Genomic DNA, 144179 nt, shown 5'->3' on the forward strand with positions numbered 1-144179 from the left:
CAACAAACTCGATAAAGGTTTACATGTTATGGGATTCCAAACTAGCTGCCATGAAACACAATATGTCCTCGTTTGGCATCTCTGGACCCTGCTAGTGCCCCCTTCTATTGATTGCATCTAAAAACGAGGGACCCGAACTGCGTGAGCAGCATGGTGGGCCTACGCTCTACAAGTGACGCATTCCGTGATAAAAAGCTGCTGCTAGTTTGCTGTTTGTTCTTATTTCATGTAGAATATTTTGCTATTTGCAATCAAAAGAACATTTTATTTATATTTTTTTTCACTAAACCAGCAGTTTGTTGAGAATTCTCAGAGGGATTGCAAAGTTTAGGCCAAAGTAGCCGATCTGGAAAAAAAGCTGAGTTTGTGAATTTTTCCAATTTGCCTTTTTTGCATACGATTTGCAATTCCTTTGTCAATTCACACCGGTTTAGAAACAGACCCGTTAATGGATTTTATGGTCCTGCCTTTTCTAATCCATAAAACATGTTCCTATTTATTATTTAAATTGTTATTTCTACTTATAGTATTTCATTCACATGTTTTCCTTTTTATTTTTTATTTACTCCTCTGCTTTCATGTGAGTAATATATAAATATCTCAAGCAAGAATTATCATCAACAGCTATCCTGATTAATAAAATCATTGCACTTTCATAGCGCTGATGTCCTCTAAATGATTCAAATAATTAATATAATGCAGCCCGAGTCTAGTTATGGAGCCAGGAAGGATTTTTTGACTCAGTTATCCTTGGGGTATTCTGATTGCACCTCGCCCTTGAAATGACCTTTAGAGATTATAGCCGGCTCGCTGAGAGTTAGCTAGCTGGACGCAGCAGCTATCCGATCCCTGCAAACATATGCAGAGGAGGTTCAGAACACAGCCAGTCAGGACAGAATCTGGACGCAGCTATCGGCCCAGCACAGAACGACGCAGCGCCCCGCTAGGACTGTGTTTTAGATGCTGCCAAATGACTACAAACAGCCAAATGTCGTTGTTATGTGAGCAGTTTGGCAGCCGTGCGGGCCATGTTGGAGGAAGTGTTTGTGCCCGGCGCTGTGTTGGTTACAATTTCTAACCATTTCACTGCTGACTTAAACTTCCTTAAAGGCATTAAACACATTTTGCTTTTTTATAATAAAAAAATCTTTTTTTATAAATAATTTTTGGGTTTGTAGGATTATAATCTTCAAATATTTATTACAACCTTTGAGATAATGAACTCCACTTACAGCATCAGCAGCTGGACTCGCTGCATGAGGCGTCAATCAGCCCATGATCTCTATTTTATTTCTTTTGTGATAAGACGTGGCTGTGTTTTCTGCCTCACGTAGCAATTATATTTTTGTTTGTTTGTTTCCTTTCTGTGATGCTTGAGGTTTTGCCCATAAATAATTCAGGGCTCAGTTAAGCCAGGCATCTACGGCGTGCCAGCAAAATTGCATTGAAAATCCAAACATATTTAGCACATTTTTTTTTACGCGTTCAAACCACTGCAAATTCCAGCAGCGCATCACACATCCATTCAGTTTCCATTTCTGACTCCATACACTTTTTTAGCGCCGCCGTAGTTTTCACACGTTGCCGGAGAGTTGCAGTAAGCTGTGACAACTTGCGTCACTCATTATAGTGAGCCGACTAGACGAAAACAAATGCTTCCGGTTTAACCCCTTCAGGACACATGACACGTGTGACATGTCATGATTCCCTTTTATTCCAGAAGTTTGGTCCTTAAGGGGTTAATGTCAGGAACGCATGTTTTATTCGAAATAACGCAATACAAATATCTCCGAATGTCCCATGATTGCAGTAAAGTCAAAGAATCTACAACCTGCAGTCGTTTCCAAAGTCCAGCAATGGCTGAGAGTGATTGTGGAGCTAAATCCATAGGAATTAGAAATGAATGAATGTGCGTGAGCAATTGATACTGTGATTATTAAAACACCCTTTTCCTGCAATCCCAGAACTCCTGTATTTTCAATTTGAGGCCCCCAGGAAATGGCTCTCTTCTAAGATCCCGTAGCCAATCCTGGCCTTGCCATAGATTTTATACTAATTCAATCAGAATTACATCCACACACAATAACAACGTCCTTGCACAGACGCATTTTATTGTATTTTTTTACCCGGCCTAATACAAACATAAAATGTCAGATTTAAGTTTCCTCGTATCATTGTATTAGTGTGTTGGTGTATTTGCAGTAGATTTGTGTGGGAATATTGTCCAAGGTGGCATCTGGGATTTTTCTCTGTTATCGACCATTTTGTTATATCGTCATTATTGGGGGGGATTTTTTTCAGGGACTGTCAGGTTACTGTAATAGAATGTTATTTATTCTTAGTCCTCGGTTTTTATCTTTTTTTTTTTATTATTGTTTTTGTTTTGGCAATCATTCTACCAAGCACACTGCCCTCAATCTAAACTATCCCTTACTGTGTACTGTGGCTTTAACTTTAAAATATACACAACATTAAATCCTAAACTATAATAAAAGCAAACAATTATATAAAATATTTCTTCAAGAGAATTCATATAATTCTAATTCACGAGTTTCTCCTGTGCTCCTCTACGTCACTCCTCATTGAAGGTTAGTATGGAAGGTACTCCCTCCATGTTGATTACACCCCTGGTAACACCTCCCTTCATGTGCCCTCCCCTTTTGTTTTGCAGACTCTACGTCTCCGCCATATTACCTGATCAAGACATATTGCACCCAATGCTTTAGTGTCCCTAGGTCATATCTCCTCTAATAAAATTATACTGGCTGCCATAACAGTATTCTAAATAATATGTACCGACTCAATCATATTTACACCCCCCGCATATCCTGTTCCCTAGCGTGCCCATTGCCGTACCACTCCCCCATCACAAATACTATCAACAAATGAGGAGAGTGAGGTAAAGCTGTGGTGGCTACAAAGTATAACCAGCTGTGTCGAATGGCCAATCATCAGCGAATGACAAGAGCATGCATGTATATAAAGCCTTTGTTACACATCATTATATCATTTACATCATTATATGACATTGTGTTTTGTTATGTATTCATTTTTAAATAACAACTGATTAAATTAACCCAGATCACCTCTCCTCTGAAAAGTTAATATTTGTCTTCTGTCAATATAATTAATTCCATGTTCTGCAATATATGCAGCGCATCATTTATTAACATTTGAATATGTACCCCCCCATTGTATTTTGAAAATAAATAAAAATGAAGAAGTTTGGCGTGTGCTATTTCTGATATGTAAAAACGTCTGACATCTCGATGCCCAGAACCGAACGGCGCGGGCTGTTACTGCACATTTTACACCGTGTCAGCGTGTAAGTTAAACGTGTCAGCAAGCCGCGTCAGTATCCATTATTTAAATAATTTAGCACTTAATTAAAACCTGATTCTTTCCACTTTCATTTACATCCTGATTTTACTATCACTTTGGCAACGACTGTGTGTGGATTCCTGAATACCTGAATAGGTTTGGATGAAATTCTTCAATAGTAATCAGGAAAAACTCACAATGAATCATTTAAAAAAAGGATGTATGTATAGTAAAATATATATTACTTTTATCATGATTTTGAACAATTCCCATTATAACAAATGTCAGTTTAATGACTTATTAAGGATTTATCAGGATTTAATAGACCAGCTAAAGCCGTCAATTTGACTCCACATCACACGTCATTTCCTGTTTTTTTTTTTTTTTTTATACTTTATTCACATGCACACGTTTCTTATATAAGAATTGTGAAATAATTTGTTGTGGCAGGATATACATTACTATAGTGATTGCATCTCCTTTCTGCATATGCAGTAAATTAGTATATGCCTCTATTCAGAACCGACTTGTGAGATTAACATTACAATAACGGAGTTTGAAAAACGATTCCACACAACTGGATTGGAGATGTGATCAAACTTGCTATTTTATTATAAATTGGAAGATTGACTGCAACTTCCTATTTAGTAAATAAATCCCAAATGGTCATAAAGGGAACGGAATGTCCCAAAATATCCAAATTCTTTAACCATTTTCTATCAGTTATTTTAAAAAAGACCAACTGCTTTCTCTAATTATTTTGGACACACGTGGACTGTGGATCTTGTTTATTTTTATTTTTTGTATACTTTCATGTTTTCCATATTTAATAAAAAAAAAAATTATAATTGAATTGTCAGGGACTGTTATATTTAGGTAAAAATTGCCAAATTAGTTAAATTCCAAACCCAGCTATTTTTCCATGTCAGCAATTTTAATCTTCATTTGCAATTCTTTGATATATTCTTAGCATTCCCTTTTTATATGAATAACAAACTCCCCAGGACCCACCAACAGCACATTGTAGTGGTTATAGTACCAGGAGCTCCCTGACACTCTCTCTGGGTAAGTAGTCAAAACATCTGGCAACTTACCTGGGGACTGCTACCTGCTTAGCACTTCCTACATCCCCGAAAACCAGGAGTGCAATGCAGTGCTTATGGTTCTTGGAGTGTTCTTTTAAGTGTTATATTTATATCAAATTACAGCTTATTGTATTATTACAGCTTATTGTAATATTACAGCTTATTGTATTAGTACAGCTTATTGTACTAATACAGCCCATTGTATTATTACAGCCCATTGTATTATTACAGCTAATTGTATTATTACAGCTCAGTGTATTATAACAGATTAGTGAGTTATACGTTCATTTTAGTTGATATTTGAATTCATTTCCAGCATTGGCGATCGCACTAATACATATTTTTTAATTTTCTTTTGCAGCTTTGCATGTTTTTTTCCCTATTTTTAGAAGCGATTGTGGCCTTGTTCTGATTTGAGACTAAGAGTCAGTCTTCAGATTAATATTTATTATCTCCACTTTACACTCTGCTTACACTGAGAATTACACACTTGCCCTCCTTCCCAGTCTAATCCTGGAGCCATCTGCTGCCCCTCGCAGCCAGCATCTGCTGTGTCCCGACTCATGTGGGTCTAGCGTTTGTCGAACCTCTCTCCACCGCCTCACACAACATTCCCATGTCAGAGAAGCTGTCATCTCACCAGGAGCAGTGCCAGAAAATGCCAAGGAAACAGTAAAAACAATGTTGTATATTTAGCTGAAATCACAGACTGATTCATTCAAAAACATATGATGTTAAAAAACTTTAAAGATCATTGCTTGGGGTATGTTTGGATAAAGCTGACTTAATTAACTATTAGTTAGCAATTTGTTTCCATATATTTTATTACAATTTATTTGAGTTTGAGCCAAGGCAAAGAAAGGCATTTCATGCAAATATATGCAAATTCCCAAATGTTTGCATAAACCCACACAAGAACAATCACAGTGAATTGTACTTCTGGGAATGCAGTCGTTGCGAATTGCAACAAGTTGCGCTGGCATGCAGGTTTCCCATTACTGCATTAGAAGCTCAGCTCATCACACTGAGCACATTCACTCACTCACGCACAATTCTCCATGTTTTCTCCTCTAGTGCAAGGGTGGGCAAAAGGTAAATCTCCATCTGTTGTACATCTCCCATGGTGTTTTGGCGGCTGGTGATCTACCATTTGCCCATCTTTGCAGGGTTTGTGAGCAGCGTTTGTGCGTTTGAGCATGTTTTTGTATGTTGGTTGCATGTGTGTGAATGATGGGGTGTATTTGTATGTACTGTTGCCATTGGAGTACTTCTATGTAATATTTGCGTTTGCGTGCAGGAGTGTTTGTATGTAGTGTTGACTTTTAAATGCAGGTGTACTTTGCACGTAGTGGTGATATTTGAATGAAGGAATGTTTGTATAGAATTTTGGCATTTTAAGGTTTATTACAATGTAATGTTTGCATGTGGTTGCAGTGGTGTGTTGTATGTAGTGTTGGCTTTTAATTGTGAGTGTACATATGTATGCAGTGTTGGTGTTTGTTTGCAGAGGTGTGTTTGTGTATAATTTTAGTGTGTTAAGGCAGGAGTGTGTTTGTATGTATTGTTTGTGTTTGTATGCAGTGTTTGTGTTTGATTGCTGGGGTGTATTTGTATGTATTGTTTGTGTTTGATTGGAGGGGTGTGTTTGTATGCAGTGTTTGTGTTTGATTACTGGGGTGTGTTTGGTTGTATGTATTGTTTGTGTTTGATTGGAGGGGTGTGTTTGTATGCAGTGTTTGTGTGTGATTGCATGGACTTGTTTGTATGTGTTATTTGTGTTTGACTGCAGGAGTGTGTTTGTATGTAGTGTTTGTGTTTGATTGCATGGGCTTGTTTATATGTATTATTTGTGTTTGATTGCAGGAGTGTGTTTGTATGCAGTGTTTGTGTTTGATTGCATGGGCTTCTTTGTATGTGTTATTTGTGTTTGACTGCAGGAGTATGTTTGTATAGAGTGCTGTTGTTTGATTGCTGGGGTGTGTTTGTATGTATTGTTTGTGTTTAATTGCTGGGGTGTGTTCGTATATAGTGGTGTTCAGCAATGCCCATTGGGTGGCCCTAGGTCCATGAGCCTCCCAATGGGCCCCATCAGCATGCGAACCCCAGGGCTGATTAAATGTTACAGTAAGAAGCAGAATTTTAAACTGAACTATGGACAAAACATGCTTCATGTGAACACCAAACTATATATAGTGGCATTTCTAAATATTTAGCAATAAATAAGTGTGATAAGTGTGACCGCCTGTCACCCCGACCAGGTACCTCTGGCAATCTCTGCTTCCTAGTAATCCTTGAGTACCATAAGTACCGCACCGGACACCATAACCACCGTAAACCTCACAAACTGCCGCAGCTTGGTTGGGGTCTCACTGTCCTCAACCCACCCTGGACCCAAGACCATGATCAAGTGGGGGTAGACCTCTTCTAGTCCAGAGAGTGAAGCAGGTTGCTCTTATACGAGCAAGTGTTGTGATCCAAGGGAGAATAGTGATTATAGCAATCCTCAGAGTGAATATAGCGCTACAATCCCCCAAACATGAGCCTAGACTTCATGAAGGGTAAAATGAATCTGTTTAATGGCAGCCACAACTGGCCTTATATGCAGGTCCTCATGCAAGGGGCACTCCCCATATACACAGTTACATAGTTGGCTCTCAGGTCCTGGACACTCCCATACAAAATAGGTCAATCCCTCCCCTATGCCTGGGAGATAATGGAGCCAGCACTGTACTAAACTCAGTTATCTCCAGGCACAGAAAACATACATTTTTACAAAACCCCCAAAATACCTTAAAACACACAAAACCCCCACACAAGTTCCATCCCCTGATAACCCTGATCTGGGTGACCAACATATCCCAAAATCTCCCAGATCAGTTCAGGGGTTCAGGAATTTCCTGGTAGTCATAATTTGACCGCCAGCCCGCATGGTCCCATGCCCAAAACAGTTCCAGAGAATAAGGGCTTGCGGTCAGTCTAGTTCGGTAGTTTAAAAACGAACAAACTACAGAACAGAGTCAATAGTCTTACACTGGAGCTTGATCACCTTGTTAGTGGGAACGTTTCCACTGAACAGCGCGTTTCTAAGTGTTATAGAACTGAACGCAGGTGTTCCAGCAGTGTTCAGGAGTTTTTGTGTCCGTTTTCAGTTCCATGAGATTCATGCCCAAACACTGCTGCTTGCGTTCGCGGGAACAAGATGGCTGCCACCTCATGGTCATCCATAGGAATTTCGGCCACCCAGACCAACACTTAGAACACTGCGGTGGAAATTGCTACAAAGTATCACGTAGGCTTAACAAGCTCTGGTTTGTGCGGCGGTTCGTTTCCCGAACCAAATATAAAATCCCACAAACCAAGTCTGTTCACATAGTTTCTTAGAGGGCCCATAGTCTTTTGGTAAGAGGCTGGCCAGCAGGCCCCTCCAAGAACACGTGACGAGGCTTAGTTCGTCACAATAAGTTCATATTTTCTGTAAATTTTTATACTTTGTTTGCAGAGCAAGACTGAAGCGCAATTAATTTATTTAGGGATGAGCTGAAAATATATATTTTTTTAATTTAACCTTGTTTCCATGGATACACCAGACACAAACATCACTGTGTGTCACCTCCACTCAGTATATGCAGAGCGCCCAATCAGTGCCCTCTAATGATAAGATAACAAGGACCTAATTAAATTGCATTATTTTATTCAGTAACAACGTCTTTATGAGAAGCATCTTGTAGTCGCATTTGTTTAAGCACTATGTTTTGTTTTCTTGTTTTGATTACTTTTTTAACAATACCATGTGTGTTTAAAAAAAGATATATTTAAACAGACAACAGAAAGAAAGGGAACTAACTGAAACAAGAGAGCCCCACTGTGCGCTATTGTTGGTACTAAAAAACGTCATCCCAGCGCATCTAACACCAATCATCATCTGGGAACATGGCAATAGATACAACTGATCAGAAGAGTTTGATTTATTCTGTTTAATTGTTAATAAAATGTAAGATGTGAAGATATACTTGTACAAGAGTGGACATACAAGTTATAGAGATAGATAGAAAGACAGAATGATAGACAGAGAGATAGAAAGGTAGAGAGACAGACAGAGATAGACAGACAGTGAGAGATAGATAGACAGACAGTGAGAGATAGATAGATAGATAGACAGACAGACAGACAGTGAGAGAGATATAGATAGATAGATAGATAGACAGTGAGAGATAGATAGACAGAGATAGATAGAGAGATAGATAGATAGATAGATATATAGATAGATAGATAGATAGATAGATAGACAGACAGAGATAGACATACAATGAGAGATAGATAGATAGATAGATAGACAGAGAGAGAGAGATAGATAGACAGAGAGAGAGATAGATAGATAGAGACAGACAGAGATAGACAGACAGTGAGAGATAGATAGACAGAGCGAGAGATAGATAGATAGATAGACAGACAGACAGACAGTGAGAGAGATATAGATAGATAGATAGATAGATAGACAGTGAGAGATAGATAGACAGAGATAGATAGAGAGATAGATAGATAGATATATAGATAGATAGATAGATAGATAGACAGACAGAGATAGACATACAATGAGAGATAGATAGATAGATAGATAGACAGAGAGAGAGAGATAGATAGACAGAGAGAGAGATAGATAGATAGAGACAGACAGAGATAGACAGACAGTGAGAGATAGATAGACAGACAGAGATAGACAGACAGTGAGAGATAGATAGATAGATAGATAGATAGACAGACAGACAGTGAGAGAGATATAGATAGATAGAGAGACAGACAGAGATAGACAGACAGTGAGAGATAGATATATAGATAGATAGATAGATAGATAGACAGTGAGAGATAGATAGACAGAGATAGATAGATAGAGAGATAGATAGATAGATAGATAGATAGACAGACAGAGATATACATACAATGAGAGATAGATAGATAGACAGAGAGAGAGATAGATAGACAGAGAGAGAGATAGATAGATAGATAGAGAGAGACAGAGATAGATAGATGGATAGATAGATAGATAGATAGATAGATAGATAGATAGATAGATAGATAGACAGAGATAGATAGAGAGATAGATAGATAGATAGATAGACAGACAGAGATAGACATACAATGAGAGATAGATAGATAGATAGATAGATAGATAGATAGATAGATAGATAGATAGATAGATAGATAGATAGACAGAGAGAGAGAGATAGATAAACAGAGAGAGAGATAGATAGATAGATAGATAGATAGACAGAGATAGAGAGATAGATAGATAGATAGATAGACATATAGAGAGATAGATAGATAGATAGATAGACAGACAGAGATAGACATACAATGAGAGATAGATAGATATATAGATAGAGAGATAGATGGACAGACAGACAGATAGATAGATAGATAGATAGATAGATAGATAGATAGATAGATAGATTTAAAATCAGTTATGTTTGCCTGTGGTCAAATCACCTTCCAGTTTGAATTGGTCTGAAGACCTAGACCTGTAGTCCTTTCAATCTGAGTTGGTGTGATAAACAATGCTTCCTGTCCAAGTTGTCTGATAAACTGGACCCGTGGTCCTTCCAGATTGAATTGGTCTGATAAAGTAGACCTGTGGTCCTTTCAGTTTGAGTTGGTGGGATAAACTAGACCCAGATAGTATTCCCTCTATGAACGTTCAAGGTGATAGAACCTTTGTGTTATTTATTTGCTAGTATAAACTTGTAAATATAGCATGTCTAGTAGATACATCAGACAGTTTCAGCTATTTATTCACATGTTTCTGAAATCCCAGATTTAGAACAGATTTCCCTTGTATTAACCCGTCGCATTTTACTTTGGGTCCCATTCTATCCTCCTTGTGCTGCCGATGGATTTACAAGCTCAACTCTACATGCCAATCAGAATGATGACTCAGTAGTAAGGGGATACAGAGTTGGGTTTCGCAATACAGAGTCTGCCTACCAATGGGAGATTTATAGATTGCGTCTAACATGCATTCATTACATTATTCCCGTGTTTTGTGTTTGCTCATGCTATGAAATATAACAAATGCATTATCTACTGAAAATTAGTTATTTTCCACTTTTGGAAAAGTTACTGATATTTCTTTTTTTCAGCGTGTCTCTCGAGGAACACAGTAATAAAAATTCTCCAAGCTATAAGGTGCCGAGTCATTGTGACTTTGGTTATTGGGTAACCAGCTGCGCTTTATGTAGACTCGATGTTTTCTTTAGTGTTGCAATACATATATTTTTTTATGTTAATTCCCCAAGGATGACAAACTGGTCATTATATATATGTATGCCCAGATCTAGAAAATTATGGCTTAGTTTAACCAAAAGCCACCCAAGAAAAGAACTGTGCGTGATATTTGCTGTTTCGAAAGACTGAATACAAATTGTGCCCTCATGGATTCTTTTAGCAATCTGCAAGTTCCATTTCAAACACTCCACTACTCGTATGTCCATGTTTACATGTCCACCCCAGTGCATACATACTCCATGCCACCTCGGATAGCTTTCATGTGTTCAAAGCCAATGTCCCTTATTTAATAATAACAGTGTGACATGTTTCTACCTGAATGTGTATGACGGGTTAATAGAAGATTGAGAATTGTTACAGATCACGTGAGATTCACGAGTCCAGTGACGCAGTTTGCAGCTGTAATTAGCTAACAAAATCATATTGATTGTCTGATTCTGTTAATTACCACCAAGCAGGTTCTGGGCTGTGCTCACACATCTTGTTGACGGAGTGTAAAAATACCTCCATAAAAATGCAGATGAATAGTAGATTGACAGTAGATAACTGGCTTTGTGTGTAGGAGGAGGAAGTCAGATTTAGTTGAGTTCCTATTGCATCAATTCAAATTCAATTCTTCTGATTTTTTCCCATAATTCTCCAGTGTTTCTTTGTGTATGTATTGCCTCAGGCTGGTCAAACCATCATCAGATCAAGACTGACCTCCACTGTGAGCTAAGGGGTGTTTCTTTTTTAATATTGAGAAGTGTTATTGAGTAATATTCTGGAGGAACAATTGAGAGAACAATGAGGTTTTACCAAACAATGGTAAGAAGGACCTAATATTTTTCTCTTTTCTTTCCCCACCACACAGTAAACCGATATCCTGTATTTTTCTCACGGATCAGGGGTTTTCCCTGCCTTTTTTATTGTTAATTCTCTGCTGAGAATTTCTGCATTGAAAGAATGCTTTACTAATATTGTTCCTTTCTCTGCTACTTCGGCCCTGAATAATCCCTTTTCGTTGTGTTACGCACGGCTGCAAGGGTTTGTTCTTTGTTAACCTACATTAAAGCTGTTTTATGAGTGAATAGGATATTACAAAAAAATTGATAAATTAAGTGAATATTTTATTCTTTGGGACATGTAACACCAGATAAGTTCTGGACTAAGTAACCATTCAAGGGTTTTATCCCAATGTTAAGACATAGTAAGATTGCCCAAAATGGATTTATCAAACGTCTTCTCCTTCGAACACAAGAAAAGTGCTATCACGAGGTATAACTCAATTCCAAATGACACAAAACAAACAAAGAAAAAAATGTTGTGTGAGGTCGATCATTTTTGAAAGGTCAGTGGAGAAGAAGAATATCAGACCTTGCGATTTCAATCGATGTTTTGCTTTTTGAGTTATTTCAGGCAGCAAAAATATGTGGTTAAAATATGTGAATGAAGAGCCACATTAAAAGTGATGGAATCCAAACGCGAGCCCAGTATTAGCTCTAATTTGCATGTAATTATTGAGAACACTGGAAGCATTTTATGCTGTTTGATGTTTTATTCAATAATGTCAGACTGTTTTTGAAACAAGGACTGCTTTTTCATTGCAAACAACTTTCTAGTGAACAGTATGCTCCAATATAATGAGCATGACGTGTTAACCCATTGTATGCAGTGAAGGACCTTTGGCTGCCGGAGAGAAACCTCACACAGTCCGACTCATAGCGGGGGGCGGCAACTAAAAGGATCGGCAGTGCCTTAATACCAATGGATTTATACGAAACTACACATAGACACAAAATCACATATTGAATTAGATATTAGTGGGTTTACCCGAGTCGCTGTTTGTTTGTGTATTACAAAGAAAACAGCAGAATAAAGAAACGTGGAGATCATCCTCTTTGTTGTTAGACCTTATTCTGGCTACCCAGAATACTTAGCGGCAGGCTAATGTATGTGGCTCACAACAAATCTATTGAAAAATCCACCCAAACAACACACCGGTGGCATAAAGTCCAAACGGATTGGGAACATATTTACCTCTTTTTACAAATCTGTAAAACATATTAAACATAATACAGTCTATAGAAAAACAACGCATAGGGCAATATCATCCGTGACACCGGAGAGTGCTGTGAATTATTACACTCATGGGATAATTATTGATTGAAGGTATATCTCCCAATTAAGGTATACGCTGTCTTCTATTTCTCATGTTTTAATAATATATAAGGAAGCAGAGAGAGAACAGGAATGTAGGAAAGTACTGCTAAATAAAATAAAAATGTAAAAAAAAAAATGCAATTACAAAGTAGAAATCAGTTAAAACATATTACCAACACCAGCCTGGAATGTAGTCTCAGAACTTCAAACCGCCAGAATATCCAGAGAATCTCCAAAGCCCAAGTGTGCAAATATCAGTTGAAACTATACAATAAACACGGGAAATGGCCCTACGCGTTTCGTCCAAGTGCTTTGACTTCTTCAGCGGTAATCGTTCAGTAAAACCTCGGGTTAGAGAAGCCTGTAGACTGTAATATGTATGTACGCTGTTTGGCCACACTCACCATTACCCATAATCCTTTACTGCAAACATTTTAATTATCCACATATTTACCCTAATGGCTGCGGCTATTGTTAAGAGTTTTTATGTTATTATTATTATTATTATTTTACTGGGGGTACACTATCACACTTCCAAAATAAAGACTTCTGTATCTAAAAAGAACGTAACAATGAATTATACCAGGGGTACCCTACGGACTGGCAGAGAATGACTGTTGGCAATCCCAGTATTGTAACTTCCATTGTGCCCCACGTAGTGCCTACGTGAACATTACAGGTATCGTGACCCTGCAAGCCATAGCTGATAGACTGGATTGCAGGGGAATCACTGTAAATAATGCAGATCAGTGTTTTTGGACGTGTTTAAGGCATGAGAGCCAAGCGTTTTATATCTCTAATGTGTTGTTTATCCCTACTGTTATCAACCATTTAATTAATTGGTCCAGCATTGAACTGATACAGTTGGATATATTTTTTTCATGTTAAAATGCTCTTTGGAAAATAAAATAACAAAGGGTTTTGACCAATTACATTTCAGAGATATGTACATATATACATTTTTATTTTGTTATATTTTTTTTTTTGTGCTTAGCGGTTTTAAACATAACATATGAACTGTTAATTTACATTTAAACTCCCTAAATTCTATAACCTTGTATTATATTACTTTTTTCTGATACATTTAGTTTTCATTAAGTCCAATTACATTTTGAAACTATAAGCATATTTCACTATTTTATTTATCAAGACTATAAAGCATTGCTTTATAAAATCATAATGTTCGGCATTTTGACAACTCTTCAATGTAGTTACAGTTATACAGAGTGTGGTGTCTTCAGAAACGGCGGCTGAAATACAAATCTATTAAAAAGAACCTGATTATAATTGGGTTTCTGGAAATTGGGCAGCCATCGTCTGCTGCATCCATTTCAATAAATCCGGTATAGACAAATTAATCCAAATTATTGAGATTTGCCAAAAACAATATCAAGACATTCATCTATTACGTTGACTATTTTTTTCTATGTGTCTCCATGTCCAGCACTGGCAAACTAATCCTTGAACTATAGTTTGCTTAATTCAATCTTTCTAACAATCCATTGATCAGAAGACATCCTCTGTCCGTGGAGCAGGTAGCATCACACAAGTGTAGTTTTGCACCAGGATACAAGTAAAAAAAAAGTGTTTGCTCTATGAGGCCAGGCTCTAAGGAAATATGTGAAATGTCTGTTTTTCTCATGAGAAAAGGACAATTTGGTGATACTGCAAAAAAATGAGAAAAACATTAAGATTAAGAGGGATTACCCTGAATGTGGGATTCTGAGGATCGTAGATTGAGTTATGATAAAGGAAATGTGGGAATGTAATAGTAAACTATAAAACAGTGCTGACGCATTTCGCTAACATGATATTACGAGGGAGAGAAGAAATAATGGATTAATTAGAGAGTTTTACTGCACAGAATTTTCCCAATCACGCAGAGTAGTTTTAAGGACTAATCTGAGCCTACCTTAATGGACACTTTTCCACCAAAGTCCCCGTGTCAGAATCAATAATAATAATTTTTTAAACAAAAACAATACATATTAGGCAATTTACTTGAGACCATGAGTAAGGTCAAATATGTGCTTTGGCTCATGTTTCTCCATTTTGTGTAGGATATTACTTTAATATCTATTGCAAAAATAAAAAATAAGACATCAATCAGAGTGTGCAGGTAAATTAGTGCGACCAATCAGGTGATCCTGCACTATCCAGGTGCAGGAGACAAGTTTCAGAAATTGCAAAATGAGTTGGTGAGTTGGTGTGTATGAGTCATGTTCTTTGGCAAACGAACTCGAATGTAGAAAGAAAATGTACAGCTCCATCCAGATGCCAGTATTTGAAACAAGTTATTAGGAATATTGTTTTTTATTTGGATTTGTAGCATTTGTGCCTGAAAAATTAATACGTAAGCATTGATTTTCAAAGCAAAACAGTTATAAATATTTTTGAAACAAAAGAGAAGGAAAGTGAATTTAATTTGGGCGTATTTTATAGGTAATTTCACCCTCTGCAATCCCAATAAGTTAATTAAGCCATATTTCTCATTCAGATTTTGAGATATGACTGAGCTGTCCTTTAAACTGTTGTGTTGTTATGTTCTTGTATATATCTCTATATCTGTCAATTTATAATCTTTATTATTCTGTGATAATCTCAAAGGATTATGCTATAATTATAACTCAATTAAAAAACAATAACTCAAGTTACTACTGGTGTCTTCATTTCTTGTCTGTTCGCACATAAATAAGGGAAATAAATATTTAAGATATTGAGAACCTCCTCAAATTACATTTAACCCATGTGGTGCTCACTTTTTGAGAGATCTTAAAGGGGGAAAAATTGCCCAGAGAACCTGCCTTGTAAAGACTTTTCATTGAGCTGCATTGGGGAGTCTGTGATTGGACAGCCACCGAAAGTCTGGGCGGGGCTAGAAGGGGAGGGCTTGCAAAAGCTGCAGACAAGACATCTGCAGGTTTGGCAAGCTGCTTTTAGATACAGTATACCCCACTTAAAAAAAAAGACATAATGAAATGCATCCATGTTTTCATTGGGGATATCAACTAATCAGTGATTTTTATTTATTTTGCCAGTGGAGTGTCCCTATCTAAAGTGTTTTTTTTCTTGTCAGTCAGTAAAACGCGCTGGAGTTTTAGACACAAAATGTTGCACATGAAAACTCCACTTTCTCCTTTTTTGGTTTCTTTTATTGGTCACATTGCTATGGGGGTGTTTTTTTTCTGCATTTTATAGTTTTTGTGCTACATTTTAAAAAGTACATTTTAGACAATTTTGGTCTGTTACAATGTTCTTTATGTACCTCCCTGCTAGCTTATAATATGATCACTGTCTGCATTCCCTCTTTATACGATTGCTATGGCTGTTCCTTGCAGAAACGAAGAAAAAAGAGAGCAAGTAACCCATGCTGTAATACACAAAAAAACATAAAGCCTAAAATGTTTCATGCAGAGTTTTAAGATCGTCCTTTTCTTCTTGTCCCTTATACCACTCACCGCAGCTGTAGTAAATTGAGTATAATAGCCCCACCCTCTGTACAGTGACAATATAAGAGGAGCACAAAATGGAACACTGAGAGTTCCATTCGGAGGGTTCATGGGACACAGAGAGTTCCATTCTGAGAGTGCATGGGACACCGAGAGTTCCATTCTGAGAGTGCATGGGACACCGAGAGTTCCATTCTGAGAGTGCATGGGACACAGAGAGTTCCATTCTGAGAGTGCATGGGACACAGAGAGTTCCATTCTGAGAGTGCATGGGACACTGAGAGTTCCATTCTGAGGGTTCCATTCTGAGAGTTCATAGAACACCGAGAGTTCCATTCTGAGAGTGCTTGGGACAATGAGAGTTCCATTCTGAGAGTGCTTGTGACACTGAGAGTTCCATTCTGAGAGTGCTTGGGACACTGAGAGTTCCATTCTGAGAGTTCCATTCTGAGAGTTCATAGAACACCGAGAGTTCCATTCTGAGAGTGCTTGGGGCACTGAGAGTTCCATTCTGAGAGTGCTTGGGACACTGAGAGTTCCATTCTGAGAGTTCCATTCTGAAAGTTCATGGAACACCGAGAGTTCCATTCAGAGAGTGCATTGAAAACCGAGAGTTCCATTCTGACAGTTCCATTCTGAGAGTGTATGGAACACCGAGAGTTCCATTCTGAGAGTTTCATTCTGAGAGTGCATGGAACACAGAGAGTTCCATTCTGAGAGTTCATGGAACACAGCGAGTTCCATTCTGAGGGTTCATGGAACACCGAGAGTTCCATTCTGAAAGTGCATGGGACACAGAGAGTTCCATTCTGAACATTCATGGAACACCGAGAGTTCCATTCTGAGAGTGCATAGGACACTGAGAGTTCCATTCTGAGAGTTCATGGAACAGCGAGAGTTCCATTCTGAGAGTTCATGGAACACCGAGAGTTCCATTCTGAGAGTTCATGGAACACCGAGAGTTCGCTACCACTACTGGACTGTAACCAACTGGTTAGCGTCAAAATTCTATCAATAGGCAGCTGTAACCATTCATAACCCCCCGGTCCCCCGTACAGAGGTACGACACATCAGAACACACACAGCGAGTGTCAGAAGAGGGTATCCAAATTACAATACTGAACGTAGACATCGGATTAATGTCAATGATTATGTGCATTTTATTTTGAAAATTCTGGCCTATAAGTAACTTTTTACTTACGCAGTCCAGACTTTTTTTTTCTTAAGATTCTTCTTCTAGGTTTTGATTTCGAGAAATGTAGTAACTCCACGGTTAAAGGGTTAAAGAGCACATAACTATGTAACTATGTAATACATTTTGTAACTATGTAAACTAATATCTAATTTTCAAAGAATGTCTAAGTATCTTATGAGGAATTTTTACATAGCCGCCAGACATCCCAGTCACTGGAGTCATTGTGCGCCAATATTGAACACGCAATTAATCTCTTGATAAGAAAATGTGGACGAGTCAATGAGCAGACGAGGCAAATAGTCCAGGCAGATAAACGGTAGAATCTACTCAGGATAAACAAACACACAATGTGTTAGCAGATGACCTGAAATATCCCGTAATGTTATTATGGAGATTGTCTGAGTACTTCAAAAGGGATTTCATAATTTTATGAAAAATGCGATGATAATAATTGTAACGGGTCTCAAGCTGTGGGGTTTATTAAGTGAAGTCCGTCCGTCGAGTATATTTTCACATTACTGCACGATTGGGGATCGTACTATTAATAATAACATTAAAACAGATCACACGGGTCATTTAGTCCATCTCACCATTAAGTTTAATGAATTCATTTTCTTGAAATTCTGTTGATTAGTACCTGCCCATTGATTGCTGTTTAACTAATACATCAAACTAGTATTTAATCAAGGCGGGCCTCATCTCATGCCTTCCACTGACTACAATGTTATTTGTTGAATAGCAAAAGAAAAGCTTGTTTATTTTTAACGTGAAAATGTCTCTCCCCCCGAGAAGGAGATTTCAGATTCTCTACATCTTTTGATTGTTAAAATGAATAGATCGACCATTAAGGTTTTTAAAACTGTTTGTTTGTTTTTGGAGAGTCAGTTGCGGTCAGCCATGTTCCTGAGTGCGGGAGTTGGCAATTTCCGGATTTTGACTGAAACAAAAACTATGAGGATTTTTTAATACCACTGAAAACAAATATATGAAATCTAACATGTTTGTGTATTCATTTCTTATGAATCCATATATGTTGAATACTCTTTTGCTCAGTGTGTGCAGCCATCTTTGGTCAGAAGTAACACGTGTCCTGCTCAGAGTGCTCTATCGGGAGACCAGGCACTTACTGATTGTCTGCATAGCTTGTGGTCGGATAAATTGTGTTTCTGTCCAAAGAGAACTTAAAATGGCTGTCACCGCAGAACAAGAGTAAACCAGAAGAGGTGTTTAGTTATATGCGTGCATTACACAATAAAACTCACAGAAGGTATAATATGTGTAATAATAAATCATTTTAGAGAAAGAATGATGATTTTTGTCCTTTGCGGAGGATGGATGTTCAGGGCTTTTTGGTTATGTGTGATGGAATCAACCCCTACGATCAGGGGTCAAAGTTAAGTTACAAACCCCCCAAATCTACCTGTGTAGAGGGGTCATGTCCCATGTCCAGGGCCAACAAGTCCACTTAGTATCCAATGAATGTTGTTTATTTGGTGTCCCAGTGAAACGCCACAAAGATGGGAGGACGAGGTAAGACAGAATTGGGCTGTACAGCAAAGTTCTGGACCCATGGACGGTTTTAAAATATTATGGTGTTTGAAGTAAAATCATGAAGGGGAAACAGGGGGATGTTTTCACTTCTGCCTCTCAAATTCTGTGTATTAAACAGAAATGGACCGGATCCATCCAGAATACACCAACGGCCTTTAAAATGGGAGGACCGTGCCAAAAGCATGATATCGTATCATAATCCATTCATGTTGGTATGATTATTATAACATTGTGTTCTAAAGATCCGACATACAGAAAATAGTCTCATATTTCACCTGCAGTGGATGGAAAAATGGTTAAAACATTGTGTGGTATCAAGTGGGGACCAAGGTATTTGTTTGAGTTTTTCCATTTAGAATAACATGAAAGAACAAATGTAGAAAAGAATGAAAACATTATTAATCATTCTGGTCTGTGTCTAAATATATTTCATGATAAAGAGTTTGGGTGCTAGATAATATTATTGAGATAAATGACACTCCTATAATGCCTCAGTATCTAATTGCTACACACTAAGGTGCACTCCCAATTCACCAACATAGAGTAATAGTATTATTGAGGAAGCCGTAAACGGCGAAACGCGTTGACGTCACAAAGAGGGGCAGAGCTTGCAGACTTAGAAACCCACGGTGGCAAACGAAGCAATTTGACCCTGTTACAAAGATGCGGCGAAATCACCGCCAGGATCAGCAGTATAATGTCATTCTGTTTGTAGAGACGCCTGCAGCCCACCTATATTGAGCTTGATCAGTGAGTAACGGCGTACGCTGTAATTACTCACCACCTGTTCTAGTAAGAGGCAGAGCTTCTCACTATTTTATCTATTTTTTTGTTATTCTTGTCATTTATGTTGGTCAATAAGTTGTAAATTCTGCATTTTCCATGTTTGAAGGATCACTGTATATTTATACACTATATTCATTATACCATCTATATAGATTGATTCTGTATGGGATAATTATTATATGATCCTCCTCATAATTTATGCACCAGTAGAGTGATTGTGTAGGAACAATCTGCACCATTTTTTCTTTTTTTTCTTTCTTTTTTATATTCTATGCATCAAAAGCCACCTATTGGAGGATACACTAAATCGTTTGTATATATTTAAATTATCTAATTTTATAATGCTCCACTTATTATTATACTAAATATATTGACATTTTGCACATTTATGAAATTCGGTGACCAGCTAGCGAGCACTCGATCGGTCACATGGGAGTCTCGTTATGTATTGCACTGTTTGGTGCAAACAGGGCAGGATGTTCTTTTTGTAATAAATCAAAATTACAGCAAACTTGTGATTATAATGACACTATGGTGGGTGGCATGTACATTGCCCTGGAGTAAGAAAAGGACATTGTGGATGTTCTGTAATAGGTCACCATGCCTCATGGAAGGTCTGGAGCTGAAAAATATCAATCTCACAAACCAGCATTTACTAAAAGCATAGGAAGTTGGGTGCCTCAGCCTCCTGTTTTATGTGTGACTATGATCAAGGTCTGTTCAAAATAATACCGTACCCTATGATTAAGGAGCAGTCAGAGCAGGTATGTTCGACTGTTTTATACTATGTGTATATATGTGTCTGTCTATGTGTGTAACTGATTGATAATATGTGTGTGTAAGTATTTGAAACTATGTGTGTCTATGTGTACATCCATGTGTGTCTATGTGTCTGTCCATGTGTGTGTGACTGTTTCATCTTATGTGTTTCTGTGTGTTTGTTTTGTGCTCTGTGTCTGTCTTTGGGACGGTTTTATACTATGTCAGTCAAAATATCTGTCTATGTAATTTATAGTTTTATACTATGTGTACGTGAAACATTTTTGTGTTCTGTGTGTCTGTGTCTGTCAATGTGTGTGATTGTCTCAAGCTTTCTGTGTCTCTCTGTTTGTTTTGTGCTCTGTGTCTGTCTATGTGTATGATTATTTTGTGCTCTGTGTGTCTGCCTACATTTGTTTTTTTGCTGTGTGTGTCTGCCTATGTGCGTGATTGCTTCATATTTTGTGTCTGTCTCTGTGTATGATTGTTTCATGTTGTATGTATGAGAGATGTGTGCTGTGTGTCTGTCTATGTGTATGATTGTTTTGTCCTATATTTGTCTGTCTATGTTTGTTTTGCGCTGTGTGTGTCTGTCTAAGTGTGTGACTGTTTCACGTCATGTTTTTATGTATCTCTGTGTATGTTTGTTTTGAGCTTTTTGTGTATGTATGTGTATGATTGCTTTTTGTGCTATTTGTCTGTCTATGTTTGTTTTGTGCTCTGTGTGTCAACAATATTTTCTAAGTATGTGTATGAGTCAGTGGCCAGATAATTTAAGAGATGCCTTTCTGGGTTCTTATACTGGCAACCCTGTACTGTATACACATAACTCTTAATTAGTTCAGGACAGACAGATCTGCACCGTACCTTCTGCTATACAAATTGAGGAGGGGGGAGATGATTCCTTTACTGCACCTTACTGCAATATTACTTCTAAATACTCTGAATGTACAATCAGTATAAAGAAGCCAGCGTTAAACCTAATGTCTGGATTATCAGCCTATAGAACCCGAACTTGTATTAATAACCCAGATACTTAGGTAACACCCTGATAATACCTGGAGAAGGCACATTCTATCAGTGATAATAAAAAATCCATTCGTTCAGGGACTGTTTTATTTTATTATTCAATCGCAGGAAATTCAAGCCAAACGTCTCCAATCAGAAAATGACAGTTAGAGGCACGTTAACCTAGCTATCCATCCATCCATCCATCCATCCAACCATCCATCCATCCACCCACACATCCATCCATCCAACCATCCATCCACCCACACATCCTTCCAACCATCCACACACACATCCTTTCATCAATCCATCCATCCAACCAACCATCCATCCATTCACCCACACATCCATCCAACCAGCCATCCACCCACACATCCTTCCAACCATCCATCCACCCACACATCCTTCCAACCATCCATCCAAACATCCATCCATCCATTCATTCACCCACACATACATCCATCCATTCACCCACACATCCATCCATCCATTCACCCACACATCCATTCATCCATTCACCCACACATCCATCCAACCATCCATCCACCCACACATCCATCCAACCATCCATCCATCCATTCACCCACACATCCTTCCAACCATCCACACATCCTTTCATCAATCCATCCATCCAACCAACCATCCATCCATTCACTCACACATCCATCCAACCAGCCATCCACCCACACATCCTTCCAACCATCCATCCACCCACACATCCTTCCAACCATCCATCCAAACATCCATCCATCCATTCATTCACCCACACATACATCGATCCATTCACCCACACATCCATCCATCCATTCACCCACACATCCATTCATCCATTCACCCACACATCCATCCAACCATCCATCCACCCACACATCCATCCAACCATCCATCCATCCATTCACCCACACATCCTTCCATCCATTCACCCACACATCCATCCATCCATCCATCTATCCACCCACACATCCATCCATCCATTCACCCACTCATCCTTCCATCCATTCACCTTCCATCCATCCTTCCATCTATCCACCCACACATCCATCCATCCATTCACCCACACATCCTTCCATCCATTCACCCGCACATCCTTCCATCCATTCACCTTCCATCCATCCTTCCATCTATCCACCCACACATCCATCCATCCATCCATTCACCCACACATCCTTCCATCCATCCTTCTATCTATCCACACACACATCCATCCTTCCATCCATCCAGGGACTGTAAATGTTTCTTCTGCAAATATCCTGCTTTAAACAAGCTCTCTGCACAGATTCAGTACAATCTCGCAGATATCATTAGCAAACACTTTGTTGCAGACAATTCTCAAGTGACCGAGACCCAGATGGCATGATGGAGGGTGGAGGAGGCAAGTAGTCTCCAAAGATCAAGAATGCAAGCGGGAGCAGCCTAGTTTGGGAAAGAGAAAGCGCAGTATTGTGTTTTTGATAGTCAGCTAAAACCTTATATCAATTCCCAGAAAGACAGAATTCATTCACAATGCAGCTCAGACGGCAAACATCAAGTCTGCAGTGAAGTGTGCGGTTTAAAAAGGTGTTGTGTTTTACACATACAGAATGCAATCACTGTAAACATTCCAATCTGATCATATTATTTGTAAATCTCATTATCGAGGTTATTCTGAATTTGATTGCTAAATAAAGGGCACAAGAAGTGGATCTCTGAAAACCTTGCTGAATGCTTACGTCATGCTATACGGCTGAAAGAGAGAATATTGTTGTTATTGTTTTGTATTTAGGGCATGATGTTATATCACTTGAATTGCATAAAAAACTACCAAAAGTGTTTAGGAATACATGGCATCAAGGATGAAAGTCTCTCCATCTCAATTCTCATTTTAGATATGTCACAGTGCCAGCCTGGCATGCCTAGTATCGGAGGAGTGTCCTTATATACTTGTATACTCACTGCATGCGCCTCCCACTATTTTGCACCCTAGGCAAGATCAGCTACTTGCAACCTCTCCGCAAAAACAAAAATGGTCAACTGTGTGTCTCTTTCTTCTCCCAGCTCCTCTGTGTCTCTCTTCCCCAGCCCCTTTATGTGTATCTCTTCCACCCAGGCTCTCTGTGTGTCTTTGTCTCTAATCCCTCTATGTGTCTCTTTTTACCCCAGCCCCTCTATGTGTCTCGTTGTCCCCTACAACCCCTATCTGTGTCTCTCTGTCCCCCAGCACCTTTGTATCTCTCTTCTCCTCCACAGCTCCTCTGTGTGTCTCTTTGTCCCCCCAATCCCTTTGTGTGTATTTTCCCCTTCCCCAGCCCCTCTTCCTCTCCAGCACCTTTGTGTGTCTCCCTTCTTCCACCAGCCCATCTCTGTGTCTCTTTGTCCCTTTAGTCCTTTGTGTGCCTCTCCTCCGCCTCCCTCCTAATGTGATCACCCAGAAAAGGTGAATTTACTAACCTTGTTTCCTACACCGCACTGGTCTTGCAACGTCTGGCCCTGTCTCCATGGCTGAGATCCTCATTATTGACGATTGCATCCAATCCAATGCTTTCACATAGAAAAGCGTTGGGTGGCTATTGCGAATGTACAGCATAACACCAAGCTACACCAATCAGCTCCTCATAGAGATACATTAAATCAATGCATCTGTATGGGGAACATTCTTAATGGGGAACATGAAAAGCATGGAGACACAGTGACACATTGTGCAGCACTGACCCAGGAAGCACCTCTAGTAGCCGTCTGAGTGACAACTACCAAAGGTAATACTAGGCACCCTTGAAAAACACTGCCTTTTCTATGAAAAGGCAGCATTTACACTAACAAGCCTGCAGGGGCAATAACCCCTTGGTGTCCAGACCGTTTTTTTTATTTTTTTACCGTTAAGGGCCAGGGCTGTTGTTACATTTCTGCGGTGTTGGTGTTTAGCTGTAATTTTCCTCTTACTCATTTACTGTACCCACACATACTAAATACTGTTGATCTCACCATTAAGTGGTCTTTCTAAAGATACCCTTATTTTTTTACTATAATTTTGTTTTTATTAAACTATGATGAAAAAAAGAAAAATAAATCACTTTTTCTTACTTTGACCCCCAAAATCTGTTACGCATCTACTACCGCCAAAAAAACACCCATGCTAAATAGTTTCTACATTTTGTCCTGAGTTTATAAATACCCAGCGATTACATGCATTTTTGCTTTTTTTTTGCAAGTTATAGGGCTTTAAGTACAAGTAGGACATTGCTGTTTCAAAATATATATTTTTAAAATTTATCAATAGTGACATTGTAACACTGTTATCTGTCATAAATCTCTGAATCACACCTCACATGTACATTTTTTTTTTTTTAAAGTAGATATTATGTCCAGTCTTTTTTAGAAGCCACTTAGTCACAAACACTGGCCAAAGTTAGCATGTATATTTGTTTGTGTGTTAAAAATGAAAAAACTATTATTAACGCTAAATTTGGCCAGTGTTTGTGATTAAGTGGCTACTAAAAAAGTCTCAACATTTTCAATACCTTGGGTTGTCTTCTTTTGCAAATGGTATGCCATCATGGGGGTAATTCTCATTCGTGGACTACCATACGCTCTCAAAAGGCAACATAACAAATCTGTCAATTTTCAACGTGAAAAAAGGAAAATCAAGCCTTATATTTGACCCTGTAACTTTCAAAAACACTATAAAATCTGTACATGGGGGGTACAGTTATATTTGGGAGACTTTGAACACAAAGATTAGTGTTTCAAAACAGTAAACGTATCACAACAATTATACCATCAGTGAAAGTGCCGTTTGTGTGTAAAAAATGTAAAAAATTACTGTGATACTGTTACGGTTACCTCCAAGCTAGCTGAAGGCTGGACCGCTTGGATGTCCTGGTTCATAAGTGTGGAGAGAGAGCAGCACCGTTCCGTTCAGCATACCACGAGAATCCCGTGAATATAAAGCAATCCCACTAGGTATGGTACAGCTAGGCTACCCTTGTTCCCACAAAACGAGTCGAGGCTGCGATTTGAGGATCAAAAATGAAATGGCTTTAATGGCACACAGGCATCGCTATTTATGCAAAATCCCAGGTCCAGGGACAGCCCCCTCTGGACCTGATGGGATACAGTGACAATACAAACAGTTGACCAATGGCATTACAGTGTATCGTTTGAAATGGTCATCGCCCAGCTTGGAGATAATGACTCCAACGGTTATGGCAATTTAATTATCTCCAAGCACCCAAAATCACACGTTTTATTGTAACAGATAAAACAGTATAGAAATACATAACTATAACATTTTAATAGACAATAGAGATCTGAGCGCAGCAGATAGGCGAATAGCGCTCAGATCGCACGAACGGTATAGCTAGTCTCTTCAATACAAAGTTCTTTCGTGCCTTTGATGGCCGCCATGTTTTCAGGCTGGTGAATAGAGAGCGGAACCTGGCCCTAAAACACCTGGAGCGGGTAGCGGATGAACAATTGCGCGCATACCGCTCAGAGGATGGTTGTCCCAGCCCTTTGTGAACCGAACAGAGAACGCCATGAAGGGAGTACTTAACTTGTGGTTAACCACAGACTCAACGTTCTAATTGTGGCCACACACCCAGGTGTAGGTGGTCCTCGTTCGGGAGTCTTTCGGGAGTTTCAGTTTGGTGAATTATTATCCGAACGAGGTCACCCTGAGGCAGTCAATTAGGCTTGCGGTTAACTGCAGACCACAGCTTCCCTACGGCTTAGGGTGGTCGTTCGTTCGGTGGTTTTAAAGGTGAAAAAGGTTAAGTGGCGGCACACACCAAGGGCCGGGTGGTCTTTTGTTCGTATGCACGAATACATAGTCCTGACTGTTCGTGTAAATAGAGTATACGGTAAAATAAACAGGGTAATCCCGTAACGATCTGTAGAGCGCCCGTAACAGAAACGTACTGTTTACTGTTTTACTGTTTTTAAACACTAATATTTGTGTTCAGTGAAGTCTCCCGAGTAAAATAATACCAGGGATGGAATGTGAATGAGTAGCAGCCCTGGAAAAAGATTCTATACCAGCACCATAATGCATCGCGCCAGCATGGTGGGAAGAAATGGAAGCGGGAAAAAAAAAACTGAAAACTATCACTCAAACGTGAAAGAAAGCACTCCTAGGGCTTCAAAATAAACAAAAAGAGAGGATTTGTTGTAAGCAGACGTGCATTTACATATAATCAATGTTTCAGCCCAACTATCTTGACATATTAAGGAACGTTTCGTAATTGGACTGAAATTGTAAATGTATGCTATTGCACAGCAGTAAATAAATGACGTTAACTTGCTCATTTTGAAGTAACAAGAGTGTACTCTTCACTTTGGCTGACAACTGGATGATCTCAGTAAACGCTAATTCAATTCCCGTAGGAAAGCATTGGGAGGCTAATGCGCATGTGTGGCAAAACGCTGTGCTTCACTGCACCAATCAGCATCTCCTCATAGAGATGCATTGCATCAATGCATCTCTATGGGAAGCGTTCAGCGCCTCCATGCGGAGCGTGGAGATGCTCAACGTCCATGCAGAACTGGACTAGGAAACAGCTCTAGTGGCCGTCTGAGTGACTGTCACTAGAGATGTTCCGAGGCAGCAATGTAAACACTGCCTTTTCTCTGAAAAGGTAGCATTTACAATGCTCAGCCTACAGGAACAGGCTATAGACGCCAGAACCACTACATTAAACTGTAGAAGTTCTGGTGACTATAGTGTCCCTTTAATATATGTTACGGACCGTTTCAGCATAAAAGGGGAAAAATCCGTTTAGGCGATAATCCCCTTTTCCCAAACAAGGCACAGCTACTATAAAAGCACCAAAACTCACGAATTCGGATATAAATGAATGCACCAAACTCCCGAACTGCATACAAGGGAATAAGGTAGCACTCCAGCTGGAACCTCACGAATAGCTGCTAGCAGACGAACAGGAAAAGCAGACATCAGCTTACACTCCTAGCAGTCAATCTCCAGCAGCATACAGTGAATCCCCCCAAGAACGAGACAAGGCTCCGTGTTGAAGGTCAAACAGTGGTCTGTTTATTCAGGGCTACCTGCCCCTGTATTTATGCAGGTCTCCCACCTGGTGGACATTCCCCTAGGGGACCAGATGGAAGACTGAAACAGCAGACAGACATGTATCATTTTCGTACACACAGCCACAATACTTTCCCACCATGCATCTTGGTTTCCTCCTCCCTGCCCTGGAGATAATTAATGAAGTAATTCAATTATCTCCTAGGACAAAGGCCAGACTCCATTATGCACATGGTGACACAGAAACAGACTATCACTTTAAAATACATACAGACACATTTTATACATAAAACACAGACATGTAACATATCCCCAGATAGCTCAGGTCTGGGTGCACATTATTAGGAGAATGGCACCCAGACCACACAAATACATTTTAATTGCCATGGAGCCAAAGTCTTTAATTATACGAACAGGCTCCATGGCAGGCTATCTGGGTTACTACAGTTCACATAAAACAAACTACCGAATTTCCCTGCATTCACCAAATCCATACGAATGAGAACCAGGGGCTGGAGGTTCAGCGGTGCCTGCACGTAAAAGTGTCCGATTTTGGTGCATGAAAGCCGGGCAGAAAAGTGCTGGCTGCCCGGGGAGCTCCAGAACACCGCCACCTAGCGGCCGCAAAGTGTAACAGCGGCCACACAGTTAACAAGCAATTAAGCTGCGGTTAACCGCAGCTTCAGGGAGGTAAATTGGCAGCACACTCCAGCTTCTGGGTGGCCAATTAACAACGCCGGCCGGCTTCCCACGGCTCTGGGGATGTTGGTGAACGGCTGTATGTTCGGTAGATGGAATCTACCGAACTGCTGTGCAGAAAGGGAGAAATAAATCCTTCTGCACAGTAAAATGAACCCTTTAGCTGCCGGTCCATAGTCCAGAGGCAGCAGGCGGGCAACCAGGCTCCTCCAATACAATGTGGCGAGATTGGTTTAATCACAATATATATATATATACACACACACACGTGTTTAATTTAATTATAAGTGTATTTTTATATTAATATATGTATATGACACTATATATATATATAGATTTTTTTTATATTTACTAATATATAATTTTTTTATTTAACACATGCAGGGAGACTGCCTGTCAGTTCAGGCAGTCGCCCTGATGGCCCTGCAGGACTTTCAGAGCGGTCACTTGGCCCGCAGGGGCCTAATTTGCTGAGGGTACTGTCTGGGCTGTCAGGCAGTCTCCCCAGACCGGGAGCAACAACGATCCTTAAGGACCGTTTTTGTTGGATGTATCTAGTACGTTCGTGTTCCTTAAGGGATTAAACTATATTTGTTTTGGTGACTATAGTGTCATACTCTCATTAGATGTTGTACTGGGCCCAGTTATAGTTTAGTTTTATAGGTTATGCCAGAGTGTTTTCACTTGTTATCCTCACAGGCTTTTCTGACCTTGGCTTGCTATTTGACTATTCTCCATTCTGTTGTCCCTGACCTTCGATCTATCTTTTCATATATGCTATATTCTCCATGACGTTAGCTTGTTCTTAACCACTTTATATTTGTGCTAATACGCATCGTTCTCCTGTGTCTATCGACTAATAGTTTCCTTAACTGAGTTTCTGCATGCTGGATCAGTTATCCTGACAAGACATAACTCAAGCTGAGCTAGTTGTGTTATTTGTCTAGTCAACTGACCAAAACTAAGCCCTCAAAGATTTTGGTGACATGCCTGAACTCAGATGGAACTGAGAGAAGTTGAAATTTTCCTCTTAACGAACACATTGTGTCATCAGTCTCAACTGCAGGCGTGCAAGTCGGAGCTGTATTTGAGTTCCCTGAAAGTGTGAGTGTACAATATTTATTGTCTTTACTCTGTCAAGAAGTTTTTAACTTTTTACACTATCAGTCCTTTTTGTTTGTGTTTTTTTTGTCATTGCTTACACTCCCTCAGGGCCGTCTTTAATTTTGATTGGACCCTGGGCAAGCATTTACTTGGGCCCCCCTGACTACATATAGATACACACAAACACACTACCTGGCACACATGCAGATACACACTGACCACATATAGATACACACAAGAACATACAGATACACACAGACACTGACACACACATAGACACACACACACACACACACATACAAACACTGACATACATGCAGATACAAAGGAACACACACTGACTACATATAGATACACCGACACACATACAGACACACAGATACACAACCTGCCACACATGCAGATATACAGATACAAACACTGACACATACAGATACACACACAAACACAAATGGACAACATACAGATACAGAGACACATTCTGACAGATGTACTGACACAGACAGCCATACTGAAACACACATACACAAAGACATACTGAACCACACAGACACTGGCAGACTCACACTCACAGACATACAGATACACTGACAGACATACTGGCACACTAACAGACATACACACATACATATATACTGACACACACACACTCAGACACTCATGCAAAATTTGATTACCACCCTCCAGTTTCTTACCTTTTCCTGGAGGGTGGCTTCCCTGGGGTCCAGTGGGCTGGCTGGGGTGGCTGGGAGTTAAGCTCTCCCGGCCTGGCCCTCTCCTGAACAGCTTCTTCCTCCCGCGCGGCTCCTGTTTCTGTGGGAGGAAGTGATGCGCGGCTATCACTTCCTCCCAGTGCTGCCGAAAAGCAAGGGCCCGGTCGCGCTGTTAAAGCGCCGAAGCGCCCGACCGGGCCCCTGCTGACACAGGCCCACTGGGTGGCCCTAAGTGCATGGGCCACCCGATGGGCCCCCAGCAGGGACAGGGTCTGGGGCAGCTGCCCCGTTTGCCCCGCGTTAAAGACGGCCCTGCATTCCCTACAAGACATTTCAGGCGCTGTACCTCCTTTTCCTGTTTTATCAGCTGCAGGAATACCTGGTTGGGAGTTATGGGTGTTATATTGTGCATTACCTTCAGGAAATATTTCTCCTTGCCAGTACTTGCCTGTCTGTCCAACACAGATAGGCCTCCATGCTAAATATTTATAAGGACGAGCAGAGTGGCTTCTTGCGTCAATGAGATGGGAGTTTGGTGTGGGCAATACGAGCAAGGTTTGTCTACGGAGAGTCATAAGAAATGTATGAGCAATCTTAAAGCAATTAAGGCGGCATTTTAGCACCATTTGTGGTGTTGTATACCTGTCATTAACTGAGTATTCATTATTCCACAATGGAGCCTGTTTCTGTTTATAAATAAATTATATCAATATGACAATACGGAGCTGAGCTGCTGATATTGAAAGCAGGATAAGGGACCACATGGAGCTTTCTCCAAAGTGACACATTTAATGAAACATGTTGATACTTTTCCTGATCGTTGTCTTGTTTCCTACATAACCCTTTATTGCAGTAACAGTTTCCACTGGTATTTAAATAGACATTCTGTCTGAGGCCAATGAGGATATAAAATTCTCATTTTGTGATGTCAGGAAGTCCGATACAAGATGAATTACAATATTCAATGATAATTGACATGTTAATGGCTTCTGACAAGCTGTCAATACGTCAATATGATCATAACCCACCAGGCTGATACTGTATACGTTTACATCTAGTGGATCTGTAGCAAAGCGTCCGTACCATATCTAAAACTTGGAATTCCATCTATCACAGACCTGCCGAAGAGGAACCAGTGAAGTAATGTTATGAATTAACCATGGCCACTTGCACCTACCCATCACATAGTGTTAACATGCGTTAATGAAAGGGAAGTTGTGATAAACAGTTTGAACAAGCAGAATGGAGCTCTGTTACACCATGTGTCAATGATGGCAGGGTGGAGCTCTGTTACACAATGTGTCAATGATGGCAGGGTGGAGCTTTGTTACACCATGAGTGAATGATGGCAGGGTGAAGCTCTGTTACACCATGAGTGAATGATGGCATGATGAAGCTCTGTTACACCATGTGTCAGAGATGGCATGATGAAGCTCTGTTACACCATGTGTCAATGATGGCAGGATGGAGCTCTGTTACACCATGTGTCAATGATGGCAGGATGGAGCTCTGTTACACCATGTGTCAATGATGGCAGGATGGAGCTCTGTTACACCATGTGTCAATGCTGGCAGGATGGAGCTCTGTTACACCATGTGTCAATGATGGCAGGGTGGAGCTTTGTTACACCATGAGTGAATAATGGCAGGGTGAAGATTTGTTACACCATGAGTGAATGATGGCATGATGAAGCTCTGTTACACCATGTGTCAATGATGGCAGGATGGAGCTCTGTTACACCATGTGTCAATGATGGCAGGATGGAGCTCTGTTACACCATGTGTCAATGCTGGCAGAATGGAGCTCTGTTACACCATGAGTGAATGATGGCACGATGGAGCTGGAGCTCTGTTACACCATGTGTTCAGTTTGAGAGCTACACATATCTCCTCAAACTGGATAATGATGAACCAAAACCCCTTGTTTGACTTTCCAGATGGCCTCTGTCCATCCTGCTACTCTTGGAGGGTGCGATGTTGTATTCCATCCAGCCAGCGCACAAGAAGCTGACACAAAGTCTACTAATAGCAAACACCTGAACAACACCAGTGACAATACACATTTAAAAAAACAGTAATCCTTTATAGTTTCCTCCAAAAAGGCAGAGATCACAAGATTCCACCAAATCTTCAATAATCAACATTGAAAAGCCCCACTAAAACCACTGATTGGACAGGAAGCCACGCGTGGGAGTACAGCATGCTCCACTCCACACCAGCGTACCTAGCCGTCAGATACTTTGTTTTTGAAAGTATGATTTATAGTTTCAGCAGTAAACTATCATGGTATTATGGACAGGAACGCTGTAATTTTACATCTGTGAGAAACCTGATTAAGGGGACTAGGCACCATAACCACTGTAAGTCATTGAAATGCTTATGGCAGCCGGAGACCCTTGGCCCTCAGTTCTGTGCTAAGCTGGATTAATTTAGTGTAACAGTGAATGAGAGGACCTACCTAAATCTGCCGACTGTTCGATTCTGTGCTCGTACTTAGAGAAGTTCAGTTCTCCCTTTGAGTGGTAAAATAGAAAGGTGAACAGCGCTAAAGATCAGAAAATGTACATACGTTTAGTAGAAATTCTTTAGTAGAATTTCTACTAAACGTATGTACATTTTCTGATCTTTAGCGCTGTTCACCTTTCTATTTTATCTGTCCATTTATCACAAGGTAGAGGGAACACCTTGTTGGTGAACTGCTACTCACGCTTGAGAAGAGAGCGCTTATTACTCTTTTGCATTCTCCCTTGGAGTGGGTTGTTTGGATGGTGGCGGGGAGTAAGTCGATGGTGCACTACCTGCATGATTTTTTTCTGTGTGGGGCCGGCGAATTCCTCGGCCTGTCTGCACCTGCTGTGAACCATTGAGTGGGTGGCAGGGCAGTTTGGAGTGCCGCTCGCGGCGGGTAAGACGGGGGAGTGTCTTAGTTTTCTGGTCCTCAAAATTGACTCGGACAAGGGTGAGTGTCAGCTGCCTCAAGATCAGCTGGTAGGGCTGCAGGGCGTGGTGGCTGAGGTTATTCAAGCATGACGGTTACAATCACTCCTCGGGGTACTCAATTTTGCTTGTGGGGTGATTCCGATGGGGTGAATTTCCCGGGGCCTGTTCCAGGCTACGGCAAGGGTGCAGTCACCGCACCACTTCATCAGGGTTTCGTCCTCCATGCGGGCAAAGTTGGTAGTGTGGGATACGTTTTACAAGATTTCAACGGTACAGTGTTTTTTCCGAAGGCAGGGGTTTCGGTTCATGATCTTGAGCCCTTCACAGATGCATCGGGTAGTGTGGGTTTCAGGCCATACTTTGGGGAATGGTGGCCAGCGTAATGGGGGGGGTAGTGCCCCCTCATTTGTAACCTGGTATTTTCTTTTCCCTTTGATGGTAGCACTGGCAAGGTGGTCTTCTTTTTGGATAACATGTCCATGGTGTATGCGATCAATAACCTGTCCGCGTCGTCCAAACCGGTGGTGCGTTTGTTGTGGTGCTTTGTTTTACTCTGTATGTCCATCAAAAGTAGATTTCTGCGCGAGGCAAGTGCCCAACAATTTGAATGGGGAGGCTGATGCTTTATCTCATTTGCATTGGTCCCAGTTTGGGACGTGCACAGGAGGTGGAACACACATGCCCGAATGAGATGTGGCAGCACAGGGCATCCTGCTTGGGTGATACGTGGAACCTTGTGGGCACCGGGCCTGTGGGCTGCATACAGTAAGGTCTGGGAAGCGTGGGAGAGTTCGTGGGTTGGAATGGACCAGGCGCTGGTGGGGGATTTGCGACTAGATTCCCTGCTGTGGTTTATGTTCAGACTGTTGGCCGGGGGGGTTGGGGACTTCCCCGGCGGTGGTGGATAGAAATATCATGGCGCTAGCATTTTAGTTCAAGTTGCACTGTGGTTAATGTGGTTAATGGAGTCTTGACTCTGTCCTGGGAGATAATTAGATTACTTCCCAATTATCTCCAGGATAGAGAGGAGGGATTCTGATGTCACTGTGAGAGTGTTTTGTTTGTATTGTCTGAGATTGGTTGTACTGTGTCCCACTCTGTGGGATGTCCCCTTGCATGGGGACTTGCATAAAAGCCAGTGTGTGGTCATTAAAATCAGATCATCTTGAACCTTTCTTGAAGCCTTGGCTCATGTTTGGGGGATTGGAGAACTACACTCTGGGGATTGGTATAATCACTTACTCCCCAGAGTAAGCTCTTGCTTGATTTGTTCCTGCTACGCTCTCTGGATTTAGGAGAGGGTCACCCACTGGGAGCTGGATCCTGGTCGTGGATCCAGGGTGGGTGGAGATGGCGATACCCCGGGGCAGCTGTATCGCAATGGAAATGGGGTCTGCAGTGCTGATGGTGTCGGTTGGAGTGCTTGGAGTCCTCAGCGAGCACTAGGAGCATCGATTGGCGGACGTACTCAGTTGGAGTGCCAGCGTTCCGTCACAGCGACTATGCACCTGTCATGTCTGCATTCACACACACTGACAAAGCACACAAACATAGCCTACATTCGCACAGACTGACACAGCACACAAACACAGCTTGCATTCACACAGACTGACACAGTACACAAATACTGCCTGCATTTACACACACTGACACAGTGCACACACACAACCTACATTTCCACAGACTGACACAGCCCACAAACACAGCTTGCATTCACACAGACTGAAACAGCACAAGAACACTGCCTGCATTCACACAGACTGACACAGCACACACATACTGCCTGCATTTAAACAAACTGACAAAGTACACACATACTGTCTGCCACAGCATGCTGTCTGCCACAGCACACAAATACAACCTGCATTCAAATACACTGACACAGCACACAAATACTGCTTGCATTCACACACATTGACACAGTACACAAATACAACCTGCATTCACACACAGCGACACAATACCAAAATACAACCTGCATCCACACATACTGACACAGTACACAAACACAGCTTGCAGTCACACAGACTGACACAGCACACAAACACAGCTTGCATTCACACAGAATGACACAGCACACAAACACTGCCTGCATTCTCACAGACTGACACAGCACACAAATACTACCTGCATTCACACACACTGACAAAGTACACAAATGCAACCTGCATTCACACAGACGGACACAGCACACAAACACTACCTGCATTCACACAGACTGACACAGCACCTGCATTCAAACACACTGACATGGCACACACATACTGCCAGTATTCACACACACTGACACAGCACACAAATACTGCCTGTATTCACACACACTGATACAGTACACAAATAAAACCTTCATTCACACACACTGACACAGTACACAAACACAGCTTGCATTCACACGGATTGACAAAGCACACATACACAGCTTGCATTCACACAGACTGACACAGCACACAAACACTGCCTTCATTCACACACACTGACACAGCACACAAACACAGCTTGCCTTCACACAGAATGACACAACACACACACACTGCCTTCATTCACACACACACACACTGTACAGCACACAGATACTGCCTGCATTCACACACACTGACCCAGTACACAAATGCAACCTGCATTCACACAGACGGACACAGCACACACAAATTACCTGCATTCACACCGACTGACACAGCACACAAATACAACCTGCATTCAAACACACTGACACAGCACACAACTACTGCCTGCATTCACACACACTGACACAGTACACAAATACTGCCTGCATGCACACACACTGACACAGCACACAAATACTGCCTGCATTCACACACACTGACACAGCACACAAATACTGCTTGTATTCACACACACACACACACTGACACAGTACACAAATAAAACCTGCATTCACACACACCGGCACAATATACAAATACAACCTGCATTCACACACACTGACACAGTACACAAACAGCTTGCATTCACACAGATTGACAAAGCACACATACACAGCTTGCATTCACACAGACTGACACAGCACACAAACACTGCCTTCATTCACACACACTGACACAGCACACAAATACTGCCTGCATTCACACACACTAACACAGTACACAAATGCAACCTGCATTCACACAGATGGACACAGCACACAAACACTACCTGCATTCACACCGACTGACACAGCACACAAATGCAACCTGCATTCACACACACTGACACAGCACACAAATACAGCCTGCATTCACACACACCTACACAATACACAAATACAACCTGCATTCACACACACTGACACAGCACACAAACACAGCTTGCATTCACAGAGAATGACACAGCACACACACACACTGCCTTCATTCACACACACTATACATCACACAAATACTGCCTGCATTCACACACACGGACCCAGTACACAAATGCAACCTGCATTCACACAGATGGACAGTACACAAATATGTCATGCATTCACTTTTACCACTGATTACTGCAGTAATGTTTCCCCTTAAAATAGTACACTTTGCATAGTGCCTTAGTGTTTCTGTAATAATTACCTGTAGTGTTTAACACCTTTACCATTGAGTATGTCACATATAGAGGTCTCTAGAAATAAGTGGGTAAGGAATTATAAAACCAGCCAGTATAATATGAGTCTAGAATGTTATCAGAAGGGCAGATTTTACTGGAATAAACCCTGATGAGGTTTACATTTAAAATATCTGGATGATTAGCCAAATAACAGAGAGCATGTGTCCAGAAGAAACAAAGAGGTAAGTGACAATGTGTTAGGTTGGTTGGTTTTTCAGCTATAGACATAACCACGTACGGTGGGATGGCTTGTATTTATGTTAATCCTTGGAGAGGCCGCATTTATGGGTACAGAATGATGAATTTGTATGTGAAGAAAGTCATGTGCGTTTTGGGTCTAATAATATCACTGCCCCGGGGAAGTTAGGATGTGTGATGGGTCCCCGGTACTAAACCTCCAATTAGTTGTAGTTTATTGAGATTTTAGGTTCAGCTGGCTCTGTCTCGGCCCTGTATTATTCTGCTTTTAATTAAACGGGGTAAAAGAATTATCAGGTATCTGAAAATAGACCTGGTGTTAAGTGAAAAACAGAATTTTACCAAAATATCCAAGATTTCATGTAATCCAGAGGTCTGGTGTTGACCCAGATGACTCTTATTGGTTTACACTAAAATGCAAATATTATTGGGGGGGCGGGGATCCTAATAAGGGATGCGGACAAAACCACATTCTGGCTTTCCAGGCTTGATATCTAATCTATCACACAGACACATTCTGATAAATAAGTAAAAGAGAAAGAATAAAAGATGAACACATATCTATCATGTCCATGTTCAATGTAGATGTGGCATCAGTCAATGATGATCTTTGAACCTCCTTTAAATCCAAGAATCCTGAAATTTGTGGCATTCTTATCTACCTCAAAAACTAGGAACATCTAAGTTCCCAAACGTGTGTCTTTAGTGTGATACAAAAGGCCTTTTCCATAGCTACAAGGTAGCAGTTAGTGATATATGTAGAGTGAGCGAGAAGCGAGATAGAGAACAATTTGAGGAACACTGTGCTTGCTTGTTTCTGGCTTGGGAGGGAGCAGGCGTAGGAGCACAGCTTCCCTCCTCCCACCATCCAGAGCTGGAAAAAACCTGCAGCCAAAAGGAAATAATAGGAGTGTTAGTGGCACCTGGAAAGTGATCTCACTCCAATTACTGTCAGATATAAATATCCCATTTATCAAGTTGTGGCTGTTACCAGCAAAAGGTGCAAATCGGAGTGGATGGGGAGGAGAAGATCTAGGTTTCTGCTGCTTCCTATAATAGGACAGTCGTCTGGCAGCCAAATGTCTACAGAGGATATGTTTATTACCAATGCACATTGACTGTTTTATGCCAAATCTAATTACCTACAGCCAGGGCTTCATTTAACACAATTACTGAGTTCCAGAGGAAAAAAGCTCTGTAGGTATTCTGCTATACAATCAATACAGTCTTTTGGTATTTTAGCATGGGTACTCCAATCTGTCTTATAGAGATTCTACACCATCTATCGAATGTCCTACTCATTTAACATTAGCTGGCCTCTACAGACTGAAAAGTCCTAATCATTTGGAGTCCGCTGGGCTCTATAAAATGGAATATTCCATCCTACTTCTCTAGCAGTAGCCTTGCTCTATAGAATAGAGTGTCCTACTAATTTAGATTAACCTAAGAAATCTATAGAAATCTATAGAGTAAGAGTAAGCTAAGATATATATATAGAAAGGAATGTTCTACTAATTTACTCATTTATCTTACTCATTTGGTGTTAACCGGCTCTATGTAATGAAATGTTCAACTCGTAAGTGTTAGCCAGGCTCTATAGAAGGTGTTACAGAAGTCCCCTCTGTCCATTTCAACCCCGTTATTTTGCTACTTTTGTTGCTTTTACTCAAACAGTATTACAGGCCATTCGTATGTACAAATGGCCGACCACCTGGCCCGACCACCTGACAATAATTTACATGAATCCCGCTGGGATACATCTTGCCCCATCTATTCGTGCCTGAATATACCGTTTTGAACTACACCGACCCCTGGCCAAATCCCATGGCCGAGGATACACGGGCTGCTAACAGCCGAATAGCCATAGAGACAAACTTCATCCCTGTAACGGACCACTTGGCACCCCAACCGGGTACCTTCCATTGATGGATGCTCCTAGTGCTTTCCAAGGGCTCCAAGCACTCCACCTGACACCATAACCACTGCAGACCCCACAAACCGACACAGCTTGGTTGGGGTCTCGCCGTCTCCACCCATTCTGGACCCAAGACCAGAGTCCAGCTTCCAGTAGGTCGACCTCTCTGAGTTCCAGAGAGCAGGAACAGGAACAAGAACAAGCTCTTACAAGAACTTACTCTGGGGAGTATAGTGATTATAGCAATCCCCGGAGTGTAGGCAGTTCTCCAATCCCCCAAACAGGAGCCGAACCTTCATGAAGGTACAAGATGATCTGTGTATTGAGCACAAAAGGCCTTTCTTTTATACACATTTTCCCACAAGGTTACCATCCACGTGGACCTTGTGGAATACAGGACACCAAGTTGCAACAGCCAATCAATACATTACAGTATCGTCAGACACTCCCAGCCAAAGCACACAAACTCTCCCCTCTGCCTGTGATATAACTACTACACACAATGGGCTAACTTAATTATCACAGGCAGAAAATATATAGTTTTACCCAAAACACAGAAACACCCCAAAGCAACAACATATCCCCACAAATTATACATCCCTGAATAGCCCTGATCTGGGTAAACAACAATTCCTGGAAGTCATATTTGACTGACTGCAAGCATGACTTTCCTGCACAAAACAGTTCCACAGATTTAGGCTGTGCAGCCGGTCTATCTTCTCCTCTATCCTGGATATAATTGGCTTAAGTGGCTGTGGTAAGCCAATTATCTCTAAGTCCAAAAACTGTTACAAAAACTACATAAAAATACATAACTCATATAATACAATGTTTAACCTATATGTCCAACATATCCCCAGATAGCTGGGATCTGAGCGCTCAATATGTCCGAAAAGCGCTCAGATCTCACGAATACAGTTGGATCGCCATGGGTTAAACAATAGCAAGGGCTGATGAGAGATTGAGGAGGGAAAAAGCAGCCAGTTTCAACTGGTCTGGCAGTGTACCTGGGAAAACGCCCTGCTGGAGAACAATAGGACAGGAAAAAAGGGGGAGGGGAAGAGGCACATTTTCCCATAAAATTGAAGGTGCAGAAAAAGTGTTTAAAAAATCCAACAGGCCCAAATAACACTTTGAAAGGCCAATACATCCCAGGGGCCATAGTCACAGGGCAAGAGGCTGGAAAGCAGGCCTCTCCAAATCCCAGTGGCGAAGGTACTTTCGTCACAATCCCCATGGCATTCGTATACTATTCATGGGATCTGATCGCTTTTCGCGTATGATGTGTGGATCCAAGCTGTCTGGGGATGGGTTGAATGTAATAGTCTGGGGATGGGTTGAATGTGATAGTTGAACATTATAATGTAAAAGTTATTCATTTTTATTCTGTTTTCGTGGATGTGTGAAAGTGTGGTTATTTCATGTACCTGAAGATAATTGAGTTACTGTAACCGTGGAGACTAATTGTCTCCAGGGGAGTATTTTGGAAAATGCACTTTGTTTCTATTGGCTGTGACACTGTGTTATCATGTGTACCATCAGGTCCAGAGGGTTGTTCCTCTGGCCTGAAAATATGTATTTCAAGCCGTGCATGAGTACCCATTAAATCAGTTCTTCTTACCCTCAACTCGCAGCCTCGACTCGTGTTGTAGGAAAAGGCTGTAATACTAGCTCTACTGATAGCTAGTGGGATTTCTACATTTCCAGGATTACTATTGTATGCTCTTCGGAGCGGCGTTCTCCCTCTACAAGATCGGGAACCAGGACATCTAAATGGTCCAACTTCCAGCCAGCCTGGAGGCAACCGTAACAGAAGGGAATTCCCTACTCATTTAGAGTTAGCTGGGCTCTAAGAATGGAATGTCCTACTCATTTAGCATTAGCCGGCTCCATAGAATTGAAATCCCAATCATTTGGCATTAGCTGGGCTCTATAGAAGGAAATGTCCTATTCATTTGGCATTAATCAGCTCTATAGAATTGAATGTTCTACTCATTTAGTATTTGCTTGGCTCTATAGAATTGAATGTCCTGTGCATTTAGCATTAACTGGCCTTTATACAATGGAATTCCCTACTCATTTAGAATTGTATTTACTCATTCAGTGTTGCATATAATTGCAGTTGGAAGATACATAGGATATTTCTTGCCTAAAAGAGACTTCAGCCTATTAATATCTATATATTCAGCAGTAGTTCTGCTTGTTTACACGTCACATCCAGAGCGTTAATATCTACTGACAGACACATCACCTTCCTGAGATAATATAGTGACAGCAAGCAACACCATGGTGGACAAGGGCAGGCAGTCACATTGAATATATCTGTATGTTCATCAGTGGATCTGTCACACTGATTATTTCAACGTTTTTATGAATGTTTTTTTTTTTTTTTAGAGATACATCCAGTGCACAGTCATGCAATAAATAGCATAAATAAAGTCATACGAAAGCATTCAAATAGGCAACTTTACAACTTTTTATACGGATAAAGTGCAGTAAATCATCAGAAGAATAACCTAACCTCAAAGGAGAAAATAAAATTCATGGGCGTGCGGTGAGCTGGGGGTGAGAAGGAAAATTGAAAGGACAGATATGGAATATTGTTACGAAGTATGACTGCTACATAGTATGAGGAAGTGGTCAGGGGAGGTTTATTGAGGATGATTCTGTGCTAGGGTTTAAGAAGGGAATCAATTGGTGATAAATTCCAATAATGAACTCATGTTCAGACATACAATCACAGCGTGGAGGTCAGAGATGCAGAAAGGAGTCCAGAGAAACGTGTCTCCGTACATGTGGCCACATGCGATCCATTCATTAAAACACAAGGTTCTATTAACTTTTCTTTAGCAAAACTAATCAAAACATGTCTTATTCCAGTTTATTAGGATTTTCGTGGAGGCAGGTTACTGAATATAGATTGTAAAACCATGTATAACACTCTTCATGATGTGTTTGTTAAGCTCACTTTTTGTTGGCATTTTCAAGAAGCATCGGATGTCAAACAGTAATGTGTTTGGCCCAAGAAACACATGACAGGGCCTCTGCCGGTGATGTTGATCTGACATTTCTAACCATGGCCTCAATTTAATAAGCTTCCAAATGTCTCAATACTGTTAGAAAATGTTCCACATGATTTATCTACAGAATTCACCATTAATGTCTATGAGAATTTTTGTGTATACCTGGGATACACATATTTTACTTCCACTGACTCTTTGGCCCCAAAGATGGACTGGAGAGCACAAGATAATGGGTCATTGACTCATGTACAACCCCCATGGTGCTGGTCATACTCCGGCTTTACTGTGCCAGTGGTCTAGTAGTATGCTAGTGGCCTGGATCCCCTGCCATCCTCTCTACCCCTTCCCCAACTGTTTGAATGGTTTAAATGACTAAATTCATTTTATATTTATAAATATTTAAAGGTCTTAATTCCAAGTATGAGAGCCTTCAGCCTCAGAACACATGGGAAACGGGACTGGCTCCGACACTCATGGAGACTTCTATTCACTAACCTTAATGCAAATGATTCCTCCTATTACACAGAAAAGGAATATGTTTAGAAATGGTATGCATTGTTAGGACAGCCTGTAGAGACTGCTCAGAGAGTGTAATCTATACATTAAACATGTATTTAACACTTTTTTTTATTATAATCTATTCCAACAGTTAGTAAATACGAGATCAGACATTGGACATACAGATGCCCGCTTTAATGGCATTTCCTTTTTTACTTTGAAGATCGTGATGTCTAAGCCTATATAATGTTATTTCGGGAACTTATTCAGTGCTCTATAGTGGTTTCTACCTTGGTATCCGTATAGTTATACAGTAAGTCTCTCTTGATATTCTGATGTTGACCTTGGCTTTTATTTGACTTTGTGTATTTCTGGTATCCTGACCCGGATTGTTTCTGACTTTGTGTATTTCTGGTATCCTGACCCGGCTTGTTTCTGACTTTGTGTATTTCTGGTATCCTGACCCGGCTTGTTTCTGACTTTGTGTATTTCTGGTATCCTGACCCGGCTTGTTTCTGACTTTGTGTATTTCTGGTATCCTGACCCGGCTTGTTTTTGACTTTGTGTATTTCTGGTATCCTGACCCGGCATGTTTCTGACTTTGTGTATTTCTGGTGTCCTGACCCGGCTTGTTCCTGACTTTGTGTATTTCTGGTGTCCTGACCCGGCATGTTTCTGACTTTGTGTATATCTGGTATCCTGACCCGGCTTGTTCCTGACTTTGTGTATTTCTAGTATCCTGACCCGGCTTGTTTCTGTCTTTGTGTATTTCTGGTACCCTGACCCGGCATGTTTCTGACTTTGTGTATTTCTGGTATCCTGACCTGGCTTGTTTCTGACTTTGTGTATTTCTGGTATCCTGACCCGGCATGTTTCTGACTTTGTGTATTTCTGGTATCCTGACCTGGCTTGTTTCTGACTTTGTGTATTTCTGGTATCCTGACCAGGCTTGTTTCTGACTTTGTGTATTTCTGGTATCCTGACCCGGCTTGTTTCTGACTTTGTGTATTTCTGGTATCCTGACCAGGCTTGTTTCTGACTTTGTGTATTTCTGGTATCCTGACCCAGCTTGTTTCTGACTTTGTGTATTTCTGGTATCCTGACCCGGCTTGTTTCTGACTTTGTGTATTTCTGGTATCCTGACCCGGCTTGTTTCTGACTTTGTGTATATCTGGTATCCTGACCCGGCTTGTTTCTGACTTTGTGTATTTCTGGTATCCTGACCAGGCTTGTTTCTGACTTTGTGTATTTCTGGTATCCTGACCCGGCTTGTTTCTGACTTTGTGTATTTCTGGTATCCTGACCCGGCTTGTTTCTGACTTTGTGTATTTCTGGTATCCTGACCCGGCTTGTTTCTGACTTTGTGTATATCTGGTATCCTGACCCAGCTTGTTTCTGACTTTGTGTATTTCTGGTATCCTGACCCGGCTTGTTTCTGACTTTGTGTATTTCTGGTATCCTGACCCGGCTTATTTCTGACTTTGTGTATTTCTGGTATCCTGACCCGGCTTGTTTCTGACTTTGTGTATTTCTGGTATCCTGACCCGGCTTGTTTCTCACTTTGTGTATTTCTGGTATCCTGACCCGGCTTGTTTCTGACTTTGTGTATTTCTGGTATCCTGACCCAGCTTGTTTCTCACTTTGTGTATTTCTGGTATCCTGACCCGGCTTGTTTCTGACTTTGTGTATTTCTGGTATCCTGACCCGGCTTGTTTCTGACTTTGTGTATTCCTGGTATCCTGACCCGGCTTGTTTCTGACTTTGTGTATTTCTGGTATCCTGAACCGGCTTGTTTCTGACTTTGTGTATTTCTGGTGTCCTGACCCGGCTTGTTCCTGACTTTGTGTATTTCTGGTGTCCTGACCCGGCATGTTTCTGACTTTGTGTATATCTGGTATCCTGACCCGGCTTGTTCCTGACTTTGTGTATTTCTAGTATCCTGACCCGGCTTGTTTCTGTCTTTGTGTATTTCTGGTATCCTGACCAAGCTTGTTTCTGACTTTTTGTATTTCTGGTATCCTGACCCGGCTTGTTTCTGTCTTTGTGTATTTCTGGTATCCTGACCCGGATTGTTTCTGACTTTGTGTATTTCTGGTATCCTGACCCGGCATGTTTCTGACTTTGTGTATTTCTGGTATCCTGACCTGGCTTGTTTCTGACTTTGTGTATTTCTGGTATCCTGACCAGGCTTGTTTCTGACTTTGTGTATTTCTGGTATCCTGACCCGGCTTATTTCTGACTTTGTGTATTTCTGGTATCCTGACCCGGCTTGTTTCTGTTATTCTGACCCGGCTTGTTCCTGTCTTTGTGTATTTCTGGTATCCTGACCCGGCTTGTTTCTGGTATTCTGACCCGGCTAGTTCCTGTCTTTGTGTATTTCTGGTATCCTGACCTGGCTTGTTTCTGACTTTGTGTATTTCTAGTATCCTGACCCGGCTTGTTTCTGACTTTGTGTATTTCTGGTATCCTGACCCGGATTGTTTCTGACTTTGTGTATTTCTGGTATCCTGACCCGGCTTGTTTCTGACTTTGTGTATTTCTGGTATCCTGACCCGGCTTGTTTATGACTTTGTGTATTTCTGGTATCCTGACCCGGCTTGTTTCTGGTATCCTGACCTGGCTTGTTTCTGACTTTGTGTATATCTGGTATTCTGACCCGGCTTGTTCCTGTCTTTGTGTATTTCTGGTATCCTGACCCGGCTTGTTTCTGACTTTGTGTATTTCTGTATCCTGACCCGGCTTGTTTCAGACATGTAGTTGTAACCAGACAAGTTGGACACACAGGAACAGAGGGGTTGAGGGCCCTGCTCAATGAGCTTACATGCTAGAGGGAGTGGGGTAAAATTACACAAAAGGTAAGGATAGTTAACTAACTGTTGACTTGTTAACTAACTTATGAATCCTAGTCTCACTAGAAGAGTTAGAGCAAATCCCCAACTCTTCCAGTTTGCTGATATAGTTTTAGATTTTTGGGAAGACGTTAAATAAAGGACTGCATATGGAAATCAGTGTCACTTGGCATGTATGGTGTTATTTGAGACATTTCATTTAATTCATGTGTTTATTTTCATGGCCCCAAATCTCTATAAAATCAGAGAAAGACAACCCCATCATTCTGTAGTTTCAACGGGATTTCAAGGTCTTTAACCTTTTTAAGAAGATCACAAATTGACCACTCCTTGAATACAGCCCAACGAGTATCAATGCTGGAGAAAACCGTGTCCTACAAATCACACTATCATCTGATCCACTCCAACTGACGTTCCTTACGGCAGAACAAGCCAAAGACACTCATGTTAATTAGTCACACGATTGTGCTTCAGAGATCCTACATCTCTCGTCTTCTTGCCTGCCCGCAAAAAGCACTGGGATATATTTATGTACAATATGTCGGTTGGGTTCCTGAATTCTTGTGACAAAATGGTATTTACGTGCTGTAACCTTGTCTCTGCCAGTCTTTCTCGAGTGCGGTGGTAGACGTAGTTTCTAGAAATAGCATTTAGCATTATCAATAGTTCATTTAGTTTCTGTAAAATTATGTCCTTTATACTGATTTCTGAGTAGGTCATTCAATCAAATATTTTATTTATCTAGTTAGGCCTTCAGAAATGATACACAGTATGCACATTATTAGGCATGCAATAGAAAGTCGATAAGCTGCAGTGTTCCAAGTGTGTCCCGTGCCATGCTTGTCTCATGGCTGCCACGACGGCCATGAAATCATCATTATGCAACTTCACACAACAGGAATATTGACTTTTTCTAATATCTCCAGAATCAGGCTCCGGGATTCTCAGACCAGGAGAGTATAATGTCTGACTCTCCAGAAATGTTACCGCACATTCTGACCTTGTATCAAGCATGTGTCAGTAGAGTAAAGAGCTACATTAGGTGGAAATGTAACCCATGCTAAGTAAGAGAAATGTAAATACGATGAATTAAAAATATATATTTTTAAAAATAAGTAAAAAAAAAAGGAACAAGCAAAAAAGAAATGTACTTTAGGTTCTTCATCTTGCAGTGCTTGCACATGACCATGGAGAGGATCCACCAAGCAGGGTTGTATAATTAGTTTCTAGGTTTTTATTTCTGTATCCCATAATTCTCTGTCCAGCAGAGGCTTATGGAATATGTAGTTTAATGACCAGCTATAGTTCCACTCATCACGTAGAATGAGTAGAATTAGTTTATGAATTGCTTTACAGTCTTGTAAATGGACAGAGACCTTCGGAATCGACGAGCAAGCATGAGTTTGGACATAGCTATCCTGGATGGTTAAAGACAAAATAAAATGTGATGGCTGTAAGCTGACAAATGGCTGCATTTATAAATCATGATCGGCAAGGAGATCGGGTTCAAGGTTCTCTCTGCACCGCTACCTTTGCAATGACTGAAGTTATAGCATTAAGAATGACCCTTTAATATCTTATTGTTTGGTTAAATACAGGATGAGCCATCAGTTCATATTCCTCAAGGCAAACTGTGATTTTAGCAACTTGTTCTATGACACTTTTTATTAAAATCCTCCGTATATATCAAGGAAGGACTGAAGCGGGACAACAATGCCATTACAACTTGGTTCTTTACGTGGTTCTCCTATCCGTCTCCCCAAATAGGACATCTTTGATTGATGTATAATTGCTACAATATCTGCTCCAGAGTAGGGTTTCTATTTCATTTTCTTGGTGCTATAGGCAACTGAAACACTATGACGCATACATTTGGACGATTACACGAGGAAGATGTTCACCAATATCTATATCACAAAAAAAGTCAATGTGATGGGTTTTATAGATGAGGCGGCCAGTTTTAGTAATTTGTTGGGGCTCTGTATATACTGAAGATCAGTAGTAGTACATGTGTGCGAAGAGGGTGTGACAATTCTCAGTTTGAAAGAATCACCAGGCGTGTTAAGTTACGTTCAGTCACACTGTCTATAAATGGAATTCTGTGAACAGAAAGGACGAGTATTCCAGAATCCTCTAAGTGAACAAGAATTTAAACAGGTTTCAAACCCCGAGGCTTTCCTTCATCAGCTACCCTCCTAATATAAAATGAAATCAGGAAGGCAGAGTATCTCTGAGCACGAACGAATGATGGTTCCCCCTGTCTGTCTCTCGTTCCCCAGTGCGATTCAGTGCCTGATGAAAATATTTTGATAATTCATTACCTTTTTAATGTGTGCGTGAAATCAGAAGGTGATTATGGTAATTAGCTTTCAGGAAATAACTCCGAGATAGGAAGAATTAATTTTATATACATACGGCACGCAGATAATGGAAGAATGAAAAGCTTCTCTAGCTAAAAACAGACGCAGAATTTGTCTTCTTTCAGACAATACGGCATATGCCATCTTAACCCTGTGCTACCTGGAGTCTAGAACATCAGTGATATTCTACGTCATTACGATCACACATTGCATATATATATATATATATATATAAATGGTTCTAGAATATCTATCACATTTTCAGTGGGATGTCCTGATTTTTTTTGGTCCTGTAGGTGCCAGGATGTGCTATAAACCTCTCCAAGACCCATGTTTTATCTAGATTGCTGTGAGGTCTGGCAGTTACTCATGCTATGCCGTTTCCTAGCGAGTTTGTGCCCTTATGTATGTGCTAATGGACATATACACTCACTATACAGACGTGTGTATGCGCTTTCATGCACACAGAAGTGTATATCTATATACAGCATGAACGTCTTGGTAGGGGGAAGTGGAGCAGTAGGTATAATGCACAAAACACAGTATTCCTGCCAAATTCTTTTTCTGTGAAGTGGAATTTTTCCCTTTGTGTGCGAAAGAAGATGAGCGAAAGGCTTTATCAAAGACAGTGGCACTTTGCATAAAAAATCGAGACGATCCAGTTAAATATTGTCCAACTTGTTAATGCATTGGAAGTTTCCATAGTAACTTCAAAAATCCAGCAATTAGCATTCTCAAAGTGAAGACGACGTAAAGAAACTGCTATCATGAGCTATTTCAAACTTCTACATGCGGACTGTTCTAGAACATCGCCCGAGACAATGTTCAGGATTGAGCAGTTATGACGCTGGAAACGTTTAGATAGCTTATTTTTTAAAGAAAGATGAGGCTCGAAAGTAAAAACATAAAAAAAAAAAAAAAAAAAAAAAATAGTTATTGTTTGAGTTCTCTTGCGAAGTTCTTGGTGATAGGAATACGTCATGATTATGACTTTAATGTCATAGCTTGGTTGGTGGTAATATAACCTGTTCCTTACGAGGTACAAGGCCCCATTTCTCCTGTAAGGGTCCTCTGGTGACTGAGTCGCCATTAGTGAATTGTTTATTATTAATGTATTATGGTCACGTTGGCCTTTCAGTCACTAGCCATTAAAGGAATTCACAGAAACGATCATGTATATGCTTAGCAGTATATTGGGGTGTGGTATTACCCCAAAACTCATTCTCTCAACAAATATATTGCCATCGATGCAAACTTTATATATTATTTTATTTATTGCTCTGCTCTGCTAGTTACTAACATGGGATAGATGTGTCTCCCTCATACAGTCAGAAAAAATAGAACATTTCATATTTTCTTTAAAAAACAAAAACAATCAAATAACCTTTAGACAGTCAAAGTCTGTTGAATATAGAGAAATGTTATAATAGACATGAATGTGCATACTACCATATAGAAAACAATATATATATTAAATGCCATTAGAAGCAGTAACGATTGTGCAGAGACCAGATATAGCCAGAGAGCAGCGAAACAAAGAGGATTATCTTGTGTATAAAGAAAGGATGTCCCGGGGGAAGCTGGTCAGTTTGTTGAATACATAATAAGTAACCCATACAGGGGTCAGGGGGAGTGCTCAGGATAACATGGCTGGAGAGATGGGGGTGCAGCTGCTCATTCTGTTCAAAGTCCCCCCATGTGGCTTTCTTAGACAATAACTCAGCTATGGATCTCTCATGGTCCACATATAGCCAGAACCCGGCCACGAAGCAGGACGTTCATATGTTGGGCCTGTGTTAACGAGCAAAACGTCATCCAAATGAATGTATGACAATTCTGGAGCGGTGTAATGTGCAGTGCAGGGTACATTGCTGTAACAACATGGGATATTATGACATAGGACATCGGTATTTAGGGTTAGGTTGGAGGATACTTAGGGTTAGGTTGGAGGATTACTAGGGTTAGGGTGGGTTGAGGTTGAAAAGACTTTAGGATAAGGTGCAAACCTTCAAGAACGTGTAGAATGTACCTCTTGGTATTCTCAGCCATACTTTGACCAAACCTCCTAGCACTCTGACCCCCTTAACAATAACCCCCCTTATCTAATACTAAAAATACTCCCTAATCCCAAACCCCCCTATCCCTAACCTTACCCCGCGTGCTGAGCCCAGCTTTACATCAGCGTCCACCTTATAAAATGTGCTATTGTTAATATGGCACCATGTTTCCAACTGGAGGTCCAGGTGCTCCTAGAATTTGTATTCTATACACTGCTACCCTCAAAGAAAATCATTACTCCTGTCAGTCTCAGCCAGAACCAGGAAGGTCAAGTAAAGGTCTATTTTCTATTTAAAAGGAGACGTGTAGGAGTTTCCCTTCACCATTAAAAACCAACTAAGGACACATGACGGAAATACACCGTCATGATTCCCTTTTATTCCAGAAGTTGTGTCCTTAAGGGGTTAATGCGCGTGACAGAAAGACTGTGTGAGGACATTTCATACCTGATTATCTATTATATTTTATACCGATTGTCAATGCTCTGTGTTACTTTATTATTTGATTAGGTATAACCCTAATCCCACTAGAATTCAAATAATCCCATGTTTTGTCCATTGCCTCCGTAGCCAATCGTACACTAGTGCTGTCCATTTGGCTGCAGGGACTATTTTGGCTGGGACGTGCCATGGTGTATTAGAACTTTTATTACTATGTTCAGTGCCAACAACACAAACTGTAAACCACCTTAACAGCTTTTCATTTCATACAACTCGCAGACAGCAAATGCCTTTGCCAGGTTTTTAACAAATAAAAACACGTAAAAAAAACTGAAAGTGCAAATTTGCAAACCGTAAGTGAGAAAAAAAGGCCAAATTAAATATTAATGACAAGAAAAAAAATTCAAAGTAATTTCCTGGCTGTACTGACTCATTCACTATCGGAGTGAAAAAAAAAAATCCTATCAGAATAATACATTGTAAATACATGCCAGCTCAGCATCTAACTGCAAGGTGGGGAGGCGGACATTACTGCAGCTCCGGCGAACTTAACTGTTTCCCTTGTTCCCCTGATACCAGAAACAGACAATGGGATGTGCGGTTCGTGGGTGAAATTTGGGAACAAAAATATCAACAGTGATTGCGAGTCGGCCGGCAGACAGGTGTGATGACACCTGGGGACACAAGGCTCAGTGGGACTGATTCACTGACTCATACCAAGACGGAAGGCAGACTCGGAGTATACATAGTCTGTGTGCCCATAAACCCATTCATTTACTATCTAAATCTATCTATCTTCTGCCATCTGAAAATAAATAAACTTTAAATTAGTCAAAGGAGTGTGGAAACCGTCCATCTGTTGTGTTAATTATTTCTTTAACGAGTCCAGGATGTTTCAGGATATTTTAAGAACATTTTTAACGCAACACATACCTGTTTATCAGAATATTGCAGGATATAATACTTAGTATGTGACCCCAGGAGAAATGGGACCACCATCCTGAAGTCATGGAGGGATATTTACCCATGTTGCAGCGCAATTTGAAATTAATCAAGTAATCTAATTAAAATGTTTTCCCCCTTATTTTGGATCCAAAGCAGTGATACCGAAATGTGAAAGTCTGACCTAAATGGATTTGAGTATTTTTCCCAAATGACTATGTAACGTTGTTGCTATTTACATTTCTCATACCTGGGAACTGAGTCGGTGAGTTCGGGAGTCTCTGGGTTTCAGGGCTGATTGCCAATCTTCAAGGATGAAACTGGAGTCTTCAGGCAAAATAGAATGTTGCCAAAAGGACACTCCAAGCAATATAATTAAATACGTGTCTCAGGTTATGGTGGAAGGAGCTGCCTTACCTCGAATTTCTTCTCCCGGAAATCTTGCTAAATTGCTGTTAATTTGTACCCATTGCTACTTCAGAGGGGAAACACAGCGCCCCAATGACCCAAACATGCAGCTCAACTTCAACGTGAGCAAATGTGCACGAGTAGTTTCATTCATGAAAAATTAACAAAGCTACCCACTAATGAGAGGATGTCAGCAGTTGTGTATGCCCACCCAGAATCCCTTGCAGTAGTAACATCACTGCAAATGTGAGATTTCTGTTCGAAAAGCAGGTCTTATGGCTTGACTACTGTGTTTACCAATGTATTGACTAGAGGGGAAAAAACACGTTTTATTTCCAGATTGCTGGACCCTGCGTGTTGACCTGCTGCGTTCTGCGTCACGCTCTCTGCTGGCGCACATCTGCTGGCTTGTCAGTCTATCCATCATAGCGTCACGCAGCAATGTTTAGTAATACACCTGTACCACTATTCAGCAATTAACTATCCCTTTACGGGAGAAAATAGGAGAAATTGAAACTGAAAATTAAACTCTCTGGATTACTATATATGTTTTATTATTCGTAAAGCACCGCCGTATTCTGCAGCGCTGTACAATACAAAGAGGAAACATAAAAAGCGAATGATTCAGTAAAAGTGGAGGCGAAGAGGCGAATTGATGCTGACGCAGACACTCAGACAGTATAAGGTCTAAAAGTTCCTAAAATCAAATTTAACAAAAATCAGTTAATTAGTCAAAAAGCAAATGGGAGAAATATTTTATCAAGTTTTATTACAGCGAAGTGCGATGGCGGACGTTGGTTTTATAGAGAGCTGCAGTTTTTAATTAATCTCTTCGGACAAATTCTATACTGCGATACTTGCCAGGGCTTTTAATGTAATTGGTCTAATAGAGGTGATCTAATATCTTTCTCGATAACTGCAGTGATGGTGACTTAATTCCTGACGCACATTAATTACCAGAATAACAATATAAAACAAAAACAACAAAGACAAAATGGTTTGATTTTTCACCGTACGGCAGACGCACTAACTTTCCTTCTGGTTTCTGGGTCGCAATAGAGTGAATGGGGTTTCTGGACTGCAACTCTCATCAGGCAGGGCAGCTAAAGAGCTCCTAGCTACGGGGATAGCCTGAAGAATCTGCAATCTGGGGGCGCAGGAGCCAAATATTCCTCCCAAGGCAACTCACACGTGACAAAGAGATCCGCCAATCAGAAGGAACCCTGAGGAGCAGAGCATCGAATGTTCATAAATTGATTGATTAATTGATCGGTTTCAGTTAGGGTCAAATTTAGCGATTAGGGTTACATTTAGGGGTTACATTTAAGGGTTGAGGTGTTAAAATGTAAAAACTGATCTAAAAAAAAGAACTCCAATCATTCGCAAATAATAAAGCAATACACATTTCTAAATGTTGGGTTTATTTACTAAACAGGGGGTTATCAGCTGAGCTGGACATATATTCTAGTTTCTCGATTCCTCAGGGCAAATGCTTTCCTCCAAAATCTCCAGTTACCTGGTCACGTCTCCCAATTCTCAGTTTCGGGAATAAAACCATTAATATTATTATTCCATTCCTTTTCATATACTTCATTTTACCACTTCTTTTCTTTGAAGCTGAAATGTCACAGAATCGAGTGGTGGTCACTTTATTTTGTGTTGGTGGTGAAACAAAGGATTGTAGAACACAATGCTACCTGGGGTGCGAACATTCGATTTGTGGCGCCTCCTGTAACATTCACCTAATTCAAGGTCAATCATTGTGCGTTTTTTTCATATACTGTGCCCCTTAACCCTCGCCTGCGGGGAGGAAATCACGAAAGCTCTGTCAGAGTGATTAATTCTCCACCGCCTCCTCTTCATTATAAATGACTTAGTGACGGTTTAAGAGGATACAATTAGACTGGCTGTGGACGCTCAAGGCCCCTCGATATCCCACCAGCTTGTTCTGACAGTGTCTTGTCTAGAAACAGCACACTACACACAGACCGCTTACAATGACTGCCTCACCTCCACAAACGGGGCTGCACTGGGTCAAAGCTCAATGGTTTTAATAGAGAAATAGGTGTGAAAGGACTCCTTGGTACGGGACACAAACAGGGAGCAATAGGGACTGGGGTGGGATTGTCCTGTCAGCTGAGAAGTAGACTTATATCCACCATATTTTGCTCACTGATTGACCCATTCTGGACCGATTTCATTTTCTTATCAGCGATTTAACAAGAACCATATTTTGATTAACTTTTTATTTATTTATAAACCGAGAGAATTGTTAGTGAATGGAATGGAGCGGTCGTACAGTAGAGGTGGCAGGATAAATAATGTTAATATATACATGAAGAATTAGCATAATGAAAAGAAAAACGGCTTATTTTTGATTTACAGCTATAAAGTTATAGTTTCTAAATACAGTTTGATACTTTAAATAGAAAATGTGGATAAAATACGGCAGTCACTAAGAATCAACACTCACTAAGGCATGGGTTTCATATTTTTGGATAAACATTTAAAATAGTTTTTTTTTTTATATATTAAAAAATCCAAAAACATATCATATACATACAATAGATGAACATATTAAAATGTTTATTATAATAATAAATAATTTAAAACATTTATTTAAATTATTACATCATTATAAAAAGCTTCCCTGAGAGGCCTAAAATCCCCACAGCGGCCACAACCTGATCATGGGGCCATTCGAACACAGGAATTGCCCACCTTCTCATTGGTAGAATTAAGGAATAATGCTGGTGTTTATTAATTTCACAATCACAATGTGTAATGTGTCCAGATCCACTAGTGAAGTGGATAATTTAATGGGAAAGATATATGACTGGTCAGGCAATAATAGAGTAAATAGTGCGACAAGAATCACAAACGTATAATGATTGTATTTATTTGAACAATTTGAGAGCCAGGGTGTAAATATGGTATGTCTCAGTGGCTGTACACCATGTTATGTCTCAGTGTCTGTAGACCACAGTATGTCTCATTGGCTATAGACCACGATATGTCTCAGGATCTGTACACCATGGTATGTCTAAGTGTCTGTAGACCACAGTATGTCTCAGTGGCTATAGACCACGATCTGTCTCAGTGTCTGTAGACCCTGGTATGTCTCAGTGACTGTAGACCACGGTATGTCTCAGTGTATGTACACCACGGTATGTCTCAGTGGCTATAGACCACAGTATGCCTCAGTGTCTGTAGACCACGGTATGTCTCAGTGTATGTACACCATGGTATATCTCAGTGTCTGTAGACCACGGTATGTCTCAGTGTATGTACACCACGGTATGTCTCAGTGGCTATAGACCACAGTATGCCTCAGTGTCTATAGACCACAGTATGTCTCAGTGTCTGTAGACCACAGTATGTCTCAGTGTCTGTAGACCACAGTATGTCTCAGTGTCTGTAGACCACGGTATGTCTCAGTGTATGTACACCACGGTATGTCTCAGTGGCTATAGACCACAGTATGCCTCAGTGTCTGTAGACCACAGTATGTCTCAGTGTCTGTAGACCACAGTATGTCTCAGTGTCTGTACACCTCAGTATGTCTCAGAGTCTGTAGACCCTGCTATGTCTCAGTGGCTATAGACTACAGTATGTCTCAGAGGCTGTAGACCACAGTATGTCTCAGTGGCTATAGACCACGGTATGTCTGAGTGGCTGAAGACCACAGTATGTCTCAGTTGCTGTAGACCACGGTATATTTCAGTTGCTGTAGACCACGGTATATGTCAGTGTCTGTACACCACGGTATGTCTCAGTGGCTATAGACCACAGTATGTCTCAGTGGCTGTAGACCACGGTATGTCTCAGTGTCTTTAGACCACGGTATGCCTCAGTGTCTGTAGACCACGGTATGTCTCAGTGTATGTAGACCACGGTATGTCTCAGTGGCTGTACACCACGGTATGTCTCAGAGGCTGTAGACCACGTTATGTCTCAATGTTTGGAAACTACAGTATATCTCAGTGTCTGTAGACCACGGTATTTCTTAGTGGCTATAGACCAGGGTATGTCTCAGTGGCTATAGACCAGGGTATGTCTAGACGTGAAACCCATAATGTGAACGACTCAAACTGGACTTGTCCCGTGCCGTGCATGGTGGGACTGACCAGCCAATCACAAGAGGGCTCTTTATAACAGGTACTCAGTTATATCAAGCTCCCGGTATGTGGGCTCCCCCAAGAGCTGACATTCTGATGGTCTTTCTCAAAGCATACACAAAGTAATATAAAATACTGTATCACACAGAGAGTCTGTCATTGGAAAATTAGCAGCAAAATGCAACTTGTTCCCAAAGTATATCAAATCCGAGTCACTGATACAAAGAATCTGTTAGACCTGTGCAGGGTCGTCTCCTATATAACATTTTATACAAATGTTATGTATTTCATCAGACGCTTACTGTGCAAAACCTCACTGTTTCCAGCTGCTCCTCAAACCGATCAGACAAGTTATTCATTATTTTACTTATTTTAAGGACATGACCTCCCAAAACGACTCCATCCACGTACCTTCCCCCACTGCTTGACATGGCCCCCATCAAACACATTGCACCCCCAAACTGAGCGTGCAATCATCTTGTCGATTGCAGATACCCTGATCCCCATAAAATGAGAATGTTATCAGGAAGGCGTGATGGGTCCACATCTCTGACCACTCGTGTTCCCAGGTCTGACCATGTTAAAGCTCTCAGCATGGATGGGTCTGTGGAGTGCACCTAGCTATCTCTCCCCCTCCCTATCTTCCTTCCCCGGCTGGCTGTATCCACTAATCCGGTGAATCCCTTTGCAGCAGTCTGCGTACTGATTTAATCAGCCATCCTGAAATTTCATTAGCCCTTATCAGACTGCTGGAACACCTAACACACTGCACACAGAGAGACGGAGTACGCTGACACTCACACAGACAGAACGGCGTACCACACTCAATATACACTATATATTGTAAGGCCATGCAGGAATGATAGCTAATGTACGTACAATCACCCATTAAACTGCGACAGCGTCTGTCTGAGAGTGCTTTATCTGAGTGCCTCGAGTTAACATGGCAACCGGGAGACAGGACTAGAGGTATATCCAGAGGGCACACAGGGCAATGCACATAGTCGGATAAACATCTGGAAACAGTTATAGGGTCAACCTGTAGCTTATTATTTAGTATTTATATAACGCCAACATATTCTGCAGCGCTGTACAATACAGAAATAAAATGAGCACATACTGATACAAAAGGAGCAGAGTATCCTGCGTGTGAGCTTACAATCTATTAAATGATATAAGTGATATCAGCTGATGGAAAGATGGACCACGTTGACCAATGCTCACACTCACAGTCATAGAAAACAGTCCCCTGTATTGCTACAAATTAAATGCAATGATCTTCCCACACTGCTATTGTCTATGGTAGTACAGCCCAGCGACAACAGAGAATATAAAATGCATGAGTTTATGCACACACACAGACACATTAAAATGGCAAGTACCATAATGACTTATGGTTATAATGACCTGGCTCGGGGTTTGATGGCAGTTTAGGGGATGGATGCATCTAGCATTGGGGTATGTTCTATCTTCAGTCTGTTTAGGGTTAATGGACAATACAGCTGGGGTTCTGAGTGGGGACTGTAACTCCCATCATGCTGAATTTTCCCCATCTTGTCTCTTTTTATACAGATCAGTCAAGCTGAGCAGGACCCATCCTTCTCAGACAATCCTTGCCCTTAGACCTATATTGACATCTCCCTGACTAACCATTATCCACAAAATAACCTGGAAAAAATGTAACCTCAGGAATCACCTCTGTTGCCAGATTACTAAACCATGGGGCCAGCTCCCTCCAACATAACATTTATAGGCTTTATTCACAGACTCCAGAGAATGACATAAATGGCATTGTCAGCCAGGAGTGTACTGTGTTACTTATTAACAGTGTTGGAAGATGGAGTTAGGAAATGGAATTAATTTCTTAGTTCAGAGTGAGACGCTGGAAGATAAATCCAAGAGAATGCGATTTCTTCGATAGTAAATCATGAGCTACATTTATATTGTGAAATAAAACAGCACTCACTGCTGCAGAGAAACCTGAACTGATCTCACGAGATTAACATGAAAACCGAGAAGACGGGCTGAGAATGGAGAGATAGATGTGAGCTGCCTGTGAAATGCATGGGGTCTCTACGTTTAGGGCTAAGCCGGGCATTGAGTGAGTTACCATTAAAGGTCACTCTACTGATCATTGATTCCACCGGAGAACAGGAGATGATGTTCACTGACATGTTCCCAAGCTATAGGGGTGGAGGTAACCCAAATCAAAGAGGATAGACCAGACCCCCACTGAAAGGCAAGAAAGAATAGGAAGAGACAGGTAGGAGTACTACCAGCATGGACAGACTATAAATACTAATGTGTGTTCCAAATGCTACAGTGATACAATAAATACAGTATGGAGAGACTTAAATGATTATTACAGGCTATAGGCACCTGGGTGCTAATTCTCGTGCTGGTATTCCCTCAAATACCAATATAAAAAGTAACCAAAAAAGAGAGAGAGAATGCACACCAGAAATCACAATAAATAATCAACCAGGTTTAATAAAACCAATATCAGGTTGAAATACAAGGCAAATTTATTTTACAATTGAACAATATATAAAGTGATACATAAATAGGCATAAAACATAAGCAATAAACAATAATAATATACCAACATTCTCACAAGCCTATGGGCAGAAACAGGAATCAAAAATAACCCCCCAACGTTTCGGCACCTCCTGGTTGCCTTTATCAAGGGCGTTCATAAAGGCAACCAGGAGCCGAAACGTTGGGGGGTTATTTTTGATTCCTGTTTCTGCCCATATGCTTGTGAGAATTTTGGTATATTATTATTGTTTATTGCTTATGTTTTATGCCTATTTATGTATCACTTTATATATTGTTCAATTGTAAAAAAATGTGCCTTGTATTTCAACCTGATATTGGTTTTACCAAATGCTACAGTGCCCATATAACTAGGTATCACAGCTGCGTAATAACCCAACACGCAGTATGTAAACCCACAGAAAACCCAAACACGTATTACCCAACCTTAGAATGGTCAGGTTTAACGTAGGTAGAAAAGAGTAGTCAAAGAATAGCCTAGTAGACATTGAGAATATCAAATAACACTTAAGGGAACACAAGGAACCGCAATAGGGCAATGAACAAAGCAAAGGGCGCCTTTTTATAAGGGAGCATCTTTTGCTTTAAGACCACACCCTTAAAATATTCTGGGCCGGCATTGATGATGCGGGACTGCGTCATCGATGTCATGACATCATTAGAAGGTATGTGATTCCAGCGTCCGGCGTGGGACATGCTGTCACGACTGCTAGTGTGGTCCAGCACGCAGAACTATGCAACATCTACATAGACAATAGAAAGGAAAGAAAGGATAGAACGTAAACCGGTCCTTAGAATGGCCAGACTAATACGTTAGAGACAGAGAATGGTCAAGGGATAGCCGAGGTCAAGGAAGCCAGAAATCACAAATACTGTTTAACAAGCCAAGTCAGGGAAACCAGAAATCAGCGTAGTCAGGAATAGCCAAGGTCAAAATACCGGAAATCACAATAATAGCAATGTAAACGCACTCTTAGGAACCAGGACAGGAAACCACCACAGGGTTTCCTGTCCTGTCCCTCTCTAGGCTGTAATTGGTCAGATGTTGACCTCTGAACCCAGAACGTGCGTGTGCATTGGCGTTGTGACATCACACGCACGTTCATATAACCCTGGGGGGCAGAGCTATTGATGTCCGCGACCGCATGGTCGGCGCCATCTTTGATTTGGGCAAACTGCCCAGAGGATGCGGAGGAGCGGGTTCCCTGCATTACCGTTCCTTAGAATGGTTTAACATTTAATGGTTATAACAACAAGGCCATAAGATCCTCATGTGTACACTCTGTGTGTACAGTACAGGCATTTACCATAACACCTAGTGTGTACAGTACAGGTATACCATAACACCTGGTGTGTACAGTACAGGCATTTACCATAACACTAGGTGTGTACAGTACAGGTATACCATAACACCTGGTGTGTACAGTACAGGCATTTACCATAACACTAGGTGTGTACAGTACAGGTATACCATGATACTAGGTGTGTACAGTACAGGTATTTACCATAACACTAGGTGTGTACAGTACAGGTATTTACCATAACACTAGGTGTGTACAGTACAGGTATTTACCATAACACCAGGTGTGTACAGTACAGGTATACCATAACACTAGGTGTGTACAGTACAGGTATTTAGCATAATACTAGGTGTGTACAGTACAGGTATACCATAACACTAGGTGTGTCCAGTACAGGTATACCATAACACTAGGTGTGTACAGTACAGGTATTTACCATAACACTAGGTGTGTACAGTACAGGTATTTACCATAACACCAGGTGTGTACAGTACAGGTATACCATAACACTAGGTGTGTACAGTACAGGTATTTAGCATAATACTAGGTGTGTACAGTACAGGTATACCATAACACTAGGTGTGTACAGTACAGGTATTTACCATAACACTAGGTGTGTACAGTACAGGTATTTACCATAACACTAGGTGTGTACAGTACAGGTATTTACCATAACACCAGGTGTGTACAGTACAGGTATACCATAACACTAGGTGTGTACAGTACAGGTATTTAGCATAATACTAGGTGTGTACAGTACAGGTTGTAACGGACCGTTTCAGCATAAAAGGGAATAAAATCCGTTTAGGCGATAATCCCCTTTAGATAGACCGGCACAGCTACTGCAGAACACCAAACTCCCGAACTGGATACAAGATAACACTCCGAACTGGAACAGCTGAACAAGAAAAGCAGACAATCCGCTTACACTCCTGGCAGTCAGCATACAATCCAATCCCCCCCAAGAACGAGACGACACTTCATTTTGAGGGTTAAACAGGAACTCTGGACTGGCTCATCCAGCCCGGCTTTTATTTCCATCTCACACATACAGGCCACACCCAGGGGGAGGCATAAAATAACCAATGACATAGATGTTACCTCCCACACATCCCCTCCCCTTAGTGTGACACATAATCCCATTATGCATACAGTGTAAAATATACTTTTACACAACTTTCATAACTTTAAAACCATACATCACATTCACATAAAAATACATATCCACAATCAATCCATTCAGGGGAACAACATATTAAAAAATGGCATGAATCCGACCAGGGGTTCAAAAGTTACTAAAAGTATATTTTGTCCCTCCTGGCTGGCAGAAAAAACATCCCCACAATGCTCCCTGGTTTCCTCCCTTCTGCCCTGGAGTTAATTGGAGAAGTAATCCAATTATCCAGGACTAGAGGCAGACTCCATTAACCACATGGTTGCAAAACGACATAAAACACTTTAAAATACATAAAGTCACATTTTACACATAACACACAGACATTTCACATATCCCCAGATAGCTCAGGTCTGAGTGCACATTATTAGGTGAATGGCACTCAGACCAACCGAATACAGTTTAATCGCCTTAGAGCCAAAGTCTTTAATCACACGAATAGGCTCCGTGGCATAGCTATCTGGGGTATCACATTCCCATAAAGTCTGGTCCATAGTCCAAAGGCAAGAGGCGGGCAATCAGCCCCCTCCAAGGACACGTGGCGAGGTCAGTTTTGCCACACAGGTCTTTACCATAACACCTGGTGTGTACAGTACAGGTATTTACCATAACACCAGGTGTGTACAGTACAGGTATACCATGATACTAGGTGTGTACAGTACAGGTATTTAGCATAATACTAGGTGTGTACAGTACAGGTATACCATAACACTAGGTGTGTACAGTACAGGTATTTACCATAACACCAGGTGTGTACAGTACAGGTATACCATAACACTAGGTGTGTACAGTGCAGATATTTAGCATAATACTAGGTGTGTACAGTACAGGTCTTTACCATAACACCTGGTGTGTACAGTACATGTATTTACCATAACACCAGGTGTGTACAGTACAGGTATACCATAACACCAGGTGTGTACAGTACAGGTATACCATGATACTAGGTGTGTACAGTACAGGTATTTAGCATAATACTAGGTGTGTACAGTACAGGTATACCATAACACTAGTTGTGTACAGTACAGGTATTTACCATAACACCAGGTGTGTCCAGTACAGGTATACCATAACACTAGGTGTGTACAGTACAGGTATTTACCATAACACTAGGTGTGTACAGTACAGGTATTTACCATAACACCAGGTGTGTACAGTACAGGTATACCATAACACTAGGTGTGTACAGTACAGGTATTTACCATAACACCAGGTGTGTCCAGTACAGGTATACCATAACACTAGGTGTGTACAGTACAGGTATTTACCATAACACCAGGTGTGTACAGTACAGGTATACCATAATACTAGGTGTGTACAGTACAGGTATTTACCATAACACTAGGTGTGTACAGTACAGGTATTTACCATAACATCAGGTGTGTCCAGTACAGGTATACCATAACACTAGGTGTGTACAGTGCAGATATTTACCATAACACCAGGTGTGTCCAGTACAGGTATACAATAACACTAGGTGTGTACAGTACAGGTATTTACCATAACACCAGGTGTGTACAGTACAGGTATACCATAACACTAGGTGTGTACAGTACAGGTATTTACCATAACACCAGGTGTGTACAGTACAGGTATACCATGATACTAGGTGTGTACAGTACAGGTACCTTCCATAACACCGGGTGTGTACAGTACAGGTATTTACCATAACACCAGGTGTGTACAGTACAGGTATACCATAATACTAGGTGTGTACAGTACAGGTACCTTCCATAGCACCGGGTGTGTACAGTACAGGTATTTAGCATAACACTAGGTGTGTACAGTACAGGTATTTAGCATAATACTAGGTGTGTACAGTACAGGTATTTAGCATAATACTAGGTGTGTACAGTACAGGTATTTAGCATAATACTAGGTGTGTACAGTACAGGTATTTAGCATAGCACGAGATGCGCACAGGCTCCTCAAGTCAGGTAAAGCCCAGACGTGTGACTCTCTATACAGTTTTATAAAGCCAGTTATTTAATCGTAATCTTGGTAATTACCGTCTCCAGCTAAAACACATTATTTATGCTTCATTTCCCATCATGCCCCTCCCAGTGAGCGGGAGGTGTGTGCTTGGCTGGTGTTGCACACTCTGACCTCTGTCACAGGTAAGTGGGCAGGGCGAACAAGACTCGTCGAGAATCAAACAGCGTGTTCATTGGCTTTCAATGCAAGCGATAACGGAAAGCACTGCAATGAAACATGCATTTTATTAGAAATGCTAATTAAATTATCATTTCTGAAGTATGAATAGATCATTTATATTTACTTAATGGAAAATCATTTCTGGATTTCGCACGGCATACAGAGAATTTCAATTTTTGCTGTCTCTTCTATAATTAATTCTTTTTAAAAACCCATTATTTTCAAATGGTTTTAACTGACTTATCTTTTTTTTTATTTCATTACAAGAAGTGCTCTCGATATACAGCTCTGCAGATTTCAACATGACCTCCTGCCTCACCTTCAGGAAACTTATTATTCTACAATAAATTATAATCAAAGTTTTGGATAAAAGTATTTTGTTGTGTCTTTAATTATGTTGCTGCATATTTACAACATTTCTTTTTTTCATTTATCTCTAAATCCAAATTCAATAGAATTAGTGCTATGTTAGGTCACAGCGATTCCTCTTGGTGTATGTAACCCCTATCCACCTCTCTCTTTAGCTGCTAGAATGTGGTCACTCTGTTTGACCTGCACAGGTTGCTGGGTATGAAGCCATGTTGAGTTCCTCCGCAGAGATGCAGGGGGTCAGGTTGAAGCCTTGCACAGAAAATGAGTTTCTCTGCAGAAAAAAAAAAAACAGCATTGTGTAAAAGGAAAGGTAAGTGTTTGCAGGATGGTAATCTATAACGACAGTTTAACGATCTACAGATAGGAGGATGAAGATATGAACATGGCTAGATCTTGATATATCAAGTCACTCTGCAAACACCGTAATGAATGCTGACAGGGCACATCCAGTATATGTAAAGCCTGCACTCTACTTCAGATCAGGGATTACATATCTCTCCGAATTAGCCTTTCGACTCTCTGTTTGCTTTGATTTGCTCCTTTAATTAAGTTTCAGTCCTCATTTGCTTCTCCCCAGGAAGACATCAGATAAAGATTTTGCCAATTCTCCGTATCTCTGAAAAAATAATAAAAATATAAAAAATCACAACAGACCTATCACGTCTTCTGCTAATTTCTAAATGATCCATTAAAAAGAGATTATCATGAAAATAAATTAGATCTTAATTAACATTTTTTTTCTGTTATACAGTACAGAAACATTAGCGTTCCATTTAACACTGATACTGGCTGTATGGATCCTATATGGGACATAGTAAGACGGCCTTACTGTATACCAGACCAGTAGACAAAATTAATAGAATGAACCGGTAGCACCACACCTGTTATTTACCCTCAGAAATTGACTTCTCTGAAACATGTTTAATGGGGTAAAAACTAATATATTAATGAATGAATGCTGCTGTGTCTCTCAGTACACAGTGAGATGCAAGAGGTTTGTTAATCTGTCCACCATTGTCTAGTAGGTCCAACTACTATCTCATTGTACATAAATCTAGATAATCCATCTCCTGTTAGATAGTCCTGTAGCGGACACAGGGTAACTCGACCGGTTACCTCCGCTAATTCCCTTCCTTCGGCTATTCAGGAACCCTTACAACAAGCAGGCATCCATTCCCTCCCCCACCCCCCCACCCCCCCACCCCCCCAGTAACTGGATGCCACACAGTTCTGGAGATCAAAACACTGACAATCCTTTATTGGTACACATAGCAGAAAACAGTTACATACATTAAAACATAGTACACACTGGGGGGGGGGGGGGGGACTTAGGGGCTCTGAGCCCCAGGAAGGGAAGGGGTCACACATGTAAAACATATATCTCTGGATAGCCCCGGGTCCCAACTAGGATCCCTGCAAATAGTGGGGCTATCAGATGTACAGAACCCGAGAAATCATCATATAAAGTCTGGGGCTTGAGGCTCTGTACGAGCCCGCATGGGAATTCAAACTGCGCGCCTAAACCAAGCAACAGACAATCTGGAAAAAGGGCCAAGAACCAAATCGCACCAATCAGCACTCAGGGAGGAGAGGGGTTTTGCTGCCCAATCAGGAGAAAGGGTGTGAAAGCCTGTTTGAATAGGCGCTCCTCCTCTGATTAGCCGTCTGCACCCTGCAGTGACCAATCGGTGCTTACTCGTGCCAACCCATTAGGAGAATGGCACAAACCCAGTTTTATGGGAGCTCCTTCTCCTGATTGGTCGGCATGGACTTACAGCCCCAGGGTCTCCGCTGGGGCTCGCGCCTCTCTCCGGTGGCTGTTTCCACTTAAGCAGCCCCGGGGAGAGTGATCCTTGGACAGCTGCGAGCCTGGCCTCGAAGCTCTCGGGCAGGGAAAATAGTGATTATAGATCTGTTAGGAACAGGTTGGGTGATCCAAACCGTCAGTTCGCCAGCAGTCTCCCCTATAACCTCAGGGACCCGTTCATAGAGTCGCTGTGTGAAGATCCCGCAAGAGAAGCGTTCGCCTTTACGAAATGGCCCAGGGGAGCACTCATTAATTACTTCTCTTGCAGCTTCATACTCATGTTGCAGGTGCGAACACTCTGATTGGTTGAACATTCTAATAGGGCTCTGGGGTGGTCCGCGTTCAGGGGATGAATGGGTTCCGTTCGCAGGATCGCTCCTGAATGGTCAACAGGGCAGATTATGCAAAATAAATAGGAATACATGGGGAAATGTACAATGCAGAGGGGAAAACACATGAATGAGCAGTGGGCATGGTACTGTCTTCTGTCTAGGTAATTCCACAAATCCATTCCCTATCCAAATAGTTCACTAACACATCTGATATCTATATATGATTATATTGTTACAATGCTACAATGTTACTGTAACGGACCGTTTTGCACACAAGAGGTTAAAAACCGTTTAGGCGATATTCCCCTTTTCAGATGCACAGGCAGCTACTGCAATCACCAATCTCCCGAATTGCAAACACATGAATTCACCAATCTCCCGAACTGCAAACACATGAATTCACCAATCTCCCGACCTGGAACCAGGGGAATGCTCCAAACTCCCGAACAGGAAACACACAAATGCTGTAAACAGCCGAACAGGAAAAACCATACGAACAGTTTACACTCCTGGCAGTCGCACTGTAACAGAATACAATCCAATTCCCCCCTAGAACGAGACGACACTTCGTTTGAGGGTCAAGCAGAACTGATTTACTGGGGCTACCTGCCCGGCTTTTATGCAGGTCTCCCACCTGGTGGACACTCCCCTAGGGGACCAGATGGGAAACTGGGAAACATATTGGACATTGACCAATCACAAGCTTACAATCTCACAATGCATCACAATCCCTCCTCTCTGTCCTGGAGATAATTGGGAAGTAATCCAATTATCTCCACGGACAGAGGCAAAACTCCATTAACCACATGGCAGACAAAGGACAATAAAAGACATAAAAAGACATACTGTTACATTTATCACATAGAACATACACATTCTACCTATCCCCAGATAGCTTAGATCTGAGCGCACATTACTACCGGATGGCATACAGTTCAATCGCCATGGAGCCAAAGTATTTCATACAGTCTTTCAGTATACGGCTGGGCTCCATGGCATAGCTATCTGGGGTAGCATGGCTTTAACAGTCCGCAGAAAGGCACGAACCAGCCTTTCTGCAGGGAAAAAGAACAGTGTTAAACATGGGGCCATAGTCCAGTGGCAGGAGGCGGGCGACCAGGCTCCTCCAGTGGCCAGTGGTGAGGTTGGTTCCGCCACAGTTACAATATAGCAAGGGATATATTAAGTAATAAGTGAACAGTAAGTTCTTGAATTGCATGTGTTGGAAGCATGAAAAATGGCCAAGAGAAAAAATCTCTTTGACTTTGACAAGGGCCAAATAGTGATGTTTAGATGGCTGGGTCGAGGCATCTCCAAAACAGTAAGTCTTGTTAGGGGTTCCCAGTATGCAGTGGTTAGTACCCATCAAAAGTGGTGCAAGGAAGGACAATCGGTTACCTGGTGTCAAGGTCATGGGTGCCCAAGGCTCATTGATGCAATCAGGGAGCAAATGCTAGCCTGTCTTTCCAATCAAACAGAAGAGCTTCTGTAGATCAAATTGCTGAAAACGTAAAGGAACACTATAGTGAAATTACAGGAAGCTGCTTTAGTTTCTGTCTGGGAGACAGTTAATACAGAAAATCTTAACCCTGAAATGTAAACATGGCAGTTTCTCTAAAAATGTAATGTTTTTACTTTCAGGATTAAGGGGGAAGGGACCTTGCACCCAGATCACTTCAATGAGATGAAGTGAGCTGGAAACCTATAGTGTCCCTTTAATACTGGCCATGATAGAAAGGTGTCAGAAAAAATAGTGCATCACAGTTTGCTGTACATGGAGTTGTGTAGCCTCAGACCTTTCAAAGTGTCCATGATGACCACTGTTCACCGCTGAAAGTACCTTCAATGGGGATGTGATCATCAGTACTGAACCATGGAGCAATGAAAGTTGCCTGGTTTGATGAATAACGTTTTCTTTTGGATCAGGTGGATGGCTGGGTGCGTGTGCATTGTTTACCTGGGGAAGAGATGTCAGTAGGATACACTATGGGAAGAAAGCAGGCCGGCAGAGGCAGTGTTATGCTCTGGGCAAATTTCTCCAAGGAAACCTGGGGTCCTGGCATTCTTGCAGATGTTACTTTGACATGTTCCATCTACCTTGCAGATGTTACACCCTTCATGGCAATGGTGTTCCGTGATGGTAGGGGCCTCTTTCAGCAAGCTAATGCACCCTGCCACACTGCAAACATTGTTCAGGAATGGTTTGAGGAACATAACAAAGAGTTCATGGTGTTGTCTTGGCCTCCAAATTCCCTAGATCTCAATCCAAAGAATGTGCTGGAACAACAAATCCTATCCGTGGAGGCCCCACCTTGCAACTTGCAGAACTAAAAGGATTGTCTGCTAATGTCTTGGTGCCAGATATCACAGGACACGTTCAGAGGTCTTGAGGAGTCCATGCCTACATGATATTATGCATATGGTTTCATGTTATGGCTGAACAGTGTATATTATGGCATTCTTGGCCTTTCAACAGTGCTTGCTGGATAAGGGGCCTGAATGGACAAACAAAGGGATCTCCTAACTCTCTGTAAACCAGGATCTACTTTATCCTTACCATGTGAAAGGACAGAATGTTTTCCTTTCTGTCGTTACATATTTAATTATTTGCCCTTAATAGTCCATATTTCACCTGGGCGCTGGAAGGCAATGTATAATCCGTAGGTTTCCATGTGGTAAGAATATTGCGTGTGATAAATTTTCTATATGACAACAATATTTTCTTTGTTAACAATAAAATGGTAAAACTGTTATTGTTTATTCTCTCTGTTTTATCACACATCAGGGCCCAATCTGGGAAATCAAGAAACTCCCCAGGACAGAGACATCCACCACCAGTCTAATCCTTCTTAGTTATCCATTAGATTGCACACAGAATAATGTTTTATTCTGGGAAATGGTGGAAATTCCACTTAGTAAAATAGGTGTTAAAGATCTGTGCACAAAACACATTAAACAGGGTTTTTTTTGAAACCACGAAAAGCCAAAATAAGCCTATAGAAACTAACATTGCTTTAATCAACTAGACAAAACAAGGTTAATAGGATTAAATCATGTATGTACGTAGTGGGGAATCGCGATGCAGCCTAGAACAAAATCTAACCCCATTAAACCCCCCAATAACGACAGACCACTTAGTATGGATGAAACAGGCCACAGCATTTATTATCACAACTAAATTACTGCATAACACATCCATAACTTTATTTATTAAATCTCTTCTTTTCTGTAACCAAAACATTAGACATAAATAAGCATAAATTAACATATATACATATATAACTCCACCCATAGTGTTATACAGTGACCCAACCGTCCTTGCCAATAAAAACATGGAGTGGTTCCTAATCACCACTCCCTCTCACCTCCCCCCTCGTCATAAAAATCCTTCCAATGCCTGCCATCAGCCGACCTTATCCATGCTCGATGGGCACGAGACCTCAGGCAACCTAAAGTTAAACCTTTAGAGCAGGGGAGGTTTGAGACCTTAAAAAACTTGTTCATCTCATTCCATCTACTTAAACGTAACCTCCAACTCAATTGGCAAGGACATACCCCCGGCTTGCTGCGACAAAACATAGTATAGGGTGGGCGCGAGGGAAGCTGTTTGCTGGCCCGAATCCCAAGTGGCACTGAGGTAAGACCTCCCCCACACTGTCTTACACAGAACATAATCACACCCACAGATTCTTCACAACCAATCCCATGCACCTATCCCCACACTCCTACATGTGCCCTTGTCCGCTTAGCTGCGCTATCTCCCCAGGGCCTGTCAGCTGTTCTCGTACAGCTCCCAACAGTGGCTGACTTAGGTTGATGGGCACATTTTACCTGTGTATAACTCTGGATATTTATCATCGCCTTTTTGGTGTTTGAGTCCAGAGCAGTGGTAGACCATCTCTGTCATCACTTATTGACTTCCAGATATTAAATGCCTCACTGCCCACAGGAATAGGAGATGTTGACGTGTGCCCCTCTCCATCTCACCGCCGCAGACGAGCTCTAATTCTGTATTAATGACTTGCTTTAATTAAAATCTCAGTAAATGGGAAATGTCAGCGGTGCACGCATATACCCAAAAGATTAGGATGGATTGTCGAAGGCAAGAAAATACCAGCTACACATTGTGCAACATGACAACCACGGAACAGCATCGAGGGTGGGTTCTGTCTAACAGGAAGGAAGGTCGAAAGGTTAATTGATATTTATAAGCGGGTAACAAATCTAATTATCTAATGGGAGATAGATATGTATTGTATTTTGAAAAAAGGTGCAATAATTCATTTACATACCATGGCTTCTGTGAAAGAGCAGTGACAGCATTAGGTCATCTTTACATCTGAAACTAAACTCAAATGGCCCAAATAAAACACAAGTTAATTCCCAGTTGTAACTCTATAAAACAATACTAATGTAAGACACCATGAAGTTAGCATTAAACATGGATTGTGTGCATACATTGCTGTTCAGGGAAACAAAAACTTAACATTATTTAACTTTTCAAATTGTATTTTTCAATGTATTCGAGTGAATGGTTTTAGAGATGATATGCAGTATTGCAGATAGATAGATGTAGGAAGGCTAATTCATTGCGCATGCCCATTTGCTCACTTTATAATGTTTTGGTTTTGTAGTTTGTTATTGCAGCCTGCATAGAATACATAAAGTGGTCTTGGTATACTCAGATGCCTCCATTCGTTCCCTTCATCCGAGCTACTTTAATATAGACATAAAAGGGGAGATGTATTGAAGTATTGTGCTATGAAACGCGGTGAAAAACTGTAAAAAGGGAGGAGTCAATAAAGGTAAATAGGGCTGATTTACATGGTGATTACCTTAATTTTATTATAATTTTTTATGAAAACGATGTAATGTTTCCCAATACTCTAGGTAAGTACATCCATGCATCTCCCAAGTCCCAAGCGCAGTAGTGATGGTAGTTATGAATATAGCTCTCCTTTACCCAAACATAAGCCTAGACTTCATGAAGGGGTAAATCAATGTGTTTAATTCAGGCTCAATAATCTGCTTTTATACAATACAGGGACACAGAAAACACCCCCCTTACACTCCCAACAACACACCCCCAAAATGTCCCCAAAATGCCATGTCACCATGACTAAACAAAAAATTACAAATTATACTAAAATGCATATTTCTCATAGAGGAACCCCCATAGTTTATGCATCCCTGGATAGCCTGGATCAAAGCGCCCAAATTGTCCAAATAGCGCTCAGATCCCACGAACACAGCCAAATCACCACTGGGGTGAAGTTTTGACCGACCGCTCACGAGGCTCCTGCCCAAAATAGTCCCACAGTTTCAGAGGTAGCAGTCGGTCATATTCGGGAAAAGGGATACTGTTACTTCAGGCTCATTGGTATAATTTGTTTGCGAGGTGTATGCGAACAAACGTATCAAACAGACACTCGACGGCCAAATCCTGCTGCCTGCATTCGTGAAACAAGATGGCCACTGTTTTCTCCACCACGTGGCGTTCGGTTGTACGAACGGCAGTAACACAGAAAGAGCACTTCATTTTTGTGGTCACTTTGTACTTAATGAGCCAGGGGTGGTTGGTGTTCTGTACTTTTTAATACAGAATGGGAGGAAAGTAGAGACAAAGTGTATACCAGTTTCCCGGACGGGGAATGAGCACAGCAAAGGGAGAGCAAAAATAGGGGTTTTGTCACAATCGACACTGTAATATAGACCCCTCACAGTTTGAGTTGTAGTGTGGGGGAAGGGAGAGGGGCCTTCACTACGGACTCTCCGCAAAGGCAGTGGCAGAGAGGAATAGAAAGGTCCTTGGCAGGTATATTTGAATGTCCTCAGGGTAAAATCAGCCTTCAATACTCTAAAGGAAGATGGTTTTCACCAAGCAAGCAGTCTCACATAAGTTATAGTATAACATCAACAGGGCCGATTTAAGGGTAACAGATGCCTGAGCGCAGAATTGATTTTTTGGCGTTCTATGTGGGCATGGTCATCTTACTAATCCCTCCCCTCTGCAAATATCCTGTACAGATATGCTTGTTTCTATGCCAATAACTATACATCTCCATCTATAAGTGCAACCCTATTTTGCAATTAGAAAGCTTTGACAGTGTGGGGGTGACATTGTTTGTATGCGTGGGGGATGACGACAGTGTGTGTCTGTCTGTGTGTGTTAAGAGGACAGTGTGTGTGGGTGGCTGACAGTATTTGTGTGTGTGGTGACAGAGTGTGTGGGTGGCTGACACTGTGTGTGTGGGGAGGGTTACAGTGCGTGTGTGCAAACAGGTGGGAGCAGTAACAGTGATATAGAAAGGGTAGTAGATACCGGGAATAGCCTTCCAGTGGGAGCAGTAACAGTGATATAGAAAGGGTAGTAGATACCTGGAATAGCCTTCCAGTGGGAGCAGTAACAGTGATATAGAAAGGGTAGTAGATACCTGGAATAGCCTCCCAGTGGGAGCAGTGACAGTGATATAGAAAGGGTAGTAGATACCTGGAATAGCCTTCCAGTGGGAGCAGTAACAGTGATATAGAAAGGGTAGTAGATACCTGGAATAGCCTTCCAGTGGGAGCAGTAACAGTGATATAGAAAGGGTAGTAGATACCTGGAATAGCCTTCCAGTGGGAGCAGTAACAGTGATATAGAAAGGGTAGTAGATACCTGGAATAGCCTTCCAGTGGGAGCAGTAACAGTGATATAGAAAGGGTAGTAGATACCTGGAATAGCCTCCCAGTGGGAGCAGTGACAGTGATATAGAAAGGGTAGTAGATACCTGGAATAGCCTTCCAGTGGGAGCAGTAACAGTGATATAGAAAGGGTAGTAGATACCTGGAATAGCCTTCCAGTGGGAGCAGTAACAGTGATATAGAAAGGGTAGTAGATACCTGGAATAGCCTTCCAATGGGAGCAGTAACAGTGATATAGAAAGGGTAGTAGATACCTGGGATAGCCTTCCAGTGGGAGCAGTAACAGTGTTATAGAAAGGGTAGTAGATACCTGGAATAGCCTTCCAGTGGGAGCAGTAACAGTGATATAGAAAGGGTAGTAGATACCTGGAATAGCCTTCCAGTGGGAGCAGTAACAGTGATATAGAAAGGGTAGTAGATACCTGGAATAGCCTTCCAATGGGAGCAGTAACAGTGATATAGAAAGGGTAGTAGATACCTGGGATAGCCTTCCAGTGGGAGCAGTAACAGTGATATAGAAAGGGTAGTAGATACCTGGAATAGCCTTCCAGTGGGAGCAGTAACAGTGATATAGAAAGGGTAGTAGATACCTGGAATAGCCTTCCAGTGGGAGCAGTAACAGTGATATAGAAAGGGTAGTAGATACCTGGAATAGCCTTCCAGTGGGAGCAGTAACAGTGATATAGAAAGGGTAGTAGATACCTGGAATAGCCTTCCAGTGAGAGCGGTAACAGTGATATAGAAAGGGTAGTAGATACCTGGAATAGCCCTCCATGCTGAAAGTATAGATTGCAAACTGAACAGGGATAAAGTATGAACAAGAAAAGGTTAAAGGTGTGAAATGGAAGGTGGGTAGCTAATGTATGATTGATATTATTGGCATTCATAAAGCGTTGATATATTCTGAAGCGCTGTACAATTGGGTAAAAGACAGTGTACTATACAGAGATGAACACAGAAGGTTAAAGAGGCTCCGTCAGGAGCTGAGATCTATAAGTGCCCTTATAAATAGATTGTGAATAACCAGCCTGTGAGCTTACAGTCTAATCGTTTTACTGGGGAGATGAAATGAGAGGTGGCAGGGCAGTAAGAAGGTGATGGCTAGAGAGAAGTAAATGGATAGACTGGAAGGTGGGCGAATTAAGGTATGTGGTGAAGGATATGACGTGGAAGGTAGGTAGCTGGATTTAATATGAACTAGTGGAAGGTGGGTATAGAATGGACACATAGGGAATGGTTACTAGGAGAAAAGGTGCAGTACATGTGGCAGGGCGAACAGTACAAGTAGCTGAAGATGCCCACCTATCATATTTACTATACATTTCTTCCCTCTTGGCACAATGCAGCCGCCCGTAGTATAATGCTCAACCCGCCAGTTTACCCTCCTTGTTCATTACAGCCAGACTGGCTTCCTCCATTTACAGACCAGCAATGTATGTGCCACTCCCTTAAAGAGATTGCCCCGTGATCCACCATATACTGGCAGCACTGGCCATGGTCGCTAGCCCATCCTGAGATGGTGGTTCACACAGTCCCACTTGGCAGCCATCATTCAACTGATGTAAACTGACAAAATAAAAGCAATTCTAGCGGCCCGCCATACTCATTTATTCTCGGGGTGTAGATCCAGTGCGCCATCTGTTGTTTACGGGAAACTAGGACGTTTATTTGTCCCGGTATGAAGGTAAAATGATGATATAGGCTTCCGCCTGTAAATGTCTATATGGAGTGTTTTGCCTTTTATCTTATAATGCTTTAGTGGTGCCCAGTAAATGAAACTCTATCTGCATGATTTCATTCCTTTCTGTCGGTGTGCATCCAGTGCCGCGCCTTTGATTTGCCGCATACCATCACCTTAAAGGACATTAAACTTTTGGGTTCCAAAAGCTTCCGTCTCCTCATTAGCTAAGTGGCTTTCTGGATCTCTCCCAAATGACACAGCCTTCTTCATTCTTATCTTCCAAATAATCCTTCATCTCCTGACATTGGTGGACATATATCAACGTTCTGCCAGTCTAATAAGAGCTACGTTGGCCTTATCGATCCGTCATTTTCGGCCGTAATAACTGCGTCAATGTCTACTCAGATTTTATTCTTAACCCTTTCGCTGCCAGAGCGATGATTGTCGACTCTCTCTGTCATTGCAAGAGTTAAAGGTTTTGTCCCTGCATGGTGGATACAATGTTATAATGAATCAGATTTTAATGGACAATGTTTGCTGGTGACATTTCACAGCTAAATGTTGCATTTCGTCTGTAATCAGCTCAGTTGTGACATGATAGATCATCGCATCACTGACAGCGTCGAGTTATAGTATGGTGATGTCACTGCTCTGACTTCATTTTGTACATCCTATCGGGATGCAGGTGGCAAGGGAATAGAACAGGCTTCGGAGGGCACTGTGCAAGGGGCAGGTCCACCCATCAAAGGGTTGGGGCTGTCTGTCAAATGGCAGGTCCACCACTGAAGAGGGTATTTTGGGCTGACTGACAGCCTGCCTCCTTGAGGCAGACCTTGATCGGAGTATTGCTGAAGTACTGTGTACATGGTTCTGTTGCTCAGTCCCTTTCTACATCCTGAAATCTGCCGGCAAATTGCAAAATACAAGACAGGACCCGAGGACCTATAGGAATGTCTTGGTGCATATTGATTTGCAGAGTGGGAGCATGAGTAGCATAGGATTCTGGGAGGGAGGAAAAGTTACTTGATACAAGTGTCTCTTCTCAGTGAGGAGTTCAGATGGAATCCCCACTGAAGAGACACATTCACGTTTGGAAACACCACAGACAGCAGACGTTGTGTTTCCAGATAATGCTTCCAGATCCTCGACTGTTTGTCCAACTGAAAATACTGTTATATTGTCTAAGTTACAGAAGGGGATATACATTGTAATTTGCATTTTTATAAGCACCTAATGTGGCGGAACCAACCTCGCCACTGGCCACTGGAGGAGCCTGGTCGCCCACCTCCTGCCACTGGACTATGGCCCCATGTTTAACACTATTCTTTTTCCCTGCAGAAAGGCTAGTTCGTGCCTTTCTGCGGACTGTTAAAACCATGCTACCCCAGATAGCAATGCCATGGAGCCCAGCTGTATACTGAAAGACTGTATGAAAGACTTTGGCTCCATGGCGATTGAACCGTATGCCATCCGGTAGTAATGTGCGCTATCTGGGGATAGGTAGAATTTTTATGTTGTATGTGATAAATGTAACAGTATGTATTGTTATGTCTTTTATTGTCCTTTGTCCGCCATGTGGTTAATGGAGTTTTGCCTCTGTCCTTGGAGATAATTGGATTACTTCTCAATTATCTCCAGGACAGAGAGGAGGGATTGTGATGCATTGTGGGATTGTAAGCTTGTGATTGGTCAATGTCCAATATGTTTCCCAGTTTCCCATCTGGTCCCCTAGGAGAGTGTCCACCAGGTGGGAGACCTGCATAAGAGCCGGGCAGGTAGCCCCAGTAAATCAGTTCTGCTTGACCCTCAAACGAAGTGTCGTCTCGTTCTTGGGGGGGAATTGGATTGTATGCTGTTACAGTGTGACTGCCAAGAGTGTAAGCTGTTCGTATGTTTTTTCCTGTTCGGCTATTTAACAGCATTTGTGTGTTTCCTGTTTGGGAGTTTGGAGCATTCCCCTGGTCTCAGTTCGGGAGATTGGTGAATTCATGTGTTTGCAGTTCGGGAGATTGGTGATTGCAGTAGCTGTCTGTGCATCTGAAAAGGGGAATATCGCCTAAACGGTTTTTAACCTCTTGTGTGCAAAACGGTCCGTTACACCTCAGTTTTAGTAAGTGCCCAATTGTCGTTTTATTACATTAAACATCATCATCATATGATCCATCTTTTCTTATTTTCTTTTAACCCGTGAATAAGTTGATACGCTTATACTCGGATTTATTTAAACTGATCAGCCACAACATTAAAACCACTGACAGGTAAAGTGAATACCATTTATTATATTGTTACACCGGTCAAGGGCAGCAAGTGAGCAGTCAGTTAATTAATTTTATTTGTTGGAAACAGGAAAAATGGGCAATTAAAACGATCTGAGTGATTTTGAAAGGGGTCAAATAGTGAAGGCTAGACAACTGGGTCAGAGCATCTCCAAAACAAAAAGTCTTGTGGGGAGTTGCCGTGATTAGTACCTACCAAAAGTGGTGCAATGAAGGACAGCAGGTGAACCGGCATTAGGATCATTGGTGCCCAAGGTTCATTGATGCACATGGGTGGTGAAGGCTACTCTGTCTGGTCCAATCACACAGAGCTACTGTTGCTCAAATTGCTTAAAAAACAAACAAAAAAAAACTAATGCTGGCCATGATAGAAAGGTGTCAAAACACACAGTGGATCAGAGTTTGCTGTGCATGAGGCTGCGTAGTCTCAGACCAGTCAGAGTGCCCATGATGACTCTTGTCCACCACCACCTACAATGGGAAGAATGAAAACTGGAACATGTAGCAATGGAAGAAGTCTGTCTGGTAGGATGCATCACATTTTTCTTTAGATCAGGTGGATAGCTGGATGAATGTGCATTGATTACCTGGGGAAGAGATGGCAGGCCGGTGGAGCTAGTGTTAGAGAGCTCTTGGCAATGTTCTGCTGAGGAAGGGTCCTGACATTAATATGGATGTTACTTTGACATGTACCACCTATCTAGAGATTTTTACACACCATGTACGCATCATGCAATGATGTTCCCTGTTGGCAGTGGCTTATTTTAGAAAGATAATGCACCCTGCCACCAAACAAAAATTGTTCAGGAATAGTTTGAGGAACATGACAATGAGTTCGGGGTGTAACCTTGGCCTCCAAATTCCCCAGATCTTAATCTGATTGAGCATCTGTGGGATGTACTGGAACAACAAATCTGATTTGTGGAGGCCTCACCTCGCAACTTGCAGGACTTAAAGGGTCTGCTACTAATGTCTGCCAGATACCACAGGACACGTTCAGAGGTCTTGTGAAGTCCATGCCTCGACGCATCAGGGATGTTTCGGCAGCACAAGGGGGGTCTAAAGGAGAGTAGTCAGGTGGTTTTAATGTTGCGGCTGATCAGTGTATAACTATGTTATTAATTTGGTTTGCACATCATATCTCGGGACAATTTCTATGTTAGTTTTACATGACACTTTTCCATGCTCCTTCCTTGGCTTTTTCTAGGTTTTGTTTCAGCAGAGTTGTGACTGTGGGATTGAGATGTTTATAGAGCTGAATTTCTTTCTCCTTGGTGGGTTTATATTCTGTAACCTTTCGATGTTCCAGTAGTCAAAATATTATACATTACTGCTCTCTCCTTTCAGCTTATTCTAATGCTTCCTGCAGACCGGCCTCAAGAGCATGCAATCCATTGGGTTATCACCAGATTTCCAGAGAAAACAAAGGGTTAAATATGGCAATCTTCTACAGTAGTGAAACAGTTAATGGTGGGCTGAACCTTTTCCTGACCTTCTTATTAAAAGGTTTAGGGGGCCCTCGGAGAAAATGTGGGTCTTTTCCAAGTGTTGAGAGGAGATTCCTGCATCACAAAAGGAGAGCATTTGATATTCCGCCAAATTGTGTCTGTGTAATTTGCAAATGCAGAGTCAGCAAAGAGGTTTAATCAGCTTTAAATTCACAGAGCAGACTGTTCAACACACAAAAAAAGGATTATTTACCTTGTTCCGATTGTTCTGTGACTGACAAATCGGCATAAAAATAAAACATACAAACATACAGACACAAAGCCCATCATAGACATACTGCAACATAAACAGAGCACATACAAATATACACACCCTACAACATAAACATAGCACATACAAACATGTATTCCCGACAACATAAACATAGCCCATACAACATCCAGACACACAGTCCATCAAAGACACACATTGGCACAAACATAGCACATACAGACATACAGACACTCAACACATCACAGACACACATTACCATAAACATTGCACATGCAAACATACATACACACAGCCCATCACAGACACACATTACTGTAAACATTGCACATATAAACATAAAGACACACAGACCATCACAGACACACATTGACATTAACATAGCACATACATACAAACATACAGAAACACAGCTCTTCACAGACACACATTGACATTAACGTAGCACATACATACAAACATACAGAAACACAGCTCTTCACAGACACACTGCAACATAAACATAGCACATACAAACATATAGAAGCACAGTCCATGAGAGACGCACGTTGACAAACATTGTTGTCCCTTCGCTTTAGCCCTCTGGGTCGATGTCATTAAAGATATGAATTTAACTTTATTAAGTGCAATATGAGTTTGAGCTTCCCAGTTGAAATATGGTGTTTCCTTTCAAGCATCCAACATATTTTTTTCCCGTTTCAATGATTATTGAGATTACTAAATAAAATACAAGTACGAACATGAAATATTTGCATTATATGTGATAATTGAACACAAGAACATCCAGTAACTGTATTAATAAATAAAGTGCATGTAGTGAAATAATTGATGGAATGAATGAGTGCACCTCATTAGCATTATCACTCGGGAAAGGACACCTCATGAAGGAACATAATTCAGTAAGTAAATCTCAGGCTGTATCGCCCCGTTAGACCCATGATTGAGGTTTGAATTTTAACCAACAAGGGGGAATATATGGAGGAGAGAGCCCCATTCTCCTATACATCACCAGCAGAGAGGATTGGCTGAGACGTATATCCATACCAACCTGCTTGGGACCTTTTCATCATACCTCATGTTCCCAATGTAGTATATTCCAAGATGCTCCGTGCATGTGTGAGATAAACGTGATTCTACTGAGTCATATATGCGAGTTTGGTGGTGGACAAGTATACAAATCTGTCTATCCATCTGGACCAGATAGATAAAGAGATTGTTGAGCATTTAAGCAATGGCTCCTGTTTGTTGTGGTGTCTATAGAATTTGTTGAAGGGCAGCACGATGTTTGCTTGAGTTTTCTAGAGTAAGCCATGAGGGAAGTTTCTGAGCTGTTCAGGTGGATATTACCTGTGGGATTGCTGCAGCAGCATGATAGGTCTTGATGTCAGGTATTCCCAGTCCCCCTTGCTGTAGCTGCAACACCATAGATCGGTTAGACACCCAGGGGGGCCAGCACTTCCACATGTGCGCAAAAAAAGCTGCTCCTACAATGAACACTGGGAAATCCATCCCAAATATCTCTGTTAGCCGTGTGGGGAACAACTCGACGTGAGCACCTACTCACCTATAGGGGCCATCTTCAATAAGTCCATAACCCTTGCTTGCCTGGTTAACCTGCATGACCCAGTCCGGGATTGCCTGGTTAACCTTTGCCTACTTGGTTACCTGCCAAATACGATGTGTATGCTGGCCCTGCATGGACCATCTTGTTAAAGTCTTTCCTTTCCTGGTCCTGTGGTCCTGTGCTGCTTGGCCCTGTCCCTGGCCTTCCCAACTCACAGTGACTATTCTTTCAGAAACTTTCCGTTATCAACAGGGGAAAGATCCTGCCTGGAGAGTCCGTTTAATGTCCGATAGCCTGATAACAACACGATTGCCCAAATTGGATTAAAATGAAATAAACATTTTGGAGCATTTGTATTAAAACCCAACATGTCTGGGCATCGCCCTGTGTCAGCTGGTACCAGGTGCAGCATTATCTGCTCAGAGATGGACAGGACTATGGTCAGTTAGGATCAAGTGTGAGAAACTCTCCCATTAGATCGTTAGCTGATGACAAGCAATGTGAGATTTATTTCCACTGATATATATTTTTTTGCATACTTTCAGATTAAGACATCCCACTGCTTTAAATAAGCTCTTAGACGGTTCTCTGAATAGATGGATTATCGGGGGAGCAAACAATCCAAGCTGTGAAGATCACTAATCTGGGTAATGACAGGGCTCATCTCAATGACGCTCCATGGCAGGATCTAGATTGGCAGCCGGCAGGGAGCTGACACTCAGCCTGCTAGCCCCACAGGGCAAAGGAAAGGTGTGGGTATTAGGGAGAGCAAGAAGGAGGGAAGGTGTAGTAGAAGAAAAGAGAAAGTGAAGGTGTGGATCATATAGGAAGGAGAGAGAGAGAGAGAGAGAGAGAGAGAGAGAGAGGAGAGAACAGAATAGGAGGGAAGGAAGAGTTGAGTGACAGACGGAAGTGGGGGTGAAGGGATGAGTGACCTGCAGAAGTTGGGGTGAAGGGAGGAGTGGCAGACAAAAGTTGGGGTGAAGGGAGGAGTGGCAGACAAAAGTTGGGGTGATGGGATAAGTGACAGACAGAAGTTGGGGTGATGGGGTGAGTGGGAGACAGAAGATGGGGTGATGAGGTGATTGACAGATACAAGTTGGGGTGATGGGCTAAGTGATAGACAGAAGTTGGTGTGATGGGGTGAGTGACAGACAGAAATTGGGGTGATGAGGTGATTGACAGATACAAGTTGGGGTGATGGGTTGAGTGACAACAGAAGTTGGGGTGATGGGGTAAGTGACAGACAGAGGTTGGAGTGATGGGGTGAGTGACAGACAGAAGTAGAGGTCATGGGATGAGTGAAGGATAGAAGTTGGGGTGAAGGGTTGAGTGACATAAGTTGGGGTGATGGGATAAGTGACAGACAGAAGTTGGGGTGATGGGGTGAGTGACAGACAGAAGGAGAGTGTTTCAGTAATATCAGGATAACGGGTACGCGGTGATTACATTACACGTTGGAAAACTGCTTGGCAGGTACTGCAGGTTCAGAGGACTACAAATACCATCATTCCCTGACAGGAACCACAGAGCAGCCCACTGCATGTCTACACAGCAACATAAACAACTCTCTGAATGTTTAGTATCTCCCACCCAGCCTGGTCGTAATATTAACCGTAACTCCCATAACACCTAGCATGGCCGTAATATTAACTCTAACTCCCATAACACCTAGCCTGACTCTAATATAAACTCTAACTCACATAACACCTAGCCTGTCCATAATATTAACTCTAACTCCCATAACACCCAGCCTGGCTGTAATATTAACTCTAACTCCCATAACACCCCAGCCTGGCCGTAATATTAACTCTAACTCACATAACACCTAGCCTGACTCTAATATAAACTCTAACTCCCATAACACCTAGCCTGTCCATAATATTAACTCTACCTCCATAACACCTAGCCTGGCTGTAATATTAACTCTAACTCCATAACACCTAGCCTGGCTGTAATATTAACTCTAACTCCCATAACACCTAGCCAGGCTGTAATATTAACTCTAACTCCCATAACCCCCTGCCTGGCTGTAATATTAACTCTAACTCCCATAACACCAAGCCTGGCCGTAATATTAACTCTAACTCCCATAACACCGAGTCTGGCTGTAATATTAACTCTAACTCCCATAACACCTAGCCTGACTGTAATAGTAACTCTAACTCCCATAACACTTAGCCTAGCTGTAATATAAACTCTAACTCCCATAACACCTAGGCTGGCCGTAATATTAACTCTAACTCCCATAACACCTAGGCTGGCCGTAATATTAACTCTAACTCCCATAACACCCAGCCTGACTGAAATATTAACTCTAACTACCATAACACCCTGCCTGACTGTAATATTAACTCCCATAACACCTAGCCTGGCTGTAATATTAACTCTAACTCCCATAACCCCCTGCCTGACTGTAATATTAACTCTGACTCCCATAACACCCAGCCTGACTGTAATCATAGGCGTGCGCACGGGGTGTGCCGGGTGTGCCTGGGCACACCCTAATCCCCGCGGCACGCCTATGTATTGAGACCGGCAGGGGAGATCTCAGGATCCCCCCTGTCGGCTCATGCAGAGCCGGCGCTATCCGAGCGCCGGCTCTGCTCTCAGCCTCTCTCCCCACCTGCCCACATGCAGGAAGGGAGGCAGGAGAGGACCCGGGGAGCTATTGCCAGCCCCTGCAGGGCTAGAGTTCACTCTCCCCTGGACCGCCAGGGATGGATGGCAGCAGCAGCAGGATCCCCCCTCCCTGGCATAAGGTTAAGAAGGAGTTGGGATATTAACTGATCTGCCCCCACCTCCACTGGACCACCAGGGAAGGCAGCAAGGAAGGATCCCCCCTCCCTACATAAAGTAAGAAGGGAGGGGGGATATTAAGTAATGTACCCCCACCTCCACCCCCCACAATCACCCCCACACACATATACACAGCACCAACACACATACAGCACCCACACACACACACAGCACCCATAGACATACACAGCACCCACACACATACACAGCACCAACACACATACACAGCACCCACACACATACAGCACCTACATACATACAGCACCCACACACATACAGCACCCACAGACATACACAGCACCTACACATACAGCACCTACACACATACAGCACCTACACACATACAGCACCCACAGACATACACAGCACCTACACACATACAGCACCCACAGACACATACAGCACCCACAGACATTCACAGCACCTACAGACATACACAGCACCCACAGACATTCACAGCACCCACAGACATACACAGCACCCACAGACATACACAGCACCCACACACATACACAGCACCCACACACATACAGCACCCTCACACACATTACACAAACAGCACCCTCACACACACACATCACACTAACAGTACCCTCACAAACACAAACAGGACCCTAACAAACACACACACAGCACACTACCAGTACCCTCACACACAAACAGCACCCTGACACACAGTACATTCACAGCACCCTCACAAGCACGCACACACAAACACCCTCACCCACATAGTACACTACCAGCACCCTCACATACACATCACACTAACAGCACCCTCACACAGCACACACACAGCAGTGTGTGTGTGTGTGTATATATATATATATATATATATATATATATATATATATATATATATATACATACATACATACATACATATATATACGCGGCGTGTGCTTGTGCTTTAGGGTGCACACCCTAATGCAATAGGCTCCGCACGCCTATGACTGTAATATTAACTCCCATAACACCTAGCCTGACTGTAATATTAACTCTAACTCCCATAACACCTAGCCTGGCTGTAATATTAACTCTAACTCCCATAACACCGAGTCTGGCTGTAATATTAACTCTAACTCCCATAGCACCGAGTCTGGCTGTAATATTAACTCTAACTCCCATAACACCCAGCCTGGCTGTAATATTAACACTAACTCCCATAACACCGAGTCTGGCTGTAATATTAACTCTAACTCCCATAACACCCAGCCTGGCTGTAATATTAACTCTAACTCCCATAACACCGAGTCTGGCTGTAATATTAACTCTAACTCCCATAACACCGAGTCTGGCTGTAATATTAACTCTAACTCCCATAACACCCAGCCTGGCTGTAATATTAACTCTAACTCCCATAACACCGAGTCTGGCTGTAATATTAACTCTAACTCCCATAACACCCAGCCTGGCCGTAATATTAACTCTAACTCCCATAACACCTAGCCTAGCTGTAATATTAACTCTAACTCCCATAACACCTAGCCTAGCTGTAATATTAACTCTAACTCCCATAACACCTAGCCTAGCTGTAATATTAACTCTAACTCCCATAACACCTAGCCTAGCTGTAATATTAACTCTAACTCCCATAACACCCAGCCTGGCCGTTATATTAACTCTAACTCCCATAACACCCAGCCTGGCCGTAATATTAACTCTAACTCCCATAACACCTAGCCTGGCTGTAATATTAACACTAACTACCATAACACCTAGCCTGGCTGTAATAGTAACTCTAACTCCCATAACACCTAGCCTAGCTGTAATATTAACTCTAACTCCCATAACACCTAGGCTGGCCCTAATATTAACTCTAACTCCTATAACACCTAGGCTGGCCGTAATATTAACTCTAACTCCCATAACACCTAGCCTGGCTGTAATAGTAACTCTAACTCCCATAACACCTAGCCTGGCTGTAATAGTAACTCTAACTCCCATAACACCAAGCCTGGCTGTAATAGTAACTCTAACTCCCATAACACCTAGCCTGGCTGTAATATTAACTCTAACTCCCATAACACCCAGCCTGGCCGTTATATTAACTCTAACTCCCATAACACCCAGCCTGGCCGTAATATTAACTCTAACTCCCATAACACCTAGCCTGGCTGTAATATTAACACTAACTCCCATAACACCTAGGCTGGCACTAATATTAACTCTAACTCCTATAACACCTAGGCTGGGCGTAATATTAACTCTATCTCCCATAACACCTAGCCTGGCCGTAATATTAACTCTAACTCCCATAACACCTAGCCTGGCACTAATATTAACTCTAACTCCCATAACACCTAGGCTGGCACTAATATTAACTCTAACTCCTATAACACCCAGCCTGGCTGTAATATTAACTCTAACTCCCATAACACCTAGGCTGGCACTAATATTAACTCTAACTCCTATAACACCTAGGCTGGCCGTAATATCAACTCTAACTCCCATAACACCTAGCCTGGCTGTAATAGTAACTCTAACTCCCATAACACCTAGCCTGGCTGTAATAGTAACTCTAACTCCCATAACACCTAGCCTGGCTGTAATAGTAACTCTAACTCCCATAACACCTAGCCTGGCTGTAATAGTAACTCTAACTCCCATAACACCCAGCCTGTAGGAAAGCATTGGATTGGCTGAGACTGTTAATTCTGATGATGTCAGGTGTGCTGGTGGAACCAATGCCGGCAGACCAGCGCATCACTGGAGTAAAAGTAAGTTTTCCAGCTTTCTTGGGGTAAGGGACTGGTTATCTAAATAACACTATAGAGTCAGGAAAACATGTTTAGAGTCCTGACCTCTTTGTGTTCCACTAAATAAACAGGCCGGGTCAGGAATCCTGAAATAATCAAATATCAGATAAACTAGCCAAGGTCAACACCGGAAATGCAACAGACCTCAGGAACGCACTAACCGGCTACAAGGTAAAACCATGAGTGGGCTCTGAATTATGGCCTAAACAGGATATAAAAGGTTACTTATGTTCTGATCCACGTCACCCCTGCAACTACAAAAAGTGACGGCCAGCAAACGTTCGGCATTTAAGGAAGCGCTATTCGGGCTGGCTGTGTTCGAATTGCTATAGGAGGACAGTCTGCACAGTCCATCGTGAACCTCCTGTGAAGAGGACAGAGTTGACGGTGTCGATCGGGTAAGAATGGAAACAGTCTGATCTTAAAGTGACACTCGCTGCACAGTGACCACAATGAAAAGCTGCACCCATCTGCTGCTGGAGGTGTAACGTCACCTGTGGTGGTATTATTAGAGAGTCATTAACCAACCTGAAACAAGATCAATAGCTGACCAACATCAGTTCTGTGCGTTTTAGGCGTCTAACGTCAGTGTGCACAGGAGACTGGGAAAAGGCAGCTAATGGCTGCAAACGCTTCCTTCCCATAAGCTCCCCTCAGCATGTCCCCTCCCTATACACCCCTATAGCGGCAGATACAGGGATCGGGCTGCAGGGAGAACCTGGGTCATGCTGTGACAGAGATTCTAACTTTATTTATTTATTTTAAACCTGACCCTCTGACTGGGGGAGGACCACGGTATGAAGGGTGACTCTAATTAAAACCAAGCTTTGCTTAAGCCTTATAATATTAAAAAAAAATTCAGCCCAGTAGAATAAGTCCTCGATAAGGAGGCAGCCATCTTTAAAAATAAGGATTTCAGGGCGTGGAGACCTCACGGTATGAAGGGGGCCGCCCTTTGTCTTTTATTGTTAGGTCAGGTGATGAAAGACCGTGTTCCATTTAAAACACGCTACACACAGCTCATTCCTGCCATCTAGTGGTTAGAGGTAATATAGAAATTATTGTAACATTCTTCCATTATTGTCTCTGCTGGCTGCTCTATCACTAATGAGCCAGACGTTATATGGTGTTGTTTGAGAATCGATGAGCTGGTTTATTTCTCCATGATTTGTACTTGACGGTACAGAAGTCGTGATCTCCCCTGCACTACCTGCAGATCATAGTAACATACGTGTAACGTGTTCAGAGATCGTTCACCGGAATGTTTGTCTATGATTCTCTCTACCTGGAGATTCAGTTCCCGGTCTCGATTATTAGCAGAATTCTAAAAATAACAGGGCTTCCCAGAAGGAATCACAAAAAATATAAATCTGTTGCATCTCAGCAGCTCTGGCATCAAATACAATCTTCAATGAGTGCAAATCTTCTCCATAGGAAACCATAGAAACTGCAATACTTTCACTCATTAATTGGTTCTGTAGCAACTTTTCGAGTGTATAAAAAAATCCCTTTTCTGATAAAAATTCTGTAGTTCTAGGAGTCAAGGTCCACCAGTCCGGAAGCCTAGTGGGCCCCAGAAGGAACTGGCCCACTATAGGTTGAGCTTGACTTGAAGGAGGGCGTATCATTCCATAATAATTGCTGCTGTTCTGGAAAACGTTTAATGGATTTCTAAGTATATTTGGGACAGACCGGAAGAAACATAATGTAATCGACTCAAAGGATGTCCCTGCAAGGAGTTTCACCATATAAAGGATGACCATGCCAGGAGTTTCGCCATATAAAGGATGGCCCTGCCAGGAGTTTCGCCATATAAAGGATGGCCCTGCCAGGAGTTTCACCATATAAAGGATGATCCTGCCAGGAGTTTCACCATATAAAGGATGATCCAGCCAGGAGTTTCACCATATAAAGGATGGCCCTGCCAGGAGTTTCACCATATAAAGGATGACCCTGCCAGGAGTTTCGCCATATAATGGACGGCCTTGCCAGGAGATTCACCATATAAAGGATGTCCCTGCCAGGAGTTTCACCATATAAAGGTTGGCCCTGCCAGGAGTTTCACCATATAAAGGATGACCCTGCCAGGAGTTTCGCCATATAAAGGATGGCCCTGCCAGGAGTTTCACCATATAAAGGATGACCCTGCCAGGAGTTTCACCATATAAAGGATGGCCCTGCCAGGAGTTTCACCATATAAAGGATGGCCCTGACAGGAGTTTTGCCATATAAAGGATGATCCTGACAGGAGTTTTGCCATATAAAGGATGACCATGCCAGGAGTTTCACCATATAAAGGATGGCCCTGCCAGGAGTTTCGCCATATAAAGGATGGCCCTGCCAGGAGTTTCACCATATAAAGAATGGCCCTGCCAGGAGTTTCACCATATAAAGGATGGCCCTGCCAGGAGTTTCACCATATAAAAGATGGCCCTGCCAGGAGTTTCACCATATAAAGGATGGCCCTGCCAGGAGTTTCAACATATAAAGGATGATCCTGACAGGAGTTTTGCCATATAAAGGATGACCATGCCAGGAGTTTCACCATATAAAGGATGGCCCTGCCAGGAGTTTCGCCATATAAAGGATGGCCCTGCCAGGAGTTTCACCATATAAAGGATGGCCCTGCCAGGAGATTCACCATATAAAGGATGGCCCTGCCAGGAGTTTCGCCATATAAAGGATGATCCTGCCAGGAGTTTCACCATATAAAGGATGACCCTGCCAGAAGTTTCACCATATAAAGGATGATCCTGCCAGGAGTTTCACCATATAAAGGATGGCCCTGCCAGGAGTTTCACCATATAAAGGATGGCCCTGCCAGGAGTTTCACCATATAAAGGATGGCCCTGCCAGGAGTTTCGCCATATAAAGGATGGCCCTGCCAGGAGTTTCACCATATAAAGGATGACCCTGCCAGGAGTTTCACCATATAAAGGATGGCCCTGCCAGGAGTTTCACCATATAAAGGATGGCCCTGCCAGGAGTTTCACCATATAAAGGATGGCCCTGCCAGGAGTTTCACCATATAAAGGATGGCCCTGCCAGGAGTTTCACCATATAAAGGATGACCCTGCCAGGAGTTTCACCATATAAAGGATGATCCTGCCAGGAGTTTCGCCATATAAAGGATGGCCCTGCCAGGAGTTTCACCATATAAAGGATGGCCCTGCCAGGAGTTTCACCATATAAAGGATGGCCCTGCCAGGAGTTTCACCATATAAAGGATGACCCTGCCAGAAGTTTCACCATATAAAGGATGATCCTGCCAGGAGTTTCACCATATAAAGGATGGTCCTGCCAGGAGTTTCGCCCTATAAAGGATGCCCTGCCAGGAGTTTCACCATATAAAGGATGGCCCTGTCAGGAGTTTCACCATATAAAGGATGATCCTGCTAGGAGTTTCACCATATAAAGGATGGTCCTGCCAGGAGTTTCGCCATATAAAGGATGACCCTGCCAGGAGTTTCACCATATAAAGGATGGCCCTGCCAGGAGTTTCACCATATAAAGGATGACCCTGCCAGGAGTTTAACCATATAAAGAATGGCCCTGCCAGGAGTTTCACCATATAAAGGATGGCCCTGCCAGGAGTTTCACCATATAAAGGATGGCCCTGCCAGGAGTTTCGCCATATAAAGGATGGCCCTGCCAGGAGTTTCGCCATATAATAGATGACCATGCCAGGAGTTTCACCATTTAAAGGATGACCCTGCCAGGAGTTTCACCATATAAAGGATGGCCCTGCCAGGAGTTTCACCATATAAAGGATGACCCTGCCAGGAGTTTCACCATATAAAGGATGATCCTGCCAGGAGTTTCACCATATAAAGGATGGCCCTGCCAGGAGTTTCACCATATAAAGGATGGCCCTGCCAGGAGTTTCACCATATAAAGGATGGCCCTGCCAGGAGTTTCACCATATAAAGGATGATCCTGCCAGGAGTTTCGCCATATAAAGGATGACCCTGCCAGGAGTTTCACCATATAAAGGATGACCCTGCCAGGAGTTTCACCATATAAAGGATGATCCTGCCAGGAGTTTCGCCATATAAAGGATGACCCTGCCAGGAGTTTCGCCCTATAAAGGATGACCCTGCCAGGAGTTTCACCATATAAAGGATGGCCCTGCCAGGAGTTTCGCCATATAAAGGATGGCCCTGCCAGGAGTTTCACCATATAAAGGATGGCCCTGCCAGGAGTTTCACCATATAAAGGATGACCCTGCCAGGAGTTTCACCATATAAAGGATGACCCTGCCAGGAGTTTCACCATATAAAGGATGGCCCTGCCAGGAGTTTCACCATATAAAGGATGGCCCTGCCAGGAGTTTCACCATATAAAGGATGACCCTGCCAGGAGTTTCACCATATAAAGGATGATCCTGCCAGGAGTTTCGCCATATAAAGGATGACCCTGCCAGGAGTTTCACCATATAAAGGCTGGCCCTGCCAGGAGTTTCGCCCTATAAAGGATGACCCTGCCAGGAGTTTCACCATATAAAGGATGGCCCTGCCAGGAGTTTCGCCATATAAAGGATGGCCCTGCCAGGAGTTTCACCATATAAAGGATGGCCCTGCCAGGAGTTTCGCCATATAAAGGATGGCCCTGCCAGGAGTTTCACCATATAAAGGATGGCCCTGCCAGGAGTTTCACCATATAAAGGATGGCCCTGCCAGGAGTTTCACCATATAAAGGATGACCCTGCCAGGAGTTTCACCATATAAAGGATGATCCTGCCAGGAGTTTCGCCATATAAAGGATGGCCCTGCCAGGAGTTTCACCATATAAAGGATGGCCCTGCCAGGAGTTTCACCATATAAAGGATGGCCCTGCCAGGAGTTTCACCATATAAAGGATGACCCTGCCAGAAGTTTCACCATATAAAGGATGATCCTGCCAGGAGTTTCACCATATAAAGGATGGTCCTGCCAGGAGTTTCGCCCTATAAAGGATGCCCTGCCAGGAGTTTCACCATATAAAGGATGGCCCTGTCAGGAGTTTCACCATATAAAGGATGATCCTGCTAGGAGTTTCACCATATAAAGGATGGTCCTGCCAGGAGTTTCGCCATATAAAGGATGACCCTGCCAGGAGTTTCACCATATAAAGGATGGCCCTGCCAGGAGTTTCACCATATAAAGGATGACCCTGCCAGGAGTTTCACCATATAAAGAATGGCCCTGCCAGGAGTTTCACCATATAAAGGATGGCCCTGCCAGGAGTTTCACCATATAAAGGATGGCCCTGCCAGGAGTTTCGCCATATAAAGGATGGCCCTGCCAGGAGTTTCGCCATATAATAGATGACCATGCCAGGAGTTTCACCATTTAAAGGATGACCCTGCCAGGAGTTTCGCCATATAAAGGATGGCCCTGCCAGGAGTTTCACCATATAAAGGATGGCCCTGCCAGGAGTTTCACCATATAAAGGATGGCCCTGCCAGGAGTTTCACCATATAAAGGATGACCCTGCCAGAAGTTTCACCATATAAAGGATGATCCTGCCAGGAGTTTCACCATATAAAGGATGGTCCTGCCAGGAGTTTCGCCCTATAAAGGATGCCCTGCCAGGAGTTTCACCATATAAAGGATGGCCCTGTCAGGAGTTTCACCATATAAAGGATGATCCTGCTAGGAGTTTCACCATATAAAGGATGGTCCTGCCAGGAGTTTCGCCATATAAAGGATGACCCTGCCAGGAGTTTCACCATATAAAGGATGGCCCTGCCAGGAGTTTCACCATATAAAGGATGACCCTGCCAGGAGTTTCACCATATAAAGAATGGCCCTGCCAGGAGTTTCACCATATAAAGGATGGCCCTGCCAGGAGTTTCACCATATAAAGGATGGCCCTGCCAGGAGTTTCGCCATATAAAGGATGGCCCTGCCAGGAGTTTCGCCATATAATAGATGACCATGCCAGGAGTTTCACCATTTAAAGGATGACCCTGCCAGGAGTTTCACCATATAAAGGATGGCCCTGCCAGGAGTTTCACCATATAAAGGATGACCCTGCCAGGAGTTTCACCATATAAAGGATGATCCTGCCAGGAGTTTCACCATATAAAGGATGGCCCTGCCAGGAGTTTCACCATATAAAGGATGGCCCTGCCAGGAGTTTCACCATATAAAGGATGGCCCTGCCAGGAGTTTCACCATATAAAGGATGATCCTGCCAGGAGTTTCGCCATATAAAGGATGACCCTGCCAGGAGTTTCACCATATAAAGGATGACCCTGCCAGGAGTTTCACCATATAAAGGATGATCCTGCCAGGAGTTTCGCCATATAAAGGATGACCCTGCCAGGAGTTTCGCCCTATAAAGGATGACCCTGCCAGGAGTTTCACCATATAAAGGATGGCCCTGCCAGGAGTTTCGCCATATAAAGGATGGCCCTGCCAGGAGTTTCACCATATAAAGGATGGCCCTGCCAGGAGTTTCACCATATAAAGGATGACCCTGCCAGGAGTTTCACCATATAAAGGATGACCCTGCCAGGAGTTTCACCATATAAAGGATGGCCCTGCCAGGAGTTTCACCATATAAAGGATGGCCCTGCCAGGAGTTTCACCATATAAAGGATGACCCTGCCAGGAGTTTCACCATATAAAGGATGATCCTGCCAGGAGTTTCGCCATATAAAGGATGACCCTGCCAGGAGTTTCACCATATAAAGGCTGGCCCTGCCAGGAGTTTCGCCCTATAAAGGATGACCCTGCCAGGAGTTTCACCATATAAAGGATGGCCCTGCCAGGAGTTTCGCCATATAAAGGATGGCCCTGCCAGGAGTTTCGCCATATAAAGGATGGCCCTGCCAGGAGTTTCGCCATATAAAGGATGGCCCTGCCAGGAGTTTCACCATATAAAGGATGGCCCTGCCAGGAGTTTCGCCATATAAAGGATGGCCCTGCCAGGAGTTTCACCATATAAAGGATGACCATGCCAGGAGTTTCACCATATAAAGGATGGCCCTGCCAGGAGTTTCGCCATATAAAGGATGATCCTGCCAGGAGTTTCACCATATAAAGGATGGCCCTGCCAGGAGTTTCACCATATAAAGGATGGCCCTGCCAGGAGTTTCACCATATAAAGGATGATCCTGCCAGGAGTTTCACCATATAAAGGATGATCCTGCCAGGAGTTTCGCCATATAAAGGACGGCCCTGCCAGGAGATTCACCATATAAAGGATGACCCTGCCAGGAGTTTCGCCATATAAAGGACGGCCCTGCCAGGAGTTTCACCATATAAAGGATGATCCTGCCAGGAGTTTCACCATATAAAGGATGATCCTGCCAGGAGTTTCACCATATAAAGGATGACCCTGCCAGGAGTTTCGCCATATAAAGGACGGCCCTGCCAGGAGATTCACCATATAAAGGATGATCCTGCCAGGAGTTTCGCCATATAAAGGATGGCCCTGCCAGGAGTTTCACCATATAAAGGATGGCCCTGCCAGGAGTTTCACCATATAAAGGATGATCCTGCCAGGAGTTTCGCCATATAAAGGATGGCCCTGCCAGGAGTTTCACCATATAAAGGATGATCCTGCCAGGAGTTTCACCATATAAAGTATGACCATGCCAGGAGTTTCGCCATATAAAGGATGACCCTGCCAGGAGTTTCACCATATAAAGGATGATCCTGACAGGAGTTTTGCCATATAAAGGATGACCATGCCAGGAGTTTCACCATATAAAGGACGGCCCTGCCAGGAGTTTCACCATATAAAGGATGATCCTGCCAGGAGTTTCACCATATAAAGGATGGCCCTGCCAGGAGTTTCACCATATAAAGGATGGCCCTGCCAGGAGTTTCACCATATAAAGGATGACCCTGCCAGGAGTTTCACCATATAAAGGATGGCCCTGCCAGGAGTTTCACCATATAAAGGATGGCCCTGCCAGGAGTTTCACCATATAAAGGATGGCCCTGCCAGGAGTTTCACCATATAAAGGATGGTCCTGCCAGGAGTTTCACCATATAAAGGATGGCCCTGCCAGGAGTTTCACCATATAAAGGATGGCCCTGCCAGGAGTTTCACCATATAAAGGATGGTCCTGCCAGGAGTTTCACCATATAAAGGATGGCCCTGCCAGGAGTTTCACCATATAAAGGATGGCCCTGCCAGGAGTTTCACCATATAAAGGATGGCCCTGCCAGGAGTTTCACCATATAAAGGATGGTCCTGCCAGGAGTTTCACCATATAAAGGATGGTCCTGCCAGGAGTTTCACCATATAAAGGATGGCCCTGCCAGGAGTTTCGCCATATAAAGGATGGCCCTGCCAGGAGTTTCACCATATAAAGGATGACCCTGCCAGGAGTTTCACCATATAAAGGATGGCCCTGCCAGGAGTTTCACCATATAAAGGATGGCCCTGCCAGGAGTTTCACCATATAAAGGATGGCCCTGCCAGGAGTTTCACCATATAAAGGATGGTCCTGCCAGGAGTTTCACCATATAAAGGATGACCCTGCCAGAAGTTTCACCATATAAAGGATGATCCTGCTAGGAGTTTCACCATATAAAGGATGGCCCTGCCAGGAGTTTCACCATATAAAGGATGGCCCTGCCAGGAGTTTCACCATATAAAGGATGGCCCTGCCAGGAGTTTCGCCATATAAAGGATGACCCTGCCAGGAGTTTCGCCATATAAAGGATGGCCCTGCCAGGGGTTTCACCATATAAAGGATGGCCCTGCCAGGAGTTTCAACATATAAAGGATGGCCCTGCCAGGAGTTTCGCCCTATAAAGGATGGCCCTGCCAGGAGTTTCACCATATAAAGGATGACCCTGCCAGAAGTTTCACCATATAAAGGATGGTCCTGCCAGAAGTTTCACCATATAAAGGATGATCCTGCTAGGAGTTTCACCATATAAAGGATGGCCCTGCCAGGAGTTTCACCATATAAAGGATGGCCCTGCCAGGAGTTTCACCATATAAAGGATGGCCCTGCCAGGAGTTTCGCCATATAAAGGATGACCCTGCCAGGAGTTTCGCCATATAAAGGATGGCCCTGCCAGGGGTTTCACCATATAAAGGATGGCCCTGCCAGGAGTTTCAACATATAAAGGATGGCCCTGCCAGGAGTTTCGCCCTATAAAGGATGGCCCTGCCAGGAGTTTCACCATATAAAGGATGACCCTGCCAGAAGTTTCACCATATAAAGGATGATCCTGCCAGGAGTTTCACCATATAAAGGATGGTCCTGCCAGGAGTTTCGCCCTATAAAGGATGCCCTGCCAGGAGTTTCACCATATAAAGGATGGCCCTGTCAGGAGTTTCACCATATAAAGGATGACCCTGCCAGGAGTTTCACCATATAAAGGATGGCCCTGCCAGGGGTTTCACCATATAAAGGATGGCCCTGCCAGGGGTTTCACCATATAAAGGATGGTCCTGCCAGGAGTTTCACCATATAAAGGATGGTCCTGCCAGGAGTTTCACCATATAAAGGATGGCCCTGCCAGGAGTTTCACCATATAAAGAATGGCCCTGCCAGGGGTTTCACCATATAAAGGATGGTCCTGCCAGGAGTTTCACCATATAAAGGATGGTCCTGCCAGGAGTTTCACCATATAAAGGATGGCCCTGCCAGGAGTTTCACCATATAAAGGATGGCCCTGCCAGGAGTTTCACCATATAAAGGATGACCCTGCCAGGAGTTTCACCATATAAAGGATGGCCCTGCCAGGAGTTTCACCATATAAAGGATGGCCCTGCCAGGAGTTTCACCATATAAAGGATGGCCCTGCCAGGAGTTTCACCATATAAAGGATGACCCTGCCAGGAGTTTCACCATATAAAGGATGATCCTGCCAGGAGTTTCACCATATAAAGGATGGCCCTGCCAGGAGTTTCGCCATATAAAGGATGGCCCTGCCAGGAGTTTCGCCATATAAAGGATGGCCCTGCCAGGAGTTTCACCATATAAAGGATGATCCTGCCAGGAGTTTCACCATATAAAGAATGGCCCTGCCAGGAGTTTCACCATATAAAGGATGATCCTGCCAGGAGTTTCACCATATAAAGGATGATCCTGCCAGGAGTTTCACCATATAAAGGATGATCCTGCCAGGAGTTTCACCATATAAAGGATGGCCCTGCCAGGAGTTTCACCATATAAAGGATGGCCCTGCCAGGAGTTTCACCATATAAAGGATGGCCCTGCCAGGAGTTTCACCATATAAAGGATGGCCCTGCCAGGAGTTTCACCATATAAAGGATGGCCCTGCCAGGAGTTTCACCATATAAAGGATGACCATGCCAGGAGTTTCACCATTTAAAGGATGGCCCTGCCAGGAGTTTCACCATATAAAGGCTGGCCCTGCCAGGAGTTTCGCCCTATAAAGGATGACCCTGCCAGGAGTTTCACCATATAAAGGATGGCCCTGCCAGGAGTTTCGCCATATAAAGGATGGCCCTGCCAGGAGTTTCACCATATAAAGGCTGGCCCTGCCAGGAGTTTCGCCCTATAAAGGATGACCCTGCCAGGAGATTCACCATATAAAGGATGGCCCTGCCAGGAGTTTTTGTTGGTCTGGCAGAGGATTTTGATTGGACAAAACAGATACTCCCGTCAGATGTTTACCATCACATATATTAAGGGGAGCAGACTAAAGTGTCAGAGAGCACGGTTCTATAGCAAACTAGGCCGTACACATCTTCACAAGTCTCCGGTAGCGGTTTCTGATTCCAGAGGGAGAATTGAAATACGTTTTTTTGGTTCTCATTTGTCCATAATATGTATTGCATTATTTCTTTAATCTGCAAATATGAGCGAGAAGGAGCCAAAAATGTAAAAAATTTAAAGTTGCCAGCCTGGCGAGAAATGGTAAAATGTGGCACCTGTTAAATGGTAAAACGTGGCACCTGTTACATGGTAAAACGTGTCTTCTGTTAAATGGTAAAACGTGTCTCCTGTTTTTAAGGTACATTGTGGAACCTGATAAGTAATAAAACTTGGCACCTGATTGATGGTAGAACCTGTTTTGCGGTAAAACATGGCACCTGAAAGTACTGGATGAGTGGAGTCATGCTTTGCTACGTGACATGGTTGGTCAGCTTGCCACGATGGTCATATTGTCTCGACATATTTCCAGTTGTCAATATTGAGACTATACTCATTAGGAGGTTAATCTACAAGGTCATACCACCTAAGCAAGCCAAAGACCTATCCCTAGATGGACTATATTGCTTACCGAGCCAACCTAACATCAAATTCCCTATACTGAGGGATGTTATCATCAGTTTCAGGTCCTGAAGAGACAAGGAAGCCAATCTCCTTTAGATTTTGAAGAACAATCCTTGAGTTTTAACAGGACTTAAGCCACCAAACGCTACAATGGCAGGCCTCTTTAAAGGGAGTGACGTTGAAATAGCATGCAGCTTCCATAACATATAAATGGGAATACCCAAAGGCTCTAATAGCTGGCATTTGTCACTGTTGTATTTTACCATTCGTGTTATGCTTTCGCCACAATAAAAAAGTGAATGTCAAAAAATAAACAGTAATTGAATACACCGGCTTGTGAAAATAATATTTACAGTGTGTATTTTTATTTTATTATTACAGCTACATAGTTATATTAACTACCTAAATGTTGCCTAAAGGAGAGGAGATAATAATGAATATGATGAGATGGAATATGAATTATCGTAATATCGCTATTTATTAATTCACAGATAGTTCATTTTTATAGGTTTTTTTTTTCTTTTTTTCTTCAAATGCCGAGGTTAGCTACATGTCCCTGAACATGGCAGATAATATGCCCCATATTTACCTTTCAACAAAGTTTCATTTTGTTTCGAAATCTTTAGGTCAAACTCTCTGAAACTCACAATTTAAGGCAGTTTCAATGTTTTTTGCAAATCTGCCATCAGATTGCTAATCTCTTCCCACGAAACCACTTCTGGGAGGAAGAAATCTTATTAGTGAGTCTCGTTGGGCTGCACGCTGGCGCAGACAGGAGTACTTTGGGACATTAACCAGAGTGAGCGATGATTCCTATTTTCTATTATAAAATTACCTTTATAGATGCTGTGCTAAGGCTTACATGATTCGTTCCATTATAACGCCATTCATGCAATGCTTTCTAATCACACAGAGATGGGGGAAGAACAAGTCAAATCTAACTCCGGGACGTGAGAGGGACACAGATACAGAGGAGATAAAGATAAACACTTGTTAATAAAATCTGCAATATGTTGTCTGGTTTATTTGTGATGGTGTTCGGAAGGATACTGTTTGCTGGGAGGTTCTGTCCATCCATTCTGGGTTACTGAGTCAGTGATTTCTGTAATAATTTGACAGCCGGGAAAATCCTCGTATTAGTAACAGAGAATCTGTAATAAACGGCCAAGTCCTGGGTCCAAGGGGTCAAAAAAAACACTCAAAGACAACGGAAAAAGACAAAACGTCTAATAATTATGACAGACAGACAGACACATGGAAGACGAGACAGACTGAATAGACAGACAGATGAATAGACAGAATGAGAGACAGAGTAACAGACAAAAAGATGGATAGACAGAACATGAGACAGACTGATAGATTGAAACATGGATAGAGAGATCGTGAGACAAACTGATAGATTGAAACACGGATAGACAGAACGTGAGACAGACTGATAGATTGAAACATGGATAGACAGAACGTGAGACAGACTGATAGATTGAAACATGGATAGACAGAACATGAGACAGACTGATAGATTGAAACATGGATAGACAGAACATGAGACAGACTGATAGATTGAAACATGGATAGAGAGAACGTGAGACAGACTGATAGATTGAAACATGGACAGACAGAATAACAGACAGACTGATAGATTGAAACATGGATAGACAGAATGACAGACAGACTGATAGATTGAAACATGGATAGAAAGCACATGAGACAGACTGATAGATTGAAACATGGACAGACAGAATAACAGACAGACTGATAGATTGAAACATGGATAGACAGAACATGAGACAGACTGATAGATTGAAACATGGATAGACAGATCGTGAGACAGACTGATAGATTGAAACATGGATAGACAGAATAACAGACAGACTGATAGATTGAAACATGGATAGACAGAATGACAGACAGACTGATAGATTGAAACATGGATAGACAGAATGACAGACAGACTGATAGATTGAAACATGGATAGACAGAACGTGATACAGACTGATAGATTGAAACATGGATAGACAGAATAAGAGACAGACTGATAGATTGAAACATGGATAGACAGAATGACAGACAGACTGATAGATTGAAACATGGATAGACAGAACGTGATACAGACTGATAGATTGAAACATGGATAGACAGAATAACAGACAGACTGATAGATTGAAACATGGATAGACAGAACGTGAGACAGACTGATAGATTGAAACATGGATAGGCAGATCATGAGACAGACTGATAGATTGAAACATGGACAGACAGAATAACAGACAGACTGATAGATTGAAACATGGATAGACAGAATAACAGACAGACTGATAGATTGAAACATGGATAGACAGAATGAAAGACAGACTGATAGATTGAAACATGGATAGAGAGAACGTGAGACAGACTGATAGATTGAAACATGAATAGACAGAAAGTGAGACAGACTGATAGATTGAAACATGGATAGAGAGAACGTGAGACAGACTGATAGATTGAAACATGGATAGACAGATCATGAGACAGACTGATAGATTGAAACATGGATAGACAGAACGTGAGACAGGCTGATAGATTGAAACATGGATAGACAGAATAACAGACAGACTGATAGATTGAAACATGGATAGAGAGAACGTGAGACAGACTGATAGATTGAAACATGGATAGACAGATCATGAGACAGACTGATAGATTGAAACATGGATAGACAGAACGTGAGACAGGTTGATAGATTGAAACATGGATAGACAGAATAACAGACAGACTGATAGATTGAAACATGGACAGACAGAATAACAGACAGACTGATAGATTTAAACATGGATAGACAGAATGACAGACAGACTGATAGATTGAAACATGGATAGACAGAACGTGAGACAGACTGTTAGATTGAAACATGGATAGACAGAACGTGAGACAGACTGATAGATTGAAACATGGATAGACAGAACGTGAGACAGACGGATAGATTGAAACATGGATAGAGAGAACGTGAGACAGACTGATAGATTGAAACATGGATAGACAGAACATGAGACAGACTGGTAGATTGAAACATGGATAGACAGAACGTGAGACAGACTGATAGATTGGAATATGGATAGACAGAACGTGAGACAGACGGATAGATTGAAACATGGACAGACAGAATAACAGATAGACGGATAGATTGAAACATGGATAGAGAGAACGTGAGACAGACTGATAGATTGGAATATGGATAGAAAGAACGTGAGACAGACTGGTAGATTGAAACATGGATAGACAGAACGTGAGACAGACTGATAGATTGGAATATGGATAGACAGAACGTGAGACAGACGGATAGATTGAAACATGGACAGACAGAATAACAGACAGACTGATAGATTGAAACATGGATAGACAGAATGACAGGCAGACTGATAGATTGAAACATGGATAGAGAGAACGTGAGACAGACTGATAGATTGAAACATGAATAGACAGAAAGACAGACAGACTGATAGATTGAAACATGGATAGACAGAATGACAGACAGACTGATAGATTGAAACATGGATAGACAGAATGACAGACAGACTGATAGATTGAAACATGGATAGAGAGAACGTGAGACAGACGGATAGATTGAAACATGGACAGACAGAATAACAGACAGACTGATAGATTGAAACATGGATAGACAGAATGACAGACAGACTGATAGATTGAAACATGGATAGACAGAACGTGAGACAGACTGATAGATTGAAACATGGATAGAGAGAACGTGAGACAGACTGATAGATTGAAACATGGATAGACAGAACATGAGACAGACTGATAGATTGAAACATGGATAGAGAGAACGTGAGACAGACTGATAGATTGAAACATGGATAGACAGAACATGACACAGACTGATAGATTGAAACATGGATAGAGAGAACGTGAGAAAGACTGATAGATTGAAACATGGATAGACAGAACATGAGACAGACTGATAGATTGAAACATGGATAGAGAGAACGTGAGACAGACTGATAGATTGAAACATTGATAGACAGAATAACAGACAGACTGATAGATTGAAACATGGATAGAGAGAACGTGAGACAGACTGATAGATTGAAACATGGATAGACAGAACGTGATACAGACTGATAGATTGAAACATGGATAGACAGAACGTGAGACAGGCTGATAGATTGAAACATGGATAGACAGAATAACAGACAGACTGATAGATTGAAACATGGACAGACAGAATAACAGACAGACTGATAGATTGAAACATGGATAGACAGAATGACAGACAGACTGATAGATTGAAACATGGATAGACAGAACGTGAGACAGACTGATAGATTGAAACATGGATAGACAGAACGTGAGACAGACTGATAGATTGAAACATGGATAGACAGAACGTGAGACAGACTGATAGATTGAAATATGTATAGACAGAACGTGAGACAGACGGATAGATTGAAACATGGATAGACAGAACGTGAGACAGACTGATATATTGAAACATGGATAGACAGAACTTGAGACAGACGGATAGATTGAAACATGGATAGAGAGAACGTGAGACAGACTGATAGATTGAAACATGGATAGACAGAACATGAGACAGACTGGTAGATTGAAACATGGATAGACAGAACGTGAGACAGACTGATAGATTGAAATATGGATAGACACAACGTGAGACAGACTGATAGATTGAAATATGGATAGACAGAACTTGAGACAGACGGATAGATTGAAACATGGACAGACAGAATAACAGACAGACTGATAGATTGAAACATGGATAGACAGAATGACAGACAGACTGATAGATTGAAACATGGATAGACAGAAAGTGAGACAGACTGATAGATTGAAACATGGACAGACAGATCATGAGACAGACTGATAGATTGAAACATGGATAGACAGAACATGAGATAGACTGATAGATTGAAACATGGATAGACAGAATGACAGACAGACTGATAGATTGAAACATGGATAGACAGAACGTGAGACAGACTGATAGATTGAAACATGGATAGACAGAACGTGAGACAGACTGATAGATTGAAACATGGATAGACAGAATAACAGACAGACTGATAGATTGAAACATGGATAGACAGAATAACAGACAGACTGATAGATTGAAACATGGATAGACAGAACGTGAGACAGACTGATAGATTGAAACATGGATAGACAGAACATGAGACAGACTGATAGATTGAAACATGGATAGAGAGAACGTGAGACAGACTGATAGATTGAAACATGGATAGAGAGAACGTGAGACAGACTGATAGATTGAAACATGGATAGACAGAACCTGAGACAGACTGATAGATTGAAACATGGATAGACAGAACGTGAGACAGACGGATAGATTGAAATATGGATAGACAGAACGTGAGACAGACGGATAGATTGAAACATGGATAGACAGAACGTGAGACAGACTGATAGATTGAAACATGGATAGACAGAACCTGAGACAGACTGATAGATTGAAACATGGATAGAGAGAACATGAGACAGACTGATAGATTGAAACATGGATAGACAGAATGACAGACAGGCTGATAGATTGAAACATGGACAGACAGAATAACAGACAGACTGATAGATTGAAACATGGATAGACAGAACATGAGACAGACTGATAGATTGAAACATGGATAGAGAGAACGTGAGACAGACTGATAGATTGAAACATGGATAGACAGAATAACAGACAGACTGATAGATTGAAACATGGATAGACAGAATGACAGACAGACTGATAGATTGAAACATGGATAGACAGAACATGAGACAGACTGATAGATTGAAACATGGATAGACAGAACGTGAGACAGACTGGTAGATTGAAACATGGATAGAGAGAACGTGAGACAGACTGATAGATTGAAACATGGATAGACAGAACATGAGACAGACTGATAGATTGAAACATGGATAGACAGAACATGAGACAGACTGATAGATTGAAACATGGATAGAGAGAACGTGAGACAGACTGATAGATTGAAACATGGATAGAGAGAACGTGAGACAGACTGATAGATTGAAACATGGATAGAGAGAACGTGAGACAGACTGATAGATTGAAACATGGATAGAGAGAACGTGAGACAGACTGATAGATTGAAACATGGATAGACAGAACATGAGACAGACTGATAGATTGAAACATGGATAGACAGAACGTGAGACAGACTGATAGATTGAAACATGGATAGAGAGAACGTGAGACAGACTGATAGATTGAAACATGGATAGACAGAACATGAGACAGACTGATAGATTGAAACATGGATAGACAGAACATGAGACAGACTGATAGATTGAAACATGGATAGACAGAACGTGAGACAGACTGATAGATTGAAACATGGATAGACAGAACGTGAGACAGACTGATAGATTGAAACATGGATAGACAGAATGACAGACAGACTGATAGATTGAAACATGGATAGACAGAACATGAGACAGACTGATAGATTAAAACATGGATAGAGAGAACGTGAGACAGACTGATAGATTGAAACATGGATAGACAGAATAACAGACAGACTGATAGATTGAAACATGGATAGACAGAATAACAGACAGACTGATAGATTGAAACATGGATAGACAGAACGTGAGACAGACTGATAGATTGAAACATGGATAGACAGAATGACAGACAGACTGATAGATTGAAACAGACAGAAATACACAGGAAGACATATTAATATTAAGCTAATGATATACAAGACTGATGTTGACTGAATTATCTGACAAACAAGCTGTGAGATAGTGAGACAGAAAGACACAGACAGAAATATAGGCACAGATACAGACAGAACGAATAAGAGACACATAGAAGGACACACATTAAACACACAGAGCACAGAGCAAGGGCCCCCTTGTTCCTGCACAATCAGGAGGGTGACAGGAGCCTGATCCGAGGCGCTCTGCGAATTTGATTAATACGCATAATAAGACTGTCATGGGAATGTATACATACAGCATGCATGTCATCAATCTCCCGCCTTCCACCGCACAGCATTCAGAGACACCACTCAGCTGCATCAAAGGCAATAAAAAATACTGAAATGATCCCTTTCCTTCCCCTCTGACCTGACGGCGAGCTAGCAGTGTCAGTCCTGACCATTCGTGTGATTTGTAAAAGAGACAAAGACCAGAAATTAGGTTTTTATTGTGTGAGAGAAGGATTGTGTGTTTACCTGGATGTGTGTGCGTTCACACGTCTAATTTAAAGGATATTACAAGGTTATATGTGCAGCCCTGCCATCCCACCATTACTCTGTGTACATGGAGTGAATGAGACATTTATCAAACTATGGAGCCGACATCTTCCTTCCAACCTGCAGAGTCAGCCATTATTTACCCAGACCTCCCTCCCCCCTTACTGGGTGATCTGTCTATCCATCTATGTCTGTATGTCTGTCTGTCTATGTCTGTCTGTCTATGTCTGTATGTCCATCTATCTGTCTGTCTGTCTGCCTGCCGGTCTGTCTGTCTATCTATGGATTTATGCTATACACACTAAACGCTTCCCAGTATCGAGACTGGCCACGTCTCAGAGATTAACCACTTTTCTCAGATTTAGGTATCTGATGGTTACCCTGACATTTCTAAATGGCTATTTAATAAACTGTGGAGAATTGACAAAGACATTGAAAATTAGCTGAGAATAGCACAACCCTTACTATTAGGCCTCTAATTTGCACATTACTTGTAAAAAGTGGGTGAGGGGCATGACATTTTTTTATTTGAATTGACCTTAAAAGGTAAGTATGCTAGGGAGGATACACTGGTCCCACAATGATAAGAAAAAGCAAGTAAGTTGCCATGACGTGGTGGTAGAGGTAAGTTACAGGGAACCACTTCGAGTTCACTTCGGAGAGCCTGATGCTGGTCATGGGGCCATTCTAGATAGGTCCTTAGTGGAGAGATAATAGTATGAACTGTGGCACACTCCAACCGTCTAAAATGTGAAGGTGTTATTTAAATCCACGGATCCAAAGTCAACTACACAACATTGGCTGTCATCACAGCTGGTTACTTCATGAAACTATGGAATATTTGGGGAGATAAGACAATCATCTTTTACTATCTCATGACAGGTGCATCGTCGCCATATGGGCAGAATTAAACCCACTTACCTAACCCAATAAGACACAGACCCTAAAGGTTTAACACAGGTTTTAATCATTATAATAATCATAATAAATTAACATTAAATAAAGTCATAGCCCCCAGCCCTGCCATACCATATCTGTATCCTCTAAACTTATAAAAGGTAATAACCAATAGCTAAAAAAACATAAACATATAGAAATATTTACCAAAATGAACAGAAAATTAACGTGTCAATGTTTTAAATAATAACCACGAGAGGGGTATACCCAGATACTACTACACCCACCAGGTTCTGAAACACCAAAAAGCTTGAAACGTACCAAAATTACCATATTAACCACTTCTTAACTAGCACAAAGAATAGTATATTTGTCTAGCCTCCAGCTCCCTATCCCTCACTGCAAAAGAAAAGGACAACCCTGAAAGCCATATAATATAACAGAGGAAAGACTAGAAACATGGGAGAAGGGAGGCTGATAATATAACGGAGGAGAGACTAGAAACACGGGATAATGGGGGCTGATAATATAACGGAGGAGAGACTAGAAACACGGGATAATGGGGGCTGATAATATAATGGAGGAGAGACTAGAAACACGGGATAATGGGGGCTGATAATATAATGGAGGGGAGACTAGAAACACGGGATAATGGGGGCTGATAATATAATGAAGGGGAGACTAGAAACATGGGAGAAGGGAGGCTGATAATATAACGGAGGATAAACTAGAAACATGGGAGAAGGGAGGCTGATAATATAACGGAGGAGAGACTAGAAACACGGGATAATGGGGGCTGATAATATAATGGAGGAGAGACTAGAAACACGGGATAATGGGGGCTGATAATATAACGGAGGAGAGACTAGAAACACGGGATAATGGGGGCTGATAATATAATGGAGGAGAGACTAGAAACACGGGATAATGGGGGCTGATAATATAATGGAGGGGAGACTAGAAACATGGGAGAAGGGAGGCTGATAATATAACGGAGGAGAGACTAGAAACATGGGAGAAGGGAGGCTGATAATATAACGGAGGATAAACTAGAAACATGGGAGAAGGGAGGCTGATAATATAACGGAGGAGAGACTAGAAACATGGGAGAAGGGAGGCTGATAATATAACGGAGGAGAGACTAGAAACATGGGAGAAGGGTGGCTGATAATATAACGGAGGAGAGACTAGAAACATGGGAGAAGGGAGGCTGATAATATAACGGAGGAGAGACTAGAAACATGGGAGAAGGGAGGCTGATAATATAACGGAGGAGAGACTAGAAGCATGGGAGAAGGGAGGCTGATAATATAACGGAGGAGAGACTAGAAACATGGGAGAAGGGAGGCTGATAATATAACGGCGGAGAGACTAGAAACATGGGAGAAGGGAGGCTGATAATATAACGGAGGAAAGACTAGAAACACGGGATAATGGGGGCTGATAATATAACGGAGGAGAGACTAGAAACACGGGATAATGGGGGCTGATAATATAACGGAGGAGAGACTAGAAACACGGGATAATGGGGGCTGATAATATAATGGAGGGGAGACTAGAAACACGGGATAATGGGGGCTGATAATATAACGGAGGATAAACTAGAAACATGGGAGAAGGGAGGCTGATAATATAACGGAGGAGAGACTAGAAACATGGGAGAAGGGAGGCTGATAATATAACGGAGGATAAACTAGAAACATGGGAGAAGGGAGGCTGATAATATAACGGAGGAGAGACTAGAAACATGGGAGAAGGGAGGCTGATAATATAACGGAGGGGAGACTAGAAACACGGGAGAAGGGAGGCTGGTAATATAACGGAGGAGAGACTAGAAACATGAGAGAAGGGAGGCTGATAATATAACGGAGGATAGACTAGAAACATGGGAGAAGGGAGGCTGATAATATAACGGAGGAGAGACTAGAAACATGAGAGAAGGGAGGCTGATAATATAACGGAGGATAGACTAGAAACATGGGAGAAGGGAGGCTGATAATATAACGGAGGGGAGACTAGAAACATGGGAGAAGGGAGGCGGATAATATAACGGAGGAGAGACTAGAAACACGAGAGAAGGGAGGCTGATAATATAACGGAGGAGAGACTAGAAACATGGGAGAAGGGAGGCTGATAATATAACGGAGGAGAGACTAGAAACACGAGAGAAGGGAGGCTGATAATATAATGGAGGAGAGATTAGAAACACGAGAGAAGGGAGGCTGATAATATAACAGAGGGGAGACTAGAAACATGGGAGAAGGGAGGCTGATAATATAACGGAGGAGAGACTAGAAACATGGGAGAAGGGAGGCTGATAATATAACGGAGGAGAGACTAGAAACATGGGAGAAGGGAGGCTGATAATATAACGGAAGAGAGACTAGAAACACGGGAGAAGGGAGGCTGATAATATAACAGAGGAAAGACTAGAAACATGGGAGAAGGGAGGCTGATAATATAACGGAGGAGAGACTAGAAACATGGGAGAAGGGAGGCTGATAATATAACGGAAGAGAGACTAGAAACACGGGAGAAGGGAGGCTGATAATATAACGGAGGAAAGACTAGAAACATGGGAGAAGGGAGGCTGATAATATAACGGAGGAGAGACTAGAAACATGGGAGAAGGGTGGCTGATAATATAACGGAGGAGAGACTAGAAACATGGGAGAAGGGAGGCTGATAATATAACGGCGGAGAGACTAGAAACATGGGAGAAGGGTGGCTGATAATATGGAGGTTAAATGAGTGTTACCTGTACTTTGTTCTAAAAGCGATAACATTCTTTGATAAATTGTTACACTGCCTTAAGATTTTTAGAGAAATATTCACATACGGAGCTAGGAATGAAATGAAAGCATTTTACAGAGAGCTTCAAATTGCTGCAGATCATTAAATGTACGTATATATTTCTAATTGCAAGCTCATTGAGCCAAGCTCTGTGTTCCATAGAAGTTATTTTGTTTGCCAGCCCGGCATGGAGAAGAAGGAGCGATATCGGCCGCTCCAGCTGAGAAATGAGAGGCTGGGATTGTACGACTCACACGGACAGCGTGCTGTTTGATTAAGGCTCTGAGAGGCTTAGTACAAGCCAGAAATTTTCTCACCACAAGCTGCATTTCATTAATTCCTCCAAAATTTGCTTCCCTTAACACCTTTCAATCCAGAGAGTGAGGGTTTGCCTAAGCAGGGGCTTCCAAATGTAAATCTTTTAAGATAACTTGCTGTGCTGTGAACATGTGATACTGAAGGTCAGCAAAAGCCCTTAAGTTAAAGAGACACTAGCATCACCCCAAAGAACTAATAAAAAAAATAACATATTATGACTGTGCGCAGATCTGCCTTCTCACTGGGGTTAGATACATATTAGATGTGCTCAGCATTCACCATCCTCGGAGACTTGTTTCTTAACTCTTCTGTCCTTCAGAGAAAATCTCAGTTATGGAGGACAATAAAAATGGAAAATTGTCAGTACGAGTTTTAGCAAGCCCACGTGGGGCCGTGGGGCCAACAATATTGAAGCTATTTAATGATGAGGTTGCCACCTAAACAGCTTGCCTAGGATTTAAAATATTCTTGAGGGGCTCCAGTATAGCCAGAAGAGCTTGCAATTCACCTCGTCATCTTGACTAGGATCCTTGCTCAAGATCCTGTTGGGGTAGATCTTTATTTTATATTTATAAAAAATGTATTTTCACTACGTTTTTTTATTTACATTACAGTTTTTTTTGTTGATCTTTATATCTTCAGACTGAATGTCTTTGATGATTCTCCATAGGGGTCGTTATACAAACTGCTATTTACATATACAATATCTCACAACTTTTTTTTTTTTAATCAGCTGCTGATTAGACCCAGTCAACGCCTCATATTGTTTACTGCAATGCATTAAGATAAGAATTGAAAGGGTTTCTTCATGTGTAGGAACATGAACACGATCAAAAGAACTTGTACAGATAATAAATATCATCCAATCATGTATCCTTGGCTACACAGAGAGAATAGTAATTGCATTTGTTGACGATGATATGAATTATTTTTCACTGTTTTTTTTTTCTCGACATTCGAACACGTGGCGGCGGCCATCTTATTTGGTCAAACGTGTTCAGCTGTGTTTTGTCGTCGAGTTCATGGAACTCAAATCGGACACGATTCCTTCCAGGAAACTTCAACAATTTGAGCGGGAGTCGAACAGCTGACTATGTCCATTCACTATTTCGTTCGGTAATTTGAACGGTACTTCGACGGTTGGAAATAGACCGGTCGGTCAAAATGGGACTTCCACAAAATTCCTGAACCCCTGCTCTGATCTGAGTGATGTTTGGATATGTTGTTCATCCAGATCAGGGCTATCAGGGGATAGATTTAGGGGAATATGTTGTATTTTGGGGTACTTGTGCTATTTTATAAAAATATATGTTTTGTCTGCCTAGAGTTAATTAAGTTAATACATTATCTGCCTTAATTATATCACAGGCAGAGGGAAGGGATTGTGTGCTGTATGTGGGAGTGTCATTCCTTATCACATTGTGTAACGGAGCTCCCTGTACCCCGACTGGGTAACTCCGCCAAAGGACCGCTTCCTAGCTGGAACAGGGGACAAACCTCAGCACTCTGGCCCTCAGTCGCCGTGGCTTTACTAGAGCCCTGGAACCGCTCCTTCCTGGAGCCGAATGGGGAATTGGCTCTAGCCCTTACAAGGACTTCCCCCCATTGAATCCCCTGCAAGCTGGAACAGCAGACACAGGAGTAAATCTTCTTTCCCTCCAATAACAGGATGAGACACAGTTTTGAAGTGTAAGCTGGAATAGCTTTTAATAGAGGCACACTGGCCTTTTATGCAAGTTTCCCAACAAGGGTGACACCCAGGCGGACCTTGTTGGGCAACAGGGACACAAAGTGAACAAACCAATAAAAACAGTCATACAGTGAGACACTCAGGAGATAATTGAATAAGGAACTGTACTAATCTAACCTAATGATCTTCAAGCACAGAAAAAACATACATTTTTACAAACCGTAAAATCCCCAAAATACAACATATCCCCACAGTCACATCCCCTGATAGCCAGATCTGGGCGAACAACATATCCAAAAATCACCCATATCGGTTCATGAGTTCAGGAATTTCCTGGAAGTCATAGTTTTGACTGACCGCAAGCATGTCCCCATGCCCAAAAAAGTTCCAGGGAAATCAGTGCTAACAGTCGGTCAAGTTTGCTAGTCTTTTACAGGTTTTCCTGCAGGGCCCATAGTCTGTGGGCAGGAGGCTGGCAAGTGGACTCCTCCTGCAGGGCCCATAGTCTGTGGGCAGGAGGCTGGCAAGCGGACTCCTCCAGGAGCTTGTGGCAAACTCACTTGGAGAGGGGAGTTTGTCACACATTGTTTTTATTGACTTGAATACTTTGTGTCCTGTGTCCAACAAGTTCCAGCTGGGTGTCAACCTTGTTGGGAAACTTGCATAAAAGGCCAGTGTGCCCCATTAAACTTAAGTTCCTGGTTTACACTCAACACAGAGCCTCGTCTAGTGCTTGTAGGAAAAAGCAATATCAGCGATAATCCCTGCTCTTGGGATTGCTCTTTGGAGTATTATAATCACTAGCTCTTCTAAGAGCTATTCCTACTCTACAGCCTCCCTCTCACAACAGGGGAGAAAGGACATCTCTTGGCGGCGAAAACCCCTCACTCTATCCGGGTGACCGCTACAAACATACACATAATTACATTGGCTCTCAGGTCCAGGACACACCAACACAAAACAGGGTCATTCCTCCCCTTTGCCTGAGAGATAATTGAGTCAGAAACTGTACTAAACGTAATTATCTCCAGGCACAGAAAACCAAAAGTACCAAAAACACATGAAAACCCCTCAAAAGTCACATCTCCTGATAGCCCTGATATGGGGGACCAACATATCCAAACATCACCCAGATTGGTTCAGGGGTTTAGGATTTCCTGGAAGTCATAGTTTTGACCGACCGCAAGCATGGCCCCATGCCCAAAACAGTTCCAGGGAAATCAGTGCTAATAATCGGTCAAGTTTGGTAGTCTTTTACAGGTTTTCCTGCAGGGCCCATAGTCTGTGGGCAGGAGGCTGGCAAGCAGACTCCTCCAGGAGCTCGTGGCAAACTCACTTGGAGAGGGGAGTTTGTCACACATTGTTTTTATTGGAGACGTCCTTTTCCTTGCGAGTGTCAGGGTACCTGAAGTCTCTACCTCTGAGAGAGGTAGAGACTTAGAAGTTTATCCGTCCAGAAGGGCTGTTTCCTCCGTCCCCTCCGTCATTTACACGCCGGCCGCGAGGGATCCATTTCCTTTTGTAACACGACGCCCAGCAGTCGACGTCATGACGCCGACCCGGACCGACCTGTCACTCAATTGTCTGGAAACTAATCAGGACTCGTCGGAGGCGTGTCTACTCTCCTGAGCCAGGGTATTTAACAGTGCTTCTTCCATTTGCTCATTGCCCTGTCGTGGTTCTAGCCTGTCTAGTCACTCAGCGCTCTTGTATTCCAATTATCCTTTTGGTTCCGACCCGGCTTGTTTGTATTACTCTGCTTATCTCTGTTACCCTTTGACTCGGCTTGTTCCTCGCTTACCTGTCTTCTCGTTCCCTCGACCTCGGCTTGTCTTTGACCATTCTCTCTATCTCCGTACGTTAGTCCGGCCATTCTAAGGTCCGGTATACGTACCTTTCTACTGTCTGTACTCTGCGTGTTGGATCCCTGTCCCGATCCTGACAGCGAGAGGCTGTGCTGCAGTATTCTTCCAGATGTCCCACCCAGTGAACCACTTAGAATGTTGAAGTTGCGGTTTGGCACAGAGTCAATGAGTCAATTGGCGACACACGACTGGTCTGGGTGGTCTCTTGTTCGACGGTTTGTTCGTTTGTTTGTTCGGTTAGACGAACAATTTAACATGGCTGTTCGTTTCCAAATTCATATGTTTGGGGTATACTACTGTGAGTTCAATTGTAACAATTGTAACAATGTTATAAATACAATGGCCAGACAAATGAACAGGGTATCTGTTACACAGGGATTTAATTTCTAATTAGTGGGGTAATAGCTGCTTGATCCAAGGAGACATCTGACTGCTATTTTGGGGTCAAGATGGAATTCTTTCCTAGTTTGTTGCAAAATTGGAAGCGCTTCAGACTATTTTTTTTGCCTTCTTTTGGCTCAACGACAAACATATGTGAGGAAGTTTGAACTTGATGGCCACAAAGCTCTTTTCAGCTATGTAACTATGTAACTATGTATCAAACAGAGGTCCAGGTAGAGATAGGGCCACAGTATCACAGGGAGTTCCAGGTGGAGATACAGTCACAGTATTAGAAGGAGGTATAGATAGAGATAAAATCACAGTATCACAGTAAGGTATTGGTGGAGGTTGGGTCACAGCATCACAGTAAGGTCTAGATGGATCTTCACAGGAAGATACAGGTGGAGATAGGTTAACTATTATAATGGATCGAGGTCTAATGCCTCCTCTCGGTAATTTGTCTATTCCCTCTCTTCTCTTTCCTTCCTCCCTTGCTCCTATTCCACTTTGAGCATTTCCCCCACACTCCTTATCTGAACTCTTCTCTCAATATTTCTCTGCTCTCTTTTAGATTTTCAGTTTCTCCTGTCTCCATTATCTGTTCCTCTCCCTCCCTCCACCATGGCATTTTTCTCACAGTCATCGATCCTTCGTATTGATTGCCACAAATGAATCTAAGTGATTTTACCAGAAGGAAAACTAAGGACACCAGAAATGTGGAGCTGCAGAAATGTGATTATTAATAATAGATCAGATTTATGAAGGGCATTTAAAACCAGAGCACCTTACAGTTAGACAGTTCCAAGCAAAACCCCATAAAGCTTTCACTGCTTCAGGCAGCTTCCAGTTGGGAAAAGGACACATTATCTGGATATTGAACTATTTTAGTGGTAAATGAACAGTGACAAAAGTCTGATTTTAGATCAGTCTCCAAATAAGCTTTTCAAGGTTATTGGCAACTGGGTCTATCAGTCACTAATATGCCATATTCTATTATTGTAACAACCCTTGGATGTTGGGCTACGGTAACATCCCCAGGACGTACGTGAAAACCTGAGTAATCTGAATGTACATTTCCTGGTTAAATACTTTGTTGTTATTGTTATTATTATTATTATTATTATTATTATTATTATTATCCCTCTACGTGCACTTAAGGATGGAAAGCAGGTAAGGATGGAAAGCAGGACTGTAAAACATGGTGGCGAGACACTCACCATGAGGGATATGACAGAGAGAAAGGAAGACACCTCACTGCTCCTTACAGCAGCCAGACTTTATCTTAACCCCCAAATAGTTGAACAAACTAAACATGTATTCATGTAAATGTAAAACAGATATAAAAAGGAGAATTGGAGGGCTTCTCCAGAACATGCAATACTCAGCAGTGGTGCTGCCGTAAAGTTAAAATACATACAAAATACAGCGCACACAAAGCTAATAAAATTACATATCTTAGCAAAAACATGCATTGTTCCACCATATGGCCATATTGTATTAAGCCAACCACTACTCCGCAGAACCCCAATATCGATGGGTCCTACACTAATTTTAAAATGGAAAATTAACATGCTAACTGCAACACTCCTCAATTTATGCTTTCTGTGGTCACTTCCAAATAGTGGATGGGTGGATTGCTCAAGTCAAAAGGAACATGGTCTGGATTCGAAATATACACAGAAAAAAGGGGATTGGTGGCACACCCAGTACATGTATTTCTAAGTAGTGGTGCTGTTGTAAAGTCCAAAATGTAAAAAAAAAAATACAGATTAACTAATAGCACACGCACACAACAATACAGGTTTAAATGTTACATGGCTTCTTAAAATCACCCATATTAGCAAGAAATATGGGGATTCAGTTACACCATATTGCCATATTGTGCTGAACAGATCTCTATGTGATTGTAAAACAGATTGTGACGAGACCAATCTCGCCACATTGTATTGGAGGAGCCTGGTTGCCCGCCTGCTGCCTTTGGACTATGGACCAGACTTTAAAATACTTATTTTCCCTGCAGAAAGGCTGATTCGTGCCTTTTCTGCCGGGGTGTTCGGTAGACTTTATCTACCGAACAAACTACCGATTCCACGACCCCCTGGGAGCTGGAGTGTGCCGCCAATTGACCACCCTGAAGTTGCGGTTAACCGCAGCTTAATTGACGAAGGCAGGGTGGTCTTTGTTCGTCGACCGAACACGTGGTGGCGCCCATTTTACAAGTCCCGTACGGCCAGCGGTGTTCGGCACCTAAACTATGGAACTATAAACGGACACTTATTTGCACGAACACCGCTGAGCCATCCGTCTCCTGGTTCCCATTCGTGGGGATGTAGCCGAACAGCCGTACCTTCGGTATTTTTATGTGAACTGTGGTAACCCAGATAGCTATGCCATGGAGCCTATTCGTGTGATTAAAGACTTTGGCTCCATGGCGATTAAACTGTATTTGTGTGGTCTGGGTGCCATTCACCTAATAATGTGCACCCAGACCTGAGCTATCTGGGGATATGTAACATGTCTGTGTTTAGTGTAATAAAAGTAACTTTATATATTTTAAAGCATAATACTGTATTTAGGCCCCCACATATGTAATGGAGTTTTGTCTTTGTCCTGGGAGATAATTGGATTACTTCTCCAATTATCTCCAGGGCAGAAGGGAGGAAGCCAGGATGCATTGTGGGGATGTTTTACTTCTGTTTGAGCCAGATTAAAATGCTGCCAGCCAGGGGAACAAAAGATACTTTTACTAACTTTTGAACCCCTGGTCTGATTCATGCCATTTTTTTTAATATGTTGTTCCCCTGAATGGATTGATTGTGGATATGTATTTTTATGTGAATGTGATGTATGGTTTTAGAGTTATGAAAGTTGGGTAAAAAGTATGTTTTAACTGTATGTATAATTGAGTTTCCTCTCAGGATAAGGGGAGGGATTATGTGGGATGTAACTGATGTGTGAGTGGTTGTTTTATACCTCCCTGTGGGCGGACCTGTATTTGTAACAACTGCAATAAAAACCAAGCTGGGTGTGCCAGCACCTCAGACCACTGCTTGACCCTCAACACGGAGCCTTGTCTCATTCTTGGGGGGATTCACTGAATGCTGCTGGAGATTGATTGCTAGGAGTGTAAGCTGATGTCTGCTTTTCCTGTTTGTCTGCTTGCAGCTATTCGTGAGGTTCCAGTTTGGAGTGCTACCTTATTCCCTGGTATGCAGTTCGGGAGTTTGATGCATTCACCTATATCCAATTCGTGAGTTTTGGTGATTTTACAGTAGCTGTGCCTGTCTGTGAAAAAGGGGATTATCGCCTAAACGGATTTTTACCCCTTTTCTGCTGAAACGGTCCATTACACAGATAACCCGTCAAGGTCTACAATACAGTATAAACATAGGACAGGAAGCCAGTAATCTGCCGAATCCAAACATTAACCTGGTCACAGGGAGGTTCCCAGGAAATCATAACTATACTCCGCATGGGTGTCATGGAGAGAATGACACAGATTATATGGGGTCTCAACTAGTTCCCTCATAATGGTGATTATGGAAAATGCCATCCTGACTCTGTGTGTGTGGATGCAACACAATAGGAATAATGGAATCTATGTGTCGTACATAGAAGGGATTAGGAGAAATAGACTCCCAAAGATATTGACTAGTGTCCATCTTCTATTGCAACAGAGGAATGTTTAGTGTGATAGCTAATATATCCAGGTGTAAGAATGGCATAGGTAGCTCTACACCAGGGTTCAATATTTCTACTTCCCACTACCCACTGGTGAACATTCCATGAACACTTCCGGATTGCAGTAATGAGTACCTGTTTTGGCCTGGCCAATAGTAGCGTAGGACTTGTAACTTGGAGCCCTGTTCTTTTTTCTCATGTTTACAGTTTTCTCAAAGGGTTACAAAATAGAATATGAAAGATATAGACACAATTTCAAAGGTTTAACAACGTGCATTTACAGGGAGAGGAAACATATTTAAGCTGACAGTATTAGTTGCAACATTGAGCTTGGCGTCCTTAAAGGGACACTGCAGACCCATAAAGCTCACTGAGGTGCTTTATATGTGACGGGTGTTCCCTATATTCTATTTTACAAAAATTGCAGATTTAAATAGAAATTGGCACTGTGGTGGACTGCCTGGTACCTCAACTGGGTACCTCCGCCAAACACGCTTCCTAGTAATCACCGAGCTACCATAAGCACTTCACCGGGACACCATAAGCACCTCCAGCCCCTAGCCAACGAAGCTTGGGTGGGGTCTCGCCATCTCTGCCCACCCTGGACCCAAGTCCTGGAACTAGCTCCCAATGGTTAGACCTCTCCTCCAGAGAGTATAGCTGTATAGTAAATAATTATAGCCAGTATAGCATTAACTGTTTAATGCAGACAAACACTCATAATTTATACACAAATTTTAACCCCCAGCAGCCTCATTTACATACAATAGGGTACATAGATCACTATAGTACAAGGAAGGGTGGGGTGAGATAATAGCAGTGGCTGATGGGAGATTGAGGAGGGACAGAGCAGCTAGTTTAAACTGGTCTTGCAGTGTCTCTGGGACAACGCCCTGCTGGGGAAACAATAGGACAGGAAAAAGGGGTGGCGGAGAGGCACATACAAGCAATACATTCAACATACTCCTCCTCTGTGTCTGAGAGATAATTGAGTCAGGAACTGTACAAACAGGTGCAGAAAAACACTCAATACTCAAAACAACACCCCAAAAGTACCCCCAAAATCCATGGAAACCCCCCAAGAGTCACATCCCTGGATAACCCCGATCTGGGTGACCAACATATCCAAACATCAGTCAAATCCGTTCAGTGGTTCGGATTTTCCCTGGAAGTCACTTTTTAACATGTCTTTTTGCAGGGCCCATAGTCCTTGGACAGGAAGCTAGCCAGCAGGCCCCTCCAGGAACACGTGTGTGGCGAAACCAGCCTCGCCACTGGGCATTGGAGAAGACTGATTGCCAGCCTCCTGCCCTGTGACTATGGCCCCATGTTAAAATGCTTGATTTTCCCCTGCAAAGACCCGAAAGCCGGGTCATTCTGTACTTTCCCTATGTGAGCAGTGTTACCCCAGATAGCTATGCCATGGAGCCCATTCGTATAACGAAAGACTATGTGAAAGACTTTGGCTCCATGGCAATTGAACTGTATGTATGTGATCTGAGGACCATTCAGTCATAATGCGCACTCAGATCTAAGCTATCTGGGGATATGTTGCATGTCTGTATTTTATGACCATGACCTCGGCTATCCCTCGACAATCCTGCTGGTTCAGTCCTTGCCTGTACTGCGTATTGGTACTTCATCCTGCACAGCCCCCGTGCACAGACCCACAGGCCGGGTGAATTCTTACCTGACCACCTTGGCCTGTGGCTATCTGCAAGGGTGAGCAACATATCTGCGCTACAGACTCCCAACTCAGGTAAGACCCTGACAGTAATTGTATGACAGGCAGAGGGGAGGATTTTGTGTGGGAGTGTCTGAGTGTATTGTACGTGTTTATTGGTTGTTTTAAAAAACCCTGTGGGTGGTACTTATGTGTAAGAATGTGTATATAAAAACAATAAACCCACAGCTCTGGCTGTTCCGGTTTTGACCCTCAACACGGAGCCTTGTCTTGTTCCTGAGGGGATTTATTGTATGCTGTTCCAGTTCGACTGCTAGGAGTGTAAACCTTTTGTATGGTTTTCCTATTCAACTGTTTACAGCATTCGTATGTTTGAGAGCATTCATATGCTTCTCCGGTTCAGTGGATTAGTGTCTACAGTAGCTGTGCCTGTGTCTCTGGAAGGGGAAGATCTACTAAACGGTGGTTTAACCCCTTTTATGCCTGGGGGTGCCATTACAAGAGTGATGCGGTCATAGCAATGAACCGGGAAGATGGGATTTAAGGGGGTAAAGTGAATAATACTGTAGATCAGGGGCTGGACCAGCCATTGTCTTCTTCTTTAGAACAGATATTAGGTTGCACTACAATTTATAAAAATATATATTAAGATAATTTAAAAATATTATTAAAAGTGTACTTACAGTAAGAAGCCAATTAGAAAAGTTTACAGTCTGAAATATAAGATATAAAAAAAATTGTAGTTAGTCCAATTTTGAGGTACAAAGATGATTGAAGCATAGACCTTTATGTTGTCAGTTTGTGGAAGTCTTGATATAACTGTTTCTCTTGATATGGTTAAAACACAAGGCAAAAGAAGAAACTAAAATGGTGTAATATGGGAAGTATGCAATAAGTAGTAGTGCTACTCACCTATTATAGAGCTAGTACAAGCTCAGGTGTAACTTGCATTCAGTGACGTTGATCCCCCACTGGTAGAATGTAGGTGATTATATTGTCAGTAGGTTTCTAAGGGAAAAAGGTGTCCCGGCAAGAAAAAAGCAAGGCGAAAATAGTGCTCTCTGTATAAAATTGTGTAAAATAGTCAATAATAAGGTTTTATACTCACATTTGTGTAAGCAGGAAATCACACCTGGGATTCTTTAGCAAGTAATTCTTCAAAATTCTTGGTGACCAGGTTTAAATAAATATACAAAATGTAAAAGAAAAGAGAGGAATATGGCACAAGAAAAGTAGAATGGACAAAATTCCTTTAATAACACAATAAAAGTTTAAAAGCAACCAAACGCATTTCGCCAACACAGGGCTTCATCAAGTGGCAGTAAAAACATGAAACTTGGTGCATAAGAGTATATATAGGAAGGAAAATCAATTAAAATTTAAAATCTGGCGCCAAAATGACATCAACATAAGACAGAAGCTTATTACATACATTTCAAAACACATTGAACATTTATTATGGTAAAAATTGTTGTCTGTGGTAATAAATTATTTTATTATAATTTAAAAATTAGGGTTATATATAATATATTTACTAGTTTAACGGTCCAATCACGTGACGCGCATGTGTAGGGTTGCGCCACATGGTTGCCCACAATAGCTTATGGGTATTGAATGCCAGTTGTGTGGAAGGAGCTGGCTTCACAATCTGCTGTGAAGGGGGTGGGTTATGGGACGTGCGCCTGTGTATACATGTCCCATGGCTAGGATTTCGGGAAATGTAGGTTTACAAGTGCCTTCTACACCCGGAGGTACCAGCAGAAATTAACTCCTTTTATGTGTTTATAAGAGAATAGATGCAGCATATTCCCACCCTAGGGCAGGGGAGCATATCGAGCAAAGTGTATATCATATAGAGAGAACCTAGATGTTAATAGCAAAACATATTAAGGGATTGGGGCATGGCCTACGTTATTTTAGCCAATACGGTGGATTGTCTTCTTCTGCCTGAGGAACATGTTCCTTCACATATCCTAACATTCATCTGTCAAATATACAAAAAAATGCATACATACTGTATATATTAAATAAATATATAATAAGTGTGAGATAACTGTTAATAATAATATTTGCACATTATTAAAAGCTGTAGTGAGTTGTTTTAAGGAGACTGCATGCAAGGAGGACGTTAGATCCTGTAAAATCCTGCCACTAGCTCAGCTTAGTGGATGAACGTGTTAATCTATCACAGAGACATCCTTTGGATCTGAACTGGCAGACTCATCCGCAGCTGATAATCTTTCAGATGAATGATTGGCTTCTGCCAAAGTCCATACATATACTGCTGGTATCAGCGTCCCTCATCTTAAAGCTCTTCTAGGCTCTAGTTGGACACATGCGATGTGATTTGTCTGTTTGGCAGAGGGGGGGATTAGCAACACATGCTAGACCATAGCGGATCTGAACATAAAAAATCATCCCTCTCACATTCCACCTGGCATGCAAGGAAAAGGTCCACATACACATGGAAAACAGATCAAATCGATAGAGATACGTGGGACTTTCCAGGGCTCTATTTTTGGTTTCTATATTAGAAATATTTACATTTTTATTATTTTTTAGTTAATTGAAAAGACAAAGTGAGAAAGTTATCTGGGTTTACTAATTGCTTACTGCCAGTGAGCATGCATTATTGTTTAGTAATAAAAATTCTAGTGAAACAAGAAAAAAAAAAAACATTTAAGGCAAAAAATCTGCACTATTTATTGAAGGGAAAGAAATCAGTGGCTTTTTACTATGCTACACAAGTTTAATTCTGCATATCTGCTTACACAGGTACTTACCGAACTAAGTGAGGCGGATTCTTGTGTTTGTAAATCGAGTTCTTCTTCTTTTTTTATTATCATTGACCAGACAAGGATAATGAAATGGTTCCCTCTGTACCCGCTTTAACAGGGAATAATCTTGGTAGCCCACTAGCCCCATGACCCATAATACCCAAAATGGAGTTTCACTTTATGGGGACATTTCTTAGCCTTAAAAAAATTAGAGAAGTTCATTCTCTTAGCTGTACCTTGATCTGGGCGAGTCTTGATAGCAATTCTTTTCTGGATAGTTTGGTTATTGAAAATATGGATCATGTGTGGAATTTGAGCCCAATACCACTCATATATATTGCCTTGATGGGTAGTGTATGTTCAATTAGGATGGAAATGACTACACTCTTGGCCAGTGAGGTTGGTGGCTTAACTAATTTCATGCATAACCTGAGCTTGCCTGGTGTTTCTTATTAACTTGCAAAGTGGAATCATACGAGAACTGTACATGTGATTTATTGACTGCTTCTGCGAGGTATCTGCTATTTTTCACGTTATAAAGCTTTACAATACAGTGTAATTGTATTTGTTTAATAAACCCAGGGTATATCTTTGGTAGTTTTATGTATAGTTGTCATATTTATTTATTTTTATCTTTGAAGAACCTGAGTAAAGTTTGCTTGCCTGAAAACCCCCCAAAATAAGAAATAATGATTACAGCACCCTACACCGTGTCTATGATTTGAAGTTCTCGGCACACCTCATGATTAAAACTTTTTATGGCTGAAACATTACTGACTCTATGAGATACAAAAATAAATAAAAGCTTATTCCTTCTGGCTTATTATATTATCTCAATGTTGGAAGGTATGAAGGTGGGACAGGTTGTGATGGGTTGTGGCTGCAGTTTGTCATGAAATTAATGCACCAGTGGTGATATGTGCATTGTGCTCAACCAAACAATGTGGGCATCTAAAATCACATGGATTTCAAGATCAGAGACAACATGGGTTTACTTCAGGGAGATCATGCCAAACTAATCTTATTTATTTTTTTGATTGGGTAACTAAAATTATAGATCAGGGTGGCGCAGTAGACATTGCTTACCTAGATTTCAGTAAGGCTTTTGACACTGTTGCACATAGAAGGCTTATCAATAAACTGCAATCTTTAAGTTTGGATTCCAATATTGTTGAATGGGTAAGGCTAGCCTCTTGCCCTGTGACTATGGCCCCTGGCGTGTGTTGCCTTTTAAAAACACTACTTGTGCATATTGTGACTTAGCACAATGCCCCTTTCAAACATGCGGCGTCGGCCATCTTAAATTGTCCAGCAGTGTTTTGTCGTCTAGTGTATGGAACTGCTTTGGGCATGGGACCATGTGCACGGTGGGGCAAAAATAAGACTTCCAGGAAATTCCTGAACCGATCTGTGTGATTTTTTGGGATATGTTGTTCACCCAGATCGGAGCTATCAGGGGATGTGACTGTGGGGATATGTTTTTTTTTTTTTTTTTTTTTTGGGGTACTTTTTGGGGTTTGTAAAAATGTATGTTATTTTCTGCTTAGTTAATTGAGTTAGTCCATTGTCCATCCGTCTTTGTTAATTGTATCATAGGCAGAGGGGAGGGTTTGGGTGTGTTATCTGGGAGTATCTAACTGTACAATACTGTTCTGATTGGCTTTGTGACTTTGTGTCCTGTGCTCCACAAGGTCCACCTGGAGAAAACTATATAAAAGACAATTAACCCTCAGATCTGCTGAGTTCCTGTTTTACCCTCATCTCATGTGTGGGGGAAAGGCTGCATCTACACTGGGGGATTGCTATATTCTGTATACTCCCCTGGGCTATAATCACTAAGCTCTTTTAAGAGCTTGTTCCTGCTATGCTCTCTGGACTAGGAGAGGCCTACCCACTGGGAGCTGGATCCTGGTCTTGGGTCCAGGGTGGGTGGAGGACGGCGAGACCCCAACCAAGCTGCGGTGGTTCATGGGATCTGTGGTGCTTATGGTGTCTGGTGCGGTACTGATGGTCCTTGGTAAGCACTGGGAGCATTGACAGACGGAGGGTCCGTCACAAAAGGTATGTCTTTTTGCTGATGATACTAAGATATGTAAAAGGAGGCATAAACCAAATGGCAAATGATTTAGGTAAACTAGAAACATGGTCAGAGTTGTGGCAACTGACATTTAATGTGGATAAGTGCAAGATAATGCATCTTGGACGTAAAAACCCAAGGGCAGAGTACAGAATATTTGATAGAGTCCTAACCGCAACATCTGAGGAAAGGGATTTAGGGGTGATTATTTCTGATGACTTAAAAGTAGGCAGACAATGTAATAGATCAGCAGGAAATGCTAGCAGAATGCTTGGTTGTATAGGGAGAGGTATTAGCAGTAGTGATGTACCGAACGGTTCGCCCGCGAATAGTTCCTGGCGAACATAGCGAACACATACGCGGTTCGATCCGGCCCCTATTCGTCATCATTGAGTAAACTTTGACCCTGTACCTCACAGTCAGCAGACACATTCCAGCCAATCAGCAGCACACCCTCCCTAGCAGACCCTCCCACCTCATGGACAGCATCCATTTTAGTTTAATTTGGAAGCTGCATACATTTTTTTTTATTTTTTTTTAATTCTTTATTTTTGTAGTGCATGGAGGTATAACAAATGAGCATGTGGTACCCCAACAGCATTCCTTATGCTTTTCAAGTAACAATTGTAACAATAGGGTATATGTTAATACCCTAGTCTGCGCGGAGCCCTCCATGGGTGAAGATGGATTAATTATTTTTTTTGCGCTCAGGTTTTTTATTTTATTTTTACGTTTGCCGGGTATGATGGCTTTTTATTTGGCCTTTTTTGGGGCTAAAAAAGGAAGATTTTAGAAAAAAGAAGACGTTGAATTTTACTTTACAGGGTAGTAATTTTATTCCCCCCTCACTATTTTTTAGGGTGAGGGGGGTAGGTAGGGGCTTTTTTATTTGGGTGTGTGACTAGGGGCTTGGGGACCCCTAGTCACCTTTGATGGGGGAGGGGGGGGATTTTCATTTAGGGCCCCCATCCGCCGCTCAGGGGTGGGGGCCGGGGGGGAGGACAGTAGGGCCCCCACCTGCCGCGCAGGGGTGGGGGCCAGGGGGGAGGACAGTAGGTCCCCCCCATTATTCTTTTATAGGGCCCCCACCTGCAGCTCAAGGGTGGGGGCCAGGGGGAGGACAGTAGGTCCCCCCCTTATTGTTTTTTAGGGCACCCACCCACCGCGCAGGGGTGGGGGCCAGGGGGGAGGACAGTAGGGCCCCCACCTGCCGCGCAGGGGTGGGGGCCAGGGGGGAGGACAGTAGGTCCCCCCCATTTTTCTTTTATAGGGCCCCCACCTGCAGCTCAAGGGTGGGGGCCAGGGGGAGGACAGTAGGTCCCTCCCCATTATTCTTTTATAGGGCCCCCACCTGCAGCTCAGGGGTGGGGGCCAGGGGGAGGACAGTAGGTCCCTCCCTCTTATTGTAACTTAGGACCCCCACCCGCCACTCAGGGGTGGGGGCGGGGGGGAGGACAGTAGGTCCCCCCATTATTCTTTTATAGGGCCCCCACCCGCAGCTCAGGAGCCATGTTACTCTGTATATAGAGGGAGCCATGTTTACACTGTATATAGAGGGAGCCATGTTTACACGGTATATAGAGGGAGCCATGTTTACACGGTATATAGAGGGAGCCATATTTACACGGTATATAGAGGGAGCCATGTTACTCTGTATATAGAGGGAGCCATGTTACTCTGTATATAGAGGGGAGCCATGTTACTCTGTATATAGAGGGAGCCATGTTACTATCTGAGGTGGTTAACTATGATTGGCCCTGGCATGTTTGTTAGTCTGGCCTGCATGGTTGTCTGGCATGAATAAAAGTAACATGTTTCAACTATATTAGTAGTTAGACTAGTTTGCACTAAAACATGTGCAAATGGGGAGTTTGCGGTTGTGCAAATGGACTGTTTGCGGTTGTTTGCGGTGCGTTAAACGGGGAGTTTGGTCTGTCACTGTGAAGCGGGCATAACCCTTACACTACCTGATCGATACAACATCATACCTGACGTTTTAAAGCACGTTATTCCAAACAATTTAGGAATGTTAGGTGATTTATGCCCTTTATGGATTAAAACCAGACTCTGCATCAACTATATAATGTTCCATAGGAGTTTTGCCATGGATCCCCCTCCGGCATGCCACAGTCCAGGTGTTAGTCCCCTTGAAACAACATTTCCATCACTATTGTGGCCAGAAAGAGTCCCTGTGGGTTTGCCCATTGAAGTCTATAGCGGTTCGCCCGGTTCGCCCGTTCGCGAACATTTGCGGAAGTTCGCGTTTGTCGTTGGCGAACTAAACATTTTATGTTCGTGACATCACTAATTGGCAGTAGAAAGAGGGAAATGTTCATACCATTGTACAGAACACTGGTGAGACCTCACTTGGAGTACTGTACGCAGTACTGGAGACCGTATCTCCAAAAGGATATTGATACTTTAGAGAGAGGTCAGAGAAGGGCTACTAAACTGGTTCATGGATTGCAGGATAAAACTTACCAGGAAAGGTTAAAGGAACTTAACATGTATAGCTTCACAGGAAAGACGAGACAGGGGGCATATGATAGAAACATTTAAATACATAAAGGGAATCAACACAGTAAAGGAGACTATATTTAAAAGAAGAAAATCTACCACAACAAGAGGACATAGTCTTACATTAGAGGGGCAAAGGTTTAAATTAATATCAGGAAGTATTACTTTACTGAGAGGGTAGTGGATGCATGGAATAGCCTTCCAGCTGAAGAGGTAGCGGTTAACACAGTGAGGGAGTTTAAGCATGCGTGGGATAGGCATAAGGCTATCCTAACTATAAGATAAGGCCAGGGACTAATGAAAGTATTTAGAAAATTGGGCAGACTAGATGGGCCGAATGGTTCTTATCCGCCGTCACATTCTATGTTTCTATGTTTCTAATTTCTTGATACAATTCCTTGGTCCCTTTCTTCTTCTGTTACCATCAATAAAAGCATTATTGGTTCGACGATCTTTTCTAGTGCATTCCTCTGTTACTATATTCGCTTTATGTTAAAGTGAACTAGCATAGTTGACCATCTCACCAAGTGAGCAGGAAGCTGTTATTCCATGCATGGTCAAAGTTTTCATGGACAATGCATTCTCCCCTTCCCCGCCAGGTCTTCAATTTGTAGAAATGCTTACCTTGCAGTTCTGTAGATTTTCCTGAAAGTAGAAATTCTGTCAAAGCTCAGCGCTCAGTAAAAATGTACTAAGCTGCACTAGTTCACCTCAGCCGTCCACTAATTAACCACTGGCTCCACATGGAAAGAGATTGTCTACAGAGACAGTGACCGGCTCAATTTGTTCTTGCCCCATAATCCTTTGCACATACTCCTGAAGATGTAGCAAGATGCAGTGCATCCTTTGGAACTGAATGTAACCGTGTTTGTTCTCTGACAGCCGCACAAAACATTCTGCTGTAGTAATCGCGGCCGGTACATCGCTCGCTCCAATCTTGTGAGACTTGCATCTCACTCTATCTGTCAGTTACTCGATCTCTGTCTGTTCCTCAATAATCTGAGATAATGAAGTACAGTCCTGCTATCTAACCATGGAGCCACACTGGATAGGCACGAGATAGGCACAACCCAGGTTCACTGGGGTACAAGACAGGCACGGTATCTCAATATTGCCTTCAATTTGACATTCACTTTGAATTCTCAGTTTAGTAAATAACCCTGTTTTATTGGCTGGCTCAATCAGATCAGTGATTATGAGTAATCCTTGCTTTAGTGTGAGAGAGCCAACTGCCTCTCTAATTACATGCTGTCTCTTTACTCCTCCTAGTATATCGAGCTGTCAGTAGGAGAAATGCTCATTGCCGTGATAATCTGTCTATTAACCCAGGGTATAAAGGGACATTACTGTCTGTTATTCTACCTGGCTGATTTGGGGGTTCTCTCTTCCTTCAGTTTTGTGTATTAACCCAGGGTTTCTGTAGTTGCGGTCCGATACAATACTGAATGTTACAGACACTCTTATCCAGTTAATAGAGAGTTAATACATGAATTGGCTTCAAATCCCTTTAATCGTTACAGAATATACTCAGTGTAAGGACCCAGGGCCTAGAGCCCATAGAGTCTACAGCTTCTTATCTATCAGGAGTCTGCCCTCTCTGCATAGCAAAGGAATCAAGCTCACTTTATCACTCCCCCACTAATCAGTGATGTCACAGCTCCTCCTATCACTTCCCCACTGATCAGTGATGTCACAGCTCCTCCTATCACTTCCCCACTGATCAGTGATGTCACAGCTCATCCTATCACTCCGCCACTAATCAGGGATGTCAAAGCTCATCCGATCACTCCGCCACTAATCAGGGATGTCACAGCTCATCCGATCACTCCGCCACTAATCAGGGATGTCAAAGCTCATCCGATCACTCCCCCACAGATCAGTGATGTCAAAGCTCCTCCTATTACTCCCCCACAGATCATTGATGTCAAAGCTCCTCCTATCACTCCCCCACAGATCAGTGATGTCACAGCTCCTCCTATCACTCCCCCACTAATCAGTGATGTCACAGCTCCTCCTATCACTCCCCCACTGATCAGTGATGTCACATCTCCTCCTATAACTCCCTCACTGATCAGTGATGTCACAGCTCCACCTATAACTGCTCCACTGATCAGTGATGTCACAGCTCCTCCTATAACTCCCTCACTGATCAGTGATGTCACAGCTCCTCCTATAACTCCCTCACTGATCAGTGATGTCACAGCTCCTCATATCACTCCGCCACTGATCAGTGATGTCACAGCTCATCCTATCACTCCGCCACTAATCAGGGATGTCAAAGCTCATCCGATCACTCCGCCATTAGTGATGTCACAACTCATCTTATAACTCCGCCACTGATCAGTGATGTCACAGATCCTCGTATCACTCAGCCACTGATCAGTGATGTCACAGCTCCTCCTATCTTTCACCCATGGGTCAGTGATGTCACAGCTCATCCTGTCACTCATGTATGGGTTCATCCAATTACTCCTCTACTGATCAGTGATGTCACAAGCCACAGATCATCCTATCACTCTCCCATTGGTCAATTATGTCACAAGTCACAGCTCTTTCTATCACGTATGTAGTTCAGTGCAGTCACCAGTCACTAAAGAGAGGAATAGTGTCAGGGCTGGTGGTTGGGACCATGTGCCGCGGAGCCTAGCGAATGGGTTTGTGAGAGGCTCTTAGAGTTCAGATGGAGGTCTGATCCTTCTAATCTGGTCTTTTTGCTACTTCATTGGGGTGTCTTGTCATATCCACCTGCTTACATTACTATGCAGTATGTGTTCCCACGCTCTTCACAATTTCACTATAGTCGTGTTCACTCAACTAAAAATGTTTATTTTTTTGCCAAAATGTATTGATGTATTGATTTGATTTTAGTGATGGCTTACAGTTCTCCAAACTCTTCCATGTGAATGGACACTGCCGTATCAGCATAGGTAAGACTGACTAAGCCCACTTGTGACATTGGTTTATGATGATGGGACAGTGGAACAGACGACATGTGGCCAGGACTCTCCTAAACAAGCAGGACTGTTTGCAGCTATTCATTCTCTCTCTCTCTCTCTCTCTCGAAAACATGAGAAGAAAAAAGAGAGCTGGAGGAGGGGGATGCTCAGACTGTTCTGAATCTCAGCATTCTGCTTGATATTCCAATGAGCTGGCATCAGTACTTAAATCTAAGCAGGACTGACAAGCCTCGTCTCCTCTCTCTCTCTCTTTCCCATATGTCCCCAGGCTACACCACGAATTGATATTCATCACAGTGAGTCACAGTGTTTAGCTAAGGATTATTATGCCAGAGATGAAAGGTGCCACGGTCACAATGCTTCTTACAAGAGTACCTAATTACACCTATCAATTCTCACTAAATGAAAGCCCAGAAAGGCCGTCCTGTTTCCAATCACATTCCTTTATCTCTTTAACTGTCAGATGGAAATTGGATGTACAACGGCTCATCTGGAAAACAAAGAGTTAACGCATTCAGAAACCAAGTTCAGAATGAGCCACTAATTAGTGAAATGCTGACCCATACACAGAAATGGAGCCATGTTCCTGTGTTCTAGGGACCTGTATGTACCTCTTCTCTTGGGACATCAAAGATTTCAAAATTCAGTCTCCACCAACTCCTGGCTAAACTTCACCTGTTTTTACTACTTTGAGTAATATCCATCCAATGTCTGTGTGTGCTTTGACTTATTTCCACCTTTTCCTTGCATCCAAAATATTTTAACACTTTTACCTTTTTTTTCACATATTTAAGATGGAGACAAAGTGATACAAATAGTTTTGTACGATTGCTTGGAAAGTGAATTCAGCCTGGGTAGTCATCTCAAAATATAGGTAAAAGCAACCACAGAAGATGTGGACAAACATTTTGACAATATTTTTTTTTTTTTTTTAGTTGGGTAGGATATAACTTCACAGAAGTTTGGAAACTTTGTTAGCTATAACCAGGAATTATTCTGCTACTTCCCTTTTGTACCAAGCCCTATTCCGCTCCATAATCCCCGCTCCTCAGTAATACATTTCCATTTGACTTCCAAAGCTTCCATTTACTCTTTGTCCATTGGTATCAAATTTCCTGTTACTCCTTGTCCCTCATTAAGTGATCTATAGTTTTACTACATGTCCCTCACTAACAAACTTCCATTAATATGTTGTCCCTCAGAGACCACTGGTTATATATTGTCCCTCAGTAGGAGACCACTGCCTTAGGCATTTAGACGCCCTGTGCGAAAAATCTTCACAGCGCCACCCCCCCCCCCCCGTCGTCCATGTATGCTGTAATGTTTGTGTTGTCTGTGTATGTGATAGTAGGTGTGATGACTGTGTGTGATATGTATGCTATGTGTGATATTTGTAATGGGTGTATTAACAGTGTGTGATATGCGTGTATTGGTTGTATGTGACAAACACACACACACACAGTCAGACGGCCATACACACACACAGGAAGACATCCACACACACACACAGGCAGACAGTCATACACACACACACACACAGACACACACAGGCAGACAGTCAGTCATACACACAGACACACACAGAGGCAGACAGTAATACACACAGACATACACACAGACACACACAGGCAGACAGCCATACACACAGACAAACACGCAGACAGTCATACACACAGACACACACAGGCAGACAGCCATACACACAGACACACAGAGGCAGACAGCCATACACACAGAGGCAGACAGCCATACACAGAGGCAGTCATACACACAGAAGCAGTCATACACACAATCACACACACACAGAGGCAGACAGTAATACACACAGACACACAGTGGCAGACAGTCATACACACACACACAGACACACACACAGGCAGACAGTCAGTCATACACACAGACACACAGAGGCAGACAGCCATACACACAGAGGCAGACAGCCATACACAGAGGCAGTCATACACACAGAAGCAGTCATACACACAATCACACACACACAGAGGCAGACAGTAATACACACAGACACACAGTGGCAGACAGTCATACACACACACACAGACACACACACAGGCAGACAGTCAGTCATACACACAGACACACAGAGGCAGACAGTCATACACACACAGGCAGAGAGTCACACTCACCTGACAATCCCACAGTTATCTGTGGAGTTCATTGTGGAGGCAGTGCCTGGTGACTGTTTGGTGGGTGACTGCCTGGTGACTGTTTGGTGGGGAAGCAGGGACTCCTTCCTGCTTCCCCTGCAGCAGTTTTCCGGCGCTTTTAGCTCCGCCCCCGCTGCACGGTAAGCTCCGCCCCCGCTGCAAATTTAAAAAAAAAAAATAATTATTTCTTTTTTAAATCCACGGCGCCCCCTGCTACATGGCGCCCTGTGCGGCCGCACAGCTCGCACACCCCTAAGGCCGGCCCTGCCCTTGCCCACTGCCTATGTTACCCATTTTCTGTAACGTCATTAGATGCAGAAGGGGTGGGGTTTTGAAGCTGTATGTGGTATGGGTGGAAGAGATGCTTTCAACTCTGAATGAAGAGAGGAGTTTGACCCAGGAGGACAGAAATCACACAAACGTTTGACCGAAACATTACTCAGATCAACAACGTTAACAAAAGTTAATATAAAACAAACATAAAAATGTTCTCTTATGTTTTGTGCAAGGTTTCTTCCTTAATACAGTTTAAACATGCCAAGGCAGCCATAACTTATAATGTGAATGATAGATTAATGGTATCAGGTATAATGCTGTCTGAAAATATCCAACAAGAGTAGAGGAGACTAATGGCTTAACAGGTCCATGTTGGGAAATAAGATATTCTATGGAAAACAGCAGGCTAAAAAAAGTCAGAATGAATTATAAAAAGACCATTAAAATGGTTTCACTACAACATAAGCACCTTTTCTGTAATCAGTGATTAATATAATGTTTTCTGTACGAACCGGTCTCCTTTAATTATTGTATCAATTATTGTATCTTCCACTAATTACAAAGGTAATAAATAGCTTCGGTGTGCCTGCAAAAGGTGAGGAAAATAGTCTACATCGCAAAACGGAACAGAGATAAATGTTCAGTTTTTTGGAATAAGAAGGGCCAAAGAGAATATGATGTCTTAAGTCGAAAAACAATTGTTACATCAGAACTAGTCCCCCAGGCCACTTATCTGGTAAGATTTAAGAATGTTTCTAATTAGCCCATAATTAGCTAATTAACGCTGTGGTATATACCACTATGCAATAGATTGGATAATGGATTACCTGTGCTGGGAATCGTCTATGTCCACTGGACGCCAAGAAGCTATTTCAGCAAAGTAGTGAAAAGACACATTTTGCAGTAGTTTAGATGCTCTGTGTGTTTTTCTAAACCATAAAAACCTATTTCCCAGCCATATTTAATTTGCTTGAACTCAGTCATGGACCTTTAATCATAACTTAAAAGAAGTCATGCTACCTGGTGAATTCACTGGTCCCCAAGCTTTTCCATGTATAGCTACATGGACTCAGGAGCTTAACGAAGAGATGCTAGTTGTACAGTTCCTTGGAAATTTGGGGGATGTGGGGAGGGGGCTTAGTTAGTCCAGAAGTCTGTTTTTTTAATATTACCTCAAGATAAAGATTAACAAGAACAAACACTTCATATTTTTCTTTGGGAGCAAAAACTGATCACTAATTGGCCTGGTCCGTTAAGTAGTGAAAATTAAGTGTATCTAGTGACTTACTATCTCTAGTAGTGTTTAATCATAAATGGACTGGCCATCTTTTGGTCAATTTATAATTGTCTGAGATATGTTAAGCCTACCATTTATTGTTGCATTGTATCAACATTTATTACTAGGATGGACTGGGGATTCTTATGTTAGCTAGCTGTACCTTTTTGATTGATGAAATCACCCAACTATCCAGCCTGTGAGATGTCAATGACCCGCATTTATATAGATTGACTCCAGGGGGGGGGGGGGGGGGGTGAGGGGAGTGAGAATCAGCTGCAAAAGGCAATATCCATGCAAGATTATGGAAACCTTCAGACTTTATAAAAGTTAAGCACTATTTTTAATGAAACACAGAAAAACTAAATTAGACAATAGCAGCATGGGCTGGTTGCATTAAGTATTTTCTAGTTTCCTCTATCTGGTATTATGGATTTTCTAATTTCTTATAATTGGCACTGGGTATCTTCCAATTTCCAATACTTAACATTGAGTATCTTCTCATTTCCTATAATTAGCATTGTGTATCTTCCGATTTCCCGTAACTAGCATTATCTTCTCATTTCCTGTAACTAGCATTGAGTATCTTCTAATTTCCTATAACAAGCGCTGAGTATCTTCTCATTTCCTATAACTAGCATTGAGTATCTTCTCATTTCCTATAACTATCATTGAGTATCTTCTCATTTCCTATAATTAGCATTGGGTATCTTCCAATTTCCTGTATATAGCATTGAGTATCTTCTAGTTTCCTATAACTCGCACTTGGTATATTCTGATTTTCTGTAACTAGCATTGAGTATCTTCTCATTTCCTGTAACTATCTTCTCATTTCCTGTAACTAGCATTGAGTATCTTCTAATTTCCTTGAACTAGCACGATCTTCTCATTTCCTGTAACCAGCATTGTGTATCTTCTCATTTCCTGTGACTAGCACTGGGTATCTTCTCATTTCCCGTAACTAGTGTGACGGAGCTCCAGTACTCCGACCAAGTATGTGACAGACCCTGTGTCCTTGAATTTTAAAGTTTATACATTTAGTTTCTCTACCCGTTCGAATGGAATACAGTGCCTTATTTTATCATTGGCTGTTCAAATACCGAAAGAACTACCGAACGACCAACCACCCAAACCTGGACTGTGGCGCTGATTAACTTCATTGACCTTCTTAACACCTCTAAAACCACAAACCCCCTAATATTCTAAGTGGTCGACAGGGTGGTCGGCGTTTGTATGCATGAACACGTGGCGGCGGCCATCTTGGGATACGAATGCGGCCAGTGGTGTTTTGTCGTCGAGTGCATGGAACTAAAGTCGTACACTCGATGGCACGGACACCGCTGAGACTTCCACTCCCCGTTAAGTTAGACGGGAATTGCATAAATTGAGCGCTGTTCGGTAGACACAATCAAATTCTCAGGAGACTTCCAGCTAACTTTTTAACCCCTGAACCGATCTGGGTGATTTTTAAGTATGTTGTTCCCCCAGATTGGGGCTATCAGTGGATGTATGTTTTATGGGATTCTCATATGTTTTGGGGGTGTTTTCGAAAATGTGTAAAAACTTGTCTTTTTCGTTTGGAGATAATTGAGTTGATACAGTAATTAACTCAATTATATCCTAAGCAGAGGGGAGGGATTGTGTATCCTGTATGGGAGTGCCTCAATGTAAAACCCTGTTTCATTGGTTTGTTCAGCTTGTGTCCCTGTGGCCAACAAGGTCCACCTGGGTGTCAGCCTTGTTGGGAAACCTGCATAAAAGGCCAGTGTGCCTCCATTAAAATTCACCCTCAATCTAGAGTCTTGTCTCTTATTGGGGAAACTACTAGCTCTTGTAAGAGCTTCTTTACTTGGATGACTACCTGGAATGCTATAATACCCCTCTCGGGAGAAGGACATCCTCTGGCAGTGGAAACCCCTCTACTCATCGGGGTAACCGCTACAAAGTACCTCCACTAAGTCTGCTTTCTTGTAACTGTCAGGGACCCTGGAGCACTTCAGACCCAGTCACCGAGGCTTGACTGGGATCACTGAGGGCCTTTTCCACCCTGGACCAGGCTACTGTGTATATAGCCCTGGACACACTTTCCATCAGCAGCTTTCCTCAAACAACAGATGACACTTGGTGAAGGTTAAAACAGCAACTCACTTTAATATACATAGCACACATATTTAATCCCTCAACAGCCTCATTTACATACAGTAGGGTACATAGAGTACTATGTACAAGGGTGGGATCAGACAATAGCTGATGGGAGATTGAGGAAGGACAGGGCAGCTAGTTTAAACTGGTCTGGAAGTGTCCCTTGGACAATGCCCTGCTGGGGAAACAATAGGCATAGACAATTAATACATTCAACACACCCTGCACCAATACTGTGCACAGGGTGACAAAAACACAAGAGGAATCTGGGGACCCACATATAGTGTATGTCTTCCATCCCCACTGATGGTGACTACCATCACAACTAGCATTGAGTATCTTCTCATTTCCTGTAACTAGCATTGACTATCTCCTCACTTCCTGTAAGTGGCATTGAGTGTCTCCTCACTTCCTATAAGTGACATTGAGTATCTCATCACTTCCTATAAGGGACATTGAGTATCTCCTCACTTCCTATAAGTGCCATTGAGTATCTCTTAATTTCCTATAATTGGCATTGAGTATCTCCTCACTACCTATAAGTGATGTGGCAAATCCAGCCACTTTAAACTGTATTTACTGTATTTTGTTACAAGTGTGTATGTATGCCTTTAAGAACGAAGTGTATGTAGTGTGGTTCTTGCGAACAATGGCGTTCGTATGCTGGCGGCATGAAAACCGCCAGCCTTCCTGCAAATCGTTTCACGAACAGTGAATTTCAACACTGTTCGTGAAACAACCAAAGTACCGAAGGGAGACCACACACAGGAGGTCATTTGGCGGTCGGCCATCTTGGATCCTTTGTTAGCCCAGCGGTATTTGGTCGTCGAGCACCTGGAACTAAAATCGGCTACTCGACGGCACGAATACCGTTGGACTTCCAAGCCGTTCGGGAGTCCTCGTCCTTCGGTAGTTTGTTCCCATATGTTCAATCGGTAGTTTGAAGTGAACTTAAATGTAATGTGTATTTCATGCGGCGTTCGGTTAGTTAAGCTGGGATCTGAGCGGTACTTTCACAAAATGTGTGCTCAGACTTCAGCTATCTACCGAACGTCCATCCGTTTAAATGTGACAAATAATGTAAAAGTTATGGGTTTTAATGTAAATTGTCAGTTCTGCTGCATGGAGGGATAATCCACTTAACTGTATATTCTAGTGGGAGTATCCCTCTCGGGCAGCAGTGCATGATGGGAGAAATGTTCAGGTTATTCAGTTCCCCATGTAGTCCCCTACTGTACAACCCCTGAAATGTCAGTAGGGAAACCCCTTGCATGGGGAATCCCATAAATACTGTGACCTGTGATTAAAAGCTCAGTTGACTCCCAGCCTATGTGTCGTCTAGTTCTTGGGCGGGAAGGATTCTTATAACGCTACCTGGATTATTGCATGCTGCATCTGCCTACTTGGATTATTACCTGCTTTTCCTGTCTACCAGCGGAGACCCTGTGGATTATACTACCTCTCCACTACAAGTGACATTGAGTATTTCCTCACTTCCTATAAGTGGCATTGAGTATCTCCTCATTTCCTATAAGTGGCATTGAACATCTTCTTGTTTCCTATAAGTGACATTGAGTATTTCCTCACTTCCTATAAGTGGCATTGAGTATCTCCTCATTTCCTATAAGTGGCATTGAACATCTTCTTGTTTCCTATAAGTGGCATTGAACATCTTTTTGTTTCCTATAAGTGACATTGAGTATCTCCTCACTTCCTAGAAGTGACATTGAGTATCTCTTAATTTCCTATAATTGACATTGAGTATCTCCTCACTTTCTATAGGTGGCATTGAGTATGTCCTCATTTTCTATAAGTGGCATTGAGTACTTTCTCACTACCTATAAGTGGCATTGAGTATTTCCTCACTTCCTATAAGTGCCATTGAGTATTTCCTCACTTCCTATAAGTGCCATTGAGTATTTCCTCACTTCCTATAAGTGCCATTGAGTATTTCCTCACTTCCTATAAGTGCCATTGAGTATCTCCTCATTTCCTATAAGTGGCATTGAACATCTTCTTGTTTCCTATAAGTGCCATTGAGTATCTCCTTACTTCCTAGAAGTGCCATTGAGTATCTCTTAATTTCCTATAATTGGCATTGAGTATCTCCTCATTTTCTATAAGTGGCATTGAGTATTTTCTCACTACCTATAAGTGGCATTGAGTATTTCCTCAATACCTATTTGTGATATTGAGTATTTCCTCACTTCCTATAAGTAGAATTGAGTAACTCCTCACTTCCTATAAGAGATATTGTGTATTTCCTCACTTCCTATAAGAGATATTGAGTATTTCCTCACTTCCCACAAGTGCCATTGAGTATATTTAGATGTTTAATTCCATGATGATGTTTTTTGTGATTACTGGTTACAGTCTGGATGTGAACATCAATCTGTTTAAGTCTATTCATGTATTATGTATATATTGTGAGATTAGATTACGTTACTAGTGTAATAAAGCTGGGCAGCATTTTCTGCTTTGTATGAATTATAAAGTAAGGGCTTCGGGTCAACATGTAGCTCCACATACTGTGTCTCAGACATGCTGTTACTGGTTGTATAATAAACTAGATGCTTTTCGGCTTTTTACCGTTCTGATGTGTAGCTCTTGTCTTGCTTAAAGCTGGGTGAATCCTCCCAGGGACCTTCCAGCCAATAAACGTACTAACCTCTGTGACTTATGTTTACAGTGTGCAGTGACACTGTCCAAATACAAAGCTTTTTCCCATTGTCTTGGCCACGCGTTACCCCTGTTCCAGCCTGAGGCCAGATTAATAAGGATGTTTTTGGAGCTGAGAGTCCAGGCTGGCACATTGCAGTAGTTCCAAGCTGGCTGATATTGTCTGTCTTAGTGATCTGTTGCAGCTCTGGAATGATTGGTGACTTCTCATAGTCTATAGCCAAGGAGCTATCAAGAAAAAACAAGGTTTATAGGCGCTCGCTATAACGTGATAGATCAGTGAGGGCTGCTGTATGCAATACAAGGATTCCCAAACCTTGTGTATTGGTGAAACAGAGAATAAAATATGGCGTATACTGCGCCCAAAAGTAATACGTACATACACCTCAGGGAGGGAGAGTTGGTAAATGCCTCAAAGTAATAAAACAGAAAAAACAATAATAGTGCAATACAGTATATTAAAGTGCAAGATTTTGTGCTGGATAACTGTAGGAAAACCACTCACATAGGGTAGAGCTATATAAGAGCTCTGCTTTGTTCAGCGTGGACGGTATAATCCCTGTCTAAGGATACAGGATGGTAGGGATGGTATTGATCCTCCAGATGCAAATGCAAATAAAAGAGAGAAGCACTCTGATAGTGTAGTAAGTACTATAAATCAGGATAATAGAAGAAAGTATTGTACTTACAATTGTAGAGCAAGACCTGCTCTAGTAATCACAGCATGGGTGGTACTATCCCCACCTAAGGATATGGTGGCACCAGGTAGTCAACAGGATATAAAATGTAGGATAAAATAATAAAGAATATATGTCTAAGTAGAATAAAATAAACTATTTATTATAAATATTACATATAAATATATAGGTACAAATGTCCAGAAAGAATGTCCTACTTACTTACTTAAGTGGGACATTCTTTCTGGACATTTGTACCTATTTTGTATATGTTATATTTATAATAAATAGTTTATTTTATTCTACTTAGACATCTATTCTTTATTATTTTACCCTACATGTTATATCCTGTTGACTTAGGCCTTTGGGCGCCCTTTGCGAAAAATCTTCACAGCACCCCCCTCCCTGTCGCCCCCTCCCCCACTCCTTCCCCTTTCCCACACACCCTGTCACACACACACAGGCAGACAGCCATACACACATGCAGGCAGTCATACACAGACAGCCACACACAAACACACACACACAGACATAGAATGTGACGGCAGATAAGAACCATTCGGCCCATCTAGTCTGCCCAGACAGGCAGCCACACAAACACACACAGGCAGACACACAAACAGGCAGGCAGCCACACACAAACAGGCAGGCAGCCACACACAAACAGGCAGGCAGCCACACACACAGGCAGGCAGCAGGAAGCCACACACACAGGCAGCCAGCCACACACACTGGCAGCCAGCCAAACACACTGGCAGCCAGCCACACACACTGGCAGCCAGCCACACACACTGGCAGCCAGCCACACACACTGGCAGCCAGCCACACACACTGGCAGACAGTCACACACACTGGCAGACAGTCACACACACACACACTGGCAGACAGTCACACACACACACACTGGCAGACAGTCGCACACACACACTGGCAGACAGTCGCACACACACACTGGCAGACAGTCGCACACACTCACTGGCAGACAGCCGCACACACGCAGGCAGACAGCCGCACACACGCAGGCAGACAGCCGCACACACGCAGGCAGACAGCCGCACACACGCAGGCAGACAGCCGCACACACGCAGGCAGACAGCCGCACACACGCAGGCAGACAGCCACACACACACAGGCAGACAGCCACACACACACACACAGGCAGACAGTCACACACACACACGTACACAGGCACACACGCACACAGGCAGACAGTCAAATACACACACAGTCACACACACAGCCACACACAGGCAGACAGCCACACACACAGACAGTCAAACACACATACAGTCACACACACAGCCACACACAGCCACACACACAGGCAGACAGCCACACACACAGGCAGACAGCCACACACACAGGCAGACAGCCACACACACAGGCAGACAGCCACACACACAGGCAGACAGCCACACACACAGAGTCAAACACACAGGCAGACAGCCACACACACAGGCAGACAGCCACACACACAGGCAGACAGCCACACACACAGAGTCAAACACACAGTCACACAATCACATAGTTACCTCTGTTCCTTGTGGAGGCAGTGCAGGTCCTGGATTCTGGTTGTTGGGGGAATCAGGGACACCTTCCTGCTTCCCCTGCAGCAGTTACACAGCATTTTAGCCCTGCCCCCGCCGCACGGTAAGCCCCGCCTCACGGTAAGCCCCGCCGCACGGTAAGCCCCGCCACAATTTTTCTTTTTTTTATCCCGGCTGGCCCGTGTTAGCTGTGCACACCCCTAAGCTCGCACACCCTTAAGGCCGGCCCTGGAGTCATTAATCCACCACTGACCAGCCCCAGGTAACCACTCTGTGAGCAGGTATGTACCTTCCCGGACAGTAAATGGTAAACGTGTCCATTGGGAGCAATAGCTCTGGTTTTTAGAAATCTTAGCTGCTAATCAAAGGTTAAACTGATTCAGACAATTCTGGTGAGGATGAATCGCATCCCAGAGTCAGAGAATATGTCTCTTTACACAGACTACAAGTTATTTTACTTATTAAAGGAACACTCCAAGTGCCATAACCACTACAGCATGCTATGGTACTTGGAATGATTGTTTTAATCTGGGTCACATGGGGAAATATGGGATACAAGCAGTTAATTATTATTTATTATTATTATTATTATTTATACAGCGCCAACAAGTTCCGTAGCGCTTTACAATGGGTGGACTAACAGACAAGTATTTGTAACCAGACGAGTTGGACACATAGGGACAAAGAGATTGAGGGCCCCACTCAATGAGCTTACATGCTAGAGGGAGTGGAGTATAGTGACACAAAAGGTAAGGGTAGGGTAGAAACGTAGGTTCCTAGGATGGTATTCACTGAGGGCTTAGTGTTTTGTTTTGTTGACCGTTTCAGGAGGGAAATCAGGGTGTGGGGTGGGAATGCTGTTCACACTTGAATTGATATGCTCTCCTAAAGAAGTAAGTTTTCAGAGATTTTTTTAAGGAGTGGAGACTGGGTGAGAGTCTAACAGAGAAGGGAAAGGCACTCCATAGGAACAGTGCAGCCCTAGAGAAGTCTTTAAGGCGAGAATCAGAGGTAGGAGTACGAACAGGTTAGACGTAGGTCTCCAGCAGAGTGTACGGTCCTAGATGGGACATATTTGTGTAATAGAGAGGATAAGTAGGTCAGAGTAGTATTGTGTAGAGATTTATAGGCAAGTATCAGTATAAATTTGCGTGTCATCCGCATAGAAATGATACTGGAAGTGGAGGGAGCTCATGAGTTTACCAAGGGAGGCAGTATAGATTGAGAACAATAGGGGACCATGGACTGACCCTTGGGGAACACCAAGAGAGAGGGATTGGGGGGAAGAGGAAGAGCCTGAGAAAGAAACACTGAAGGAGCGCTGGGAGAGGTAGGAAGATTGTTAACATTGTGATTTTAATTATTTCTTGTGTGCAGGGCCGGCGCGTCCATAAGGCGGCACAGGCGGCCGCCTTAGGGCGCACCGGCTCCGGGGGCGCAAGATTTCAGTGACAGGCAGGAGGGAAGCTCTCCCTCCTGCCGGCCACCATCTCCGCCCCCAGTGCGGCAGGGCTGCGATCAGGCGCTGCGAGGGAGCTCTAACCTCTCTGCTCTGCTCCCTCGCGCGCTGTCTAGTGATGCCGCGGGAGCCGGAATATGACGTCATATTCCGGCTCCCGCGGCATCAGCAGACAGCCCGCGAGGGAGCAGAGAGGTTAGAGCTCCCTCGCAGCGCCTGATCGCAGCCCTGCCGCACGCCGCCCTGCAGCCCCACTGGACCCCAGGGAATGATCCACACCAGCTCTCCAGGTAGGGAGGCTGGGTGGATATTATTTATGTATTAAAATTATTTGTGAATGTATGTGATGTGTCTGTGTGTGAGAGTGTCTGTGTGTGTGAGTGTGAGTGTCTGTGTGTGAGAGTGTCTGTGTGTGTGAGTGTGAGTGTCTGTGTGTATGTGTCTGTGAGTATGTGTCTCTTTGTGTGTGAGTGTGTGAGTGTGAGTGAGTGTGTGTGTGAGTGTGTGTCTGTGAGTGTGTGTGTCTGTGTGTGTGAGTGTGTGTGTGTGAGTGAGTGTCTGTGTGTGTGAGTGTGTGTGTGTGAGTGAGTGTCTGTGTGTGTGAGTGTGTGTCTGTGTGTGTGAGTGTGTGTCTGTGTGTGTGAGTGTGTGTCTGTGAGTGAGTGTCTGTTTGTCTGAGTGTGTATGTGTCTCTGTGTGAGTAAGTGTCTGTGAGTGTGTGTGTGAGTGAATGTCTGTGTGTGAATGTCTGTGTGTGAATGTCTGTGTGTGAATGTCTGTGAATGTCTGTGTGTGAGTGTGTGTGAGTGTATGTGTGTCTGTGAGTGTGTGCGTGAGTGTGTGCATGTGTGTCTGTGAGTGTGTGCGTGAGTGTATGTGTGTCTGTGAGTGTGTGCATGAGTGAGTATGTGTGTCTGTGAGTGTGTGCGTGAGTGAGTGACTGAGTGTGTGCATGAGTGAGTGTATGTGTGTCTGTGAGTGATTGTATGAGTGTTGCATGTGAGTGTGTCAGTGTATGTGTGTGTCTGTCAGTGTGTGTTTGTGAGTGTCTGTCAAATCAGTGAGAGTATCTTTGTCATTGAGGCTGTGTGACTATCAGTGTGTCTGTCAATGAGTGTCAGTGTGTGTGTGTCAGATCAGTGAGTCTCTGTGTTTGTCATTGAGTGTGTGTGACTGTCAGAAGAACACTAAGGGACAGGGAAGGGAGGGGACCAATAATGGACGGGGAGAGGGGCTGGTTAAGAGGCACATAGGTGAAGATGTTATTTTTGAATGGGGGGGGCGGAAAAATACATCTTCGCCTATGTACCCAAAAATCCTTGCACCGGCCCTGCTTGTGTGTCAATTCTATAAAAGAAGAGTATGCAGTGAGTCACAGTTCTCTATATCAGCTTTATTCTCACGGTATTTATCAAACAGGAGTGAAATGCACTATAAACAAACAGACATTTCTGAAATCTGTCTATCTTTCTGTGTGTCTGTCTATTTATCCACATCCCTATCTCTCTGTCTGTCTGTCGATCTTCTAAACATAAAAACTGATACTAATTGATATTAACTGATATTAATCCCATTAATTTATTGATTAAAATCCTTAACCTAACTGCTCAGCGTATTCACTGAGCCAATTCTATCCAAAGTGCTGAGTAAATGGAAACAAGACTTTTTCATTCTAAAACAGCTCGATGCGCACGGCGTCTGAATTCAATTTAACAGTCTGTCCACACTTTTGTCCTGAATTTCCATCATCTCAGTATGAAAAGACATAAAACTTCATCATTCCTCGTGTTTGGAAGCAGAAGGTGGACGGCCATCGTCCTGACGTGCTCATTTAAAATACTAATGGTCAGGCGACTTGCTTTGGAGGATTATTACCAAAGCTCTGGGTTTTCAAAGCGTAATTGAGTTAAACAGCCTTATTATTTGGAGCCTGGGATTTAAATGGTCCGTTCTAGGACGCTGTTGCGAGGTATTAGAAACATGAATTATATACAATCTTTAATAAAAACTGCAAGTTCAGCAAGAATTTATTCATGGGGGAAATTATAGCAGCCATGGACTTGGAGGATGATTGATATCCATGCTTTCAGGGAAGGAGACTGTAAACTTAGTCACACAGGTGTCTTAAGGCTAGTGTGGCCACCGGTAGCTTGTGTGGCCACCTGTGGCTATTGTGATCACCTGTAGGAACAATCACAGAACATAGACTGGTGACATCAGACAAATTATGGCTCATTTCAACTAACACGGGGTGGAAGATGACCTAAATAAAGTCAATGCTGTGAAATTTAACACAATTCCAAAATGTTTTATAAAATGCCCTCATTTTGTCTTCCATGTATCATATCATATTTAATGGGGTATGTGACGGAGCTCCAGTACTCCAGCCGAGTACCTCTTCCAAGTCTACTTCCTTGTAGCTATCAGGGACCCTGGAGCACTTCACACTCAGTCGCTGAAGCTTGACTGTGATTACTGAGGGCCTTTTCCACCCTGGACCAAACACCAGATAACACTTGGTGAAGGTTAAAACAGTCACTATGTTTACTAGACATAGCAAAATATTTTAGACCCCAACAGCCTCATTTACATACAATAGGGTACATAGAGCACTGTATTACAAGGAAGGGTGGGGTCAGACAACAGCAAAGGCTGATGGGAGATTGAGGAGGGACAGAACAGCTAGTTCAAACTGGTTTGGCAGTGTCCCAGGGACAATGCCCTGCTGGGGAAACAATAGGACAGGAAAAAGGGGGAGGCGGAGAGGAACAGACAAGCAATACATTCAACATACCCTGCACCAATAATGTGCACAGGGTGACCAAACCGCAAGAGGAGTCTGGGGACCCACGTATAGTGTCTGTCTTCCATCCCCAGTGACTGTGACTACTGTCATTGAGTAAATTCTATAGTTTTATATCTCTAAACAATATATGAATAGAGCATCTAGGGATTCCATGTTACTGATTGTTACTGGTGTGCTCTTCACGGTAGCAACACTACTTAGAAGTGCATGTTCTGGGTGTGCCCCATTTCCAATTTTGTGTTGAATTGGAATCCAGACTGACCACCAAGAACAGTCGTGTGCGGCTTAATGACTGATTGACCTCGCTAACCGCAACATTCTAAGTTGTTAGCTGGGTGGCCGTCGTTCATATGTGCGAACACATGGCAGTGGCCATCTTTAGCCCTGAACACATGCAGCAGTGTATGGTCGTGGAGTGCATGGAAGTCTAATCGGACACTCGACAGCGCGAACAGGAATCACTTGAGAAGAGCAGAGATGGGCAACAGAAGTTACCAGGTCCAGTACTTGCTTATGGGGGGCTACTCAACTAACTCAGGTACCGACCGACAGGAGGTCAGGTACCTGGTTAGTCTTACCTTGGGGGGGGGGGGTAAGATGTGGCGGACCACCTGGCACCCAGACTGAGTGCCTGCGCCAATCGATGCTCCCAGTACTCACTGAGTACTCCAGGCACTCCACCAGACACCATCAGCACTGTAGTCCCCACTTCCTGCATTACAGCTTGGTTGGGGTCTAGCTGTTCACCACCCACCCTGGACCCAAAACCAGGATCCAGCTTCCAGTGGGTAGACCTCTCCTCCAAGAGAGTGTAGCAATATGCTCTTAAAAGAACAAGTGATTATAATCCCAGGGGAGTATAGTGATAAAGCAATCCCAGAGTAGATACAGCCGGTTCCCCCAAGCATGAGATGAGACTCTGTGTTAAATGTAAACAGGAGCTCTTTTATTAGTAGCCATTAGGGCACTCTCCTCTGGACCTGAGAGTAAACCACAGTAGAAACAAATACACGTGTGTGGTTGATGGGTGCTGTGTTACTGATATATGGGTGTGTGGTTGATGGGTGCTGTATTACTTATATATGGGTGTGTGGATGGGTGCTGTGTTACTGATATATTGGGTGTGTGGTTGATGGGTGCTGTATTACTGATATATGGCTGTGTGTGGCTGATGGGTGCTGTATTACTGATATATGGGTGTGTGTGGTTGATGGGTGCTGTATTACTGATATATGGGTGTGTGTGTGGTTGATGGGTGCTGTATTACTGATATATGGCTGTGTGTGGCTGATGGGTGCTGTATTACTGATATATGGGTGTGTATGGTTGATGGGTGCTGTATTACTGATATATGGGTGTGTGGTTGATGGGTGCTGTATTACTGATATATGGGTGTGTGGTTGATGGGTGCTGCATTACTGATATATGGGTTGTGTGGTTGATGGGTGCTGTATTACTGATATATGGGTGTGTGTGGTTGATGGGAGCTGTTACTGATATATGGGTGTGTGGTTTATGGGTGCTGTATTGCTGATATATGGGTGTGTGGTTGATGGGTGCTGTATTGCTGATATATGGGTGTGTGGTTGATGGGTGCTGTATTGCTGATATGTGGGTGTGTGGTTGATGGGTGCTGTATTGCTGATATATGGGTGTGTGGTTGATGGGTGCTGTATTACTGATATATGGGGGTGTGTGATGGGTGCTGTATTACTGATATATGGGTGTGTGTGGTTGATGGGTGCTATATACTGATATATGGGTGTGTGTGGTTGATGGGTGCTGTATTACTGATATATGGGTGTGTGTGGTTGATGGGTGCTGTATTACTGAGATATGGGTGTGTGGTTGATGGGTGCTGTATTACTGATATATGGGTGTGTGTGGTTGATGGGTGCTGTATTACTGATATATGGGTGTGTGTGGTTGATGGGTGCTATATTACTGATATAAGGGTGTGTGTGGTTGATGGGTGGTATATTACTGATATATGGGTGTGTGTGGTTGATGGGTGCTATATTACTGATATATGTGTGTGTGTGGTTGATGGGTGCTGTATTACTGATATATGGGTGTGTGTGGTTGATGGGTGCTGTTACTGATATATGGGTGTGTGTGGTTGATGGGTGCTGTATTACTGATATATGGGTGTGTGTGGTTGATGGGTGCTGTATTACTGATATATGGGTGTGTGGTTGATGGGTGCTGTATTGCTGATATATGGGTGTGTGGTTGATGGGTGCTGTATTACTGATATATGTGTGTGTGGTTGATTGGTGCTGTATTACTGATATATGGTTGTGTGGTTGATGGGTGCTGTATTACTGATATATGGGTGTGTGTGGTTGATGGGTGCTGTGTTACTGATATATGGGTGTGTGTGGTTGATGGGTGCTGTATTACTGATATATGGGTGTGTGGTTGATGGGTGCTGTATTACTGATATATGGGTGTGTGTGGTTGATGGG

The sequence above is a fragment of the Pelobates fuscus genome, chromosome 13 (genome assembly GCF_036172605.1).
Source record: "Pelobates fuscus isolate aPelFus1 chromosome 13, aPelFus1.pri, whole genome shotgun sequence".
In the NCBI taxonomy this organism is placed as follows: Eukaryota; Metazoa; Chordata; class Amphibia; order Anura; family Pelobatidae; genus Pelobates; species Pelobates fuscus.